General features: G+C 39.6%; 6 protein-coding genes and 1 non-coding gene across 8 annotated transcripts; 1 reads left to right on the forward strand and 6 right to left on the reverse strand.

Moving 5' to 3' along the window:
• Positions 1 to 17813: 17813 nt before the first annotated feature.
• On the reverse strand, positions 17814 to 26313 carry mtx2 (metaxin 2). The gene is made up of 10 exons (XM_028603227.1): positions 26152 to 26313; positions 22026 to 22073; positions 21874 to 21920; positions 21623 to 21695; positions 20975 to 21051; positions 20705 to 20797; positions 20534 to 20572; positions 19775 to 19900; positions 19551 to 19627; positions 17814 to 18967 (listed from the first exon to the last, which is right to left on the reverse strand). The coding sequence occupies exons 1-10, from the start codon at positions 26189 to 26191 to the stop codon at positions 18808 to 18810; spliced, it is 780 nt and encodes a 259-aa protein (XP_028459028.1). The 5' UTR covers positions 26192 to 26313; the 3' UTR covers positions 17814 to 18807.
• A 1988-nt stretch (positions 26314 to 28301) lies between these two features.
• Positions 28302 to 30849, reverse strand: LOC114572215 (homeobox protein Hox-D4b). The gene is made up of 2 exons (XM_028603728.1): positions 30337 to 30849; positions 28302 to 29702 (listed from the first exon to the last, which is right to left on the reverse strand). The coding sequence occupies exons 1-2, from the start codon at positions 30770 to 30772 to the stop codon at positions 29377 to 29379; spliced, it is 762 nt and encodes a 253-aa protein (XP_028459529.1). The 5' UTR covers positions 30773 to 30849; the 3' UTR covers positions 28302 to 29376.
• Positions 30850 to 46831: 15982 nt separating this feature from the next.
• On the reverse strand, positions 46832 to 46903 carry trnaq-cug (transfer RNA glutamine (anticodon CUG)). The gene has a single exon. It is a non-coding gene; the product is annotated as a tRNA-Gln (tRNA).
• Positions 46904 to 52403: 5500 nt separating this feature from the next.
• LOC114571775 (homeobox protein Hox-D9b) lies at positions 52404 to 55197 on the reverse strand. The gene is made up of 2 exons (XM_028602967.1): positions 54485 to 55197; positions 52404 to 52648 (listed from the first exon to the last, which is right to left on the reverse strand). Exons 1-2 carry the CDS (start codon positions 55152 to 55154, stop codon positions 52404 to 52406), a joined length of 915 nt encoding a protein of 304 aa, XP_028458768.1. The 5' UTR covers positions 55155 to 55197.
• Positions 55198 to 59277: 4080 nt separating this feature from the next.
• Positions 59278 to 65740, reverse strand: LOC114572282 (homeobox protein Hox-D11b-like). Of its 2 annotated transcripts, none has more exons than XM_028603854.1 (3): positions 64690 to 65740; positions 61371 to 61509; positions 59278 to 60608 (listed from the first exon to the last, which is right to left on the reverse strand). In XM_028603854.1, exons 1-3 carry the CDS (start codon positions 65384 to 65386, stop codon positions 60515 to 60517), a joined length of 930 nt encoding a protein of 309 aa, XP_028459655.1. In that variant the 5' UTR covers positions 65387 to 65740; the 3' UTR covers positions 59278 to 60514. The 2 variants fall into 2 exon arrangements, with proteins under 2 accessions (XP_028459655.1, XP_028459654.1); XM_028603853.1 differs by having other exon boundaries at positions 61371 to 61512.
• A 10167-nt stretch (positions 65741 to 75907) lies between these two features.
• Positions 75908 to 88382, forward strand: lnpk (lunapark, ER junction formation factor). Its single transcript, XM_028603469.1, is given in 16 exon segments — positions 75908 to 76505; positions 77524 to 77593; positions 78251 to 78292; positions 78739 to 78789; positions 79164 to 79300; positions 79531 to 79589; positions 80123 to 80163; positions 80729 to 80812; positions 80933 to 80984; positions 81169 to 81288; positions 81922 to 81989; positions 81991 to 82033; positions 82245 to 82350; positions 82734 to 82804; positions 83038 to 83208; positions 85377 to 88382. Coding segments are annotated over 15 exon segments (1281 nt in total). The 5' UTR covers positions 75908 to 76505; positions 77524 to 77566; the 3' UTR covers positions 85586 to 88382.
• Positions 88383 to 90420: 2038 nt separating this feature from the next.
• chrna1 (cholinergic receptor, nicotinic, alpha 1 (muscle)) lies at positions 90421 to 110106 on the reverse strand. Its single transcript, XM_028603979.1, has 10 exons — positions 109856 to 110106; positions 98642 to 98784; positions 94655 to 94699; positions 94143 to 94252; positions 93853 to 94048; positions 93422 to 93659; positions 92688 to 92911; positions 92459 to 92573; positions 91556 to 91680; positions 90421 to 90761 (listed from the first exon to the last, which is right to left on the reverse strand). Exons 1-10 carry the CDS (start codon positions 109908 to 109910, stop codon positions 90633 to 90635), a joined length of 1380 nt encoding a protein of 459 aa, XP_028459780.1. The 5' UTR covers positions 109911 to 110106; the 3' UTR covers positions 90421 to 90632.
• Positions 110107 to 144179: the final 34073 nt, after the last annotated feature.

Below are 144179 nucleotides of genomic sequence, written 5' to 3' on the forward strand. Positions count from 1 at the left end.
AGCCTAGAAATCTAGACGCACCCAAGCGGCAGCAAATGTAATTTGCAGCCAGGGTCGTCTAGCAACTCTCCGTTGGCTTGCGAGCTGAAAAAACCAAACTCTAGTCAGGCCAATCACATCGTGTACAGAGTCGGTGGGAGGGCTTAACATAATGACAGCGAGTTGTGACGGTTCCGCGTGAATTCCCTGCTACTTGAAAACAAAGAAGATGGCTGCTGCTGCTGCTGCTGGCGAACAGCGGTCTTTTGAATCGGCTTTGGCCGCGACTCTGGAAGACTTGGAGTTAAAGGAATACGCCACCGTTTGTTGAAATAGTGCTTATCACGGTCTACCCTGGCTGTAGATAGGTGGGCCAACGCATTTTTTGTCTCAGTGCAAGTAATTACGTTGTTTTTTTGTCTTTTGTTGGCTCACTTTTACTCACAACATGCTAACCGGCAACATAGGATTCCATTCACTACGCTAACTAGCGGCGGCGCTGCCGGTGTTGCACTGGACTAAAACAATGCGTACACAAAAAATGCATTGGCCCACCTATCTACAGCTAGGGGAGACTGTGATAAGCCCTATTTCAACAAACGGTGGCGTATCCCTTTAAGCTTTCCTTTGAAAAAAAAAACTAAGAATGGCACTGAAGTCATTCTTTAAAAAGGAAGATGTGTTCGGAGTTTTGCCCACTGGATATGGCAAAAGTTTAATCTATCAAATAGCGTTGCTCTGGTGGGTTGTAGCACTATCCTATTGTGTGCAGAGGGAATCTGAAAGACAACCATTTATCCCGCCCCTCAGATTGAGCCCTGTCAATGGTGAGTTCTCAGACCCAACATCTTGATGTGGGTCTGGCTTGTCAGGTTATTCCACTATAGGATGCTCAAATAATGTAAATAATGTCCTAATAATTACTGTTGAAGTAAACACATTAGCTTTACTGACATGGCTTCCTGCCCCCTATAATGGAACAGAGCCGTCGTTAATGTTATTAGTTACACCCATGTTACACCTTTTCCTGCTATGCCAAGCCGAGATGCACAAATTTTCTGACTTTCTGTCCCTTGTGACTGTAGGGAGGGTTCTTCTTAAGACTGTCTGAGTGTGTAACAAATTCTCTTCAGCTTTCATGATTTACTTTTTTATTTCAGTTAATTGTATACTCTCATGTTCACATTATTACTTTTGGCTGACCCTTCCTTTATTTGTTCAGCTCAGCTCAATTTGCTGCTTTGGTATCAGTGGATCATTCTGTTGTATTGTGATTCTCCAAAACTAATAAATACTGATTGAGTGTCTGGGTGTGTTTGCTGAACTCCTCTGCTCTCTTTCCTCTCCTGATATTCAGCAGTGAGACTCCATTATGTGGACTTTCTGTCCCAAAACAGATTATCTAATTCTGATTCTCTGAACAGATTCACTAAGAACTGAGGGGGTTGATACAGCTTTCAAGCCAAACTTTTACATGCTACAAATCCTCTTCCTCTCCCTCCCCATTTACACAAATCCTCACCTCTATCTCCTTTTTTGTTCTTTCTCCTCCCACAGTTAATACTTTTAATATACTTTAAAGAGGCTTTGCATTTATGCAGTCATGACAATCCACTGGGGAATTTTTTGTACAAAAAAATTGTAAATATATAACAAACCAGCCATAAAAGTATGAAGCAGTCGGCGTTGTAGCTTCAGTTCAGTGGGCCTTTTGTATTTTTAGTTAAATAAGTAGCCTGCAGGCAGGTTTACAGGCTGTAATCTAGTGATGTAAAATATGAAGTGGAAAGTTCTCAGAATCTTGTATAATAATAATATACTCAAACGTTTATCTGGTGCACCACAGCGATTACATCATTCTGAAAGAAGAAAACTGAGCTAATATCTTGTGAAGTGCCCCAGTTGTACAAAGTTTTAAAAAGAAAAAAAGTCCACAAAGTTTCAGCCTTCCTCCTCCTCACAACATCTGTGTGTGTGTGAAAAACAGCTAAACAACAACCCGAGAGTCCCATCACCAACAGCAGAGTTCTGTTATGACAACTACGCACTCTGGCCACGACGCTGACCAAGCAGGCACGATTCTATTTGTGTCCAAAGGGTGCGTCCAGATGGAGGTGTGAGAGGTGAAAGGTTGTCTTGTGTTCATGTGTGCGTGTCAAGGTTTGCTGGATTCCAGAAGTAAAACGTGTTGCTGATGCAAAGATTAAAAAAGCATCACACGCCTTCAATGTAGGCCTATTTAATAATGAATTTAGGCCAAAATGACTACAGGCAAGAGTGATAGAATTTGGTTTATTAACATAGTTTTGTTCTTAAAGTCTGTGCTTTGTTTCGTTTACCATTACTTTCAGTAGCATTTTTTTTTTTTTTTTTCTCCTTTTGGTCTTTGGTTTTGACACTGGGTGGGCTTAGTGGGTCCCAAAGGGTGTTTAGCAAGTGATTGGCACAGGTCAAGAGTCACCTCTGAACCACCCACCTCACTCGAGTTTCACTTTCCCAAAGCAAACAGAAACATGGAGATGGCAGAGAATTAAATACCTTAGGCAGGTTACCTCTGAAATTTTGATTTTGTATTCTTCTGTTTGCCGTTTTATAAAGCAATGTTTCAGTTGAAGTTTTTTTTTATGATGAATTGATTAACTTTCTATCTAGCACAATTTGTTACATTTTTGGCATATGACTAAATACTTGCAAACTAGAGAGCTTTATTTGTCAATCCACGCAATCCAAGGTACATGTAGTAACCAGTTGAAATGTATCTTACTTATTTTTTATACACCCATGGGTGCAGTCTGGGGCTTCGGGGCCTTACTCAGGAGACAAACTGGTACCTCTTCAGCTGCCAATCCACTCCTTGGTCTATATGGGGACTTGAACCAGCAACCCTCTGGTTCCCGAGCTAAACCGCAACAGACTGAGCTACCGCTGCCCCAAATTAACTAATGACATTCATTGTGTTTAGTTCTAATTAGTAAATGTTGAATGAGTGCTAACAGCTAAACAAAGATGGTGAACATGGTGAGCATTATACCTGCCAAACATCAGCATGTTAGCACTGTCACTGTCAGCATGTTAGCATGCTGATGTTAGCATTTAGCCCAAAGCCTTACTGTGCCTAGGTACAGTCTCCCTGAGCTGCTAGCATGCTGTAGACCTTTACTGTTGTGGTTTCAGGTTTACAGCGTTCACGCTTTTTCGGCCCTCAGGTGACATTTCCTAAAGTTTCTCAGGTAGTTTTTTTTTGTTATCCATGTCGCTGCATTAATTTAAGGCCTGTGCAGAGAGTGTCACCATCCTCAGTCACCACCAACATGAAAAGGTCAAAAAAAGCCTGCAGGTAGAAGACAATGATGTCCAGTCATAAACAAAGGAGACAGTGGGGGGGCTGACATCAGCTTTACCCCAGGCGACAACAGCATCTGGTGTGTGTGTGTGTGTGTGTGTGTGTTAATCTGAGCAGAGTGTGTGTTTAAAGCGCCATGGGATGATCTGTCCTCATATCCACCACAAGGAGAGAGGAGTGAAGGGGGGTGGGTTTAAGCTTGTTATTAGGAACACCAGTCAGATTTTCTGGAAAGGGACGGGAAATCCCTCTCTGTCTCCATGATTGTCTCTCAATGTCTTTCTCTGGAATTTGGAATCCGTGCTCACCCCATCTCTCTTCCTCCACCCCTCCTAATATTGCAGCATAAGCAGCGTTTTCCAAAAAGCAACGGAAAAATTATTGTGATAGGGTTAAACCAGTGCTAATGTCCAAGCACACAAAAAAAACCTTCCCATCCAAAGGAATGGGATTATAATAAAGTGCTGCACGAGACATAAGACCTGCACTCTGTTTTTCATCATCTATAGACAAGGGATTCATAAAACTACAAGAGTAAAGAGATTTTAGAGTTAAAGGACAATTCCAGCTTTTATTTTTGTTCAAGCTTATGAACAATGTGTGTATCACATCATATGCATATTTTTATAATACAACTTGAAAATTTCAGAAAATCTGTAGTGCTGTGCTCAATTTTCTTTTTTGTCAAAGATACTTTATACTGCAGGTTAGATGTCCCACACCCTGTACTTTTAAATAAATCAGAGACCTGCAGACTTTTCAAAGTAATGTGTGAAAGTAAGTTTGGCAAAAACAAATTCTTGCAAGCCAATTTTAGTAATATTTCAGCCCAAATACTACAACCCACAGTGATCCATCAGAGATATACACTCCCAGACTTCTACTCAGCGTTACATTTCCTTTTTTTCCACAACATTAACATCATGGAAAATCATTTGTAATAAGAGGAGTTGGTGAAATGCGTCATTTATCTTCCAGGTTAATTTTTCTGACAAAACTACACTTGAATGCGCTGGTGCTTCCTTAATCCAAATGTTGTTGCTTCTGTGTTTAGGCACCTGATGAAGGTGCAGACATTTTAACATCCAATCAATAATAATCAATATCAATAATAAAGTAAATGTGGCAGTTCATTTCCAACCGGGGACATTTGTTGCATGTCATACCCCTTGTTTCCTGTCTGCCTCTCTACTGTCGACTGTTAGAAAAAGCTTTAACCGGTATGCCAAATTCCCCCCACTTTATCCTCCGTCCATACAAGTACAGCACTAAAAAACTACTCTGTTCACTCTTTAGCAATTACAGACACAATCGTGTACATTCTGTCACAATACAAAGTGTTTTTCGATGCTGAAAATGAATATAATATAAATAAAGGTTAGCAACAAATGAAACAGAGCTACTAGAGCGAGGAGAAGCACCAATGCCAAAAGGCAACGTTCACCTCACAACAGAGGCGGAAGGATTGGATGTCAGCGCCAAGGCCCAGTGTCTCGGGGCTAGTGGCTCTGGGCTAAAGGCTAATCGGGCACAGGAAACGATCAGTCAGGCATGATGAGAAAGTAGACAGTAAAAAAAAAACTAAAAGTCACAGAGAGAGAAACAAGAGCTTGAGGTAGGCATATCTGGTGTACATGGGCACTAGTAGCACACACACCCAGAGGGATAAGGCTTTAGTCAGTGGCCGGGGGCAGCTGTTGTATTTGATGTGTGATTTACAAATTAATCTGCAGTCCTACTCAATATGGATTAATGAGCTATAAATAGCTTTCATTAATCTTCCACAGAAATAATGACATTAGCATCATTAAGAGGATCTCGGTAGTTAGCATCATTTGGGTTTTTCTAGACCACTGCCCACTTTGTGTGTGTGTGTGTGTGTGTGTGTGTGTGTGTGTGTGTGTGTGTGTGTGTGTGTGTGTGTGTGTGAGAGAGAGAGAGAAGTTTCTCAGATCAGCCACAAAGCATTGGCAAGAACGCCTGTGATAGTTGAGTGTTTGAAGTCTGTTGAAAGTGTTGCTGAAAATGTTAACTACTGTATGTTCTATCGTGGCATCACAATTAGTGAAGAGTTCAGTCCGTAATTGGTTCAATGTCAGTTTTAATGATCTTTAATGGATCATTTCAAACTCACCGACAAATAAGTGTGTTTAATGTCTGGTATAAAATAGATGTAAAAGAAAATGAGGCTTGTATCAAGCATCATCTTCTTTTACATCTATTTCTAGCCAGAGTTGTTTAATGTCAATTATTGTTTGTGTTGTTTCTTTGTGAGGACTAATTCGATTTTTTTTACCTTAAACACATTCTTGGTCTTTGGTCTAACGACATATGCAAATTGTTTTGTAATTATGGTTTTGGGGATTTGTTTCTTAATAATGAAAAGCTGAATATCGGTTTGTTTAAAGAATCTGTATTTGCTAAAGACAAATAGCAGTGGGCTGATGATATATGGGCTAAGCCAAAACTGCGTATTTTTGTAATGATAAAACCAGAATATGGCACTGAGAATTATGATGTATATAATTTGTCAAAAAGGCAAAGATCCTTATGTGCTCAAGTGAGATCTGGTGTTTTGCCTTTGACTATTGAAACAGGACGATATGTTAATGTAGAAGAGGAAAAACGGATCTGTCCTATGTGTTGTTTGAATGATGTAGAAAATGAGTTCCATTTTGTTTTCTATTGTCCTTTTTCATCGTGAGCAGCGTGATTTTTTGTTTTGTAGGATAAAAGCACAGATTGATTTGGTAAATATGGATGATGCTCAAAGATTGAGATGGCTGTTCACATATGAAACATATAAATTGGCCAATTATTTAGATAAAGCCTGGGAGAAGAGGAAAAAAGCTCTTTATCGAGTGTAGATGAGAACTAGTTGTTTGTGTGTGGTATGTATGTACGTGTATATACATATGTGTGTATGTGTATGTGTATATGTGTGTATGTCTATATATTTGTATTCATGTATTTGTTCGAAAGATTTGTATATGCAACAGGAAGATGTTTGTTAAATAAGTAAATTTGTGGTGTTTTGTAATCCCATGTGGGATGGGCCAAAATATTTGGCATGACACAAAAATAAAAAATAACTAACTAACTAACTAACTATTTGGGGGATAGAACTTGGTTTCAAGGTTATGATGACCATTTTTGTATCCTATCTACCATTTCCCATACCTTTCTGTTCAAACATTTGCTGTCACTGCACTGTTACTCCCTCACCAGCCACCAGTTGTCCCAGTTCTTATTACCTCTTATTACCTGCCTGCAGTGCACACCTGACCCTAATCCCACAATCAGCCAGCTAGTATATATATACCAATCTACCAGCAGCTCACATTGTTTATTGTGTTTCTCACCCTTTGTGTCTAATGTTTGCATGTCTTCCTGCTAATGATGCCAGATGATTTTTGTTTTCGATAACCTTCCCACTCTGTTTTTGGACTTGTTGGCTTTCACTGACTGCTGACCTGTTGCTGGCCGTTTTTCTGAATTAAGTAAACTGCTCTTTACCTGTTTACCTTACCTGCCTCCATGTCCTACTTTCAGGCCCATACAGTACCTACCACAGTTGTTCAAAGTTAAGGTTGACAAAATTCCTAAAGGTTTGTGTGCAGCTCCAATGTTTGGTTTTCTCTTCAGGTTACAAACAAGTTCTCTGCACAATGTATGGGTTTAGTTAACGATGGCCAGCCCACTGGGTGTAGACCTTTTTCTAACAAATGTTTGCACCTGAGTTAATCCAGATCTCTGGAGCATGACTCTTTCTGTGTGAGTTGAACACATTAGCTATGTCTCCATCCACATGTTTTTATCCGAATTAAGTGATATCGAATGAAAAATGCCTTATGGAAACAGTAAAATTCGGTAGAATTTCATGAATATCGACTCAAAGGAAATACGTTCGGTCTCATTGGTCAAATGACCAACAAAGGTTACGACAAGCCGTGGGACATCCTCCGGAGTAAATGGAAGGCGCTCTAACAGTGATACATGTCTCAAAAAAGAGAGTTGTCTCGCAGTGGTGCCGGAGGGAAAATAAAAGGCAAGTTCCACCTTTTTGATGAGCTGGATCAGATCCTCAGCCAAAGGCCCATCGGAGCTTCCTTGGCTTCTAATATTAACAACAACTACTTTTGTCTAGCAAAACTTTGTTTGCAAAAGTTTGCTTGAATGTTGTGCGATTCAGTGCAAAAATGAATGGAAACACCTTAAAATGTCTCAAATCAATTCGATATACCAATTGAATCGCAAAACAGCATGTGACGTCATTACGCACAGGTTTTTATTTGCTTTAAAGCTGTTGGATGGAAACATACTTTCACCAGCTTTATTCGCATGAATTTTTTTACCGAACTTCAGATAATTCGATTGACAAGTGGATGGAAACTTAGCAATTCATGCAAAATAGCAGCTCTAGGAAAAGGCTCTGCTCTTTGATGTTGAGTCACTGACACTTAACCTGACAGTTATCATTGTTCTTTTAAATGACTAAATAAAATAAAAAACTATTAGACTCCAGTGTATATGCACTGGATATACCTCAATATAACATTACATTATTATTTTTTTGCCGGTTATGTGTGGACATAAGAAATGCACACCACCATAAATGAGCCACATCACTGACAGCAAAGTTGTTTCAGCTTGAAACACTGAGATAGAAGCAGTGAGGAGGAAGAGAAGATTGGATAAAAAGAAAGTGAGAAAAATAAAAAGCAAAACAGAGGACCACTTAAATGCAGACGTCAGTGCGCTGTAAAGTATATGGTCATGACAAGTACATGAGAAACACATTTGTCCACACCCGAATACACACACTTTCACTTTGTGCTCTCATGTTTCCAGTAAACATCACTCTCTCTCCCTCTCTCTCTCTCTCTCTCTCTCTCTCTCTCTCTCTCTCTCTCTCTCTCTCTCTCTCTCTCTCTCTGTGTCACACACACAATGTTGTTCCAGCTGTGCCGTATAACATAAAGAAAAACACACACAGCACACACATGCACACCACTGAAACACAAAGAAGGCACAGCGTCCGTTTCCTCTAAAATACAGGGTAATCCCTTTGTAATTTTTATATGTGTGTGCATGCATCCAAAAGCCAGAATATAGAAATTAAAGAAGACCAGATAAAGTGTCTCAGGTGAACAAGTAGAAGAGACTAAAGAAAGATGAAAGAAAGTGAATGAAAAGAAACTCACTTACCTTTCTAATAAACACAGTTTCACCCACAGCCTTTGACCAAACAAAGAGAATGTTCTGTGTCCTTGTGCAGACTGGATCTGAGTTATACATGGCCCATTGAGGTGTGTGTGTGTGTGTGTGTGTGTGTGTGTGTGTGTGTGTGTGTGTGTGTGTGTGTGTGTGTGTGTGTGTGTATTTAAGGTCTGATGTTAATAGGTCTCATTATAAACAACCTCTAATCAGTAAAAATAGCAATGTAGGTCAGTGTTTAGTCTACACACACATGCATGTAGTATGACACACATTCTTTATGTTTCACAGGATCATTACATTTCAAGGCACATATGTGTGTGTGATTACATGGTACAGGGGTCTCTGAGGCCACTAAAGCCCCATGGTCATATAGGGGCCTCCCACACACACACACACACACACACACACACACACACACACACACACACACACACACTTGGAGTGAGGTCATTGGAGAAAGAGTGACAGCTTCAGGAAATGAAACACACCTCAGATTACATTTACATTACATTTAAAACATGTGGCTTCGCATGACTCGCCCTCACCATCAGAGCTTGTGTTTCTCGATTGAAACCTTTCCTTCTTCTCTCGGTCGCTTTAAACACAAACAGCAGAGTGTGAAAATGGCTCTCGGGAAACACCCAGGACTTTCTCTCCGGGTTTAATTCTACAATTCTTTATCATTATTTGTGCAGTTTCTGTAGTTTTACCTCTTCACAGTCTTGCTGTTATTGTCTGCACACACTCAGCATATCAAGGCTTTTTTTCCTCCCTTAAGAAGAAGCCATCTGTTGCTGTTTAATATTAAAATCAAGTTTCAGAGTTAAGTAAACCACCATAGTAAACACACAAGTTTCTGTTGAGTGTTTACATGCATCGAGTTGCTCTGTGCTTTCTGTCAATCACTCAACATTACAAAGGAGTTCTCCACCAGGAAATCATCTTTAAAAAATGGATTTTGCCTCACAATATGTATTGTTACATCAATGCAGTGGTTGAACTGAAAAGGTGTCTGCACAGCATGCAGCCTTAAAGCTTTAATGCGTAACTTTTTGATATTAATGAATGTCCATTACATTCAAGCTATTGCCAAATGAGTTGCTACAAAGCTAATTAAGACTATCAGCTCCACACAACTCTCTCTGGATTTCTCAGTTTGGCTATGTTCAGAAACTGGTGTCGTTTTCATGTGCAAAACATTAAGTGAAGATAATGACCTCATCTCAAGAGTCCATGTTTGTTAATCCTCCGTGTCCTCCTTGGTTACTTGCAACTGCGTGGAGGAGGGGTGGCGGTGATGCGTGATCACGGAAGGCTTGTATCATGTGGACGCACCGACAGTTTTGTTGTGTTTACTTAAAATTCCTCATGGGGGGAGACAGAAACTACGCACTACAGCTTTATGAGCCACTTTAAAAGGAGTAGGCAAGACAACTCTCACCACTGATCATGTCAGCAGATATTGTCTCTCCAAAATCAAAGTTTTTCTCTGTGCGGCTAAATAAAGTCATACATCACATCGCAAACAATGGAAGAAGAGCAGCACCTGTGTGCCTCCTCTTTGGGCTTGTAAGAAAGAAAAATTGAAAGCTCTGAATCTGATAGGATACCAACGTTCTCAATATTCATCAATTCATGGTGGTATGCAGACAGAACTTAAGGCACAGAGGTTGGGAAAAAATAGAAAAGGTTTCTACATACTTTACTATAGTACTACAACAGTTCAAACACTGCCTTTTCATTTAGAATGATGCTCCACCCTGCCTGGGATTAGTTTTAGATGACAGTGGTTAAAATGGATTCCAATCATGACAAACTTCCATACTGGAGAAAGTATCAAAACCACTCATACAGCATAATCCACTCCTCCGCCAGTCATCCGCATGTTCTTGTACATTTTTGATGGAATTTGGCTAAATGCATGCTTTCATCTTGGTTTACATGCATGACCCTGCAGCGCAGTCACTGATTGTATTGTAAACTACACACAGACAGATGTAAATGGGCCATACTGACTCTAAATGACAACAAGATTCTTCTTTGAAACAAGCAAAATAATTGCCTGTCTTGACCACAAAACTCATCGTAAATCATCCCTGGAGTTACCGACTGATTTACAAAACAGTAACATTATAGTTTTTTAAACACTGGCAGAAATCATCAGATAACAGCTTACTTACAAAATGGATTTGAAGGGTTTTGGAATGAAGCCCTTCAGCTATGGTTATGGCTATTTCCAACACAGAGTCTGGGCTCAGATCCAACATGTTTGTCTTTTTTTTTTTTAACCTAATTTGAACCGACACATTTATATTCAGGTAAGTGAGGGCTGGCACATGCAGCCTGGATGGCTTCCAATCTTGTTATACTTTATTAAATAAACATTTAAATGTGTACCTTACACTCTCTAGCTCTCTCCTTCTGTCCCTCTCCGTCTCTCTTTCTCTCCCTCTCTCTCTCAGGCTCAATATGAACCCTACCTACAGCTGACTATTTGCTACATTCCTATCTAGCTGAATGCACATTAAGAGCACTGAGATGTACCTTCCTTTAACATGCTTTGCCCAAGAACTCCTTGACAGCTACTTGTGTAGGAGCAGAGAACATTTAGTATTTATTCTAAATGGCTGACGCCTACAACAGCAGAGTGAGAATAAACCACCAGGTGATCTGTATGTTAAACTGGGAATTGCTTTAAGTCAAGTGGGAGAAAATGGGAGTCTGAAACCTTTGAATGTTTAAGCCTTTTAGAGTAAACAGCAACCTTTCCTGAGACAAATCTGACTTGTGTTTTTTCAACATGTAAATTAAGTGTGCTGCAGCAAAGCGAGTTTATCAGCGTAAACTGTGAAGGATGAGGCTGAACACGACTACAGCAAACAACACGGCCCATTAGAAAAGACGGGAAGTAGCAATATGTTGAAGTGTGTGTGTGTGTGTGTGTGTGTGTGCGTTCGTGCATGCGTGCGTGCGTGAGAAGGGGAGAGGATTATCGACACACAGCTAATCTCTTTATTCCACTCAAATCTACATCGCCTCAAAAAGAAAAAATCACTTCCTAACACCCTTAGAGTGCCTACACATGCACACACCAGTCCATGATGAAGGAAACACATGCTTACAGGTACAAATGGCTACTTACACACACAAGCAGACCACAAAGGCAAAGAAACAAACACCAAACATACATGCCTTGATATACTGTAGGTCAGGGGTCACCAACCTTTTTGAAACGGAGAGATACTTCATGGGTATTGAGTCATACGAATGGCTACCAGTTTGATACACTCTTCTGAAATAACAAATTTGCTCAGTTTGCCTTTAGTTATATATGATTATTAATGATTAATGATACTCATCTATGTGAAGACACTGATCATGTTATAATTATCAATTATCAATCAATCAATAATTCTCAACAATGACTTAACAAGGTGGCAAACAAATAATATCAATATTCAATTTTAATTTTTAGAACAGGCCTGAGGGCTACTCATGTGGCCTTTGGGGGCTACCTGGTGCCCGCGGGCACCGTGTTGGTGACCCCTGCTGTAGGTGGACCATAGTTCGGCGGTTTGGATGATGATGATTGTTTGCATGGCTTCCTTCTCCTCGCTGTTCGTGCTCCTGCTGTGTGCTGCTTTGTTATTTTGGCACAAATCTGTCTGCTTACCTTACCTGTACGCTTAAGGTTGTTCGCTGTCACGGTTACAAGAAAAGTTTGTAAGAGATGAGACATGAACTGTGTTCTCTAAAGTCAATAGCATGTTTTATTGACACCCAAAGGTGCATTCAGGTTGGAGGTAAAGCATTTTTGTTTTCCTTTCCTCAATGACTGTAGAAACATTAGCTGTTGCTAGCTACTAGCATCATACATGTTCAAGCCAAATCCAAAGGGATTTAGTGTTGCACTTTCATACAGTTGGGGGACTTACAAGAGACAGATCTTAAGAGATGGAGGTGACCTGACTTCCCATAATAATCTGTTATTAATAATGCAGCTCTATAGCATCTTTTATTTCCTGATGGCATCAGGGTTATTTTCTCAGCTCCCACCAGAGCCACAGCAGACATTTTGCAACGGCTTCCACAGGATGAGTCGTGCTCCTCATTACAAATAAACTGAACTTGTAAAATGTGTAAAATCAGCAGACTGCCCCTTTTGCTTTATATGCAAAGAATATAAGACAAAAAATTAAATGTTGCCTCACATTCAGTTTGAATTCTGCCATTGCTAATGTCAGTTATTAATCGCACAATCACAAGAGGCTGCATGTCTGGAAAACATTATAACAGGTTTGTTAAGTGTTGGAACAAATGAATAATGCAGTCATTCTTCTAATGAAGACATTTATTCTGCTATAACGATTGTGCTTGGCTTTAGATCCACAAAATTATAAATGCGTGTCATTTTCAAGATGCTTAATTTGCACTCATGTTCTTGCCTCATTGTCTTCGTCTAACTGAGTGAAGGGCATTTAGCCAGCATTCAAACCCCTTCAGTGAGAAGACACATTTGGCTTTTTTCACTGAAAGCTGCCTGCAAACAGTTTGTGTTTTCTTGCCACAAATGTGTAATGTAACGTAAGGGTGAGGTGGGAAAGGACAGAGTTTCCTGCAGCGCTGTCACAGCGCCAGCCTTGGCAGGGTAGCGCTAAATCACTGGGAATGTGGGGGATTGTGTCATGTCAGCCGCTCAACCTTGATGAAATACTTTTTTTCTAGGTTAAAAAGATTTTATTACGTAAAAATGGATTCTCCTAAATCTTGTGCATGCGTGTGTGCGTGTGTGCGTGTGTGTTTGTGTAAGCAGGCCCTCAGCTCAGTCTCCGCCTGCCTGCGTTCTCCAAATCACTTAAACCGTCTCTGTGCTTCGACACCTGAGACACCAATGCTGATCCTGTTTATGGGAACAAGATTAGAGATATGCTGGGTCACGGCACCAGAGATGATTTATTGAATTCCTAATATCAAATTAAAAAATATAGGCTACACTATAACGCGAACATAAATCATCTCAAAACACTTTCTGTTACTCTCTCTCTCTCCCAGAAAGTCCAGATTATGTATCATGACTCACTTTGATAATCAAACTGTGTAATTGTCAACCTCCATTCGTACTGTCTAATCTGACACTTCACATCACAGCATATGCATATGCATATGCACAATCACACTCATGAACACAGAAATTCTTTATTTTTTAATGCATTTTAACACCCACTTCCCCCTCTTTCTCTCACACACAAACATCCTCTTACAAGGATTTTTCATTGACTACATGCCTTCTCTGAACACGTACCTGAGACCGATAATGAAACTAAAGTCTAAATTTCTGTCAGAATGTATAGCTGGTAATAGTATTAAGTATTATGTCTTTCTTATCACACATTCAATTTCCTTTTATTACAGAATTATTTCATTATATCTTGGGCTTTGTTCCAACACCACTTGTGATTATGATTTACAAATTATAATTTAGCCTTTTCTCTATAATGAAAAAGGCCAAACTGTCAAATGGAAAGTAGGTAAATTTGCACATTCCATTTGTTGTTACCTAACTAATGAGTAATTGAAACGTGAGCGCATTCAGGCTCTTCAGTTACAAACATTTGAACTTGTCAGTGTTCTTTATTGCAACCTGTGCTACATACCGGTCAGTGGTGCAATAAAAACAGAGCAGAAGCCAGTCCGCCCATTAAATAGGCTGCTCCCATGAAATAAAATAAGCGACATATAAAGCAAATAATGAAAGAAATGAAACCAACAACAGTTTAAATGTTTACTGTCGCAGCTTCTGTCACTGTGTACACATTTTGTCAGGTGAGATTTGCACAAAACTGCAAAGCAATTTAAAATTAAATGAATGTTCTATATGCATGTTGATTTGTTTGATTCTTTTTAGTTTTTCTTTGTGCAATTTTGCCTCAATCAGCAGGCCACTAAACTCTCTGCAGCAGCAGGTTCATTTTCTATCCCCATGCTGCCCCCTCCTGGAGAAGAGTCTGTCATTACAACCTGAGGCTGAGTCAATCTGTGGCCATTACTTTGTTTTAAAAATAAATTTAAGTTTCTAGTTACAATTTATCTGCTTTTATGTTAGTATTGACTTTGTGTAAACTTTACTAAGTAAAAAGGTGTTTCGTGAAATGCACCTTTTAAATACAATACATACTGTATTAATAAAGTCCTTTACAGATTAGGTAATAATACTGTTTTTGCCACAAAATCTAATCATTTCAGTTTTTTGATAATCTATAAGTCATGGATACAGTGTTAAGAAGCAAATGCATTTAATAAAAATACCTCAAAGTAATCGCCACATATTGAACCTGGAATCTTCGGTCCCCTGATGGTCTGAGGTCCCGGGACCGTTACCTGTAATTTAGCCTTGATAAAAAAGAAGGAGGTCTATCAAAACAAGAGTTTGGAGAGAACATGAAGGGCACCTGTCTCTCCTGAAAGCAGGGACATGCAGTAGCTGCATGACTAAGATAACAGAAAAGGTCAGAGGACCACCGGATGAGTTGTCATGGCTCCCTGTCTGCAGGCGGCCCTGCTTCCTGTGGTCTCTCCCTGCAGGAGAGCTGAGATGAGGGCAGTCAGGGAGAGATCCTGCTCGCCTGGCTTGACTGGCTGCTACACATGGCTGCTAAGCTAATGTCGGACTGCCAGTCTCTAGTTCTGCATCAGACAATATATTCTCACGGCCCACTAATGTTGTAAATAAATACTCATGCATTATTTTGACTTTGAATGTTTCTCATTTATTTTGGAAATTAATGATTTTTAAAATACAAATCGTGTGCTGTCTCCTCGCTTTTTTCTTGTCATGAGCTGAGTCTTCAGCTGCAGGAGAGGGGCTGTGGGTGAAGGCATTTCAAGAGTAAACAAGTGCACGGATAAAAATGACAAAGCCTTTGGCGATGAGACCCCACTGTGATATCGTCATGTTTAGGGGGCAGAGAACCCCTGAGTAGAATTAGATACCCCTCCCCTTTGATGGAGTCTAGACAATGGTGGTGGTGGAGGTGGTGGTGGTGGAGATGATGCTGAATTCTGGAAGTTGGATAAGAAGAGGGCTTGTGAGCATGTTTAAATATTGACAGCATGAATATGATTGGCTGAAAGAGATAGTAACTGAATCTGATTGGTTTAACTAAAAGTGTTAATGTCCCTACATAGCTGGTGGGAACCAGGAGAGTTTGTGAATTAGTGTGTAACTTTTCTGTGATGGATTTCTCCTGTAGGATTGTGTTGTGTAAAACAGAGGCTCTAGAAAGAAGCCATACCTTGTCATACATTGATTGTAAGGAACTCACACCAAAACCAATGGTGGAATGTAAGTACATTTACTCAAGCACTGTACTTAAGTACAATTGTGAGGTATACTTGCACTTCACTTGAGTATTTCCATTTATTTTTTGCTACTTTATACTTCTACTCCACTACATTTTGGAAGCCAATATTGTACTTTTCACTCCACAACTGTTATTTGATAACTTAGCAGATTCAGATTATTAATACAAAATATAAATCAACTAATAAATGATGACGTATAATTACCGGTTAAACTACCCAGCACAGTGAATGCATCCCTATTTATTATCCAGTAATATAATACGTATGATTCTAAAATGAGCAAATCTGCATAATGAGTCCTTTTACTTTGGTACTTGAAGTATATTTTGATGCCAGTAATTCTGTGATTTTGAATGTAAGACTTGTACTACAGATCATTTTTACACTGCAGTATTGCTGCTTTTACTTAAGTAGAAGATCTGAATACTTTTTCCACTGACCAAAACACATTGTAGCTGCATTGACAATATCTCAGCATGACTCCACATCATCTGTGTTTATCTTCCAGAATATGAAAAATATGATAAATCCTCAAGCATGTTTTTTTAAGAATACTGTTTTTGAGAGTCAACACTTTTATCACGACCTGACGTTTCTGAAGATTTTCCAGATGTTTTTTGTCCCTTTTTTCAACGTTTTTGAAGCTATTTTCAACGTTATTTCATCAGTTATTTTATCAGATATTTTTTTTAAAATGCTATAAAATTGAATAAAACACCCAAATTCAATGAAAGTAGTGAATTGATCATTTATTTTACTTGTGAAGAGCGTTGTAGGGAATCATCCACGTTATTTCTTTTTGACAATTTGTTTGAAAGAAAACCCAAATTTCTGATATAGAAACTTTTTGAAAATGGGTCAAATTTGTGGCCGGTGAGCTCAGTTGGTAGAGCAGGCGCGCATATGCAAAGGTTTTATTCCTCGATGCAGAAGGTCCAGGGTTCGAGTCCGACTTGTGACAGTTTTCCTGCATGTCTTCCCCTTTCATATCACAGCTTTCCTGTCTAATAAAGGCAGGAATGCCCAAAAACGTAACAAAAAAGAAAATGAAAAGATAATGGGTCAAATTTGGCCCGAGGAAAACAGGAGGGTTAATATCCACAAATGGTTGTGGACTTAACTGAACTTCTTCAATAAGATGCACCTTTCCATCTCTGTTTGTTTCTCTCTGTCTGTCCGCCAGCTGTCTGGCTGATGACCTCTAACTGTGCAGTGGTCAGCCAATGCAGGACATCACTCATGATGTCACAGCTCCCGGAAGTTCACAGGTCACACTCTGACCTCACAGGAAACCTGGAAGACAGACACTCGTTCAGTCTGTCACACACACACACACACACACACACACACACACACACACACACACACACACACACACACACACACACACACAGACACAAACTGCTCAACCAGAGGGCAATCAGAGGTGATCAGACATTACCATTGAGCTTGTCGGAGACCTGCAGGCAGAAATATGCAGTCGATTGTGTGCCACATATTAGGACTAAAATTAGACTTTAAGAGATTTCCCTATAGACTGAAGCTGTGCTCTTTCCTTAATTAAAACTTAATTGGTATGTTTTTCGTGTCTTTAATTTTTCTGCCTTTTCTAAGGAGTAAAATATTTTAGATGGTGAGAAAGTTTCAGCAACGGTTTAATGATAAATGAAAAGAGCTGAACGTGTGGCTGCCTTTTAAGGGTAGGGTTCTTTAATAACAGTATGCTTCTTGCATTTCTATTTCCATTTATCAATAAAAGATTATTACACATACAAAAGTCAAACAGGATAGAATGTCGCTTTACAATTGGTGTAATTTCTTTTAATTATTATAAACATTAAACAAAAATGAAACTCCACGCTCAAGTCAAAGCTTTATATTGTGGGTAAAAAATAAACAAGAAACTCAGTATGTTAAATGATTTAATGACTTTTATTCTGTAGGCACTTTTAATTCACACAAAGCAAACAATGGTGGAAAAACTAAGGATTAAGTCACATCTTCATCATTATGTTCCTGTCTTTTTTGTACAGAAGAAAAACAACTATGCCAACACTGCCTCACATTTTTTACAAGCTTCTAAAGTTCTTGGAAGGGAAGAAAAAAAAAGCGAGCCGTTTGATCTCAAACCCAGTTCAAGTCTCAGTCTGCCTTCTGAAAGGCAGCCATGTCACACAGCTGTGAAATCCAACCGCTCTGAGCCTGTTGGCATTTATAAATGTACTATGATACATGTCAGAGTAGACAGAGTTCCCGTGTAACAGAGAGCATCAATGACAACAGTAAGAGCATATAAATTAGGCCTGTTTTGGGAAGCATCCATACTACTCAGGTGTCCATAAGCCTGACACTGAATCCCTGTCAGATCATCTGCAGCTAACCTTGACTTCTGACCTCCTTCTGGGATCCGTGAAGAGTTGCATTACTGTCATAAGTATTCTTATTTAATTCCCATAATGCTGGAAATGTAAAGGCTCCATGGTCTGTTGAAAACTCATTTGATGGCTTTCTGAAACACTTCAACTAAAAGAGTTATTCAGATCAGACAGCGTTTTCTCGTGAATGTCATTATACATTCTGTGTTTAACTTGGAAACATCTTTTTAGATGTTATATCTGGGTTAGTAATACCCTAAGAATAATCTTTACTGTGATTTTAAGGTACTTTCATGTATTTTTAATCTATGTGCAGTGGACTAATCCTAATACTGGTTCCTCTGGACTCCTATCAGCAGCATGCAACTATGTACAGGTACGAAGCAAAAGGGAGAAGGAAAGCAAGAATCACGAAGGGAAGGGTATGTGAATAGAAGCAGTTTTTAGCTTCTTGGTGCTACAGTGAGGGAATGAGAGAAGGATGGGCCGAATGTACAAGATGAGATAATACAGAGAGGTTTCATTCCTTCAAGAGCTCTTGTCTTCAAAGTAGGTCTGTTCGATGCGTCTGCAGAAGGACAACAGGTTGCTGTAGCTCTTGATCCGCTCTGCCAGCTCAGTGCTGGTCAGTCTGGTGGTCAGTATGGTGAAGAGGTGACCAAACACCAATGCATCCAGTTCCGTAGGCCTGCAACACAGACACACACAGTTTGTTAGTTACTGCTGAAACGAACCATTCAATTCAGGATAATCACTTTAATTTGAGTTATGTGGTAAGCCAAGTCTGGTCATTATTTATATTTAAAATGTGTACAGTTGAAACCTGTACAAGTGATGCACCATAGCATCTCTGCTTCTACTGTGACTTCCTTGCTTCTAACAATCAAGAAATTTGATGAGAAATCTGAATGGAAGGGTTAAAAGAAGCCACGACGTTGACATACAGTACATTACAAAAAGTGGCAGATTCTTTCATCATCGTTTTAAAAGAATTAATACATGGTTTAAGGAGGTACAGAAAAAAAAAAAAAAAAAAAAAAAGAACTGGGAGGTCTTTACAATATTACACCACAGGGTGGTGCTAACCAAAAAGCTGTAAGATGCTTCAAACACTTTTCTTTTTGGCTTTGACCACTATAAGGTCAGCTGAGGAGCATTATCTGCATGGGAGTATGCCATGATCCGTTATCTACCTGCTATGACTAACAGAGAAAAACAAGAGACATCCGACAGACGGACAGGCAGACATACAGAGACAGAGAGATACATACTGTTTATTAAAAAAGTATGGCTGCGTTCCCAGCCTCTGGGAGAGAGCCTGGCAGCACTGACTCACGTCTTCATAAACCTTGAAACACAGGAGAGGACAAAAAGTGTTTTAATCACGTCAAGATACTATTTGTGTTTTTATATGTGACTACAAAAGCCTTAATTTAATTAAAACAATTGTAAAGCATGTACAACATCAGAAATTCTTTGTTGTGTGGTTACTAACCTGCTCCAGGGTTTTCCCTCCCCAGCCGATGGCGTTCATCTTCCTGCGAACCTCCCACTGCTTCTGATAGGCGAGGATGTTACTGAGAGGCCACGAGTAAGGACTGCTGTATCTGGGACGTGAGATCTACACAAAACACACACGTGTGATTATCATGCAATGAATAATAACTGCCGCATCGGATTTTTTTATCTAAAGACAATTACGGCATTTTTCCATTACATGGTACCTACTCGACTCTACCGCGGTGCCCCGTCCTCCATTTTCCATTGCAGATTTAGTACCGCCTCAGGCAAGCGAGCGTGGCTGGTCGTCATAGCGACGCCGCAGGAAACTGCCGTGAGCTAACGCAACACACACATAACGTCGAAGGCGTGTTGTTTTTGACTCTCAGCATGAGGCTGTTGCCACAGCCAGAAGACACATTTTGGTTCAAAAGAAGCTGGAGGCAGCAAAAACAAAACACAGCTGGCTAAACAGAAAAAATGGTGGGTTTGTTCAGGACACCCCCGTCTGTCGCTAGCAGTGATGACGAAGTGATTAGTGACGATTCTCTCCGACCAATCAGTAGTCTGCAGGGTTTCACGTCACCTTTTGGTATTGCCTCAGCTCGCTTGGAACTTCGACGGAGGTGATACTAAAAAAAAACTACCTGTTAGCAGGTACTTTTTTTTTTTAAATACAAAACCAAAAAAAGGCGAGTAGAGTCGAGCTGAGTCGAGCAGGTACCATGTAATGGAAAAATGCCATTATACACACCTCAGCAGCTGTAGGGTCATCACACCACTGGATGTACAACTGTAGGGAGGACAGGAGACTTGAATGAGAAGAAATATCCAGTAAAATTGATTAATGCAACAAATAATATCAGTACATTATTTCGGCTGTGTATGTTTTGTTGCATGGCAGCGAGTGTACGCAGGTGTGTACCTCAGCAGTAAGCAGCATGTTGTTGACCAGCTCCATGTACGCTTTCATTTCAGCTCTCTGAACATCGTCTAAGCCTTCGCTCAGAGAATTACCCTGGGAACCCCAAAAAATACACATGAAACAGTTTAGGAAACTACAAGTGATCTCCTAACCTGAGTAATATTCCCAGAAAATTACATCAACGACAACTTCAGGTGATAAAATCTCTTAATGTGTCTGCGTGCGTAAACAAGCTGTGATAAAACAACTTCAGTATCTGTGTTAACACACCTTAGCTTTGGTGAACTGCACTATCGGCCCCAGTTCTGACACCACCTGGTTCCCGACGTGGATGAAGGGAATCTTACCTACAGAGACACACATAGGAAACAGAGAGAGGGAGAGAAAGGCAGACTGTAAAAAACTCATTACAAGTCACTTTTAAAAAAGGAGCAACCCCACCGCCTATAACCACAAAACCCAAAAGGCCAAGAGCTCAGCAGTCCACGAGTCCGTTTCACCTGCATCTACAGTAGATACAATGTGGATACAAAGTAGCGGGACAAACCAGGCTACAAAGACTGAGAGGTATATAGAGGTTATATTACTGAACTTCCAACAAAAGAAAAAACAAGCTGAGTAGCAGACCATGTCTTAACCAGCTACAGTATAGAGATTTTGATATCCTATGTGATATCACAGCTAGTAAAGAACCAAATAAAAAAAAAATAAAAAAATAAGTATAAGATCGGTTTCAACTTCTGGTTATATGTGCATACATGATACTGGATTTGAAAATGTCCTGATTGCTCTGAACTGGAAGATACAAAGTTAATATTGTCAACTTTTCAGTAAGATGGATAATACCACAAAGATTGCATGCTGACAATCACAGCATGGCAAGAGTAAATTCCCCTCTGCGGCAGCATTGGTACTAACCAGAGGGTGACATGTATTCAGCATTTGCTCTGCAAACCACCTGCACTGGTAGACCGCACATCCTGAGGTAGGCCTGTACAGACGAAAAACACAAAAGGGTCAATTAATGTGTCAATCCTAGTTTCCTGGTGTGCGCTGGAACTTAGAGATTTTTTTCCCATGCAGAAACAAAATTCCCTGCAAAATATGATACACATATGTTTATATCATCATATATTTGTTAAGAACACACAAACACAACAGAACATCACCTGAACTGCAAGAGATGAGGCGCAGTCTGACAGCAAAATCTGATCCTCTGGAAAAACAACACCAAAGTAATGTAAACAACTAGACTAATAGCCTCTATGGCAACAATTTAAAAAGTTGTTTCTTCATTTCAGACAAACTCTGACTGACTCACCCTTCAGCGGTTGGTACAAGGTGGCAGATTCAGGCCAAGGCTCAGCAGCTGTCAATGTCAAAAACACACACACACACACACACACACACACACACACACACACACACACACACACACACACACACACACACACACACACACACACACACACTTACTTACTTATAGGGTGCTAAGTTGGTTTATCAAACTGTTTTGCGGATGATAAACACCATAGACAGATTCCCCCCAAGGAATTCAGTATCTCAACTCAACTCTGCAATGTTTGATGGAGAAGTTTGAACTAGTTGATTTCTGGAGGCAATTGTTTCTTAGTGAGCGACAATATACTTGGTCTAATAAGGACAGATCAAGACAGTCTCGAATTGATTATTGGCTGGTTTCCAGATGCCTGATGAATGATAACATTTTAGTTCATTTTTATAATACTGCATTGACTGATCATAAAGCAATCTATCAATTAGGGCTGTCCTCGACTAAAGAAATTCTTAGTCGACTAACACTTATACGATTTTGTCGACTAATCGATTAGTTAATTTAATTGACAGAGCTGTGCGCTTTGAGAGGTGGTTAAGACTTAATTAACCATCTGTAAAACTGAGTTTCTCCACAATTAATCCTGCAAAAGCACCACTTTAAATCTTGTGTTTAACATAAATGTGCTCAGAAGTTTCTTGGAAATAAGTAATTAAGCATGAATAAGCATAAAAAATGACTAATCGACTAAAGAAATCTTAGTCGACTAAGACCAAAACGACCGATTAGTCGACTAATCGACTAAGAGGTGGCAGCCCTACTATCAATATCCTTGCCTGGTAGTCATACAGGCCCAAAAACATAATTCTGGAAATTGAATAGTTCTCATCTGAACTACGCACAGGTCAAAGGAAAAGTTAAGGATCTTATAATAACTCATTGGAACCATGCAGAAACACAGAAAGCTTACAGGAGGAGTTGGGAACTGTTAAAATATGAGCTAGGGAAGTTTTTTTAGGAAGTTTGGTGCTGATTTGGCGAAACAAAAAAGAGCAAGTGAAGACGAGATTACTACGCAACTGGCAACTCTTTTTCAAAAAGAGCCCTTATCTGAATTGGAGAGAATTGAATATATGCACTTACAAAATAAACTAGATGAATTATATATAGAAAAGCTAAGGGTGCATACATTTGATCTAGATCCAAATGGCTAGAAGAGGGCGAGCAAAACTCAGCCTACTTTTTTAGATTGGAAAAAATTAGATCTCTTCTTGATACGATCGACAAACTAAAAAATAGATGACCAGACAGTTGATAATCCCAGAGATATATCTGCCTTTTTCCACCGTTTTTACAGCAATCTATACAAATCAAAATACTGTGAAGTGACAGCTGACTCATTTATAGATTCAATCAATCAATCAATTGAAAAGTTATTTGCGCAGAGGATAGGGATGTTTGTGATTATAACATCTCCAATGTTGAGGTTCTGAAAGCGATCGATAGTCTTAAAAGACAAGAACGGGGGACAAGAACTGTCCCCTTTTTGCTAAATGTTTCCTCAGAAAGCATTCATAACAAAGCTCTTCCAACAAGTATGACTCAAGGTATCATCACCCTGATTCCAAAGCCAAATAAAGATAAGAAAACTGGCGTCCGATTACACTGCTAAATAATGACTATAAAGTGTTGGCTATCATATTTGCTAATAGAATGAAAGACGTTCTGGACTCTAACATAGATGAGTCACAATCTGGATTTATGAGGAAACGTCATATTGCTAACAATGTTAGACTGATTTTGGATGTTCTAGACTATAACAATCTCATCAATGATAACAGTTTTCTCTTGTTTCTTGATTTCTATTAAGCTTTTGACTCTCTTGAACATGGCTTCATTTTGAAAGCTCTTGATAAATTTGGTTTTGGTCACTTTTTTGTAAAACTATTAGAACCCTGTATAAAAATGGCAATGGTGCAGTAAAATTAAATCTTGGTACATCCCCAAAGTTTAATGTGTCTCGTGGGGTTAAGCAAGGTTGCCCTATCTCACCCTACTTGTTCTTAATAGCTTCTCAACTCATGGCTCCTCATATTTCAAACAGTGCCTTACAAGGAATCGTAATTGCGGATAGGCAGATTATAAATCAGTCAACTTGCTGATGACACCACAAGGACGCCTTCCAAATTCCTCTATCGTTAGAATTAGTTGAAGGTTTCTCAAAAGCCTCTGGCCTTCACTTGAACTTAAAAAAGTGTGAACTTATGGCTATAAAAGATTGCTTGGTGCCCTCTATACATAACATATCCCTGTAAAAGATCAGGTCACTTATCTAGGAATTATCCTAGCCAAAGACCAATCTACAAGGTGCTCTCTTAACTTTAGTTCTACCTTTCAGATAACACAAAGGAAACTGAATTCATGGTTACAAAGAGACTTATATTTAACCCTTGTGTTGTCTTCCCGTCAACCTTGAAGAAAAAAAAAACACTTATTTCTTCAACGTTTGTTTTTGCTTTTTTATTAATACCCCGCATCCTTATGGAACTTTATCCCTAACTATATTTTTTCTAAAGTTGGTGGCCTGGAGTTTTTATTGATGTGTAATTACAAAATTAGTAAAATTCCAATCAAATTGTCTAACTTTCACAAGCAACTGCTTTTGGCGTGGTCTCTAATATTTAAGCATAACTTCTCACCTCACAAATGCTACATTTGGAATAACAAAAACATTCTCTACAAAAAACAAAACTCTTTTTTGAAAAACTGGTTTGGCAATAACATTACACTTTTTGATCCAAATGGTATATGAATACTCAGATTTCCTAAGAAAATATGAAATTCCAGTAACAGTCAAGGAATATGCTATTATTTTTGATGCAATTCCCACTGGGATTATAATGTTGTTGAAGGGCAATACTCCCCCACAACCACTTACTCATCTAATCAAATTAACTAATGCTTCTCAACAGAAAATTGCAGCAAATAGGAAAATTAGAGCTTTATTCCAGACTAACATTGTTACTATTCCCTATGTTGTTCCATACTGGAATGGTATTGTAGAGAATATTCCTTGGAAGAAAGTGTGGTCCTTACCTTTCAAATACCTTGTTACTAATAAAGTGAGAGAAGTTTCATTTAAACTAATATACAGGTTTTACCCAGCAAAATCCTTCCTTAAAAGATACAAAACAGGATATTGAGTCTAACTGCTCGTTTTGTAATAGCACTGATAAAAACGTGTCGCATATTTTTTGGAACTGTCCCCATACAGTAAAATTCTGGTCCGAGTTCCTAAAATTCATTCACTCAGTATTAATCCCAGATTTTTCATTTTGCATTAAGGCGGTTTTCTTTGGTATGTTTGACTTTGAAGTTGACTACGAAGGTAAACACTTTATTATAAATCTTTTATTTCTATATGCTAAATCCATAGGAACAAATTCAGGGGTTCTGAAGCATTCTTTTCTGGTTCTATGACTGAGTTTAGAAATTACATTGATTCAATTAAGTACTCAACAAACACTAAGGCCGTGTGTGACTTCAAAGGTTTATTAATAAGGTTTTATTTATTTATTTATTTATTTATTTTCTCTGCCTACCAGCTTGTCCACGTAGGCCTATTGTGACTGTAGCTGTACCCATGTATGTTGTGTATCTGATGTAATGTTGTATGTCATTTGTTCGGTGTATTTTGTGTTGTTTGTGTTGTTTGTCTGCCCCCCCGTACTGTTTCTGCTTGAATTCTCAGTCCTCCATTGTGTTTATAATTTTCACATTAATCTAATAGACAACTTTATTTGCATTATATTCCTAAAGTAAGTGCTACACTCGGTTAGCCATACGGTTAGCCATACACGCGTAACGTTAGTTAGTGTATCGTTAACGTTACAGTCCTGTATGGGAACAAGGCTAACCGAGCTAACGTTAGTCTTTGCTACATAAACAGATAACGGTGGACAAGAGCAGACATTTGCAGTAATGGTTGAACAGTCCTGCTATGTTAAACGACAACAGTCACTTAAATGTAATTAACTAACGCAAGTAAACTGCTAACTTAGACCTGCATGGCTGTAAACGTTAGCTGATGTTAGCTGGCTAAAGCTAGCTTAACAGTCAATAACAGAAGCACTGTGTAAAGTCAACACATTACCTGCCATCTGCGACACGAAAGCCTCTGCCGCAAGAGACATTGTGATGTTGATATATCCGTATCGCTAAATAATAATTAATTATAATGACAGATGAGGTCAATTACACTAGCTAAATGCAAGTTTAAGGGCAAATGCTTGTTCTGCAGTCACCAACTGGTCCGCCCGCGATTAATGTCCCGAGAAGTAAATGTAACAACGATTTAGTTCCGCTTTACGCCTGAGCTGGAGACAACCAATGGAGACAACTGTCTGCTGCAGTCACTGTGTGTGTACTATCCAATTCTCTGTTATAATAATATTTCTCAACAGTCTGTGGTGTGGTGACACTGTTGAACATCTTGAAAAAGTAACAGAAACACGCCATAATGGAGCCAGTACAACGCCACCGTTAAAATTGTCGTATTTTTGAACCAGTCTCAACCACAGCTTTGCAAAACAGTGGTGGGTATTGCGTTATTTTTTATATATAATTATGCACATGTTGCTATTTTAGTATCAATCCTGACACTAATGCAATTAATGTTAATCATCTAAATTACATCCCACGTTTCCCTAATCCGGGGAACTGTAGGCCTATACCTAATCACAAATAGCCTATGTAGCCTATCTAAATGGTGCATTTGTTTTCCCTAACAGAGAAGATGTCAGTCTGAAAGATAGAGCTTTTCTTACATGGTCTTTGTTTATTTCTCTTCCAGGCTGCAGTACGTAGTCCAACCAGCCGGGGACGTTCTTGCTTCACCACAGTCAGACTGCAGAAACGAAGGTTAGTGTGATATACACCAGCCTACATGAATAACGTCCACCAAGCGCAAACACATGGGCAACATTACTGCCATTACAAAATATGATCGGAGATGTTTACAATACAGAGAGTACAAGCACGGTACACAATTAATGATACAATATATACAGTTTGAATTATATTCAGAGGAAATATAGCCAACTTTGCACACTGGCAATCTGCACTGTTGTCAAGTTTGTTTTTCATTATTTTTGTCCATTTGAATTTAAAAAAAAATGTACAAATTGTTAATAGGCATATATGTTGTTGTTTTTTACTGTTTCTGGGAACTTTTATAAAAAGGCTATGCCAAAATAACCAAATATATGCACAACATGGAATTGATGCCAGGTCTGAATTTCCCACAGTGGAGCAAAACAAGTAAAGTATCTCTCAGTTACCTTTTGCTGCTGTCTCAAATTACAGACATGCAGACCATCCAAAGCTTTTCATTTTGTGAGTGAATATTTTTGACTTTTGTTGGCTGGTCCGCTATGTGGAGGATCTCCAGCATGTGATATATTCCATGTTGCCCCGTTGTGCCTTTCCTGCACATTTTACCGCGTCTCGACCGGAAGCCACCAATTAATGTCTCTCTCCCCCCCCACACACACACACACACACACACGCACACACACAGGATTTCTTTAGTAGCCCTGCGCTGTGCGTAATCAATGCGTAAAATGCGCATACAAGTCACAAGACTGCATAAGATCCTCCGACTGTCTAATAATGGCTTTAAAACGTATAGAAAGGCTCATAGCCTATGTGAAATGCTACAGTGTCTACCATGTTTAAAGCCCTTTTAGGCTGTTCTCTGTCTTGGCTAAAGACAGAGAGCCGTTAAAACAAACTGTCGCTCTAATGATTAAACGTTAAGGATCAGAATAATTCAGTGAACATTTTAATCCTCATGGGGGGAAATCTTCACATTTATCACGTAGGCCTACTACCTAGGCTATTTATCTTGGCTCACCTCTAGTGGCTTGAAGCTCCGTTAAATTACGAGTGTATAACAAAGATCGTCTATGTTACAGATGATCGCTCTATTATCGTTTATAGTAACAATGCACATGTATTGATAAAACAGTAAAATTAGCTTCTTTTATGCATAGCTGTTTGATTCCTTGTTTAAAGATGAAGATTATGAATTATCGTCCTTCATTCATAAAACATGTTCTCTGTGTGTGTATGTGTGTGTGTGTGTGTGTGTGTGTGTGTGTGTGTGTGTGTGTGTGTGTGTGTGTGTGTGTGTGTGTGTGAGAGAGAGAGAGAGAGAGAGAATAATCGCAGTTTGAAACATTTTTTTTATCATCGAAGTATTTTATCAAAACATTTCCACATATAAAATTCTTACACGTACAAAAGAACAGATGCTTGCTACAAAGAATGCAATGCTTCTTCTAAATTATAATACAAAATAAGTACTGGCGTAGGCTATAATAGAAATCAATAGCATATTAAACTGGAATCAAAGAGAGAACATATTCTTTGAACATGCAACAATATGCTGTTTCAGAGAGGATTAGCCTATTTTAAACCTCTCGGTGCTAAATCAAACAACAAACGTTTCAGAAAGTTATGTTCGTTAAAACCCTGTAACCCTGAGAAAATACGTTGGATTTACAGTTAGCGTCGTGCATTAAAAACCTGTACCTCCAATTTGGCTTTTTTTTTATTATTATTATTCTTTATCTATTTCCCCATGTGTAAAAATGTAAAACTTTCCCCTAAATTAGTGAAAAATTCCTCACCTTTTGGAGATGAAAAAAAAATATTCACGATATGGCTACTTATCCTAAATGCATATTGTTTTTGGATGCTCCTCTGTGTACAAAATAAAAGCTAAAACGTCAACTATTCTGCAAGTCAGCCGCCGAGCAATTCGTCGTGTCTGGTCTTCTGTTTATTGCCCCGTTAAGCGCCAGTTTGTGGACACAACATTTTGGTAATGTGCATATTCATAAGTTAGGCTAATTTAATTTTTAGGTAGCTATTATAAAACCCTGTATAAAGTTTACCCTGTAGAAATAAAACCCTGTTTTTTTTTCTCCAAAAGACACAATCCGCCCATCCAAATAGGCATGCGCCCTTAATATCCGATGTCTATTACCTAACTTCCACAGAGAGATGTCAGACCATCTAAGCTTGAAGTTAACCTAAATGTAACACTCAAAACATGAATTAATGAATAAAATAGCAAACTGAAATTGGAACCTCTACACAACAGAAATAATTAGAAACACTTCAAAGTTCAAATATAAGGCAAAAATACATTAACGAATTTTAAAAGCCTTATTTCGGGCTATAGATGGACAGCCTGTAATTTTGAAGCCGTTTAGAATAGTTTAAGTCACCCTGGATCAGTTTAGCACCATCAGATTTGGAGAGTGAAGGTGCTAACATGGCTGCCTCTGACGGCCAAACTCTGCTTCTGTTTTCAAACAGTTATGACCGCCTTCACGGTACTATCGCTGCTGCTGCTGCTGCTGCTGCTGCTGTTGTTATTGTTGTCCGTTGCCTTCTTGTTTTTGCTCCTTCCTTTGGTATTCGGCAGCTTGTTGTCTTTCTTCCAGCGCATGCGTCGGTTCTGGAACCAGACCTTCACCTGGCGCTCAGACAGGCAGAGCGTGTGGGCCACCTCGACCCGGCGGCGGCGCGTCAGGTAGCGGCTAAAATGGAACTCCTTCTCGAGCTCCAGAACCTGCTGGCGTGTGTAGGCCGTCCGTAGTCGCTTTGGCTCCGGGCCCACGTGGTTCGGATTAACTGTTAAAAAAAAGAAAAGAAATTACTTTCAGCCTATGCTTTTGATTTCGATTTAATCATTTTATTTTCAATGATTAGGCTAATATTAGTATTATTTCGAGGATGAGCCTATTAAGCCAAATGAAATTGAATTAGCCTGCGGTATTGCATTTTAAAATTGTAATGAAACATTATCGCAGTTATTATCATTTGGTCCTTTTTAGTGTTAGTGTTGTCTTCATTTGTGGTTGACCGGGAAGAGGTCGAAGAAACGAGTTTTACTCTACTTTTACTTACAGGTTTTTGTTTAACCGCAGCGTTGCACACCAGAGACAAACAATTTCACACACACACGCACACGCACGCACACACACACACGCACAAACACAATGGCAGGGCCATAAAACTTTATAGGGGTTGTAATTCTCCCTGACTCTCACTGAGATCATAAATAACTCAACAACAAAAACGATGCTCACAAATGGACACAACACTGGAAAGAAAAAGAAAGAAAAAAAGAAAGAAAGAAAGAAGTGAGAGTTGTCTAAGAGCAGACAAGAAAACGTAAACATGGGAATCAGACAAACTGAAATGATGCAGAAATGAAATTGAGAGAGTGTGAATTCGAGATGAGATTTGTATCTTTCTATCTCACCATGAGCGATGTGCACTTTCTTCATCCACGGGTAGACAACAATAGGCGGCTTGTCTTTTCCCTGGCAGGCCGTTTTCCTCTGCACCTGAGCGGGCTTTGCACAGGTCATCCAGGCCTGGCACTGCAGGTCACCGACCGAGAACCTCGACTCCTTACCCGTGGCATTTGTCTCTCTGTATCCGGGGAAGGGAGTACTTTGGTGCTGCGAGTGGTCCTCTCCATCTTCCCGGTGGTGGCCCTGCAAAGAGTGATAGTCGGTTTGTTGTGGTGTGTATGGAGGCGGAGGGGGCTGCACGGGATGATAGCCCCTTCCATAACTACCACTGTCCTGGGGGTTGTTGTAATACCCCCCTTGGTCACTAAAATTACTGTAATCTTCTTCACAAGGCGGGAACTGCGGCTCAGCATATTTACAGCTCACCACGTAGGACTCCATGATTGATTTATAGCGAGGCTTGTAGGAGAATACTAATTTTTCTTTCTCTCCCCTCTCTCTGTCTCTTTTTCCCCCTCTGGCATCAAGCCATCCTGCGGCTGTCAAATAGACGGACGGCCGCGCGGGCCACGTGACCCTGCGGCCAGCCAATGAGAGAGGACACTTGGGGTTGTTTATGTCAGACGTAATGGGATAATTTGGAAGGAAAAAGAATGTTCATTGTAGGACTATTGAAGTTTTGCTGGCGGGGAAAAAATGGTTAAGAATAGATGTTTGTGGACTTGAAAAATAACGTTATCTGCCATGAGATAGGCCTAATTATCACTCAAATGTATTTGATAGATTATTCTCCAGCGATCTATCTATCTATCTATCTATCTATCTATCTATCTATCTATCTATCTATCTATCTATTTAATCTTTTATTATTTATCTTTTATCTTTTTATCTATCTAATCTATCTAGCCTATCTAATCGTGTGTCTTTATCTGCCATGCACTCCCCACCCCCTCCCACACACAGCACCTATTGAAAACGCACGGACTGTAGATTTATGACTTTTAGCTGACTGACTTTTACCCCCACACAGATGGCCTGAGCTGAAAAATTAATCTCGCCCATATTGAGGGACTGCGGGGCCATATTTGGCCTTGTGGCGAGTCAAAGGACGGACAACAAAACATGGCCGGTCAGAAAGGTCTCCAATAAAAGAATGAGATAAAAGGTTCCCAGACAGTGACTAGTAGTTGGCTTTGTTAGGCCGGGGTCAGCCCGAGGTGTCCCGTTCACCACCACGTACTCGGCTTTTAAATGCATTGCTTGGTTTAAAAAATGATGCGAAAGTCAGCCGAACGAGAGAGTAATGCGACAGGGCTGAAAAATGAAAGCGAATTAAGCTGAATCCAAAAACCAAAAACGTGAAAGAGATAAGTGAGAATATGCTAAATTTAGGCCATCCCACGGAGACGAAGTTAAATGAGGGTGTTTTGTATTCTGTGCGCAACTCATGCGTAAATATCTGGTCTTTCTCTCAAATGAAATCGTTTATGCTGAATCACAAACACCAGGGTCTAAAAAAATAATCTTTGCAGTGAAGAGTAAACCATAAATCCGTTTTATAGCCTTCAGGATTTCGTGAGGATTTCTGCTTTGGCTGCAGCTGCACTCTAAGGATGATGAAGCTCTAATGCGCAGCCAAAACCTCTTAATAAGCCCTGCGATGTATTACTTCTGCCTAATATACCCTGTAATAAAACTCTAATAAAGAGAGGAGGAAGAAAATGATTTTGTTTGGCTGAGGCATTAAAGGAGCTCATGCGGAGGGTGTAAATGGTTTGAAGATTTTGGCATGGCTGACAGAGTACAGTACAAGTTAACTAAAGATTATCTGGGCTTAATCTATCTCATCTAATGAGTCATTTATTCCGAAAAGCTCATAATGAATCACATAAAATGACTGATATGCTACCAGATAGGCGATAAAGTGGCTAAATCTCACTTATATGTCAAGAAAAATGTCCTTCTGTTTCAAAGGCACAAAGCCTTTTAACATTACAACCTAGGTTATGAGTGAGTCCCTTGCTCCTCCTTACTATAAGTTCCACTGAGATGTAACTGAGCCAAGCACCATTTGCAATGCTGCAATGGGAAGTGGCAGTGCACATTAAATGTTTGCAGGGGCGATTCTAGGTTTAGACCTTTAGGGGGGCTCAGCCCCTAATGATAATGTGACACGGATACAGTGCCTTGCAAAAGTGATACCCCGCCCCCCCATGCTAAATCAGTCATTTCAGCTACTGAACAACATTTTTTGACATTATTAACACTATGATGGAACTAAACCTGACACTTTATGAGTCACAGTAATAACCAATTTGACAATTTTAGTTGCTTACGTTTCAATTCGGGTTCTAATCTGTGCCGTGAAATGACCAACTTCTTCTCTGGGGACTACCAACGTTAAACTTTACAACTTTACAACCGTCTCCTGCTCTCCCTCTGACAGATTAGATAGAGACTCAGCCAAAGGCGGGAGTCTGGCACAACCTCCTCCGATTGGCCAACACTACCTTTCTGTTAAGCCTTTCCTTGACTGGGTTACAGGTGCGTAGCATTGGCGACAGCGACACAGGATATTAAACCTGTTTCAAGCCCTTTGAGCCTGTCATTGTTTGTCACTAACAGACAAGTTCACAAACTCTAACTAGAAGCCCTAAAATTGATTTTTTTATTATTTTAATTTTTAGGGGTTCTAAAATCGCCAATGACTGCTTGTATTAGAAAAAGAAATACTTTTTTTCATTTCACAGAAGGATTTTCAGCCACTTATATATTATTTAAAGCTTCATTATCAGACATATGGCAGCAAGATAAAGCAACTGTGAGCTGTCAATGACAACAATTGGGAAACAGACACGCAAATGCCAACAAATTTAAGTTATTTATTGTAAGAAAAATAAACTGAAAGGTAACTTTGGATTTTAGGTGTGTTAGTCAGTGTCATCAGCCGTGTAAATGTGGATGTGTGTGTCTAGTGAAAAATGAAACAAAGAGTGACTAAATACTTAGCTACACCCATTTATACATACATCATTGAGGCAACAAGCCATGTTGTTTACTTTTTTCTGTGTTCAAGCTTTGTGCTAATCGATTTCTTAATCAAGACTCAACTGAGCGGACATTAATGCTACCAGGGAATTAGATCCAGTGGTGTAATCACATCGTATCCTGTGTAAACCTGGCATGTGCAAAACCATCCCACTCAATTTGTTTGGATGCAAATAGCAAAGGATGACATGACCGTACTTCCCCATCACCTCATTGGAGTTACTTGATGCTTAGACAAGGGTCTCAGCCTCTGGGAAAGTGTGAATTAGAGTGTGAAAGAGAGCAGGACCACAAAAGCAAGAGCACCGTTAACAGTCATCAGTTTTTAATTTCTCTTCCTTTGATTTTGATAGATGGTTAGTCATCACCCATAGACTCCCCCAGAACCCAATCTGTGACTGAGGCAGCTCCACACACATTCGGTTCTACAGGGTATGTATAGGCGAAGGTTCACTTCAAGGCTGGCTGCTGATGTCTTCTTTGTGTTGCTGACAGAGATTTACACTCACATGTTCCCGCAGAGATTTCTGTAGTTGTATTTGCCGTGACTCATCATTCAACGCATCCCTTCATTTTTGCGATGTGCATGTTTTCACTGTTGCACATGATGTCTCTGTGTCTATAATTTATTGAAGCCATTAATGGGGCTTGTAGCATGTAGCTTTTTGACATCAATAACTCATTAAGGTACACCACATTAATTCTGATACATAAATGCAATTACTGTAAGGAAGAAAATCCGTTATCTAGGAGGACTGGCAGCCTCAATAGCCAATGCATTCTCATGAACAGGTTCGTATGATATACGAAAAGTCCCGCACAAAAATTCGTATGATATCCTATGAAATAAGTGACCGTCGGCGGGTCACGTGACGACCGGTCACATGACAGTTGAGTTTACAGTAACATTTAGCTGAGAAAAGGTTACCGTCAGCAGGGTATGGGTTACTGTGAGGTGCCGGTCGTTTCAGAGGCCGATGAGGTAGAGTTTAGCCGACAAAAGGTGGCAGTAAGCCGGGTACGGTGCACCGCGAGGTGACAGTCCTTCCAACGGCCGATGCAGTTAAGTTTAGCCGACAAAAAGGGACCCCAAATCCCCTCCCCAACCATCCACACCGACCTCCTCCCTACGTGGACCACAGCAGTCTTATACATCAAACAGTTACTGTGGTGCATACAGCGATAAATACGTGGAATACATACAAATTACAGTGCATTACTTTTCATAGCGATATAGTACCAATGATTCTTGAGAAGCGCCTGCAACAGTGCGCTGTGGACAAGGCAGACGTTGGGTTGGGATATGTGCATGAACTCAGTCTTGTAGCTCAGTGGAAGAGAGATTTACTTTACTGTGCTTTACTATGCAAATGTGCTATGCTATTGATTCATTTGCAAGTGGAGCACATCACATAGTCGTACGGACAAATATTCAGCTGGAAATGATGTATTCTGTTTTTATATCTATTCATAGAGCTCTATCTATTACCCTGTTTTAATCTGTTTTTAAAAGGAGCCATGCTGGTGATTTCGTTCATGCTTTAGATTTCTGTGTTTTGCTGAATGACATTATCTTGAACACTCTCCATCATAATACATCATTCAGTTCAGCACTGCAAGAGCATTTCTAAGTATGTGTGACCTTGGTGGTATCTAAGTACCTATAGCTCTTTCATTGAGGTATACTGGATTGGAAAAAGTGACGTGACTATAATTAGACCTGTAAAAACAGTGGAAATGAATGATTTGCTTCCATAGAAGAGAAACATGCATTAAGAGACAGCGTGTTACTGATCGCCTCATATATATTTTTTGTTTTTTAAATTTTCAACATTTGATAACAACCAGGAAAACAGTCATGGCCACGGCAGTTGGTAAATCCACCTTTTTCACAACTTCAAGCCACCTCGGTTTTGAGGACAGAATAATTGGTCACCTGCCAAAGTTGGTAAACAAGCCACCAGCTTGTTTACAAGGTAGCAGCCGCAGTGCAAACGTGTCCAGCATTGACATGGTGGCTTTTGGCGATTTACGAACTTGGCCTGGACCTCAGATTGGATTTAAATAAAAAAAAAAAAAAATGACAATCTTTGAAAGAACATGGCCCTGAGGCAAGTCTAAATTTCTCATTGAGATGCAGCTGAAATACATTTATGATGGACCCCAGCCCCTATAGATGTTTTATAATCATCATCTGTCATTTTTTGCACCAAAAGCTCTATATATCCAAGGATGATTGGGTTTAAATTAGGCAATCTGCAATGAAAGGCACATTTACCAATATGACTGCTATCACAGACATACAGTAGTTGGTGTTATTATTGTTGTTCTTGTCTCTTTGTATGCTGTTTATCTTTTTTTGGTAAATATTAAATTAAGGTTAAAAAACATAAACATGATGTATTGATCTTTATCCCACTCTGTATATATCAATGCCCAGGCTCAAAGGCAACACCATCATCTATTCCGTATGTCTTTATTCACTCATGGTAATATATTACTAGAAGTATCACTGACATTTACTTGCATTTACTTCTCAAAATGAGGTGCTGAGCGTGTGTATTTGCTGTATGTTTTGGGTCTCCGATGCCACAGACACTGCCTGTTTCCAGTTCTTGCCTTGGGCATTTTTCTGTGCTCTGGCAGGGACTCATTTTTGCTGTTTACATTTACTAAACTCCCATGGCCGTTTGAGTGAGGGGCTGGCGAATGGTTCGGGCCAGAGTTTTCGCTGACGCAAAAAAAGCTTGGGTTCCATGAGAAGAGAAGAAGAAGATTGGTTTCATATTAAACCATAGGAAAAACGTTGGTTTTCTTAACATTTTGAAATGATGAGTTCAGATCACCTATTTGCAGATAAAAGTACAAATGGTTAAAAAAAAATCTATTCAGTTCAGAACTATTAATCCATGCCTTGACTTTAAAAAAAAAAAAAAGGACTTTGACCTAAAACTTTCATTTTTCACAACGATTCCAGCCCAGGCTCTCCTGCTGAATAGGGGTTTGAATACTGGAATCATTAGCTTACACCTTTTGAATGGCGTTCCCTAGCTCTGAACTTTGGCGGACTCCTTTTGGAGGCAACAACAACAACGGGAGTGATGTTTCGGTTTTTTGAAAGCGCATTCTTCTTTAAGAATGTAGCCTAGCTGCCACCGGGTCGCGAGAGGGTCAATCAGAAGCGTTGACCGCTCGTTCACCGTTTCATTAGTCCTCGCGCTGGACAGGGCCACGCAGGCAGGGGCTCGCGCTAGCTGGGGACCATCCAGAGTTCACACGGCCTGCGGGAGTCGCGAGCCCATTGTCTGACTGGTCTCTCTCTCTCTCTCTCTCTCTCTCTCTCTGGATGGATTATTGTTGTGCAAAGACAGTTGGAAATTGGAAGGGTTAAAAGGGTGATAAATATATATCAAAACATTGTCCACACGTTTCATTTTGACAGATGGGATTATCAGAAATGAAATAGATTTGTTTTTCCTCTGCTACATTCATAATTAATCCTGTAGGCTAGGCTGTAGCTGCCGTTTAATTATCAATTTTTTATCAATTAATTATCAATTATTGGTAACGTGATTGACGTGAGCTTGTAGCCTAGGCTGTAAACTGGTAGTTTAGGACGAATGGTTCTCTATTCACGTATTTTAGCCTATAGCCGAATATGCTGTCTTTTTGTATATTACAGCAATTCTGTAGGCCTGAATTTTTACTTTATAGATTGTTTTTTTTTTATGTATAATGTTGCCTACAGACCTCAGTTCTGATTTCAACGGGTCATATAGCCTAGGACTAACCACAAACGGCTCTGTCTAAAGCAGATTATCACATAAACAGCCTTTTAGATAATTTCTTGTATATATTCCATCTATATTCGCCTCTCATTCTGAGTTGGGTCTGTGATATAAAGCCATTCACATGTGGGCTTTTCTTTCTTGGGGTCGTTTCACTTTTTCATCTTAGACAGGCTGACCGCCGGCTCACCCCTCCGCCCCCGGCCCGCTGCCGGGTCAAAGCCGAGCGGAGAGCAGCTTTAACCCGGTTTAGACATTAACTGCGACCTCCAGCCCTGGTGGGAACACATGCACCGTCTCGGACTGACCAGCGAACAAGTAGTAGCCGCACATTATGACTGTAAATTAAGACACAACACACACTGACCGCAGACTCACGATTGCAGAATTTTAGAATGTGTTATGGCAACACAATCTGTGGGAATCGTCGTTTCTTTACGCACGAGTGAATTGTGATTACAATTTAATCACATCAATTTAATGGCTCTGAAATTAAAAGGAATTAGCCAAATAACATAACTGCAAATGATAATCCAAATTTGTTTCATACACTAATATAGGCCTACATTTAGAAATCGTAAAAATTAATATAATCGAGTTAGGAAGTAGTCTTAAATTAGACGTTGAATTATTTATTTATTAGGCCTAATTTCCAACACATTGTGCTAGATAACTACAAATACCAAAAGCAGTAGCATGGGTTATGAAGAAAAAGTCTGGATGTCTGTATCACAGAGCCTGCTGAAGGCTGCTGAATATTATATTACTAAATACAATTGCTTACCGTTTTCTGCCATAATAATACATTAAATAAAATTGGTTGTGTAAATTAAAATACAAATCTTTCAACCGTCAGTCTACAGAACATTTCGCTGTTTGTGTACAATCTATAAAATACAATCACCATGTATACTAATGTAACCGTATACTACTAGTACCAAAAGTATTAACTACAACCCTGAACCTTATTTAGTTCAATGTTGTTTCACAGATTAATGCCACTGTGTTTTTGCCTGTCTCGCGCTCATGGAACAAAGTCCCCCAAAATGTTCTCCATATATACTGCTGGTATAGTTTTCTTTTCGCTCCTGTTTTTATGAGGCTTGGTGTGAGCAGAGATAGTCGTAAAATGTTAACATCTTAAAGTGCCATAAGTCAAGTAGTGTTTACATACACACACAGACACTAGTGCGAGCAGACTAAGAAATCATTTTTGCACTGGCTTCAGTCTAACGGCCGGTTACATATCAAACCTTCAAACATCCAGCCTGCGGACAGAAACTAAATCTAAAATGTGCTTTCTATCGTCAACGCTTCGTTTCAAAGGCGCTTATTAACCACGCAGCCTTCTTTACTGTCATCTTAATTATTAGCCTTTGTTGTCCCTAAATGGGAGATCATGACGTCAAAATCCTAAACCTGATAATCCTCCACATATGGAATAAGGTTTTGCCGCAACAGAAAGTAAAGCATGTACTGCCCACTGAAGAACACACATGCTGCGGAAATTGCGCGCACACACACACACACACACACACACACACACACACACACACACACACACACACACACACACACACACACACACACACATGCTGTTTAATGCTCAGGTCTTCCTACAAAATGTGTTAAAACACAGACTTCTGTTCACTTTAAAAAATATAGATATGTTTAAACAAATAGGATCACAAGGACCTGATATATTTAGTAGCCTATAAATCAGTTTTCTTCACTTGGAGGGCACACAGCAATATTAAACATACGATGCTGAAAAGTCTTCTTAAAAAAAAGGAGAAATCTTGAAAGCCCTTGAATTTTTTTTAAATTTGGCCTATATTTAAATATTTTAGAACGCGTTTGAAAACTGAATGATGGACCTCAGGTTTGGATATTTAAGCATTTTAAAATAGCACTAAAATGGTGTAATACCCCCCGCTTCCCTGAGAGCTGTAGCTTGTATTTAGTTGTTTTGATGTGGCAGCATTATTTGAAATTATCATTTGACTTTAAAAGCTCAAGATTACAAATTAATAATAAAAAAAAAACACACAGCATCAACAAAATATCTCATGTGAACCAATGTCAGGTCTTACCACTGAAACACGTCTTGACGTTCACCCAAACAAGGCCTTGATAGTGATAGGATTTGATGTCCGAATGTCCGAGAGAATATGAGTGCCCTTTCTGCCCAAACTATCACCTCTGGAGTGACTAAATTAGATTATATGTTGACTACAGGTGGATCTTTGGACCCCCCCTCACTCAATCACTTGGGCCTTTGGGGGCTCCCTGGACCACGGCTTTAATTCGGGGAATACCCCCCACCACACCCCCCCCCCTCTCCTCCATCTGCCCCCTGCCCCATACAGTCATAACTTCATATCTATGCCAAATATGAAAACAAAACCTCACTTACTTGTTCTGTTCTAATCTCGCGCTAAAACAAGATGTTCGTTTCTGCCAAATCCCGTCGGAGCGCATCGAGGCTGATTATTGGAACCGTCTCCGTAGTTTCTCTCTGCGACACAAAGAGCATTCTGTTGATTTCGGACAAATATCGGCTACCAGTCCCATCTGGCCGCCTGTCGGCTATTCTCTCTGAGTTATATTTTGGGGCTTGTCAAACCGCCGGCAATAAAACACACTTTATTACCGTCACGTGCTCAGCTTTTTTTTTTTTTTTCTTTTTTTTTTGCTGCTCCCACACGGGTTCATAAATTATTAGGCCGTGCACAGAGAGCCTCTTTATTCGATAATGGCGCTTAAAATCTCTGGGGTTTTGTTGTGCTGTTGGAGATAAAAACAATACTACGTTTCCTGGTCTTTTGAACTTGCAGAGAGTGGTTTGAGTGGTTTCAATGTTTTTGTTTCCTCTTCCCAATTCTATTTTTAGCCTATTTCTGAATACGGGTTCTCTCTTTTTTTATTAAGATACCAAAGAAAAAAGTTGTTATTTGTGTTTCTGGTGTTTGAATCGAATTATTTGCCTTCTTTGGTGTAACTGGGGCTTTTTGTTGCTATAATATTGGAAATAGTGTTGGACATTTGTGAATGGTGTAAAAATCCTTGCGTACATATTATATTTCGTGTGCGTAAAACCGAGAGTCCGCATGCTGTCACCTTGTTGAGACCCCCCCACCCCACTGCAGTCCTTTCCTCCAAAACAAGCAGATACTAAACGCTGTTTGCATTTTTCCGGATGTTCCTGGAATGCTGTTTGGAGCATTTGTTTCCTGCTTTGATTTCCGTAAATGGGGAGCAATAAAGCCATAAACTGGCTCTGTGAAAACACTCCGCGGGTCTGTGTGTGTGTGTGTGTGTGTGTGTGTGTGTGTGTGTGTGTGTGTGTGTGTGTGTGTGTGTGGCTGTGTGTCCTCAGCACCCCTGTGGCTGCTGAAGTGTCAAAACCAAACCAAAAGTTAGGCTACATATAAATATAATATATATATATATATATATACTATACTATACGCCTGCTTGAAATTAGACCTACTTAATGATAAGTTAAAAATAAAAGGCAAAGTAGCCTAATACTAATAACAATAATAACAATAATGCCAAAAAAAATTGGAAAAGCCGGCTTTCAAAAAAGCTTTCAAATCATTTATCTTTTCCAAATCAGTTTTTATTTATTTATTTATTTATTTTGTTAGGCTATATATTTTTATTCGTGTAGTTTTCAGTAGGCATTTTGAAAAATATCCCGAAAAATGTTGAGCAACCGTGGCCTGTAACTCTGGATTACATTATTAATAATGCACAGGTTACGACACAGAGCACAAGATGTTCAGTGATTGAAGAAGTGCAGTGGAAAAGAATCCGTTTGCTTTCATTAACAAAGTGTCAGCGCCGTTTTTAGACCGCAGCCCACTTGAATCCCTGATTTATAGCGCGTCGGCTTGGCGTCCTGCCTAATAACGCCTCCTAGCAGCTGTAGCATTAAAAAAAAGAAAAACGCGTCCAGGGCCAAGCAAAATGTCCCGGGACAGCAGAGCGGATGAAGTCGCCCTCTTCGAGGTGCATTCAAGGTAAACTCGGAGAAGAGAATTCTCATGACCTCCAGGTTGAACGAACCGGAGGGTGAGGGGAAGATGGTGACGTTATCGCTGAATACTGATGCTGTTGGAGCAAACAAAACAGCCCTGGATCTGTAGCGCCATCTAGTGTTTAAAATACACAGCAGCGCTGCAGCAGCAGATCTAAAGATGTGTGTAGGCCTACTACTTATTAAGATTTTAGTGATGAAGAAGATTTTTAGGATGACGTAGCAGCATTAGTACGAGGAGTTTTTAGCAGGTATTATATAAGGTCTGATTGATCCATAGTTTTTCATGAAAATTTGTTTTGTTTTGTTTTTAAAAAAAATAATTTGTTTTTAATGAAGATCTGCATTAATGATGCATGTTTTTATATAATAATTTTTTTTAATGAAGATCTGCATTCATGATTCATGTTTTTAAAAAAATAATTTGTTTCATGAAGATCTGCATTCATGATGCATGTTTCAAAAAAAGAAAACTAATCTTTTTTTTCTTTTTTTTTAAGTTCATGTAACGTGCAGCTTGAATGGAGGTTTGTGCCTTTTGTTTCTTTTGCCAGCATGTGCCACTGCACTGAGTACCATCTAATTCTTTACTGTTACCTCCCTCTGGTGGCTCATAATAACAATAGCACTTTTGGCAACAATTTTAAATAGGATACAAGTACGTGGACATCCATCAAGAGTTTAACCAAAGCCACACAAAAAAAAAAAAAAATGGTACTATGTGACACGACATATCTCAAACAGCTACATTTCTAATAATCTTAGTGTTTAATCCAATAGAAAATGACTTGACTATATTTTAAACAGTCCTCCTATATGCTACAAAAGTCATTACCAATTTGAATCATTGTTGATAAATAATTAAATAGCTTTTGGTTATTGTTTGCCCATATCCTTTTTTATGTTACCTGCATCAAATGCTTCACTTCAGATAAACTGCTCCAGCTGCGTGAGTTCTGGGACAAAAAGAAGAAAAAATGTCTGTGGACAAACATCAAAGACAAGACGTGACAGAAAATGATCACTATCAATTATCAATTAACAGGAAAAAGCAGCAAAATCAGGCTCTCAGGACAAACCTGCAGGTTGTTTTCTTCTTTTTAAATGTGAATATGAAGTCTTTGCACCATCCTGCAGGGACAGAGAGAAGGGCATTCTTTTGTTACTTTACTGCCACACAAATGCATCTATCTCTATGTAGGTTTCTGTCTTTGTCGTTCTGTCGTTCTGTCTCTCTCTCTCTCTCTCTCTCTCTCTCCCAGGCTCTGTCTGTCCGTCTGTCTGTCTTATGTCTTTCTGTCTGTCTCTGGTTTTAATCGGTCTCATTCTCTGCGTCACTGTCTCCTTTTGTCTCTTTCTTTTGTTTCTTTCTCTCACACACATTGGCCCATAAATACACACACACACACACACACACACACACACACACACACACACACACACACACACACACACACACTCCCTGCTGCATTGCAGTAGGTTGTAAATACTGAGTGCCAGCTGAGCTTGACTGAGCAGCACCAGTGAAATACTGTCTTTGTCTCTCTCTATCTCTCACTTCCCGCCCGCTGCCCTCATGAGAAAAAAAAAAGAAATGTCAAATTCAAGAAAGTAGAGAAAATACAGTCTCTTTGTCTCTCTGACACTTAGGCTGCCCTCATAAAAAAGAATGTCAATGAAAGCAAAAACACAGGGGAAAGGGTTCTTTCTGTCTTGTTCTGTCCATCTGTCCGAGTACGTTTTTTTATGGAGGAGGAAAGAGAAATTCACTTTCTTTCACAGAGGCATGTGTGCTTTCTTATAAACAAGTATTGAGAAAGATAGCCAGACAAAGAGGAGATGCTGAAATGTTCTTTTGGATTGTCTGTTTAGTCAGAGGGCGGATGATCCTTTGTGGCACCTAAAAGCCCATTTTTTAAGGACACACATAACGCCACTTTGTGTGATAAACAATATATCGGTGGATTCAAACACCTGCATATCTATGAATATAGCCAAAAACATTTACATGTGCATTTTACATGACATTGCTTAAGTGTGTCTTATGACCACATTAAGGACTGCTACTCAGGGCTGCACTTTCCTCGTAGCATCATCCTTAAACAATTTGTAATCTACATATATCCTTCTTGTATATATTTCAACACAGTGAAGTAGCTGTTGGTTGGTACACATACATATACTCCCTTAACTGTAGATATATATATATACATATATATATATATATATATATATATATATATATATATATATATATAACATTTTCTGCATCAGGACTGGTGATTGTAACCAAATGAATCCTAAAGGATGGTGCTGTTCCCTCCTGTATTCTCTTGTATCCCTTTCCAGTATAGCCGTATGACTTGGCTGGAGCATTTGGAAATACAGGTACAGTTAAACAGGAGTCCTTGTATCTCTAAATATGCAATCTAGTCATATAAGAATTATGTTATGCATCAGATGTGCTAGTGAAAAAGACATTTTGTGGGTGCCAGAGTGCAGAAACATAGGGTCTAGTATATAATTTGTTACTAAAAATTCAGATATTGTGTAATATTTTGCAGACCATTTTAAAAGCCTGCTTATACTTATGAAAGTATATATTATGCAACATGCAATTAAAGCCTCTTGATCCATATAGACATTAATAATAAGCAGCAGGAGAGCATAATTACTGTATTAGATCTCCACACACATGCATGTAGTGGAGTAATGATTGAATTATCTATTCGTTTTCACACAACAACTGTATTTTGAATGCCAAAGCTCAGCGTCGGTACCTGATGTGAGCAGCCTGCTGGACTCCATTTTCCTCTGCAGCATCCTGAGATCAAAACAACAAAGTAGGACACGAGTTAAAGTCTTGGAGAAAATGAAAACGAAATTTCAGTCAGAAATGAGTTGGGAGCTGTTTGGGAGAGTAGGACCAGACAGTCGACACAGGAGAGAAAACACGCAAAATAAATCTACATACGCATCTTTTTCCGCCTGTGAGCAGCCAGTTTCTTCCTTTCGGTATTAAACGTTAGGCCTACTTGATATCGGATGTGTTTAGGGGCATTTGTTCGGCACGTTTTAACATTAAAACGTGAGATTTTAACGAATAAATTAAACAAATCTGGTTATAAATATTGCAGAAAGATACAAAAGACAATGTAGAGAGAAACCGTCCATGGAGGCGCGCGGGTGCCAAGAAGCAGCTCTGGGCTACCGAGAGCGCGCGGGGGTAAAGGGAGGCTGTCCGCGAGGGTATGCACTGCAAGCGCACACATGACCGTTAACGGGCCAATGGCGCGCGGTGTCGGCTCATAAAATGGTTTTATGGCCCGCGTGTGTAAATCGCGCAGACAGAAAGTGGAATTTGTGGCAGCTGGAAGCTGAAGCAGCGAGAGAAAGCTGCATCTTAAAATAAAAGCACACACTTATAGGCTACATACAGAAACCCCCCCCACACACACACACACACACACACAGGAACCCTTGTGAATCCGGCCTAAACACCTCCAGGTATTTTTTAGGCCTTTGACGATCCAGTGTTGCAATACTGTTTGATTTTCATTTAGTGGCTATTTTGTGGATAACAACAACAAAAAAACATGTCGGAATTCTAGCTGAAATGTACAAAAATAAATATAATTTGTGCCTGATATTTAGCCTGAAAACTCTTACAGTAAAAGAAATCAAAACCTTACCGCCTTAACCAAAATAGCTTCATTCTTTAAATGTTGTAGGCTAATCCTTTGATACAAACCCTTATTAATGCTCTGTTTTTCTTTGACATTTTACCTCTGGCATAGCTAATAAGCAGCATCCATTACTCTCACCTCTCCAGCTTTGTGCTTCATCAGCTGTATGAAAGATATCAGAAATTCCTCCATTTTTCCCTCAACAGGGTGAAAGAATATGCCCTTACATATCTACACTGCATTCCTTCTGCGAGATAAAGGGAGATGACTGATGGCTGCCATAAGAGAAACTGCTGCAGTATGACAGTTCACGGTCTGAATCCTTTTCATTTAACTGGAATTTAAATAACTCTTGGCAGACCTAAACCCCTGAGTGCGTTTTAATGGCCACACAAGCCTACCAGCCACTCGAATAAAGTTAGTTATCAGAACAGAACATCTAAATCAACACACAATCCTAATCAACACTTTGAATAAAAAAAAAAGACTGATTTAGTCATTATGTTCCAAATGGTATTTTGCCCTATCTTCTAGAAATGAAAGTAGATGCCATAAAACATTGGCTTCTCCTTCATCTCCATTTTCATGACAATGGCAGCCATCTTATTTTAGGTAGTTAAACTCGGCCTACCACAATCCACCTGTGCACGTCTACCATTTTAGTTTAAGGTATCTTATAAGAAAAGGCTTCAAACCGGCCGAGAAAAAAAATATTACAGAAAACATCCATCAGATGTTAAAATACATGTTTTCTCTCCCCTGGAGCTGCCACACTTCTGACTCCTGCATTCGGCACCTTGTCCCGAAGAAACACACACTTGACCGTTTGAAAACGACTGTGTCAAACTACAGTAACGCTACATGGCTGGTCATAACAGAAGCTTTCAGCTGGCTTTATTTTTTTTAAACTGTTGCTGCAGGTTAAATTCTGGGAATTCTTTGATATTTAAGGATTACTGCATATAAGACCAATTATGGTCTTGGTGGTGGTAATATATCTTCTTTGTTTTTGTTTAGGTCTTTGATTCATGATTAGGCCTATAGTCTTTTTATAGCCTCTGAGAACACGAGCAGAAAGACGTATAATTGGCAACATTTTAATGCCAGCATTCATTTGAAAACTCAGTCATTTATATCAGAGCCAATCAGTGCTGAAACAGAGTGGGCCTTTTAAATGGCAGGAATGCGTTGTGGTTGCATTGGGCTGCTGTTTTACAATACTTGGTCATTATGGTCCTGCTTTTCTAATTTGGTTATGAGATGTTTGCAATTTCCCTTTTCTTAGCTTAAAGTAAATACGTGAAATGGGTCATTTTGAAATACCATGAGAGAAGAAGTTATTTTCTATCCAGTTTTGCAAGGTAACCCGTGTTGATTGTGTCAGTGTGCTGGTTAGGGTGACTGCAGAGAACGTTTTATTTTGAAGAGGAAACAGAAGATGGAAGTATCTCACCCCTCTGATTGCAGTGATGCTCCCAGATGCCAGCGTCTAAATGATTTTATATGTAACTATTGTGAATTTCTTTCTTTATGTAACTGTCTCGTCCACACTGAAATAGGATCACAATGAGAAACGCCTCGTATACCACACAAGTTAATTTAATTTCACTGAATGACGCTTTCCCTTTCTGTATTATCCCATATGTCCAAATCAGATCATTTTCTTTCTTTAATGATTTTATAAAAATATATATATCTTTTTTTTTTTTTTAAATATATATATTTTTTTTTTTTTGGGCTATTTCCTGAAAGGTTCAAGCCGCTAAGAATAGCCACGATATGTTTATTCTTAATCTGCAAGTAGCTACAGCCGAAAAATAGGTAACATGTCATGGAGTATTAATTTATTAACTAAATGCATGTAACTACAATGCTTCAGTAAACGGGATGGATTTGTGTCACTCATCTGTCTGATAGTGGAAGCTGAAAATTCAGGATCTACTGAGATTTGAACTCAGATCGCTGGATTCAGAGCCCAGAGTGCTAACCATTACACCATAGAACCGCTGAGTCCTGTAGACCAGCTCAGACAGGACAACACCTCCACCCGGCGGACAGAGACAGCCTCTACACATACACCGTTTCTCTGATTAGGCGAGTCTAGTAGCAGTAGTAGTCGAATGTATCGTAGTTGGTATACTGTACTGTATACTGGCCAGAATCTGCATATTGGGGGGCATATCATCCCCCAGGGAAGTTTTGAGCATCAACGACTTTATTTCCTCCATTCTGATACACTTTTATGCACCAATGTACGATGGACATACCTTTATTTAGCCTATGTGAAGAAGAAAAACACAGATGACAATTCAAAATATATCAAAAATATAATGGAAAGTATGTTGTTGCGGGTCATTGGGCATTTTTAAGTGGGTATATGGAAATCCTGGAGCTTTCTTAGTGGGCATACTGTGTACTGTGTGTACCTGTGTATCACGTAGACTACACCACTGGTCTTAATCCTAAATCATTGTAAAACAACAATTAAGCGAGGTTCAGTTTATTAGGGAAATAAATGATTTCTTGGACCTTATTGTTGTCTCCCTTCGAAACGACGTTTATATCGTTACTGATAGACAAAGTAGGCTACAATAGGCTCTTATTTATAGGCTGCATAGTAGGTTACATCTCCCTCCTACGACTACAGATGCTGGTACTAAACCATACTGCAGGAATCCTTTTTCTAAATTATAATTTTTCATGCAGCCTAACTCACTTAAGTTATTAAAGTAGTCCAACCCTAGGTTACTGTGCCATTGTGAATTCATTTCATTTTATTGCAGACATTTTTTTTTTTTCACAAGAAGAGTGCCTTGGACCTTCTGTTGTTTTTAATCTCTATTGCAGACATTGTATTGGGAATCGGGAGCAATCATTGAACATTACTTGGCGTCCTATTTCATTTCTGCAGCACGATAAGTGTTCCCTGTAGCTGACTTAATTCGGGTGTTTCGTTCATTTTATTTCATGGCACCGTTTAGTTAAGTCCCACATTAATCGGAATTTCTAAACTCTTTTGTAAATCTAATTTCTTATTTACCTTTTTTTTCCTTTATTGTACAATCCTTTTCTGCATATTTCAGTGTGTTTGGCATGATATTGTGTAGTTTTATAGTTTTTTTTTATTTTGTTATTATGGAATGTTATCAGAAAGTTGAAGGGGTTCATTCGCAAAAACAGGTAAAGGCCATTCTTAAAATGGGTAAACCAAAACATGGAGCGCAAAAACATGATGCAGGAATTTTTTTTAAATTAGCCCATATTTGTATTTTCAAGCTTTCTTGATTGCAGCTGTCATCTAGTTTATCCTTCATAGTTTTGGATATCAGCGCGCAATCGACATATGACTCACACACTATGTGCGTAAAAAGCACTGCCATTTTAAGTTAGAAAATGAGACGAGAAGGTCATTTTCTACCACTTTTTATTCACTGCAAGAAGATTGAAATGAAATTCAAATCCTGTCATGCATTAAGCATTATTAAGCCTGGATGGCAAAAAGTGGTGTTGACGATATATGGCGTTAAAGCTGTTGGACTTCGACAGCGACATTGAAATGTTAGATTTTCCTAAAATCATACCAGTAATCCGGGTTTTTCTTTAACTAAAAGGGCTACAGTTAGAGTTAGAGATCTTCGATACAACTAGTCGGAAGTCGTAACAACAAATAACCACCGCCTTTGTTTTCCGTTTTAATTCCCTGTATAATGAAATGCCCTGGGTGCTGGGCTCCTGCGGTCCGTAGAAATGTGATTGAGGCTGTCTGGTCTCATCTGCAGACAATGACTTTAACATTTAGAAGGACAGTTGAGGCTCCAAGGCAGGAAAGGGTATCCCAATAAAACCATATATAGTCACGATGACTGTCTGGCCTAAATGACTTTATGGTACCTCTCTCTCTCCCTCTGCGTGTCTCTGTGTCTTGAGTTGGGGGGGAAAGTCACGTTTATTCTCCAAATGCATGCTGTTGGTTTATGACCCTGCAGTAGGATGAGCTGAGCACTTTATATGGCCGCAATAAATGAGGGAAGGAACGAGGCGCTGCACTGACTTTGACAAAACAAGGAGGCAGAAATGTCTCTCTGTTGACTGAAACTCCCACTGCATCTACCTGGGAGCAGTGAAACACCTTGACGTTGGAATAATATAGTCCAATAATATATATATATATATATATATATATATATATATATATATATATATATATATATATATAAAATAAATCGTATTATTGCTCTATAATCCGGTGTAACGTCAAACAGAGATCGCAGTGTTTTTCTCGTGTGGGATCATGCCATAATAATGTAGGGTAATACGATGAGAACAGGACTAATTTTAGTAATAGTAGTATTATTAGTGCATTAGTGTTTGTGCGTGTTTCTTTATTTCATACTAACATATTTACATTATAAAAAGCAATCCAACTGTGACTTTATTAGAGCTATAATAATGCAGGCTGTTCTCAGGAACCATTTGTGCATATGTCTAGCTACGAAAAGTAATTGGTATGAATGTATTACTGTAGCTTCCCAGGCTGGCCTCACAGAACTAATCTCACCAAACGTCGTAATAATAGCAGTTGTTTGTTTGTGTTTCTCTACTTCATACAAACATATAAACATTGAATACAAGAATTATAAATTACAATACAACTGTGATTTTAATAATCCAACCAAACGACCGGCTACTAAAAAAAGAAGCTAATAGCCTAGTCGTAGTATTTTCTCTGTGTTTCTCTATTTCATACACAAATATTTAGGCTAGATTATTTAAAAAAACAATACAACTGTAGACTAACTTTACCTAAAATCCCAACGAAGTAGCCTAACAGTATTCTGCGTGCGTGTGTGTGTGTGTGTGTGTGTGTGTAATTAACGTTTAGGCCTAATTAAAAATTATAAATAGGCTAACAATACAACTAATCTACATGTATTTCCTAGATTTTAATCCAGCTAATAATCTAACCAAACCATATATATATATATATATATATATATATATATATATATATATATATATATATATATAGAGGCCTATTCGTAATTATGACCAGGTAATGTTATTAAGCTGTATTTACAGCCTGCAGCTACAACTAGTAGCCTATTCTTGTAAATATTTAATAAAAACCGAGATGCAAATGAGCAATCCGCTGCATAAAATAGCAAAGATGAACTGAAAAGAAGAATAAAACAACATGGGAAGCGCATAATTAACAATGATGATGCCATCCATCTTTTTATTTCATTTTCAAAAAATCCCCACGAGCAGCATATTGAGGCTAAATGAGAGCAGGTGAAGGCCTCGCGTCATCACAACACATCATGCCTCCAGTTCAATCTCAGTAGGCTAACATAGCCTGTTGGGTTTCCCTTTTCTCCCAGGGAGAATGGACTGGTGTCGAGTCCATCTCATCCTCGTGAAAAAAAAACACTAAAGTACTGATATCCCTATAATATTCCTCTAATATTTTAACTTGATGTTATCGTATACCTTCTAAAATGAAAAATAGGTTGTGCGTTGTTTGTACATAGAACGTCTCACATGAACTGTATGTAGCAGTTTATTCTAGGAGGTAACAGAAAGCTTAGATAGCTGTGTGTGTGTGTGTGTGTGTGTGTGTGTGTGTGTGTGTGTGTGTGTGTGTGTGTGAACATATCATGATCTCCATGTATCCCACATTAACAACAGATAGACTTATACAACACAGCAACGATAACAACAAATACGTCCATTCGGCTATACATGCACAGTTTATAAAATAATAATAATAATAATAAGAATAATAATAATAACAAGGAAGCTTATTCTTTTCTTAAAAAACAAAATGATAAACGTCCCTTTTGGATATTATTTTCAGGGAGACTGGGGTTGGTTGTAACACAGAATTGATCCAAACAGCAGCTAGATTAAAAACCTGTGTGTGCCTCTCTGACGGCATCACCCACCTGGACACACCTGAAATACATTGCAAAGTATTTTGGTATTACTGTTGATTTTTTTGTGTTTATTTCATAATTTGCATCTTGGTTTATTTTATAGTTAAACTGTTGCAAACTTGACATACGTTTCTGTTCCAGTGTTATAATTACAAGCTGTGTAATCATCTATAAGTGTGTGGATGGACATAACACTAATCTCAACCAGGTGATCCCTACACATTGGTCTACGTCTTTAGCCCTGGAGAGATAAAGTGCTCCTAAACACTTTGTGCAGGGTTTTGTCTTCTATGGTGACAATAGTTCATGTAAAAGCAGTATTGGATCCACAGCCAATATGGCAGAGCGTCCGGAGTCAGTCTTATGACATCTCACCTTGTTGTTTTTGTGTGCATGAATCCATCTTCAATATACTTGTATGCTTATGTTGTTAATTTACACAATAAAGGATGTTGGAGGTTTCAGTTTAAAAGTCTGGTTTGAACTAACTTTCCTTTGCAAAGGAGCACAATTTATCACATGTGAAACACATTTCTCGTGTTCAAAATTCACATTTGGCAACATGTTTTCAGAAAGTTCACATGTGAAAAGATCATTCAATTTTATTCTCATATATTTCACATGTGAAAACAACAATTTCACCTTTGATAGATTCACATTTTTTGTGATTCTAAGTCCAGCCACAGTAAAGCTTTGTGTCTTAAAGAACACTGGATCATGCAAATCACACAAGAATATTAACAGATTCCACCTTCTAAATTAGAGCTAACAAAGGGATCAATAAATGCATCAATTTACATAATTTACCACCTAATCTGTCTGATTCTGTCTCACTCTCTTCTCTTTTATTTTCTGTTATTATGGTTATGATTACGTGTCAGGCTTCTTTGTTTGCTTAGGGTATTTTTATTTCAAATTTTTAACAGCTCTGCGACTATTTCAGGCCATAGCAGATGTAGCACATCACGTCTGGCATACTGAAAGCAGTTTTTATGAGGACAATAGTTTTAGCATTAAATCATAAAACGCAATTCAGATTTTGGCAGAAAGCACAGACAATTTATGTGAAGTCAAGTATGTGTCAAGTAGTTTCAGTTTTGGACATGTGAGATTGCAGCCTTGTCAAAAACAGATGTTTTACAATCAGCAAAGTCTTTGATATCATCTTTCTAGTATGTGGATGTTGTTTTTTTTAATTCAATTTATGGATTTTTCTGTAAATGTGAACTTTATATTCTGAGCATTATTTACAAGTACCCCAGGTCACAGGTTGACTGACGTGCAGAAGGAAGAACCCGATTTCAGAAGATGAAAAAGGCCAAAAGACATTGAAAGGAGTAGTTTTTTGTAAAAGTGTAACAACACATCCTGGTCTCCCCTGCAGAGTTTCACCACTGCAGTTTCACCACTGCAATCCGTTGCTTAGTAACAGCTGCTCATGTTAAAGATGTTGGGCGTCTTGGAGCGCTGTGTTTCTTTTATCAGTTATAACATCACCACCTCCAAAACCTATCCTTGAGAAAAGAAGAAGAAGAAAAAAAACATCCCCGGGCCTCTTCTCCAAATCCATCATTCATTCACACTCCTCCTCTCCCGGATCATCAGCTTCTTCATCTTCATCCGTCTGTTCTGGAACCAGATTTTGACCTGTCTCTCTGTCAGATTTAAGAGTCCTGCCACCTCCAGGCGCCGGTCCCTGGTCAGGTACATGTTGTAGAGAAACTCCTTCTCCAGCTCCAGGGTCTGGTGTTTGGTGTATGGACACCTTTTCTTCCGGGTGGACTTGGCATAGATCCAACTAGCTGCTGGATTTTCTGTAGAAGAAGACACAAGGTGGCATAGATTTTTACTTTAAAACCTCACACCATATATTTACTTGCTGTGTGTGTGTGTGTGTGTGTGTGTGTGTGTGTGTGTGTGTGTGTGCGTGTGTGTGTGTGTGTGTGTGCGTGTGTGTGCGATCGAGCGAGCATGCAAGTGAGTGAGTGAGCGAGCGTGTGTGTGTGTGTGCGTGTGTGTGTGTGTGTGTGTGTGTGTGTGTGTGTGTGTGTGTGTGTGTGTGTGTGTGTGTGTGTGTGTGTGTGTGTGTGTGTGCGTGTGGGTGTGTGGAGAAGTTCAAAGACTGACATAAATATCAGAGAAAATATTCTCAGGAACACATTTTATGAGCCTGCAACTTTTGGCTCATTAGAAAAAGAAACAATATCACATGCTCAAAACACAGCCCCGTAAATAAATACTTCGTTCAATTCTTTTTCTTTCTTTTTTTTTAGCCATATTGCTCCTTTTAGCCAGGCTAACTCAGGTTTAAGAGCATCTGGTTTGTGTATGCCCTCGTTTTACCCTTCCTTCATTTTAATAATTTAACATAATGTGACATTATTTAAAATGATGGTTGTGGTTTCTGATACAGCCATATACCTTTTTTTTTAGGATGAAAACGTTTTTTGGAAGGACAGCGAGCAGCAATAAATACAGCAGAGTGCCCAATAAAGTCTAAATCTCTGTGTAAGTGCAGGCAGCGTTGGTAAAAAGCCAAACTGAGCCTCATTTTTTGAATTATTAAACTGCAGTTAGGATATTTGAACCTTTGAATGATCTGAAATGTTATATTGGCCACTTTAAAAAAAAGTAAAGCAGCCAGAGGGTGCTGTGAAATTATAGTTATACAGACAGACAGCAAGAGAGCAACAAGTATTTTGGCTTTGGATTGGTAGTCCTACACTCACAGCTGGACTGAGGTTGGCACATCTCCTGAAAACCTTTATACCAATAAGTAGAACGATGAACCCGGCTATTTAAAATGTTTTAACCCTAATTTTTGACAAAAAAAAACTAATAGGTCATAGCGTTTCACTCAGTTGCACATACATTTGGACATTAAACCAATAGCCTACATTTACAGAGAGTTACAATGTACAAAATGATATAGCAAATAAAATGTAGGCCTATTATTATTATTATTATTATTATTATAAGCCCAGTCATATTGTTTTGCTTCACGTCTTGTTCCTCTGTGCTAGGCTAATTCAAACTTTTTTTTAAAGCCTATACTTTTGTGGATCTGAAGTTAAAAAATTATTATTATTATTATTGTTATAAAGTATATTTGTTGCCGTTTGAGGCATGCCACATTATGAAGTTGCTCCTGTGCAAGCTACAAACAATGAAGGGTTTATAAATTATTGAGGTCGTTTTGGATAGACATGCTTATGTATATATATATATATATATATATATATATATATATATATATATATATGTTTCGAGCATTAGCTGCAAAAAAAATAGACTAAGTTATTATACTTTCTGCACAAATCCGATCACAGAAATGCAGCGCAAGCCTGCGTTTTCTCTTTAGTGACAAATTGTTAAATAACAGCAATAGCACCTTAATTATTTTAATGGACAATAAAGTTTTACATTTTACCGTTTACAAGACATTTATAGGGCTATAAAAGTCACACACACTTACTAAAGGCTACTTAGGCCACATTCTCTCTCTGTTTCACACACTCACAACTAGGCTACACACACACACACACACACACACACACACACACACACACACACACACACCTGTGTAGCCTTTGCCACTTCTTAAATGTTAATAAACATTCCTGAGTTTCATAGTTTGTATCTGTCTTTACCCGGGTCAAGCTGTTGCTTTGTTTTTCTCTCCTCGTCCACCTTTTTGGGCTCCGGTTTCCTTCCCAGCTCCTTCGCCGTGCCAAGCCGCTCCAGGACGACCTCAGTCGGGCTAGCGAAGCTGGAATCTTTGGGGATGTCGTGTGACGGCGGTGAACTCTCAGGTTTAACCGCCTCGTACCTCGGGCTCAGATTGGAAAGGTCACCCTGAGCGGGGACACACACGGGAAAACCGACCGACGCATGTGACACAGAAGTCTCCGAGGTGGGAGTCGCCCCCTCCCAACAGCGGACGAACCTGCTCTCGGAAGCGGCCGCGGATGCGAGGTGTTCGGTGTGGGTCTGCGTCTGCGGGTCGTAGTATGGGTGGTGGTGGCTCAGGAGGTGATGTGGGTGAAAAAGACCGGGGGTGGACTGCAGCTGCGGAGAAGAGGGCGAAGATGAAGTAGAGTTGTTTGCCCAGGGAGAAAAGCCGTTTAAGCTCGTTTGTTTGTTGGAAAAATGTGAAAAATCTGGAACGTGTGAGCCGGGGATCCCCTCCTCATCCTCCGCTCTCCGGACTGGCTTTGCGCAGCCGGCCGTCGAACCCTGCAAGCCTCCCGGGATGAAATGTGCACCGTAAGGCTCCTCAGTCTGGATCCCCATCATGGAATAATAATTCGTTAGCGACATGTTTATTTTATTATTTCAATAAAAAGACACTTAAGTGCGACTGTAAAACGTTAGATGGGCTGGTATAGTGGCTTACATCCTCCCCTAAAATGGTAGTATTTTTTTCCATGCCCTTACCTTCTTCTCGGCTGCCCATTGGTTATACGTGGATCACATGGTTAGACTGTATTTACCCAGTAAAGGAAATAAATCAAATAATTCTTTTGTGCTCAGAGATGTGATGGAAGGCCTTCTAGTCTGCTGCCAGATGGGCCTCAATGTAGCATCGGTTTTTTAAAACTGTACCCTACTTGAAACACCGTTTTACAAGCACAATAAAAAGTAGCAGTTTACAAGCGCGCGTGTGTGTATGTGTGTGTGTGTGTGTGTGTGTGTGTGTGTGTGTGTGTGTGTGTGTGTGTGTGTGTGTGTGTGTGTGTGTGTGTGTGTGTGCGTGTTTCTGACAAACCACTTTTTAATAGACCTATGAAATAATAGCTTATTCTGTATTCATAATTGGTGACAAAAACGCGTCTTTGTCGCCTCAAAGTTTAGGAGGGGAGGTGGGTTTTGGCTTTTCTTTGTCCCTACAAGTACTTTCTTTGATCTTGATTTTACAATGAGCATAGCCCATTGTGTATTTCAAAAAAAAAAAAAAAATAAGACGAAAACTCTCCCTCGAAGTTATGGATGCCGCTATACTTTTGTAGGCCATATACTGAAATATCTTTATTGGATTTGTGTCGGTGGACTGCTTCACTCGTTAAATCGTCCCGTTTCAGCTAGGCCTACCTGTTCTCTAATTATGTTTTTTAATTCAGGCAATTACTTACTTACTTCTCCTACTCAATTATTCCTGAATAATTGATTGACCAACCTAATAAATAACAAAAAACACGCATGAGGTTGCACATGGAAGTATTTTGTTGTCTTATATCGTTTGTGGTTGTTAATGCCCGTCGCTGTCCACTCAAATGTGGGTGAGTGTGAATTCTCATCATAAAAACAAAAAGGATTGAGTGTGCCTTGAAATAAATAAACCATTAACACCCCATTGGATTATCTGAAAAATGCATCAGCACGAAGGTAAAAGCAGGTCTTTTTTTATAATTGACATTTTGGGAGCACATGGATCCATCTATTGGTCAAATGAGTCAGTGGTTATGGACTGCTTGAGATGTAGGCATACATACATACATACATTTAGCTAGATTATTAAGTTTTAAGAGGCTGAAAACGTTGCAATTAAAACAAATAATTTCAGAATCAGAATCAGTTTTATTGGCCAAGTATACTTACATACACAAGGAATTTGACTTCGGTAGGTGTTAACTCTCTATACATTGTATAACATGTAGTAGTAACAAATAGACATGTAGTAGTAGTAGTAGTAGACAAATAGTAATATAGACACATACTGTACAACAATAGGCACATATCAAATACAAAAATACAAATATACAAATAAGACATAATATCAAGACAAGTACACATGGAGTGGAATGTAAAGTGCAAAAAGTAATAGTGCAATGTAATGTGCAAGATGCATATTGGAAATTATTATATTTGGCCCCATGAAGACTTTCTTTATTGTTTGAGTGTGAAAGTGAAATCCCATTGGCTAGAAAAGAGGTTGACAAGCAGGATAGGGGCGTAGCTTTAAGACACTTTTTTCTAAGAACCTTCTAACCATAATGAATCCATTTCCAACATAGACCTTGATCGCTGTCTCTTGTGCACCCATAGCGCCATCTGCTGGCTGGATGAGGTAAAACTGTGCAGGACAAGCCATGCAAGATAAGATATTTCACCAAGCGGGGCACTTTAATACATTCTTTTTTTTTATTTTTATTTAGCACTTGATCAAGTTAGTAGAAGCTCTGTCATCTGGTCTCAGTAATAAAATAAAGAAACACATGAATCAGCGCTTATAATTTAATTTTGGCTGGACCCTTGAGGATTCAGGCTGAAAGATGTTATCGAGTTCCTGTAGATGGCAGTAACATCGTCTGCTCTAGAGATGGAGCGGGGAGTCAAGCCCAACCTGCTGTTGCAGGCTGACATACATGACAGACTGTCACATATGAAGTAGGGAAATAGACTGAAACATTGCCCACAATGCATTGCCATAAGCAAATGCCAACCCTTTCAGGGATTACAATCTGTTAGTGAAGTATTATTATTACTATTGCTTTTACTCTTTTTATTGCTATTGTTTTTTGCACCATCACTTTTACTATTTCATTACTATTTCTACAATATGACTACTTTCTTGTTGCTATTACTAGCACTATTACCATTACTTTTCTTACTTACTACTCACTGGAAACTCCCAGTATTTATAACCAGTGTAAACACAAAGTATAACACACTGAATACATGTAGTTGTAATTAGATATATATTCATATTTGTCAACAATTATAACTTCTTCCATGAAGACATATTTTATATTATTACAACTGTGTTTAATTGTCATTTATTATCTGTTTCTACAGTTAGGAGTTCCCACAAGAGTTAATTGTGTTAATAGTTAATAGTTACATAAATCTGCTTCAACTACATTATAGTGACTTATAAATCATTCCTTACATGTTTATATACTGCTTATAAATGCTAAACAGTGAGGTTAAAATAAAGTGTTGCCCTTTCACTCTTATGTCTATTATCAATTCTGTTATTATTGCTAAAAAAAACACTGCTACCGCTGCTGCCACTAAAATTACTACTGCTACAAACCTTAATTCAACTACTACCAATACGGCAATACTGCTACTGACACTTTTTCTCCTTTCAACAATGTCTCTACTGCTGATATTACACCTCTTCAACTTCTTTATTTGCTTAACTACACACATGCCTCTGTTACTGTTTCTACTACAAGTTCTGTTACTAGACCTACTTTCTATTTGTCTACGATTACTGTCAATGTATTATCCATTTCTTTAAGACAGTAAAAAAAAAGAAGATTAAAACAAGGCTTAGCAATAAAAAATGCATATAAATAAATCCATTTAAAATGTGCCTGTGTTGGTAAAAGAAAAAAAGGCTCTAGTGGTCGAGTTTATTGTAGGTCATTAGGTTGAATGCCTTTACTTCCAACCAGAAACACAATCTCTCCTTTCATCTCCTTGTCTTTCTTTTTACGTCACACACAAATACACTCATGCACAGCCGTACTCACACACACACACACACACACACACACACACACACACACAGACTAAGTGCAATGTGTGAGACAAAGAAAGAAAGAAAGAGACAGCAGACCGTCTGTATTGCCCCAATAAAAGTCATTAAGTTGAGGAAATGGTGGTTGTGACGGTGTGGTGTGTTGTAGTTGTTTTGCGGTTCAAGGTTCCTCTGCAGCCTTGGACTCACTGTGTGTTGTTCAAAGTCTGGGTTGGGACCCCAGATTGGAAAGAAGAAAGAAAATATGGCAAAGAAGCTATTTACTACTTTTACATATTATCTTTTATAGTTTGACACTTACATTTTATATTAGTTTAACCTGGGCAGCAATTACCTGCTTAATAACTTGCTTTTTAGTTATGGTTGTGTTTACGATTTAGGTTCATCCAACTAAAATATGAGCCTATTTAATTGTGCTTCTGGGTGTGCTTTTTTTGTTGCCGATGCGATAACAGATTATGTTAATATACTTTTTATTACTATGTAAAGCATTCAGACAACATCCTGTGAATGGCTTCAAACAATGCTGTTACAAACCAGCATTTAAAATAAGCAATACCTATTTGTGTATGTTGTGTAGCTATTTTCTTCTTATTTTACAAGAGATTTTATATTATATAACACATTTTTAAAGTTTCTGAACTGGTTTATGTCAACACTTACAGGCGGTAATTGAAAAATTCTATTTATAATTCCACAATCAGACTAATCCAACCTCAATGTCACATGAATTTTCTATGTTTTTGTTTTCGAATGTTTGAATCCTTTGTAAATTAGAAATGCATTTAAAACTATGAAATCATATCATAAAGTTTACCTCAAGTATTCTTTTAACATCAAATTAAGGATTACACCTTCTGAGAAAGCCCCGCAAAGCCCTTTCAAAACAAACAAACAGTTCCTCTTAGAGATATTGTATCATATATTTTAATACCTTGTCTTCAAGTGTACAAGTTCTGACATAAAATACATGCATATGTTGAAATCCAAACTGCATAATGTTAGAATAAATGCAAGGACACACAAAAGTAGAAAATAGGCATGAACTACTCATTGATTATGACTCTTATGCAGTCAGTCTTTAAAGTATTTTGCCTGAAAACACAGAAGCAAAATGGTAACAATACCAAATGTCACAGATATCACACAAAAATATTAGATTGTCTTTGCTTGCCTAAAATGATTATATTTATATGATATTTGGTATTTACCTTTAATTGTAAACAATTTCACATGGACAGCAAGAGGATTTATAATTCAAAACTGTGACTGTATCAATACAGATTGGTAGATTGATAGAAACTAACTAATTTACATACATAGGGCCTGTATCAATACATTGTCAGCAGTCCAAGTCAACATCAAAACACACACTAAAAAATCAATCAAATACTCTCAGAAATGTGAAGTCCTACACAAGAGGCTCCACCATCAAGCATATAAAGAGCTACATCTGTATTTAATGTTTCCCTTCATTTAGTTTTTTGAAAGGATAAAGAATGTATGTGCTCATTCCATGGTATTTATAGGACATGAGGCAGAGAGAGGTTTTATTTCTTTACAGTGAGCCACATGTCTTCAGATGGAAGTTGGGTTCAAATAAGGCAAGAATGCCTTTGATGAAAAGTCAAGAAAATCAGGAGCCAGACAGAAGAATATTCATTAGTTGTTGGTGCTTTTGACTGCTCACGATTTGTTTGTACTCTAGTAAAACATGGGGGCTAACACTGAGCCTTGGGGTTCTTCTTCGATGGCAGGAAGGAACTAGATTTATCTATTTATTTGAAGACAATGGAGTAGAGGCACTGCTGGGTCTTTGTGGTGATCACATACAGATGCTCTTTGGCTAATTCAGATGTACTGTGCTTATTCCATCTTGTAAAGGGCTCATTGCATGGATGGAAAGAATATATAAAATGCAAGTCTCCTTCAAACTATTCAAGGCACATTATAGGGTTTGTGCCTTAGAAATTAAAATGTACGTGGCATGTTGGTATGTAGCTTATATTCAAAATGACAAGCCTATATGTTTGTATCTATTTATTGTTTTGTTTTTACCTTTATGTTTGTCTCTATTAACTTGCCTACAGGGTTGGAATGATACAGTGCTGTGACATTGTTAAAAGCGTTGTCACACAGTTTGCACCTGACACTATAAAAGATTCCTACTTCTTTCTTCCTCATCCGTCCATCATAACAGGTGATATCTCGTGTGGTACAGCAGTCTCTCTCTTTTCAATTTCTTCTCTTTCATTCTTCTGTTCTGGAACCAGATTTTCACCTGTCTGAAGCAGCAAAAGATAAAATAGATAAATAGAATCTGATTTGTTTGCGCTGGTGTTCTAGCAGAGATATAAGTTATATTGAAATAAAAAGCAACATATCAGACAGAATATTAATATGCAATGTAATTACATCATGGCCATCACCAAAAAAAAATAATTTGGATACGCCACAACAAACAATTATATTCATTATCAAGTCATCTACCAATTATTTTCCTGATAAACGTCAGAAAATTGTGAAACACGCCCATCAAAATTTCCCAGAGCCCAATGTGGCATCTTTAAATCTCTGATCAGCTGTCCAAAACCCAAAGAAATTTAGTCATAATGATATAAACACAGTGGAGAATTAGAATTAGCAGTTATCAAAATAGTTGCTGTTTAATTTTCTGTGATTAATTCCATTCCAATGTATTCATGTTTACTATACTTCCATATATTTCATAACAATTTGCTTACAACAAGAACGAGACACCAGTCACCAGCCATGCAGGGTATGGAGTATTTAATCATAGTGCTTCTCTGCAGCCTGAAGCTTAGGTGAGTGGAGTAACAATCACCCTAGCTCTAATTTACCCTCATCTAACCCCAACTGGAGCAACGTTTGATGTGTTCCTTTGCCCAGGTGTAACTGTGCTTCTATGACCCAGAAAGCAGCTTGTATTTTTACAAATTTCTTCACATATGAATCCGTGAATCAGAACTGGGGTCTAGTCCTGCCCTACTAAATTGAATTTAAGAAATATTGCAACATGCACGCACCGATCTGTCAGGCGCAGAAGGCGGGACAGCTGCACGCGTCTTTCCTTGTTGATGTAAATGTTGAATAGAAACTCTCTCTCCAGCTCTCTGATCTGCTGCTTGGAGTAAGGACAACGCGTCCTCCTCCTCACACAGGGCTCTGCTGGAGAGAGAGGGAGAATGATACACCTTGAGAAAAGAGTTATTACAAAGAATATTAAAAAAGCAAATTTTTAATCTAAGTGTGTCTAATGTAATAGAAGAACATTACTAATGTAATACAACGTGAATGTTCAGAGGACACCTGTCTCTTTAAACACCCAAAAGAGATGAGCGAAAACCAGTCTGTGAATTAGTCTGAGTTTAATTGAACAGATTTTTTTTTAGCCTTTAATGGATAGGACAGCTATAGACAGGAAAGTGGGAGAGAGATGGGGGATGACATGCAGCAAATGGCCACAGGTTGGAATCGAACTCGGGCCGGTGCGATAAAGACTGAACCTTAATATATGGGGCACACGCTCAACCAGTTGAGCTATGGGCGCCCCTGAAATGATTTTTAACTTTGACATTTTTTTGTATTTCTGTTTTACAATCCACACAGCCACACATTGACAGGAAAACACTCACTGCACATTTCAGACATCTCAAAAAATAAATGAACAGACAATAAAATAAATTAGGACATAACAATTCAAATTAAAATGTAACTAGACTATTAAGAAATAGTAAAACTATAAAGAGAAAAAATTAGAGATAGGTTTGCATTAACCACAATAGAATGGTCTTTGACAATACTAGTGTGGTGAAAATAGAGACCATGCAGACAATCAATCATGTGAGATGGGAGAGTCTCCATGTAGATGATACAAGGTTGACATATTTTATAGAAACATATCTTGTTTATTGGTGAGTAGGTTATCTTTTCCAGATGTACGCAACTGTTCACTTCTGAGAGCCACAATCCAACTAGCAATGGAAGATCTGAGTTTGACATTTTTTGGCAATGGCCGGTAGGATTTTTGTAAGCCCGATGGAATGATGTGTAACATTAGATTTTAAGAGATTACCCAAAAGGCATATCTCAGGATTTATTGGGAAAGTAACTAAAGCATCACAGATCCCCTGTCAAGAGCCTTTTTTAGTCTATACACTGCCAAGTGGAATGAAGGAAAGTACATTTACATTTGTTACATTTAAAACACGGGTAAGAAATTGAGGTTAACCCAATGTAGCTTGGAAGGGGTGAGCTAAATCTGATATAAAACATTGAGATTTTTAACTTTTAATTTAAGGTGAATGTCAAGGTCTAAGTCGGAACTGTGAGTTCAAGAACTGACTGACCAGAGCCAGAGTCTATAATTACAAAGTGTTTACATTAGGTTATTTGTTTGCATTTGTAGATTTGTAAGTCATAGGCAAAACATACTTATTTAGGCCCACATGCATAGGTAGTAGGCTACTTGACTGTTTACTATTTCAGCCAACCACTATCAGTTGGGAGTGCAATTGGCAACAAAGAAAATTGGAACATTAACTAACTTTATTGTGTAATTCGATAAATAATCACATATCAGTGCATAGAAGCCTACAATTTTAAAATAGCTATAGTCTAAACACAGCATGCAGGCTTCCATTTTAGAGAGATTATATTCCTATAATGCAATTAAATACATTCCTTAGGTTGTAGACGTGTGGAGAAGAAAGAAGCTAAAACAGTACACTAGGCTATTATTATTATTATTATTATTATTATTATGCAATTATTAGGGCTGGCAAAATAATTGGCCAAATGCCACCAACTCCTCTTCAGGAGCTTTTTGAGGAGGCGGTGAGGAAACAGGGTCTCAAAGTCATCAACGACCCAAATCATGTCCTGTATAGTGAGTTTGAGCTGATGCCTTCAGGCAGAGTGTACAGGTTACCAAACTGCAAGCTTAACAGCTACAAATTCTCATTTGTGCCGCTTGCAATCAAATTAATGAATAATAACAGATAGAGTGTGTGTGTCTGTGTTTGTGTGTGTGTCTGCGTCTGTGTCTGTTGGCTGCAGTGATTTATGTATGACCACTATTACTATATAAGACTGTGGTACTGAACATTGAGGTTATAGGATGTGCAATGATAGGGTACTGGTACAAAATTTGCTGTTATATTTGACATGGTATTATGCAATGGGGCATTGTGCAATATAGAAGTTATTCACCACAGCATGAGTTAACGGGAAATGTGCAATAATTATCTAAACATTTGTGCAATTAGAGGGGGAGGCTGTGTTGTTGGGGGGTGTTCGTGTGTTATTTGTTGTTTATTGAAACATGAGAAAATGTATGACTATGTTGTAAGTTGGTTAATTGTATGTTTATTGTGTGTTATGCGTGATGTGTCGCCATCTTGTTCTCTCGAGTGCCCAAGACAAATTTCTCCTATGGGAGACAATAAAGGCTTATCTTATCTTATCTTATCTTATCTTACTAGCCTAGGTTTTGTGTTGTTAATTGTTACATTATATTCAGTCCTGTATCCCAATAGCTTTAATTTGAAAAGACGAACCTGTTCGTTCAGAATATCTTATTGATCCCCTCAGGGAAATTATTTAGTTGGAGTTGCTCACAGTCAAATTCAAGGTAAAATGAGAGTAAGAAAAGTCAATAAGTGTATAAAGTAACAGCTATAGTATAGATACAGAAATACATTTAAAAAAAAAAAAGTTAAGTAGAAGTAAGTGAGATTAGGTTACAAGTAAGATTTGGTTAAAAAGATTGTTTCAAATGGATTGTACAAATTCTATTGTAGTGCAGTGTCAACATAAACACAGTAGGACATTACACAATAAGTACAGTGTGAATATAAGTAGCAGCAAATAGATTAGATTGAGTAAACATAGAGTAGTAGTCTACACAACAGCAACATACATAAATAAAAAGAGTTAACTATTAGTCTATTTATTACATTTTTTGCCTGGACAAAAGGTCTATAAATGACTAATCTTGGCTGCCCCCCGTTGGGCCTATTACGGCTCTTGACAGTATTTCACATCATTCAGTGACTGTATGTGTAAGGAGTAGAAATGATAATGTAGGCTAATTTTTTAATGAAAAACGTATAGGATATCAAATAGCAAATTATTTGTTGCACAAATTTCTTGTGACCCTGTCTGGAGCACGTTGGCTCATCATGACACTAAAACGTGCTGTGGGATTTTTCAAGGGGCTCTACGTGGTCTCAATTAGGAATTCAACTGGCCTATTTATCTAGCCTAGGCCCTACTTGCTTTTAAATAAATTAAACTATTTATCTCATTGAAATTAAAGTAGTCTATTGTATGCCTTCCACTTACTCGGGCCTTGGCTGTAGTCTCCTGCACTGCCGCTGGATAACAGCGCATCCTCCTCGTCCTCCTTCGCAGCCTGGGGTGACTCTGACCCGTCCCTCACCTTGCTGCTTTCCCCGGTGTGACAGCTCGTCCACTCGGCTGGATTCGTCTCTTTCTGCTGTCGGCTCCCAGGTGTAGGTCTAATCTGGGCTCTCGCATCTACTGCCTCTTCCGCATACTCGAGAAACTGCTCGAAAACCGGCGGCAGGACTCTGTTTTGCCCTGCCGGGAAGAGAAGTCCAGAGTCCGGATTGAACGCCGTGTGTCTGCCGGGGAAACCCCGCGGCGGGTCTCCGGAAAACGACTGTGTGTGAAAACGGGGACTGGAGGCGCCGTTAGCCGCTCCGCCGAACAGAAAGCAGTCTTTACCGGTGTTGAATATCGTCTCCGACGAGGATGGGAAGCCCTGGTACTCGTGAATAACCGCCTCCCCCGGCATACTGAAGCAGGATGGCGGCGCAGAGGTGATGGGACGGTTCGACTGGTGGAGACTCCATTTCCACGGAGGAGGATACTGCTGTCGCGGCTCGTGGTGGCAGTAGCCCCGGTAATCTGAAGCGGTGCTAGGGTCCAGCAGAGCTGCTCCGCTCTTCGTTAAAAACGGTGAAGTGATGGAGCCAAAGTCAGACTTTGACGGATAGGTGCAGCTTGGTAAATACATGGACAATTAAAATACTTTAAATTCTAACAGGCTGTGGTTTGACCAATTAAGCTATCTAACAAAGCAAGCACGCAGTCATAAACAGGGTAAAGGTAGGCCTATCCCTATTTCTATTTCCACATGGGCAAAGCTAATTAGCAGGCTAACCCTAAATGCAGAAATTAGGCTATAATCTATAGGCCTATAAACATCAACCTAAACCTAGCACTGCATCGTGACCTAAGCCCTGACAGTTAAAACAAGAAACATAAATAGTATAGCCTATAAAAAGCCTACCTCCCCATCTCTGTATTAGCCCCAATGAAACCACTTCTCAATGGTAAGTGAGTAAGGTCTTTGACCTTGATCCCGCCCAAACTGGGTCTGCTGGGTAAAATTAAAAAGGCTGGGTTGCACGTTTTCGTCAGGCCACGTCAAATCCAAGCCACACACACACACACACACACACACACACACACACACACACACACACACACACACACACACACACACACACACACACTTACAAACTATGCCAACAATAGTACTGTAGTTATGCCTTTTCTGTATAAAACACATAAAATGCCAGGAGGTAACATTTAAATCATACAGTGAAACATGCAGTTAAGTGTTACGTATGTAGCCTATAATAAACAAATCTGTTTTAAGCACAAAAAAAAACATCCATTTTGCATGCACACTGATTGTCATAAGACCTCTTGAGTATTTTCGACTTGTAAAACCACACAGCAACGTTCAAAGTAGCCTATAGTATTTCTTAGAATAAGGAGCACAAACAAGTCTAAAAGCTGGACTTCAAAGCCCATTTTGAGCATCTACAAGGGAAGCAGTTGGGGCTAAATGCATTTCAGAGCCCTTTAAATGTTTGTTTTTTTATCCTCTGTGATCACCCATCCTGTACTATGTGCCTACACTGAGTCCACTTAAAGAAAACATTCACATTCCGGTAGTATATAAGTGTATCGATGTCTGTTTAGCTTCATCTAATCTTTTTTTTTACTGAAATATTGTGCCTTAGTGATTGACAAGCATAATATATGGGCAGCAACAATCCCAAATTTTATTTATAGAATACAGGTATTCTACAAAAACTTTGTTAACAGTGACATCAAGGTAGAGTAAAAACTGTCAAATTATGTGTTTAAAGAGAAAATCATAATTTAACTCACATGAGTTTTATAGCTTTATTAATCTGACATTTTGCTGACAACCCTGTTTTACGACAGCATTGGACATCTTTAGATTTTTGATTTTCCATCCCAAAACATCAAAAGGATTTTTAGCATTGTGAGAAATATTGCAGATTTGCTTTTAAAACTTGTATAAAACCACTCTGTTATATATAATCTAAAGAGATATATATATATATATATATATATATATATATATATATATATATATATATATATATATATATATATATATATATATATATGTATATACTATATGAAATTCCATTATCAGCTCAGTATTTTGCAAACTAATTAAAGGAAATGTTTTTCTTCTTAACCTTAATCATTTTTACTTTGTTGGTGATTTTGCATCATGATCATTGCCAGCTAAATGTTAATCTACTTCTTCTTCCTCCTTACGTAATGCCTCACTAATTACTGTTTGGAGGACAAACTTCCCAACACTACTGTATGTCTTCAGACTTTAGTCTATCAAATAGATTGAACTAATGAATATATATTAAGGAAAATAGCATCACTTTGATAGTCTTGTGCTTTTTGTGCAAAGCCAATTGCTCTAGGGACAATAAAGGTTTCCTTCAACAATATATCCTGTTGGCTAACTTATCAAAAGTATCACCGGCAATTACAACCTAGTAACAGTGGTCAGTGGTAGTAGTTACTTGTAGTAGCTGTAGCAGCAGATTAGGGCTGCAACGATTATTTTCATTGCCGTTTAATCTGTCAATTATTTTCTCGATTAGTTATTTGGTCTATAAAATGTCCGAAAATGGTGAAAAATGTAGATCAGTGTTTTCCAAAGTCCAACATGACGTCCTCAAATGTTGTTTTGTCTAAAATATATTTAGTTTACTGTGATAGAGGAGTGAAGAAACTATAAAATATTCACTTTAAGAAGCTGGAATTAGAGAAATATTTTTTTTTAAACAAATGACAAACCGATTAATCCATTATCAAAATAGTTTCAGATTAATTTAATAGTTGTAATAGTTCATAGATTTATCTTTGATTTATCTTTGCAACTACAGCAGATACAGTAACAGTAGTATGTGTCCCTAACTGGTGGCCTGACACTCTCCATAGATAACTACTGCTAGTAAGAGTACTCGTATTGGTTTAGAAGTACTAGTATCAGTAGTAACACAGCCAATACTGGTAGCAGACATGTGTTTGGTCAACAGTAACAGTAATAGTTGAGCAGTTGTCCTCAGGTTATATTTTGGTCATTCTCTTATGAAATACATATAACATCTCTGTAAAAGGAAAGCCTTGTGTTGTTAGGGGATTTTCCAATTTATTGCTCAGTAAATATATGTGTCTAATCAAAAGACATTTCCTATTTTATGCATTCACTTATCATGCGGACACTGAAACACATTGGTGTATTGTTCTGAAGAAAGTTCATTGATGCTCAAAGCCCAGAGTTATTTTTTTTTGTATGTTCTTGTTGTATATAGACCATATAATAGGTTGGTTTCCGACATGCCCTTTGATCAGCCTGCATTAAAGTGCGGCTGAAGATGCATGTGACAGAAAATAATGTCTTAAATGGCGTTGATTAAGGCTTTGCAGACATTCACATATAGGCTCAAGTAAAGACCATTAGATGCCACTTTTTTAGATTTGTTTGATAAACCCACTTCAAACTTACAATCCCGGAAAAAAACAGTTGTGGCTGCTTAAGAGAGGGAAGGCAAAGGCCAACCAACAACCCAAAGGCCTATGAACCCAGGCTTTAAACTACCACAGCAACTTAACTACCCCAAAACAAAAGCTGAAAACAGGCCTAACAGCCAAAATTAAAATTAGCTATATAACAACAAAAGGATTTGTGCTGGCGGAGGCGGTCTCTCTCTCTCTCTTATGTCCATCTTGTAGCCTGTGGACATAATCAGCCCAAGTTCATTACTTCATTAGGCTCTGGAGAGAGAAGAGAATAAACAGAGAATGAGGGAACGCAACCAGAGGGTTGTCTTACTGGCTGACTACCTTTCTGTTATTGTGACTGTCGAAAGAAGAGGCCTTGATTATAGGAGATGAAAATCATGGCCTGGAGTGGCTTTTTGATATTTACATAACATTTGTGTCATATAATGCAAATTGTTGGCTTCCTTGCCAAACAAGGGGTCTTTTTTGTCCATAAAAGACATTTTGACATTCCACGGTAGGAAAAACCACAGGAGTGAATGATGAAATGGTGGCTGAATTTCATTCAGCTGCTTCAGTTTTCAGGGTCTTGCTGTTGCTGGCACTCACACTTTTAACACGTATCACTTAATAAACACATTTAAAAAATGTTAAAATAGTATAAAAAATAAATTTTTAAATAGCCTGAATAAAAATAAATGCAAAACTATTTAAAGTTTAATTTAAAATAAATACATAAAAGGGAAGAATTAATAGGAAAGTAAATAGACAAATTGTTATAAAGATAAATAAATAAAGAAGCAAATTAAAACAGAAATATCAATGTATGTTACATTTTAAATTCAATTGCCATTTATTTTTTAATATTTTTTGGTACATTTAATGTCACATTAATGTATTTATTGGGTCATTTAGAATATTATTTTTTTATTTTGGCAGCTTCCATCATCCATACACACTGTCATGTTTTACTGGGACACTTAAGAACCAAGCTAAGCTATTTATAACACTTATTTGCGTAACAATGTGTTTGACTGCTGACGTTTACTTTTTATATGCCGCTGTCTTGGGTGCCTCAGCAGGTGTCTGCAGGTGGGCTGCTACACATCTCAGTGGTTGTGATTTTACAGTCTCTCTGGTGTTCACGGAGGCTTCTCTGACCAAGGGGGCTATGCAATCCGCATACTCAGAACAAGTGACTCTGGGTTGACATGCATTCTTCACACCAACAGAATCTGAATCTGAATCATTTGAATGGTGTGAGTTAACTTTAACTTACAGCAGTGCAGGGCTGTTGCAGCCAGTGAACATTTCTGTGTAACATTTAAGTTATTTAGTACTAAACCTAATAAACAAACCAGATATAAACAAAAAAACAAAGTGCATTATGTTTAGGTTATCACATTTGATATAGGCTGAAACACCAGAACCCCCCTGAGGTCTAAAGCCACATGGTGTATGGGGATTTCCCCATTTATTGCATAATCTAATTAAAAGACTTGGGCTACTTTATGGGCTAATGCTCAACAGGCAAGAATGTGTTGCAACAGGAGGACATCTGAATTTAACACATCAGTGTTGTTATGAAAAGGGTTATCTCTTTCAACCCATGTTCAGAAACTTTTTGATCTTAAATTGCTCTAATGTTTTCTACTGTATAGAGCGCGCGATGTATACCAGGAAAACCTTAAAAAGCCTAAATGCAATATAAATAAACCCTGACGAACTTCGGGCAAATTTGAGATTTGCTCTGCAAGTTACAACTGAGAAGGGTCTGGTGTCAACCAGGCTAGGGAGAAAGGCTTATTATTTTCTTCTAGCTTTGAGCTTTTATGTTTTGTTTCACACGTTATGGTGACAAACGGCAAATATAAGAATGAATGAATGAAGATCATAGTAAAACCGCTATATCCAGTTGCGCCAGAGAAGCCTGTAGGCCTATACGGCAGACTCAGGAAAATAGTCTTAAAGACCGAGATAGCCTACAGGTCAGTGTAACACTTATCAGTTCAATTTTCTAAGCAAAAACGGACATTTGGAAAAACATTGGTTCAAATATCAAATTTTTCATTTTTTTATCCACCTTGACAAATTGTCCAAAAATCCCAAAAAAAAATTGGATCTTTAACCTGTTTTTCCAATTTTCTGTTTTTTATTCAGAGGATCAGAAATTGAGAACATTACAAAATTGCGTCTGGGTTCCAATTATTCAATACTGCCATGGTATTCTCTTCCTCTACTTTGCGGAATATGCAGGTCAGCAACTGCATATGGACCAAAAAAAAAAAAAAAAAACTAAAACTATAAACTTTGGGGTCAGAGGTGCTTACAACTGATGGTTTCGAGTGGGGGGCGGGGTGGAGCTAGGCAGAACGAGGAAGAGAATACCATTGCAGTATTGAATATTGGAGACCAGACGCAATTTTGTAATTTTCTAAATTTCCGATCCTCTGAATAAAAACAGAAAATTGGAAAAACTGTTTAAAGATTAAATTTTTTAATTGGTCAAGACGGAAAAAAAAGAAAAATTGGATATTGGAACCCATTTTTCTGTTTTTCCAAATGTCCGTTTGTGCTTAGAAAATTGAACTGATAAGCGTTACACGGACCCCTACAGTCCCATGTCATTACAAGCTACAGAAGGCACTTATGAGCCCTGGAACTACAGCCCCAAAGACCCTGACAAAAGATTCTGAGGATCAGCTGGGAGGACAGACGCACCAACATCAGCGTTCTAGGGGAAGCAACATGACCAGCACAACTGCCCCAATAACGCAGTAGGCTATGGCCTACCAGCTACGATAGACCGGCATGTCAGCCGCATGACCAACACTCTCCTCCAAACAGATCATGTAGCTCCCAGCTGAAGGAAGGTCAGCCAGCCCCGGGCCTCGGCGGGCAAAAACAAATACACTTCAAGGACAATATCAAGGCCAGTTTCAAGACATATCACATCACATGTAGCACCAGAGGAGCACTTTGCACTGGACGGGCACTCCTAGAAGAAATCCGTGCAAAACGGAACTCTGCCGTGCCGCGGAGACAAAGCGACAGATAGAAGAGAGAGAGAGAGAGAGAGAGATTAAAAGGCTCAATCACTAACCATGCATGTGGATCATGGCCGCTACAGTCACCTCACCTGAAGACCGATCCAACAGAGAGGACAGTATCTAGGCCTACTCGCTTCGAGTAACCGCCGATGATGATGAGAAGTGATGTTTCTTTTTTTTTAAGAACAGAAATGTCACAGCAGCATTGACGCTGATTTAAGTGTGAAGGGCTGAAATTCACCGTTTCCCTATTCAAATATTTAAAAAAAAACCTAGGATATTCATTAGCTTATTAAATACATATAGACATATTAACCCTTATCACTGCGCGCTATCCTGTAAATAAAGAGACCTAATGTCAAAGAAATCTCCATATACGGGGTTATTTTCCTCCTTAAACCTTGTTTAGGGCTTGCTCCTGTGTAGCCTATTACAGGCTTGAATGCTCATACAAATTTTTTTTTTTTTTTTATCCTCTGTGATTACCCATCCTATATGTGCCCAGACTGAGTCCAGTAAAAGAAAACAGTCACATTCCGGTAAGAAATAAGTGTATTGGTGTCTGTTCAGTATCATCTAATCTTTGTTTTTACTGAAATATTGTGCCTTAGTGATTGACAAGTATAATATAGCAACAATCCCCAATTTTATTTACAGAATACAGATATTCTACAAAAACTTTAACAGTGACATCAAGGTAGAGTAAAAACTGTCAAGTTATGTGTTTAAAGAGACAATAATTTTTTAACTGCGCGCTGTCCTGTAAATAAATAGGCCTAAAGTGAAAATAATTCAAATTAGGCTATGTAAATGGGTCAACAAATCCCAAAATACGAGTTATGAGTTATTTTCCTCCTTAAACCTTGTTTAGGGCTTGCTCCTGTGTAGCCTATTACAGGCTTGCACGCTCATACAAATAGGCCTAGTTGTTTATTTTAGGGAAACGAATCTAACTTGTCTAGGCTATAAAACATTTTGTGCATTAAAACAATATTTATTGTAACATTCAGTGAACGTGCGGGTCAAAAAAGTTGGTGTGCTGAAAGGTGAACATGCAAACTAAGGAGAGCAACGGAAGATACGGACAGAAACATGAAAGAATCACGTTTTCAGAAGTGATTGCATGTGAATAACCGAATGGTGAAATAGGCTAAGACCCAGCAGAGTAGAGGTTTACCTTACAGGCGGATGAAGGGCCGAGCAGCAGCAGCAGCAAATCCAGCCCAGCTTCGCTGTGCGTCGGCATGGACATTTGTCCAAAAGCAGGTGTCTCCTTTTTCTGACAGACACACACTGACTGCCAAGTCCAATAAATGGTTTTACCCCCCAAAACTAAATCGTCTTTGAAGCATGTGCCGTCCACTTGAAATGTTCAGTCAACAAAGAGAAACTGACACCAAATGGTGGCATGCGGCCCTTTCATCCTCACTGGAAAGACTTTAGTCCTAGAAATGTGGATGATATAGGCAATATTAATACCACTATTATATCAAACCATGGCTCTTCAAATCATACCATTTGAGTACCACAATCGAGATTTCTTTAAATTAAAAATGAAGAGCTAGGCTATAAGTCTTTCAGTTATCAGAAGGCTCACTAACAATGCTTTTTTTTTTTAATAACAAAGTAGCCTATAAGTCTTGGCTGCTCTGTTGTTCAAAATTACTTAAAGATCTATTCACGTCTATTCTTTCATTAATAACTTTTCTTTAAAGATTATGTGGTTTCTGTTCACACACACACACACACACACACACACACACACACACACACACACACACACACACACACACACACACACAAAGACAGTTAGTGTGTCTGGGTGTGTGATTTGTGACAGTGGGATACTAGTGAGTTGTAAAAATCAATAAATAATAATACTAAAAACAAGTCCCCACTTTTCATTTTCATCCAGAGCGTTTAATTCATTACGGGTTAATGAAACGGAAATAACATCCGCATCAAGATTACTCATCATCAGTCTTCAGTTATAATACATCATTAACATATCGTGTGTGTGTGTGTGTGTGTGTGTGTGTGTGTGTGTGTGTGTGTGTGTGTGTGTGTGTGTGTGTGTGTGTGTGTGTGTGTGTGTGTGTGTGTGTGTAAATTAGGGGGGTAAAAAGAGAGAGTTTTATTAGGCCCATAACTCTTGAGACTCCAGAGGAAGCTGTAAGCATTAAAGCTGAAGGCCAAATCTCTACACACAGCCTAATCTGAAACAGCTCAGCTGGGAGTTGAGAAAATGCTGCTGGATATTAGAGAGAGAGAGACAGAGACAGAGAGAGAGAGAGAGAGAGAGAGAGAGAGAGAGAGAGAGAGAGAGAGATTCCAGTATTGTCTTCACAACATTTTCTACCATGCATGTGATAACTGTGGACACAACGTGTCGAGCTGAGCCCTAATTTGTATTGACATGTGACATTCAGCAGGCCAGATTTCTGAAAAAGTCACTTAAAGGAAAACCATAACAAAAAAAGATATTCTCTTATTGTCAATATATTTCTCAGATTCTAAACCATTTGTAGGTGGTGTGTGGTCTCAAAAAGATGCCAGTGCCTCATGACTGTGTGTCATTTGTAGTTGAAATTATTAGGCTACATTGCAGATATTTTAGAGGTGATTGTATTCACTTTTAAATAGGCTACATGGTGGCATGCATTTTGACAAGATTATTTAATATGAGATGTTGTATCACAGTCACAACCCAGTAAAAAAAAAAAAATTCTATTCTCTGTCACACTGATCATCTCACATCGGATGCTGCATTGCATAATGAAAGCCAACGTGAAATAATAATATGTGTGCGACATCTAGTGGCGAAAATGTGTCTTACATTGTGATTGCATGCAGTAAAAAAGCATGATGCGGTAGACTAATTAATGTGTGCAAGGGATCCTTTTTGGACTTTCCTACTTGATGACTGCCTTTTTAATATTCCACCTATTTTTTGATGGCTGACACTTTATGATTTGTAATAAAATGTGTAAATATTATGTCTGTTTTTCAATTAGTTGCAATGTGATGTGTGGCCTATTTGTTAGGCTAATTGATGTTTGGCTTTTCATGATTGGATATCAATATTCATTATTTGATGTTTGGCTTTTCAAGATTTACTGTAAATATTTATTATTTGATGATGTAGCCTACATATTCAATAATTGTTGTTAATTAGTTGCTGGATACTGGCATGAATGTTTGTTTGTGTGTGTGTGTGTAGTGTGTATATATATATATATATATATATATATATATATATATATATCTTTTTGCACTCAAGTTTGTTTTCCTGTGTGAAGTAGTAAAGGGAAATCATTAGTATTGACGTCAAAAATGGACAATGTGGAGTTTGGAGTAATCTTTAGTTTCTGGTCCCTCATGTGGAGAACACACTGCTGCTTTGTCTCTGCATAGCAACGCCCACGTGGGCGTATGTGTGCGTTTGATTCAAGGCTTGAGTGTTTGTGTCCTCTTATGTTTCCATTTTAGTAACAACCAGTTTTGGCTGCAGTTTTTGACTGCAGGCGCTGACACACCAACCCGATTATCGGCCGTCGGACGGTCTGGCGACGTCGGTGACTCGAGTCTGTTCGCTGTGTTCCGTGCCGTCGTCAGTCGGAGGATTCGTCGGTGTTCATTTTGGCCGATTTGACTTGTTGAATTGGCTAGTGGGCAGTCGGCACTCAATGACCAATCTGATTGGTAGAGTGCTATCCCTGAGCGAATCAGTGCATGAGAAAACCGGAGCTGACAACTCAAGTAGCCTATCTTCTTAGTAGGCTACTAGCCATCGTATTTTCTTCCGTTCAGCGGGTAATGACAACAACAATCCTTCTTGACTATCAACACTCTCTGATGAAAACAATAGGCTCGTTCGAGATGAGCCAGATCTGCGCAGAATCGATCACCGGCGATCGCTGCCCAATGCATGACGGTCAGATTCTTGTCCGACTTGATCCCGACTTGCTCTGACGTCATGCACACGTGGGCAACGATAATCTCACGAGACCAAGGCGGCCGCAGTTCTGAGACGCAGGTAGCGCAGTTGCTTTTCACCAACTGCAAGAGCCAGGCGGACGCAGGCGGACCCAGGGCATGCTGGGAAACGCCGGCCTCTCAGCTGATCGAACAGCTGATTGGTTCAGAATCGACTCAACATGATGACGTTTTATATAAACTTTTTTATTGATTTTTAATCGGAGGGATTTTAACTGCTATTTGTCTGATTTAAAGGCTTATTCTGTACAGAACACCTGTTGTGAGGCCGATAGTTACGTTTAGAAGTCAGAGAGACTAAATCTGTTCAGATTACAGATCATCTACAGTCTGTTGGTAATTAAAATCAGCAACAGATCGCATGTAGAGAATTTTGACAGCTACTCTGTCATAATAAAATCAACTGGAGACTGTGTAGGAGCTGATATATGGGTCTGATAACATTTTATTAAATCGGAATCGGAACACAGTGTTTGTGTCACTTCCTGTTCAGCCTGAAGGCTGCTGGAATCAGCTGGAAAACTGTCCGACTTGAGAGCGGACTTTTGACACCGCCCCCCGCTGCTGCCGCCTGCTCTCGTCTACTTTACAGGCGAGGCGCAGTTCATCTCGAACGAGCCTGATGACTGACGACAGCGTGCTCTGTGTTTACTAGGTCTAGAGAGATGTTCCGTCATTTCCGGTTTTCATTTTTTAATACAGATTAGCACCGCCTGCTTATGGAGAGGTAGGCTATTACGTCTCGCACACGCGGAGAACGTACGCTCAAGTTGGCGTCGCTTCGGTGTGTGTTCCGAGGCACTTTTTTGACCTCGGGGAGTCGACTGATTCCAAGACATTCCAAAAATTAAAATTAAAATCAACTAGGCTATTGAATAACACTGCTTTAATCAATTAGTTTTGATTTAATTGAAAAATATGTCAAGTTGTTTCTGAATGCAGTCCTTCTCTTAGTCTAAACGCTTAAACACATGGCAAAAAAAACTCAATCAATGGCTTGACCAAAGGACCCGTGGATGTATAATAAAACGAAAGGACCAGAAAAGATTACAACGCAAAGGACTGTGGGAAACAAGTCTCCCGGGTGACGTCATCCATGTGTTACGTCCGTTACGTCTTCACGCCGCGCCAACTCAAGCTTGGCAGTTGAGATGTCAGGTAAAAGGGAAAGTCTTTGGTTTGCTAGTTTCTGCAACTTGACTAAATTGCCGCTTAACAGAAACACCACCTAATGTAAGTACTTATTTAAATGAAAGGCCTAATGAACTACCTCAAATAAATTGTGTTGCTGGTGACGGTGCTAGTCTGTTATTGTTTTTGTTGCAATAGATAGCTAACGTTAGGTCTAGCCATAGATGAGGTCTAGCAGTTAACCTATGCTAGCATAGCTAGCTAACGTTAAGTTACACTTTAGGTATGATTCTGTTTAACTCACAAAAAGGTTTTGTCAAGTGCAAGCTAACGTTAACATAAAGGTTGTGTCAAGTTCAACCTAACGTTAACGGTCTCTCTGTGTGGTTTAGTGATGGTTATATAACGTTTCTGTTGCTTGCTAGCAGCGGTGTGAAATATCTAACGTTATTGTGTGGATGGAGCAGTTAACGTTAGCTAGCTATAACTCCATTAAGGTTAGCTGGAAACGTGAATTTATATTAATTTACGTATTAATTGTCTTCTGTGAAAGTGTAAACAGCCAACGTTATGAGTTATAAATGTGAGGTCTTTAAAGAAAAAGTAACAGTTAACGTTGTAACATTACAATAATATCTCTGGTGACCACCCTGGGACTATTAACTAACCCTAAGTCTTTTTACCATCTTATTTTAGAAAGATTACGAAAGGAGAGGTCTGCATTTTGGTTCAAGTTATTTACTGAAAATGTTGCCAAGAGTGCTTATAGACTTTATGTAAATCAACAAAGCCATTTATCTCATTGAACATTAAAGCTTTGGAAGCCACACTAGCGCTATTTCATTTTAAGTATATGACGTCTAGTGTAACGTTCTGCTACTCACTCACTCTCTCACTCTCTCTCTTTCTCTTTCTCTCTCTCTCTTTTGGTGAACTCAAATCCACAGTAATGAGTAAATCCACAACAACAATGGCAACCATTGTGTCCAGTTTTTATATCGGCAGCCTTCTAAATCCTGAGTTATAGCCAGGCTTAAACGTGGTATTTAACTTCAGGAACATACATTCTGTAACTGTAACTGCCAGGATTATGTGCTAACAGAAACTTTCTGCTCCCTAGTGAACCAAAGGAATCAAAGAGGGGACTACTGTAATTTGCAGATATGGGGGGCCTGATATCCCGATGGAAGGTAAGTGAATGAGAGAAAAGGAAGAGTTAACAGGTCTTGACGCTACATTAGTGTCCGATGTAAAACCGTTACGGCACAGCGCCATCTCATGTCAAGTCTGTTTAATTTCTGTGGTTTATTGTCAAGAGTTGACAGAAATTCATGCTGTCTCCTTTTTTTTTTTTTATTGAAATGATCAGAGCTAAATAACTAAACATTTAAATGAGTTGTTATTTTATTTTTTACTTTTTTAACCCGGCAATACAATTTCAGTTTATTTGTTTTACTTAAATATATCTTTTTACTATTATTAGTTTACTAAACATATTTTTCACTGCTTACTTTCGTTTTGGTTTACTATAATAACCCTGGTTAGCTGTCGACACAGTGAACCCTGCACCCAAGCTAGATAAAAATAAATGAATATACTATTTTTAGACATACTAGAGAAGTCAAGGGGACAGGGTGTGAGCTAGCCAGAGAGACAGCAGGAGAGAGTGAGGAATAGAAAGTGCAACCCTTGGTTCAGAAAGACAGGAGGAATTGCAGTATATAAACAGAGGGATACACATATGTACAGATGTGGAGAATTGTAAAATTTACACTCTGTTGGCTGTGAGCAACACTGAGATCCCAGTGTTAATCTGCCTGATGAACTGGATTTTCTGATCTTTCCAGAAAAAGCCAACCACAATTGAGCTGCTGGAGAACCATGAAAAGGTATTTACTAAATAAAAAAATAAAAAATGCACTCACACAATGCTTATAGCACATACATACGTACATATGAAGATGTACAGTACAATCAACTGGGGCCGGTCTCAAAAGCAGGATTATTGAATTATGGGATGATCACACTAAACATGGGGCAGGAATTCCACGTTTTACATAACCTAGTTATCCAGCTAATGTCATGAATTCTGCTTCATGAAATCTTTTTTTTTTTTTATTGAAGATGGGCTGTGGCGTTTACTTGTATCAACCTGAAACAGTAACTTATATTTTAACATGCCAAATGAAATCCGAGAACAAATAGAACATAACATAAAGTTAATTAACTGGATTTCCTGCAAATTCACAATTGTTGAACTCTAGACTTAACATCTGATTATTTGAGATTCTTTGCACTGTTTAAATAACCTTTAACCTCCATTTTTCCCTTGAAGGAGATTAAAGAGCTGGAGGAGTTCAGAGCCAAAAACCAACGTTTGCAAAAGGTAGAGACGGCAAAACATCCAAGATGTGCAGTGATATTCTTGAATTGTAGAGGTGCACGATTCAGAAAATGTCACGATTCGATATCAATTTTTAGGCTCAAGATTCGATTCAAAATCGATTTAAAAAAAACGATTCACAGTATGTGAATGTAGTTACTTTTCCCATGTGATTGCAATAGACATACAATAAAAAAATATATATATATATATGAATTGATTTTTGGAATTCAATGAATCGACTTTTAATCGGTAGATCTTGAATCGCGATATGAATGTGAATCGATTTTTTTTTTTTTTTTTTTTTTTTTGCACACCCCGATTTTTATTGTACTTTATTTTCTCTCATTGATGTGTTTGGGTGTATCTGTCTGCAGCTGTGGGTTGGCCGGTTGCTTCTCTACTCGTCACTCCTATACCTGTTGACCTCTCTGGTCGTGTACTGTCTCTACCTACCAGAACAATGGTTGCCGAGAATAGCCATGACTCTGCCTTTCTTCATATACCCCGTGCTGTGAGTGCTCATGTTCTACAATATCCTTGTCATTTCTAATCTGGTACAAAGATGTGTCATCTTAAAATATTATTTTAATACCCTGTTGTATGCACATTTCTTTCATGTATTTGATAAGCTGTACAGCGGGCAAAGTGTTTTCATGTTAGTTGACCAGTTTGAATCTGAAGATTATTATCCAGAAAAACGACATCTCTCTACTGGCTGCTCTTTTTCTTCCTCGTCATCAGGGTCTGGCTCATCAGAAAGTTGTTGATCTTTCTCTTTTCCAAACGCACTGAGAGAAACAGTAAGTTGTCCATCAGTCCCCCACTATCCATTTGTCCATCCAGCTAACACACAACATATCTGTTCAGGCTTTTGTTGATTATAGCACCTACCAAATTACACTTTGACTGTGCATTCTTTCAGAATTTGTATTCTGTCCATTTCTCCATTGTGGACTCAAACTCACCGTGCTGTAATTATAGTCATACTTAACTCTCATGCATTCTTTACAGTAGTAAACTATTCTGCTGTCTCATACATGAAATATTAACATATGAAACTGCTTTGATTTTATAGCCTGCCCTATGAAGGCTAACATTGCTTTGGTAACATTGGTCCTAAACATCAGAAATCAATCACTGTGATATTTTAAACTGCACACCACAAAAACAACAAATATAGCTTGATAATATTTAAAAAATGCAAACTCATTAGCTTAATAATATGCTGAGTACACACCACTTCCAAACATGTTTGACATAGTATATTTTATTGGATAATGATGATTTAAAGTGACGTGACTAAAGTTATTTCCGCTTGCTTCTTTTTTTTTAGATGATAAACTGGAAGATTTAAAGGCTTCCAAAAAAAAGATTGTAAGTGTCCAATTCATCACCGTTTACATTTCATTTATGTGTCTTTTTTTTGACTTGTTTAAAGAGAGTTTGGATGTAATGGGGGGAGGGCGAATGACTGTTGTCTTCAAAATGCAAAATTTTGTCTATTTTTTTTTTCCAAATATGCAAAGTACTATTTTTTTGCCACGACGACTCGTCAAACAAGAATTGCTGCTCATTTATTGCAGCTGCCTCCTAATGTTTCTTTTACTGATGGATAATTTCAACTTAAAAAACATCTACTTCTTGGTCTATATTTTTTTTCTTGGGTATTTTTAGGCCTTTTATTTGACAGGACAGCTGAAGAAATGAAAGGGGAGAGAGAGGGGGAATGACATGCAGTAAAGTACTGCAGGTCGGAGTCGAACCCGGGCCCGCTGCGACGAGGAGTAAACCTCTATATATGGGCGCCTGCTCTACCAACTGAGCTATCTGGGCGCCCTCTTGATCTATTTTTAATATGTTGTGTCCCTTCTCAACATTTGGTTTGTGTTTTAACCACTGTGCATGTTCAAATGAAAGTTTGTCTTGTATGTGTTTTCAGCTGGAGGAAGTGATGGAAACAGAGACGTACAAAAACGCCAAACTCATCCTGGAACGCTTTGATCCCGAAGCTAAGAAGAAAGCTGTGAGTACCGTTGTATATTTTGTTGTTGTTGCTCTATCTCTGTGCTTGTTTAGTTTCTATCTTTTCTTGTATCTTTCTTTTGTTTGACTTTTGTTGGTATTGTTTGCTGTCCTGTTGTAGGAGCTGGAGTCGACTCCGGTGCGTCCTCAGATGACTCCCAGGCCAGGACAAGGTACAACACGCATCAATACACAATAGAAAGATAAAGCATCATGTTTAAAGTTTGAGTGGTGTTGATGATGAGCTACTAAAAGTTATTCCTTCCCACTAGAATATAATGATTAAAGAATAGACACAGCACATTCTTACATCTGCAAAAGACCAAATTCTGTGATTAATTCCTCTCCTCTATGCAGAGATTCGACAGAGAGGGGTGGCAATGAGACCCATGCCGATGATGGGCACCCCGACTGCAATGGCAACGTCTCCTCAACCTGGAGCAGGGCCCCGATATGGACCAGGGGGCACACCTGTGGGTAAGGGGGCGTACATTAAGTATGATGAAGTATCACCGTTTGGAAGTGCACCATCTGTGATTCTCAGCACATCATTGTGAGTTGATAGTAGAGCTGGGCAATATATCGATATTATATCAATATCGTGATATGAGACTAGATATTGTCTTAGATTTTGAATATCATAATATCGTAATATGGTATAAGTGTTGCCTTTTCCTGGTTTTAAAGGCTGCATTACAGTAAAGTGATGTCATTTTCTGAACTTACCAGACTGTTCTAGCTGTTTGCCTTTACCCACTTAGTCATTAAATCCAAATTACTGATGATTATTTATCAAAAATATCATTGTGTAAATATTTTGTCAAAGCACCAATAGTCAACACTACAATATCGTTGCGGTATCGATATCAAGGTATTTGGTCAAAAATATCGTGATATTTGATTTTCTCCATATCACCCAGTCCTAGTTGACAGTGAGAGCTTGTCAGTTGCGTTCTTCCACCAAGGAATAAAACAAGTCAAGTCTCTGTCTATGCAGATTTTCAGGCATCCAGGTCATGGGTGTAGTACTAAGTCAATGGCAACTGGAACGAAAAGCAAGCCCAGTTGCTTTTGTGTCTGTGTGTTTATCCCATGTTGCTGTGCCAACATAACGTGGCCCTCTCTCAGCTCCAGGAGGACCGCCGGAGAGATCTGCTCTGTCTGCCTCTTCCCTCCAGGGGGGCGGTACCCAGGACCCCCTGCTCTCCAATACCAGGAGTAGGTAGGTTGCAAAGCCTTTAAATGTATCTTGGCAAAAATGCTTCTATATGTGCATGAAAAAAAATCTAAGTTTGGGTTTTGTAACATCCAAAGTACTTAATTCAATGTATCTATATGAAATGCAAATACTATTTCTGAATTTAGAAAGAGCAATGTGTTATTTTCTCTCTGTGTGTATTCATTTCCATCTGTGTGGACTGTTTTTTTTTAAGGCATGCACCCACCAGGTCCCCCATTAGCAAGACCAATTTTGCCCAAAGACAGGGGAGCCGTGGACCGAGTCATTGAATACCTTGTAGGGGATGGACCACAGAACAGGTAACAACCCTTTTGTTAGATGTAAAATAAAACTTACATTCTCTTTTAGCAGTCTGCAGATTCCCCACAAGGGAGTGGTGTTCAGTCATTGTCAGACCACCTCTACCCATACCAACCTGCACTATCTATAGGATTGGGAAGTAATGGCAGCAGCAGCAGCAGTTTAACCCTATAGATGAAGACACATTGATACCGCCTCATCGTGGCAAAGTTAGTATTAGCTGCACCAGAAACTATAAGAATGAAAAAAGCTGTAAAGTCCTCCAGTTGTGACTGACCGATTAATGGAAATTAAATTTTACTACTAAATAATTACTGGAATGCACTGAACATCAAAAAAGTATTATATCAAACTCTTCCCCCTCCTTCCTTCCTTCCTATAGATACGCTTTGATCTGCCAACAGTGTTTTTCTCATAATGGCATGGCTCTGAAAGAAGAGTTTGAATATCTAGGTAAGAACAGAAACACACCACTGCATTTAATGAGAAAGACTATCTCATTTAAGAAAAGACACAATGTAAATCAAATTATTATTATTTTTTTTTTTTTAGGATCATAAACTCCAGAAAGTTATTATAATACAATTTGGAATGATGGAATCTTAATACCTGGGTTTTGCCATATTTATAAAATTATACAATCTCTTATTCTAATTTGCTTTCTTGTTTGCCCCCCCCCCATTCAGCGTTCCGTTGTGCGTATTGCTACTTCCTGAATCCAGCCAGGAAGACACGCCCTCAGGCTCCCAGGCTTCCAGAGTTCAGCTACGAGAGGAGGCTGCGAGCAGAATCACGTTCCCCTGGACCAACGCCGCGTTCTGGGACAGACACAGAGGAGAGTGCACCCCCTTCTGGAGGTAGTGAAAAACACAGACAGGCAGCAAGCAAGACAATAAAAGGCAAGGTCTCCTCAGGTCTGAATTGAGAAAACAGAGAAAGGGGGTTATGTTAAAGTTGAGAGCAATGCTGATGATAGCTAGTCCTAATTTAGAATCTGTCCTGCTTCATACACACTGGAAGAGCAGTCAAACATTGTTTGACTGAATAAACATCTGAATCAGAGACAAGAAGGTAATTGAGAAAATTGGTTCAGACTTGAGACCAAGACATTGTCAATGTCTTTTTACATTGTGCTACTTCTGAGAGAGGTAACACACACAGACAGACACACACACACACACACACCATCGCAAAGCTTACTCACACCGTTTTGTGCAACGTTATTGTTACTTTCTCCATATTCTAACCACCTGTGATAAATGCTTCTTAGAACATTGCTCTAGTTGACCTTTTTCATTAGTTTGTGTTTAATTCTTTTCCCAACGTTAATGATGTCAACTTTTACCTTTTTGTAGTTGTTAGTGAGTACGGGGCCAGCAGAGGTGAGACACCACCACCTTCAAATATCACTATCCTCTTTGCTACAGGAAGCACCTTAGTGTTTAAGAAATTATAATTTTAGAATTGAGAAATACAGCTGGCATGATATAATCTCTCTATATGTTTATTCATAATTTTTGCCAGATGAAATCCGTTGAAAAAGTCTCGGTGCAGACAACCATTTTGTTTGTTGTCGTGTTGGTGCAAACCAGAAAGAATTATTTTAGCTTGCTCTCTTTTGAAGTACTGTAGGGGGGGGCATACCAGTTAAAGAGTGTATATCTTACCTAAGAGCTAGTTAGTGTAACTTTTTACAAATTGATTCTGTGCGTGAGGCAGTAATAAACAAGTATAACAGAGAAAATAGACGTTCCTCAGCACATTTCCTTTGTCAAACCTGTGATCACAGTGTTGCGTTATAGTGGCCAGTGGGTTTGACAGTGTGATCTTGCCTCTAGCCAAGGCTCCGGCTCCGCGGAATTTGGTCCACAGTTTCCGGATCCAGCAGAGTCCAAAGAACCCTCAGAACATACCTCTCCAGAGTTCAGGTTCCCCTCCTCTCCCTGCACTGTCTGACCTGGCTTCATTTAAACTGGATCAACATTTTCTTCGCTGTAGAATCCATAACATTGTAGAACGCAGGCCCAATGCCTTTGCCAATCTGCTACTTCTAATCACACTAAAGCAACACTGGGTTTAAGCAGTTACTGGATGTCTTTACCAGACCTGGGTCAAACCGTGTTTCCAAATACATTTCATCCTATTCAGAGAATTAAAATTTTGTCCTGCAAAGTTTAGAAAATCACAGAAACTGAACAACTGATTTAGTATTGTCTGAATTGTCCAGATTAATTCTTAACATTTGTTTAGAAAATGCTAAACAAATCCTTAAATAAAAAATACACTTGTTTGACCCAGATCTGGTGCACAGTATATTTAGATGGATTTTCTAATTGATTGATTTGCTCTCCAATCAACAGAAGTTAATGTCTAAATTGTCTCAAAAAGCCAAAAGTATTCTTGACAGTGCGGTCCACAGCGATACGTTTACAGTAGTCACCAAAGAGCAGGGCTTTATTATCTGTCTTCTCCTGGAATATTAATCCATTTTTTTTTTTTTTTATGTAATCTTAAAGTGTGCAAATAATGGTGCATTTAGATTGTGAATCCTAATTTGTTTTTTTATACACAGTGAAACATACATACTAAGCATTACATTAAGACCCATTGATTTCTAATAATATAATTATATGATCTTCTTAACATGTGTATCTGCAGCACCATAGCCTCTGCTGTTGATTATGATGATGAAAGCGTTTTTCTTTGTTGAACAGACATTTTACAGTTTGAATTATCCTCTTGTAAGCCATGTTGTTGGATGGGAGAAGGGAGATTTTAAGGGATGTTAGTAAAGCCTCTTACAATCTTTTCTTTTCCTAACTCTTGTGTAACTTATGTTCACCCTAACAAAGGGAATGCTGCTAATTTTCTTTGATTCATCACTGATTATTTTAACTCCCAACAACCAATCATTTGTTGCATTGCAAACTATTCACATTATCCCTCTTTCTCTCACCCTTCCATATTGTTCTGTATAGTCATGTACTGGTAATATACACGTCTTACTTGCATATCTTCTCCTCAGATGAGAGAGAGTTGGTAGAAGATGAAGGACCCACTAAAGAAGTAGAGAGTGAGAGCCAATCAGTGGAGCAGCAGCAGCAGCAGCAGCAGCAGCAGCAGCAGGAGGAGGAGCAGGAGGAGGAGGAAGAAGATGGGGTTCAGAAGGAGGAAGAGGTGGAATCAGAGCAGAGTCCCAGCGCCCCCTGTGAGACAGAGTCTCAGCCATCGTAGTTGCAGAGAGTCCAGAAGAGGGCCAGGGCTGTCGGGTCATTCGGTCCAAACTAAAGGTGTTGGTATTGGCCATGATAGACAGGTGGCATTTTTAAGCAATATAAGTGAACAAGGATTGTCACCAACAATAGTTGAACAATATTGTTTTTCCTTGCAACCAAAAACTACATCAATCACACTTTTGCTTTTGTCTAAATGACTAAGACAAACCACGTAGAGGAGATTATGTAGGCGATGTAGTAAATGGTGTGTATTCTTAATGAAAAACATTAACATACTGCATTATGTTCATCATATGTAATAATACAGTTGTCTAACTTTATTGCCTAAAACGATGCCAACGTATCATGGCCTTTTGAGTTTGATTGACTGCGAAGGTGTCAGGTTGATGATTGTAGTTTAAATCTTAAGGCTTTTTTTTCTCGATAGAGCAGTTGGCTGCTGATGATGCTCTGTATGTGGGCACTGACATAGTCAGTATTCTATAATTTACCCTATAAGGTTCTTTTAGGCATGATTTGTTAAAAGTTGTGATTTTAGATAGAGCTGCTGGTTCACAAATGGTTTGTCTTTAGGCGCAGCAGAAACTTAAACATGCTTAAATCTTAATTCCTTCACTGACCCTGACCCCACTCAGTATCTAGGGTTTCTGTGTAATTTGCTAAATATCAGTTTATTACAGTATGTTTACATTTAAAATGTAAGTACATTACATACATGTTATTTATAGTTTTGTTGATTGGTGAGAAAACATGAAATCAAACCGAGTGCAACTTGAAGACAAACCTGCTGTGTATCAGGACATCATCAATTGTGTTAACAGTATGATATTAAGTTTCAAAGTCCTGCTATAGCTTTCTTCATCTCCTGCTTTTCATCCCCGCCCATTTTGTTTGGATACATTTGTTATACCCACATTTTACCAAACACTGACACATGTCAACATTTTGTCCTGCTGAATCTTTGTTTTATTTTAGGATGTTTTTGTCCCAGACGAGAGGTATACCCAGAAAACGCAGCTAATGTTCTCCTCGTTAGCTGCACTCACATTTGCAAGAAAATGGATGGCACTAACCAGAGAGAGCAGCTGCTGCAAGTCTATACATTGACTGTTGTTGACCATTCATGCCTTTGTTTACTCTTTGTTGGTGAGGAAGTCCCATGCGGTCTAACGTTTTCGTAGGCCAACTTGTATCAGCAACAAATGATGTTAAATGTCCCACTTATTACTGCAGTTACCCAGACCAATGTGTGCAGATTCAGATCAGCCATCAGTGGTGCAGGAGAAAATGTGTGTTTTAAGCAGAGGCGCATGTTTGTAGACTATTTTGAATGTGTGGTAAAAACCATATAACCCTGCTGCTATATCTGCACTCTCCCTCGATAGAAACATCCGGACTCATCCGGTCTTCATTTCCTAACCTAGATTGTATTGTAGTGTTGGATAAGTAAACCTCTACAATTGATTTGAGTTGTTGGGTTTTATGAAGGTCTTTGTTTGAAGTAGGGATTTGCAATGCAGGAGTACATGGGGATAACCACACAGAAGGGCCCTGCTGCCCATGTTGATGAGTTGAACTTAAAATGAAACCGATTCTGACTAAACTGAACATTTTGGAAGGTGAAATAATTTAACAGACTGGAGCTAAAACTGCCAATTTATCTGTATCTAGTTATTGCCAATCATCAAAGTTCTCAATAGGAATATAATTTGCCAAATGCTGTTTTATCTGTATTTCAAGACTTGCACTGAGTTTCTCTTTGTATTTATTTGGCCATATTTATGTATGTATATTTAAGTATGGCTGCACGGTTTAGTTTTAATCCTTTTGAGATCTAGTCTTTAATTGCCATGGTATTGAAACAACTGCTTAAAAGTATAGGCCTGGTTTGCATTCTGTAGCATTTGTTGAAATATTTTGGTATTTTCTTCTTTTGTTTACTTTCATTTTAAGTGTTTTAAAAGTGCGTGCCTTGGTTGCTACAGTTATTTTCACGAGTTTACAGTGTAATCTGCCCTGTGTCTAGCTACTGTAGCAGCATACGAAGTAGGAGGTTCATGGTTCGTTTGACCAGCACTAGCACCTCATGTTTTTGACAATAATTTCTCAGTTTGTTATGAAATGGAACCAGAAGAAATAGTGAGTGTCTATGCAAATGTAAATATGTGGTATCACCTGTGTTGTACAGGTCTGGTCCTAGAAACAAACACAGGCTATGTGGGCAACGTATTCTTGAGGGGGGTACACAGACAACACAATACATTCTGTTTAATATGTGTTTTAGTTTTTGATTTTCACACTAATTCTGTGTGTGTTTCTAGTTAGTTGTTGACCTCGAAACCTAGCAACAACCCAGAATCATTTGGCAGAAGTTGGCCTTAAAGGTTTGGGCTAGCCTTTGGAGTCTGTACATGGCAGCAAATGTGCTTTTGGACAAACCTTTTGTTGAATGTTGAAGAGAGACCTTGTAATGAATTTACAGCTGCCTGACTCCACAGCTTGACATGATTTTTGATTGACTTGTGGTTAGCTGAATGGTTCCAGTGTTAACAAGCTCTTAAATCCCACTTAATACCTGCTGGTGGTGAAAATGTGGTAAAAATTCTAATTATGAAGCTGTCACTTATATTTAATATTTAAAAAAAAACTTCTTGACGTGTGTAATACCTGTTTACTTTGCATTTGTAGTTTGTTTTTTCTCTGCTAGATTTATCAGTTACCTTTCTGCCAACGCTGGTTGTCATTAAGTAGGCGCATGGCACGTCTTAATAAAAGTTTTTCCAACAACAAAACAAGGCAGTAGTTGTGTTGTGGTTACTTACATGCTGTCCATGACCGCGTCACAGATTAATTTAGTTTTGCCCCAAATTCAACTAGCTGCAAGGCCAGATATCACGAGGGGTTAGTGAGAAGTCTTTGCTTATTGTGATTTAAGGGAGCTTTTTGAATTGCTTATTCTAAGCTCGTGCCCACATGCTATCCACAAAACATACCTATAACCCATGTGTGCCATCCCTTTTAAGTTGTATTCAAATCAAACAGGGGAAAAAGTTAGTTTGACAAGGAAACGCAACCTACAAAGTGCACAATCAAATTAGATTTTTGGCCTGCTATGAAGGATAAGTAATAACTCACTTACATACAATATATTATGATAAAACAATAAATTAAGATAAAAATGGTAGAAAGTAAATAATGTATTTTATTTTTTCACTCTAATTCACATCTACATAACTGCAAATATTTAAACAAAAAAAAGATCAGCACAATATGACAGCATAACTTTATAATTAAACCAAACTAAATGGATGTTCTATTATCATATGGAATCACAGCTGCAAAAGAAATCAAGTTGCCTTCAGCTGGTTGCTGTTTACACAGGCAGCAACACTGCAGCTGTGATATTGCTTTACAGTATTCCTTTGCTATGTCACTGTTTATTTTATTTGCTATGGCACAATTAAAGCGGCACATAACGCACCTTATCAGCCTAAATCCCATGTTCCTGAAAGGAGTTAAAATTATTTGACCTTATTTATTTAAACGATCATTTTGATGTATGGTAACTTAAAGCTTTAGTGCGTAACTTTTTTTATATTAATGAACGTCTGTTACATTCACGCCGTTGCCAAATGAGTTGCTACAAAGCTAATTAAGACTATCAGCTCCACACAACTCTCTCTGGATTTCTCAGTATGGATATGTTCAGAAGGTTGTGGCGTCCGGCGACTTTCCGGTACAGAAACTCGGAATTGAAGAGAATGACCTCTTCTGAAGAGTCCATGTTTTTTTAATCCTCCGTGTCCTCCTTGGCTACTAGCAACTGCGTGGAGGAGGGGTGGGGGCGCGTGCGCGATCACGGAAGGCTTATATCATGTGGACACACAGACAGTGTTGTTGTCATTACTTAGAATTCCTCATGGGGGCGACAGAAACTATGCACTACAGCTTTAATAAAACTTTATAGGCTCCATGCCTTTGTTGGTTCTCAATTTACCAGTAACTCCACCTACAACAGGTCTGTTTTTAGTTTTTACAGATTTTCACTGAAAAACAGAGTTTTTTTTAAAGCGGCAGATCAGTTCAGACTGATTTTCAACCAACAGTCCTTCAATGTGGTTGAAAATCATGTATCGAAACGATATTAAAAACTAATGAGCTCTTAACAAACTGCTCAACAGAGTGAAGAGGAATTGACATGCAGCGACCAAGCAAACCTTGCCACTAAGCCATATTTACACAATTCATAACCTTAACCCATAAATATAAATGAGAAGTTTAGAAGTCAAGTGAGGCAAAACAAAACAACCATACTTCCAGGCAGGCATATATCTTGCCTGCACCCAAAGACCAAGTCTGTGTCATCAACCAGACTCAGTCTATACAACTGGCAATAAAGTTGTATTGAAATAAAAATAAAATTCGTGGCTCTGTTTTGAACAAACTGAACACAGGTTTCTATGTGGACAATCACTCTAAACTGGAGCCCTCGACTGCCCTACAGTACAATAATGGGATGGAGAATGTTAAATTAGACAGAGCATGTATTTGCTATACAGCATCCGTTCTCAGTTGATCCTCAGCACAGGGGACATGATCTCATGTTAAAAGTCTTGTTTTAACATTGAAGAAAATCCTCTGACCCAAACCTTAAACCAAGCTGCCAAAAAAGGCAAAACAAAACAAATACATTTTTACTGTTATGGCTTTTACATGAGAGTGATACCATACACTCACCATAGTGAATCACAGCAATGAAACACTGTACAAAAACTAAAATAATAAACAAAAATAACTTCAAGTATGACCCATGTAGATCACAAGACTCATGCCTTTAAGATGCAAGCTTTACTGCAGTCTCCCCAATTTCAGTAAATACAAACTGTGCACATTCAAAGGCAACACAAGAGTGATTTGAAAATGAACTCAAACTTTGTACGTGTGTGAGGGAGAAAGAGAGCAAACGCAACCTCAACCAATGATAAACGTGGTTCTGACGCATCTCCAAGTGTGACGCCAGACATACTCCTTCGTGGGTCAGGCCTCTACAGCATGTTGAGCTCGATGAGTCTCCCAGCAAAGACGGCAAGCGTCCCGATGATGCACACGGCCATGAAAACACAGAGCAGGATGTGGTCCAAAACCATGGCAACAAACTTCCACTCCTCTGCTGCCTGGAAACGAGACGAAACGAGGCAGTATTGGTTTGCTGCTTTATGTTTTGAAGTTTGCTTTACAGACACACAAGAGACATTAAGAAGACAATAAAGTGCTTTTTGGGTTCAGGTCTGCCAGTACCAGTGAGCATCACAGTTTGCCTAGTTAGCAGGATATTTGTTTGACGTTTGGCTACATATGCTTATTGGTAGAGGGAACGGAACATTGATAAAACTCTGAAGCTAGAGAAAGTTGCTGGTTAGCTTAGCCCAGCATAAAGAGTGAAAACAAGGTAAAAAGCCACCCTGGCTCTGGCCAGAAGTAAAAAAATAAAATGCCCATGGCTTGAAAATATTTGACTTCATGTGCTTTTTCACAGTTTCCACATTCATAATACATATCTGATATGTGCCACACACAGACACACCAAGTACATTTGAAGTAAAAAATAAAATGCCTACCAGCACCTCCAAAGCTCACTAACAACACATTTTACCTTGTTTGTTTAATCCATACCAAAAACTAATTGTAAAAGCACAAGTTGTGGTTCAGGAAGTCACTGTGAAATGTAATTAAATCTTTGCTATTTTTGCTACTGCAATCACTTGAATAGCACATTTAACTCATGATAATATATCACTACTTTTGATGCAGATAAAAATATTCAACATAACATTTTAGATTTTTAAAATACAACATTTTGACTATTGTGCAGCTTTGATAGAGGCATTTTAGTTGGATAGTTTTATGTATTTGACAAACTTATAGGTTCATACATTTATGTCCATTATCCATGCAGGCATTGTCTTACATTGTTAGATTCCTCGTCTGATTTCATGGTCTCAGCGATGTATTTCACCCCTTCAATGGCGCTGCGGACATCAGGGTTTTTAGAGATGGGAGACTGGTAGGTGACACTGGTGGGGGTGGGGTTACCTGCAGGGGAGAGACAGGATGTACTTGTGGGGATGCACAGAAAGAGATACTGCATCCTGGTAATGTGTTTCTGACTTATGTGGTGTATTCGGCTTTTTCATCATGAAGCATATTACAGCAGTTTAATGTTTTAATTAGTGTTTCTTCACATCTGGGATCAGTTGGAATTATCTCTGTGACTCACTATCTCATTATCTAAAACGTTTCCACTGATAATACCACCAGCATGTTACGCTGCACCAACATTCCCAGGGTATAAACAATCTGGCTCCCTGTCCCAGAACACATACTGCTACCACTTGTCCTCTGTCAAAATGATTGTGGGTTCTGTCATTTAGTTGTAGCCTAGTCTAGATCCACAACGTTCCACTTCTGGGATTGCTCCAGTGCCGCCGGAAATTTCACCGGATGTCCCTCTTTTTGGTCGGATGTCCGTTACCTTCCACTTTCTTTGTGTTGGAATTCTAAACTCTGGTGGATTTCTGAGGACTATGGTTAACTGCTCCTCAGATCTCTGCAGGGTAACTCCAGACAGCTAGCTAGACTATCTGTCCAATCAGAGTTTTCTGTTGCACGACTAAACCAACTTTTGCAGCGGCACCGTGGCTCTGTCGGGAGCTTAGCGCCGCCCAAGACGATTGTGATTGGTTTAAAGAATTGCCAAATAAACCAGAGCACATTTTTCTCCCATCCCGGAATGTTGTGTGGACTAGCCAGACCCTCCTTTGCAGCGCTGCGGAGGAAGGGTCTGGCAATGCGAGACTAGTTGTAGGCTTGCCTGAGATGTCCGAGATGTCCATGTCAGTAGGGAACAACCTCTTCTGCCGGATCTCCTGACTGGGACGCTTCATTGTTGAGAAGAACATCATGTTGGGAATGGTTTCGATGAAGACCTGAGAGACAAACAGATGCAGGTATTGATTACATTCCTTTTCAATCATTCATTTTTATCAGTCACATACATTTTTTAAAGCATTGCAGGTAGATAATAACAACAAAACGTAAACCTTGCGGATCCAGGCGGGCATGGTATGCGTGCTGGGCGAGCGGTGATGTGTGTTGATGACGATGACGGTGATGATGATGGAGGCGATGACAAACACCATTGTGAAGAGCATGTATTTCCCTATGAGAGGCACAGCGCTGGAAGTGGAAGGGATCAGCTCCACAATAACCAGCAGGAAGACAGTCAGAGACAACAGGACAGAGATGGAGAGAGTCATCTTTTCACCTGGAGACAGAGAGGTGGACACAAAAACAGACATTCAGGCTACTTTTACACTTTTAAACAGTTCTTTCTTCTAGAAGAAACTAGTGGCCAGTTAGGGCTTTCCGGACAAAAGCCTAACTTGTCACTAACTTGTGTTTTATTTATGATCTAGTGTTACAGAATCACACCCAAGAATAGGAATATAGTATATAAGCAAATGACTGGAACATTCCAATCTGTCACAGGTTTCCAAATCTTATTAGATTTAATGGATTTTCCACATAAGAAAGTGGCCCAAAAAGGGCCTGGAAATATCTGACTTGATGTGCTTTTTCAAAGTTTCCACATTCAAAATACATATCTGATATGTGCCACATGTGACCAAGTACATTTGAAATGAGTTACGTGTACCAACTTGTGAAAATAGGGTATGGTCATACCTATTCTATTTAGTCACCATCAAAGTTTAAAAGATTTTTTTTTTTTTGGACATGTTTCTACGCGCTTCAGAACCCACCAGGATCTACGTACCGGAGTCAGTAGGCAGGTAGAAGACCAGTCCGGTGAGAAAAGAGAACAGCATGCAGGGAATGATGACGTTGACGATGAAATAGAGAGGCAGCCGCAGCATCAGGAAATGGTAGGTGATGTCAAGGTATGGTGTGTCGGGACAGCAGGTGTAGTAAACCCAGTGTTTCCAGCTCCTGTAGTCCTTTAACACCCATTCACCCGACTCCATAAAGTTACTGAGGTCAGGCCGATCGCTGTCCTAAAAGGCAGAAGAGTAGGACAAATGCCCAACAATATATTACAAAAGGGATAAGAGCATTTGGGGTTTAACTATGGTGTTATGACAGGGATGATAGGATGGTTAAATTCATTGTTGTTTTTTTTTTTTTTTTTTGGGGGGTAGATACTAAATCTGTAGTCATTTGAAACAGCAGACACTAAGTCACACTCACTGGATTGATGACGACCAGCTTTCCATCGTATGTCCAGGTTCCCAGTTTCATGCTACAGTTCTGCAGGTCAAATGGGAAATGGAGGACGATAATCTCACAGTAACTCTTAAAGATGGCTGGAGGGTTCCATGTTATCATCCCAGTGTGCTCCAACAGGACTTTAGTTTCATGGATGATGGCAAAGTCACCATCAGCGCTGTAGAAGAGCAGGACAGAGAAGAGGAGCAGTGAGATGTTTAAGGAATGCTAAATATATAAGGGTGTTTGAGAATATAAGAGCGTGTGTTTACTTGTTGTATAGCACCAGGTCAGGTTTCCATATGTCGGTTGAAGGGACTCTTATCTTCCGGATGCCTCCGTATTCATCTGGATTCCACTTCAGGTTCACATCTAGCCATTGCTGGGATGAAAATCCAGAAATTTAGATAATATAGTCTACTAATGTTCTAAAAAAACTCTACAGCAGATTAGTTGTTAAAAACTAAGAACAGTTTGATAACTCACTTACACTCTTTGCCTTTGTTGGTAAAACCATTGACAGTTATGAGCAAACCTTAGCATTACTTTACTTAAAAATAGACCACAATGATCTTGAATGACTGTAAAAGAAGTAATAGAGAGGATCTTTCTAACAATTGTGGGGCCTAATTTCCAAATGCTGTTATAGTGGCCTATTTGCAATGTAGCGTACCCTCTTTTGTAAATCTTGTGACCTAGTTAGCATTGTTATTGGGATTTTTAGATAAATGGTTAGCACACATTTTTGTTCTTGTTGTCCTGAATTCAACACATTCATATTTACCTGTCTGAGACGGACATTACTGGTCACAATCTGGTTAACTTCATCCTGAGAGATGCAGAAAAAGACAGCAAGTACATTTTCTTGTGAAATTTCAGGACACATTCTAATTTGTACGCTTACAACCATTTATTTTGTGTTATTATGGACTTATGTAATTTTGATTAGTTTAGAACAAAATGTCTCTTGAATCCCTCAATTAAATGTTAATGGTTGAACAAACTGAAATGTGACTTCAGCCAGAGAATATCTAATATGGGGAGAACTTCCAGTCCCTGGAAATCTCCGGCTTCTGAACTGGTTGCAGTTCCACTGTGGTTCCATATGAGGGCGCTCACGGGCAAGTGCAGAATGAATGGTGGTCTATGGAGCTATACCCCTTAAAATCCACTTTCCTCAGGATATAGTTTTTGTCTAGTAATTTGAATGTTGCCTTTGAAAGGGGAGGCTAAGAAAGTACACACTGCTGGGTGGTAGATTTTTTTAAAGTCGCTTTTTTGTTCTAAAAAGCCTTTTAAAATGTCAATGGCGTCATACACATCGTACGGCCAGAGATACTGCTTTATAGCAAGCTCTGAGTCGCTTCCTTTTTTCTCTCGACTCGAGGCATCGTCTACACAGCTGACAGGTTAGGCTCTCCCTGTCAATACACGTGCTAGAAAGAGGTTTGCTAATTGACATTCTGGTTCCGCTTCGGCTGCCATCAAGCGGGATCTCTGGTCATAATCAGTCCTTCACTGACCAGTCAGCATTTATTAGCAGAATGCTAGCGTGTTACGACTCAACCTGTAAGATATCGAAAGAACATAAGTACTCGTTCATTCGACTTTCAACCTACAATCAATGTTGAACTTGCAAAAACTACAATAAAATCTGAGATTTCTCAACGACAAACAGGCAAAAGAGACAAATTTAGCCGTCTAGCTCCATAGACTGCCATTCATTTTGCACTGATCACCCCGAGTGGAATTCTGGTGGAACTGCAACCAACTTCGGTACAATGGGGCTTAATAGGGAGTGAACAGGCTCTCCGTAGACGGGCTCTGCATCAGCTAAAAAATATTTCTACACCAACATGTTGAAGCAAAGAAAAACATTTTCTGAGATGACCACAACCACCTTGCCATTGCGCCACCTGCTGGCAGCAGACACAAGTGTGGTTTTAGTAGTAGCCTACTGAGTAATTTAGAAATTAATATAGGTCTGGACTGGATTAATGCATAACATAACACATCCTCGGTTGCTATTTATCTTTATTCTACAAATTATGATCAGTGACTGTATATAACAGTTTAAATATAAATTTGCTCGCAATGTCATAGGCCTGGTGCGTGGGAAAACAACAGTGCGCATGCTCAAAGCCATTGAACTGTCAGTACCCTACTGTTGTGTCCTCATTGGCTGGTAGTTATCACTGGACACTGGCAGAAGTTAGTTAGTAGACTTTCTTATAAACTGTCTATGGTCTATGGCTTAGCGTTACCCGCCATAACCATGAACGACATGGATTATCTTTTACAGCACACGTGTAAAAGTCTACCTTTTGAAGAAAAACTTGAGATAAAGCACTTTGGTGCTCACCAGCGGTGGTATGATGTTATAAACCAAACCGCCTGTAAAAATAATCGCATTTACCGTGGAGTGATTCTCCGGGAAAAATGGCTAACTTGTGAGAAGACTTAGCTAAGACTTTGCTTCCCGTGTGCTATTCGGAGGGGACTGTAACGCTACCTGGGCAATAACAGGCTTTCAGGATCTCAAGCACCTTTCTGCGGTGATTAAGGTTAGCTAACATGAAAGCAGCAGGATAACAGGGAAAATTGAAAAAGTTTTTCATCAACAGTGCTAACGCTAGTTAGCTTACTTAGCTAATTGCTGTCCACCTGATGTCTTGTGGGGAAAAGATGGATACTGCGACACGAGGAGAGAAGAGAAGACCGGAGTAGTAAGAAGTGTCGTCGAAAGACTTGACAAGCGAATGTCAGCCATGGTCTAGCTACTTCTTTACAGACTGGTAAAGCTAAGGACCCAGAAGGAGAGCTACAACAGTAAGAGAGCAACTTATTTGTATTTGCATTGTGCCTAATGTGTTTTCTGGCCGCCGTGCTGGGAAGATATGCTTTTCGTAACCTGGTTCTAAAGTATGGGTAGCATACCCCTCAAAAGACCTACACAAAGGATTCTGATTCTTACTGATGCATCCACTTCATTGGAAAACTTTAAACCATTTGGTCTACTAATGTACTGATAAAGCTAAGTTTAGTTGTTTTATTTCAGTCTTCAGAATTATTTAAAGGCCCTAGTCTGAACACAAGTGTTTTCAGTTAGTGTGGCTGATTAGACCTCTTCCCAAGACTGTGTAGGTGTGTATAGGCTGATTAATAACACCTTTATCATTATTTTTGGTGAATGAAGATTTGTGACTTAATAAATTCCCATTAAAGCTCCAGCCCACCTTCAACCAAAGCAGAGCTCTAATCAGCCAGAAAACACCTGCGTGGGTGTTCAAGGGCTTTACATTGTTTTAGTTTTAAATGCCTTTTCCTTGTGAAGTGTCTGGAGCCAGTGCCTGGACACAGAAGTAGAGCAGTTGATTTATATTTGCATTGTACTGCTTGTGTTTTGTGGCGGCAGTGCCATGACTGAGCTGATATGCGTGTTCTAAACCCCTGTTTCTATGGGTGGCATACCCTTCAAAAGGCATACATCAATTGGAATGTTGCCTCCACTTCAGTGGGAAACTTTGTATCATTTAGTCTACTATTGACGTAACTAAACTCAGTTTTATTTCAATCTGAAAATGATTTCACCCGTTGTAATCTTGACACATTTAGCCTAGGCAATATAGACTTTTAACCGATTTCACGATCCATTGTTACATCCCTACTATTGACTTCATACACTATGAAGTGCCATGGTCATCTTCTTTACAGCCTGGACCCAGAAGGAGAGCTACAAACAGTAAGAGCAATTTATCTCTATTTTGCATTGTGCATGTGTGTTTTTTTTGTGGCTGCCGTGCCATCACTGAAACAATATGTTTGCTACGACCCTGATGCTAAAGTATGGGTCTCATACCCCACATAGGCAGACATGGCTGCTGAGCCGAGCCTATTGTCATTTGGCCTCTGTCACCTTGTTGCATTGTGTTCTCATGACACACAGTGTTGCTGTATTCATGTGAGTAGGTGCCTTGGTCTTTACTGTGTGTCCAAACTCCTTGTTGTTTTGCGTGATGTTTGCATTATTTTGGTTGCCACGCCATCACATGGTCTAAAAGCTTGTGACTTTCTGTTTGTATGTGACATAAACCTTTGGCCAGTGCTTACGATTGCATCCTTTCTGTATAGACTGACTAGGTTTTCAGACGGTGGCATTTGCTATTATAGCTCTAGTTTTGTGATCCATATATGGCAGTGACTTTTTCCTCTGATCAATAGGACTGTTTACATGTATTTTTAAATTAGTTTGATAAATCCTATATTTAACTTCAATTAACAGAGCATCATTGAGTGCCAATATGTCTGGTCTTAAATCGTGACTGCCTTTATTAAGCTATGTTTCCAGTCCATCAAACAGCTTGTCTAATTCTGCCTTGTTTTGAACTATGTAATACAATTGGAACATTTCTTTGGGTTAGCAAATATATATATGTATATAAAAAATATTTGTGCAGTACACAGGGTTTAAAGTAGTGAAATGTTTTACTGAAACAGCAGTTTTTTCTGGAGAGTACAATTCTTACCAGTCTGCAAAGTGAAACCAGAATTACAGATGTTAGTGCTTTCTTAGAAATTACATTAGTATGACAGCCTTCAATTTCTTTTTTCATGTAAAAGGCAGAAATGGAATAATGGATGGTCTTCACTATCACCATTTATTTAGAGGAAGCCTGAAAGCCTCAGGTGATAATGTTGTGAATACGTCATGCCACTTACATCATTATTTTCTTTAGCTTTTTCCAATATCAACTCTTTCCCTCTCCCTTACCACACTGATAAGCTGTATTAGCTGCAGTCCCACGGTGACCACTACGGCTTCACTGAAGTGGTTAACGGGACGTACCACCTTGTTGTAACCAGTAAATAGGGTTTTCACCAGACGAGTCTCATCCTCTGAGCAGAACACTGCACCTAGGACACACAAAACATTCTGTCAGACTTTATTTTGTTACACTCATCTTCTAAATGTATGGATAGAGAGGTTGGGGATCAGACTGAAATTATTTAAGTGAAGGACTTAAAAACCTTCGAACTTTACTTGGGTCTAAAATCAATAATGTGCAATGTTCAATATTTGTGCTGTTGACACATTCATAACAAATGCTATTTTTGGCTCACTTTGGCTGAGGTACACAGTATGACATGTTGCCATACCCAGCTGACGCCTATGTCCAACCAAATGTTTTCACACTGGAACTAAAATCACAGCTGAAGCGAGAGGTAGGCCAGCACATTGCTTTTAACTGTGATTCACACAGCAAACATTTCCCAGGCTTACAACCAGCAACCTGAAACCCTTCAAAGTGACTGCGAGAGTTTAAGTAGGAAGATTGAGGAAATATCAGATGAGAGAGACGGGCAGGGACAGGCACATGCAGACAGATCTACCGCAACAGCAGTCAAATGACTGGCATGCCATATTGGTGAAAAGCCTCCGCACTGCATGTCCCATGAGCTGTCTAGGCACTGCGATCAAGTAGGTTTCTGTATAAATCCTTAGAGCGGAACCTAATCTCAGTGTTAAGAGGGTGTTGTGAAAACCAGCCCTGGCCAATCCACTTGACATTAAGTCTGCATCCGTTAGTGCTCAGAACAATTAACCTGCATTTAACACCTCTTCATATAAAAGATGTTTCCAGCTAACAGACTTGTAGGCCTTTTTTTTTTTTTTTTTTTTTTTTTTTTTAAACCATGACTTTATGAGCCTATAAATTATGCTTGGCCTATGGGATATTCAACATCAAAATATAGCCTTCTACAGCCCAATGCAGCCTAGAGCAGTTTCACTTGTTGGTTACTGGTGAACTAGAGACATAAAACAGAACATATTTGTATTTATTTATTCATTAATTATAATAATTCTTACTCCCAGTTGGCCTGTCTGCCCCCGACAGGCTTTTAGGAGGCATTGCATTGACAGGAGTGTGTTCATCTGTACTACAGCTGACCTGTGTGGGAAGCTTTTATGAAACTGCCCTTGTTCCAGATTTTCTTTTGGCAGTTTTACACTTTTTTTAATACTGCTAAAGTTTGGTGTTTTGTGTGGCTGGGAGGGTTACTGTGATACCAGAATTCAGAAACAAAAACTGTGCTGTGTGACTTGATTTTTGACCTTTACGTTGCTAAAATAATCCCAACAGTTTATTACATCATCATTTAAAAATTAGCAGAATAGATGTTGGCAGTAGTTGAAACCTTTAACTATTTTACACACAATACAATGAGTACTTGTTTAGAACTGTTGAGGTGTGAAATGTACATAAGCTTTACTTTTGTTGTTGTGTGAACATAAGAGAGCCTGAACGATACTAAATTTGTGAAGCTAATACTTGATGATGTTAATATGTGATAATGCCAGATACATACGGATGGAATACATCCCTCAAATGTGATTTATTTTAGAGATTCTGATTGCAAATTCTTTTTTAATATTTGCAAACTTGTATCTATGATCAGTATTAGCAGATAATATATTAAGATACTGTTCTGGTTCTACCAGAAACGATAGGCATATCATATTTGAAATTACCCTTCAGTCTCCAATAGTGGTGCACGATATATTGGCCGCCGATATAATATCGGCCGATGTGGTCATTTTTTTTTTACACATCTGTATCGTTCCGATGTCAAAATAGGGCCGATGAATAGGGCCGATGTGAATAATTCCTGTGTATTTGACGTGTGTAGGCTTGTGAGTGTGTGAGAATTTAGATTTAAATCTGACCTGTGGAGGGCAGTAATACGCTTAACAGCGTCTATACTGCTGAAATCAGAAGAAGAAAAAGTGTGGGCGGGGATGTTGGTTTTTGCAGACGGAATCTGCGGCAAAGTGGGACACTGGAAACTTTAGTAGACCACCGGCTCTCGGTGGGCGGGGAAGAGATGAATGTTGGGAAATAAGAAGTTGCTGTTCGGTTGCTGCGGCCCGCCGTACAGGTTAGTTTGACCAGCGGGCAGCAGCGGCGGCCGGAGTGGGCAGCAGCCGCGATCATGGGGGGACATTCTCAGCGGTGAAACGCAAACGGGGGCTGGACCTAGCTAGGTGGAAAGCTAACGCTGGCCAGCCACCTGTTCCATCAATCCTGGTTACAATTGTCTGCTCATTAGACAACAAACTGGAGTACATCCAACTTAAACGAAACTCCCATCGCGAGTTCAGAGACTACTGTGTTTTTCTTGTTGTGGAAACATGTCGCCGGGTAAGAGTGGAGATGTTAACACGGACTTGTGCAGAAATTAGCTGCTTGTATCCAACTAAATGCTAACCGCTGGGGAAGTTTGTGACTAGTAAATGCCGACCATTCTACATTTCACGCAAATTTACAACTGTGTTTATAATCTGCTACATTTAGCTATTGCACACACGTAAAGTTCAGCTAATGCATACTAGCATTAGCGCTTGGTTGACTGTAAACACCTGTTTTGTATGTCGTTTTTATATATTTTAAATGTGTTACAGCCACGGTGAAATGTTGTTTCGTGTATATGGTTAAAATGACAATAAAACACATTTGGGTTGAGTTGAATGCTGCCTCACTGTCGGTCTGTAGGTGGGCGTGGCTTGGGAGTAGAGTCTAAGCAGCGAAGCAAGTGCATTCTGGGATTTGGTGTCTTTCATCCATACGAGCAATAATGGCTTTGGCCATTTAAGGCCTACTACTGTACTTTAAAGTTTTGAACTGTTGTACAATCTTCACAGAATACAGTGACTTGGTCTCAAGTGAGTTAGATGTTTATTGTGAATACTCAGGTTTGGCTTATTCATAGTGTGAATTCAGGACACTATCCTTTTTAAAAATGTATTTTTATATAAATATTTATTTTTTCTTCTGAAAATCGGATGACAGTCATATTTTGCACACAGGTAAAGGTACCCAATTTCAGTGATTTCTGAAAATAAATCACAAAAGTAAAAAAAATGCCTTTTGGAAAATAGTTCCTTATTTGATTATCATAAAAAATGTGTTCTATACAGAGATATCGACATCGGTAAATATCGGTATCAGCCATAACAGCAATATTAATATTGGTTATCGGTATCGGCCACAATTTTCACATCAGTGCATCACTAGTCTCCAATAGGCTAGTAACCACTCTCAAGACAGAACTAACATAACTTCTTCTTTATCTTGCCCACGTGTTGGCGCTATTATTGTAGTACTTTGTACTACAAGTGGACTATCTCATTCCCTTTGTTCATGCATCACAGTAAACGTGTAGTTTTGTTATAATGTGACCCAGCAGATTAGCATAGTGCTGCTTGCCAGACTGGAAATGTGCTGGTAATCCACACTCGGCCTAAACTGAGCAGACTCGGGTCTAGTTTCATTTAGCCAGCAAGAAAACACACACGCGCACGCACACACATAATCAGAATACCCTATTATAATCCCAAAATAATTAACGTCATTGGGTTGTATAGTCGTAATTGCGTACTGCTTCTGGACATCACGCAGACACTCACCAGAAAACCATAACCCCTTTTATAGGGAGTAGCCCTTAAGACAAACCCACCCGCCCCGAACAACAATATCATCGTCCGGCGTGACGTTTCACTGTCAACATCATTATATGCCAAGTCAGTAGACCTCATCCAACCCTATTGTTTACAGTACTGATGTTCATTTCCCTGGCTGTCTGTCACTGACTGCCTGCTCCCTGTCTGTTGTCCTGCTAACACACTTTGATCTGGCCACATACAAAAATAGATGGGAGGGAAGGCGGGACAGTGGAGCCACTTGGAGCTGTCAATCATTGCCTACTCTCAACTCCACTTTTCGCATGATACTGAACTACCACAGAAAAATAAAACTGCGAAGGCTCTTTCTATTTCCTGCCACTTTCTAACTGAAAAGGAACTAAAGTGTGGGTGTGGATGTTATTTTGAGTTGTATTTGAGTCTATGATTTTGTGGCCGTGAAGCACGCTTTAGACCAAATGTCTTGTGACCGGATGGGAAAACGCTGTTGAGTAAAGTGAATTGGTCCTACTGTTACAATGCATTTGAGCAGGGCTTTAAAAAATGAGGAACTAGCCACTTACCCTTAAAATTGCCTCATCTGTCTGCTTTCCCAATTAACTTTTGTAACCTTTTAGAGAAGGGGCATGAATTGTTGCCTTCATTCATTCGATCAAGGTTTAATGGATATGGTTGGCTATAGATGGCTAGTTACTCTGATCATTGCATTGTGTCTGTGCTGACAGTCCAGCTGTTACTCAAACACTAAACTGGTTATTGTTTCTGGCTGACACCAAAAACTGAATTTTCTTGTTGATCTTGTGTATAGCTGAAAGATTTCTGCTGTTTCTCTTCATGTAACTATCTCATAAAGAGACAGATCTGTTCTATGTTTGACCACCCAATCATGGGAAAATGCTTAGGCAACCTTCACTAAATACAACCATAATAAGATATACATCTAACTAGATTTTTATTAAGATCGAAAATGCAGAAAAAAAATAAGATACCACAACCAATAACTAAATACCAGTCCCTCCAGAATTTTTTTTTTTTTCAAATACGCCCCATTGCCAATTTCCGAGCAAAATATGCAGGGCTTGCATGATTTCATAATCCCCGCATTTTTGTTGCAAAAAAGTCACATATCTTAGCAGAAAGTTGAAAAATGTTGTTTACTTAACACGAGCAGCCATTTTCCCCTGTTACATGGGAACGTTATGAAGTAACATAATTGCATGACGTGAACATCAGTGGAAAGAAGGGTGTTGGGGGAATCACTTTTTTTTTTCTCTTTTCATCAAACTGCAGTTTTTGCAAGTTCCCTCAATTCTTGCAAGTTCCCGCAATTTCATCGCATAAAATTGCATAAGTATCCTGCATATTCCATCGCATTTTTTTAAGAAAATGTGCCGCATAATCAAGGATTTTTGCCTGCAGCAATCACAAAAAAACTCTGGCAGCTGCTTACAAAACGTGGCCACAGTGTGATTTTTTTTTTTTTTTTTTTTTTTTTTTTTATTTTTTTTTTTATTAAAAAAAAAAATGCTATCTGAAGATCTTCATTTATTTAACACGAGACCATAACGGTCATGATTGGAGGCTGGAATAATCTCTGATATACCGACAAGCAAGCTCCAGCTAGTAAATATTTTCCAAAGTGGATGTGTAGCATCCGGGAATAAAGACCTTCAAAAGATTTACTGAGCACCATTTTATTGCACATCTGCAGTGATGCAGATAATGTCCACCTGGTGTCTTACAGGCTGCATCCATTCACCCTGTCACTCCACCTCTATCTGGCCACCACATCAATTTCTCACCAGTGTGTTTAATAAAATGTGCCAGTACCCAAGTCACTGAATTGCAGAGGATAAATTAACGTAAATCACTATTGAAACTCATAGTTGGTAGACTAGTTGGTGGTTAATCTTGCTGGTGCAGCACTGAATGATTGATTATAGAAATAAGTGAAAGATAAACACTGAACAAAAATTAGCTAATCAATACGTTTTATTGAAAAATGACTTGTGTTGAACATAAAACTTTAGTATTTTATAAACAGTTACGGAATGTAAAACACCTTGAGTTAAGACCTGATCAAAACTCTGTGCTAGCCATTTTAGGTTCCATCCATCCATCTATCCATCCATCCATCTTCGTCCGCTTATCCGGTGTCGGGTCGCGGGGGGAGCAGCTCCAGCAGGGGACCCCAAACTTCCCTTTCCCGAGCAACATTAACCAGCTCCGACTGGGGGATCCCGAGGCGTTCCCAGGCCAGGTTGGAGATATAATCCCTCCACCTAGTCCTGGGTCTTCCCCGAGGCCTCCTCCCAGCTGGACGTGCCTGGAACACCTCCCTAGGGAGGCGCCCAGGGGGCATCCTTACCAGATGCCCGAACCACCTCAACTGGCTCCTTTCGACGCAAAGGAGCAGCGGCTCTACTCCGAGCTCCTCACGGATGACTGAGCTTCTCACCCTATCTCTAAGGGAGACGCCAGCCACCCTCCTGAGGAAACCCATTTCGCCGCTTGTACCCTGGATCTCGTTCTTTCGGTCATGACCCAGCCTTCATGACCATAGGTGAGGGTAGGAACGAAAACTGACCGGTAGATCGAGAGCTTTGCCTTCTGGCTCAGCTCTTTTTCGTCCACAACGGTGCGATAGATTGAATGCAATACCGCACCCGCTGCGCCCGATTCTCCGACCAATCTCCCGCTCCATTGTCCCCTCACTCGCGAACAAAACCCCAAGGTACTTGAACTCCTTCACTTGGGGTAAGGACTCATTCCCCTACCTGGAGAAGGCATTCCATCGGTTTCCTGCTGAGAACCATGGCCTCCGATTTAGAGGTGCTGATCCTCATCCCAACCGCTTGACACTCGGTTGCGAACCGATCCAGTGAGTGCTGAAGGTCGCAGGCCGATGATGCCATCAGGACCACATCATCTGCAAAGAGCAGCGATGAGATCCCCAGCCCACCAAACTGCAACCCCTCCCCACCCCGACCACGCCTCGATATCCTGTCCATAAATATTACAAACAGGATTGGTGACAAAGCGCAGCCCTGGCGGAGGCCAACCCTCACCTGAAACGAGTCCGACTTACTACCGAGAACCCGGACACAGCTCTCACTTTGGTCATACAGAGATTGGATGGCCCTGAGTAGAGACCCCTCACCCCATACTCCCGCAGCACCTCCCACAGTATCTCCCGGGGACCCGGTCATACGCCTTCTCCAAATCCACAAAACACATGTAGACCGGTTGGGCATACTCCCAGGCTCCCTCCAGGATCCTTGCGAGAGTGAAGAGCTGGTCCGTTGTTCCACGACCAGGACGGAATCCGCATTGTTCCTCCTCAACCCGAGGTTCGACTATCGGCCGAACCCTCCTTTCCAGCACCTTGGAGTAGACTTTACCAGGGAGGCTGAGAAGTGTGATACCCCTATAATTGGCACACACCCTCTGGTCCCCTTTTTAAAAAGAGGAACCACCACCCCAGTCTGCCACTCCTTTGGCACCGTCCCAGACTTCCACGCAATGTTGAAGAGGCGTGTCAACCAGGACAACCCTCCACACCCAGAGCCTTGAGCATTTCTGGACGGATCTCATCAATCCCCGGGCTTTGCCACTGTGTAGTTGTTTGACTACATCAGTGACTTCCGCCTGGGAAATCGACGACAATCCCCCGTTATCCTCCAGCTCTGCCTCTAACATAGAGGGCGATTAGTCGGATTCAGGAGTTCCTCAAAGTGCTCCCTCCACCGCCCTATTACCTCCTCAGTGGAGGTCAACAGTGTCCCATCCTTACTGTACACAGCTTGGATGGTTCCCCCCCCCTCCTGAGGTGGCGAACAGTTTTCCAGAAACACTTTGGTGCCGACCGAAAGTCCTTCTCCATGTCTTCTCCAAACTTCTCCCACACCCGCTGCTTTGCCTCTTTCACGGCAGAGGCTGCAGCCCTTCGGGCCCTTCGGTACCCTGCAACTGCCTCCGGAGTCCTCCGAGATAACATATCCCGGAAGGACTCCTTCTTCAGTCGGACGGCTTCCCTGACCACTGGTGTCCACCACGGTGTTCGTGGGTTACCGCCCCTTGAGGCACCTAAGATCCTAAGACCACAGCTCCTCGCCGCAGCTTCAGCAATGGAAACTTTGAACATTGTCCACTCGGGTTCAATGCCCCCAGCCTCCACAGGGATGCACGAAAAGCTCCGCCGGAGGTGTGAGTTGAAAGTCTGTCGGACAGGGGCCTCCTCCAGACGTTCCCAATTTACCCGCACTACACGTTTGGGCTTACCAGGTCTGTCCAGAGTCTTCCCCACCCCTGACCCAACTCACCACCAGATGGTGATCGGTTGACAGCTCTGCCCCTCTCTTCACCCGAGTGTCCAAAACATACGGCCTCAGATCAGATGAAACAATTATGAAATCGATCATTGACCTTCGGCCTAGGGTGCTCTGGTACCAGGTACACTTATGAGCATCCCTATGTTCGAACATGGTGTTCGTTATAGACAATCCATGACTAGCACAGAAGTCCAACAACAAACAACCACTCTGGTTTAGATCAGGGAGGCCGTTCCTCCCAATCACGCCTCCAGGTGTCTCCATCATTGCCCACGTGTGCGTTGAAGTCCCCCAGCATAACAATGGAGTCCCCCACTGGAGCCCCATGCAGGACTCCAGTCAAGGTCTCCAAGAAGGCCGAATACTCCGAACTCCTGTTTGGTGCATATGCACAAACAACAGTCAGAGTTTTCCCCCACAACCCGCAGGCGTAGGGAGGCGACCCTCTCGTCCACCGGGTAAACTCCAACACAGCGGCGCCAGCCGGGGCTTGTGAGTATCCCCACACCCGCCCGGGCGCCTCACACCCTGGGCAACTCCGGAGAAGAAAAGAGTCCAACCCCTATCCAGGAGTATGGTTCCAGAACCGAGACTGTGCGTAGAGGTAAGCCCCACCAGATCTAACCGGTAGCGCTCCACCTCCCGCACCAGTTCCGGCTCCTTCCCCACAGAGAGGTGACGTTCCACGCCCCCAGAGCCAGCGTCTGCCGCCCGGGTCTGGTCCGCCGAGGCCCCTGACCTTCACTGCCACCCATGTGGCATCGCACCCGACCCCAACGGTTCCTCCCACAGGTGGTGGGCCCATGGGCTGGAGAGATGGGAGCCACGTAGCTTGTTCGGGCTGTGCCCGCCGGGCTCCGTGGCAAACCCGCCACCAGGCGCTGGCCGACGAGCCCGCCCGCCTGGGCCTGGCTCCAGACGGGGCCCCGGCTTCCTCCGGCAGGGTCACTCCATCTCTACCTTGCTTCTTCATTGGGGTTTTTGAACCATTCTTTGTCTGGCCCCTCACCTGAGACCACTTTGCCTTGGGAGACCCTACCAGGAGCACAAAGCTCCAGACAACACAGCCCTCAGGTTCACAGAGACACACAAACCTCTCCACCACGATAAGGTGATGGTTCACGGAGAAGCCATTTTAGGTTAAACTGCATAATACTGGTTTATTAGGGAGAGTTCATTCAATCCATTCCAACCTGCATTTAAGTGTTTTCAGAGCTTTAATTAATCTTTGTTAAGATAATTTTCTTAGCTTTTATTTGAACTCTTAAGTGTAATTTAATGGCCATGTAATACATACATGAGGACACTGGACAAACTTCCGGTTTTTGTTTAATTTTCTCTGAGATACTGTAAAAACCCCAATGATTCACGGCAGGTATGAGTGGATCATTTAATTTGATAAGTAGATGTTTTCAGTAATTAAAGTTAAGGTCTCTTCATTTGCTTTTTGCTGCTTACCAGATAAACATTCGGTTATAAATACTGTCTTTCTTTCCAAACAGTTGCAATGCCCAAAACGTGTTCAAGTGATAGATTGACTAACTGGTTGTTAGACTGTTCCAGTATTTGAATGGTCACACGTTTAATCCCCCCCCCCCAAGAGACAGTATGTGCATCAACAGGCATGTGCCCCGTCCAAGTGTCCTTGAACAAAGACACTGAACCTATACCTCCTTGCTGATAAATATAAATCACTCTTGAAGAGGACAACAGCTACAGAAAATGCCTAAAATAAGAATGCAGCAAGGAATGCTAACAATGCTGAGTTGCCTATTTTAGGGTAGCTGAAGAGAACAAATGCTAACACTCATTTCTAGAAGTGCTTTGCACAGAAAGTAACATGCACAAATTCAAAGATTCAGTTGTAAGATGCTTCTTCATGTATAGATGTATGGGTGTGCGTTATCATGATATATTATACGATTCAGAATAGAAGATAAAAATCACGATTCTTTTCCCTAATATTATTAACACCATGGTAGCTGTGCCTTTTTAATGTCTTTAGTTTTGTTGGGCCATTGTGGGAAATGTTGCAAATCAATGAGCGAGTCCGCTTTATGGCATTATGTCTTTATGATTTTTGCATCATTGTGATGAAACACTTTGATTTGTTCGTTTTTGTTTGATTTAAATCACTGGATTAGCCAAAACAAGAGATTCCTATGCGATTTTTTTTTTTTTTTTTTTTTTTTTATCCATAAACTGTTTTCTCAAAGGTGCCGTAGGTAGGATTGCAAAGATCCAGTACTTAGCTAAAAAATGTGAACATCGACAACTTCTGAGTCCCTCCCCCCACAAGGGAGAATGAATGTGTGTGCATGAGCAGTGATTGACACGCAGTTAGACACCCCCCTGGCCCTGATTGGTGCATCTGAACAGGGAGCTGTGGATTTTTGCAAATCACACTACAGGCTGTAGGTGGTGCCAGAGGAGCCGGATTGTTTTTAAATGACCTGCTTTATGTAGTTCTACTGGAACATAGGGTCAGTTTCAGCAAATATGACAGAAAGTTAGTTTTATAAGGCTTACTTACTGCACCTTAAGGTTTTTTTTGTTTTTTTTTCTAAAAAAATGTGCTTAGCATGGTATATCTATATTGTGAAAATAATACATATACGGGAATAGAGGATTTAATTCATATTCCCTAGTCTACATTGTAGCTTTTTTTTTTTTTTTTTTTTTTTTTTTTTTTTTTTTGGTTCCCAGGCCACGTGTCAGGAAGCTGTCTCCTGTCTACTTTCTCTACAGAGAACATGTATTTAGCAACATGCATGCCTAAATACATACATACATAAACCTAAGAAACAAAAAAAATAGACTAGTAATTTTAGTTATAGTTAATAGTATTGGTCAAAGAAAACATCTACATTTACAGTACCTATTTATTATATTATTATATTTTACACACACATATATATTCTGTATTTATGTTCTTGACTGCAGTACTTTGTTTATTCACTTTTTAATTTGTAAGCACCTAAGATACCAAGGCAAATTCCTTGCAAGTAATAATTCTCATTCTGAAAACATAACCAAGCAGGTTGAAATATATACACACACACACACACACACACACACACACACACACACACACACACACACACACACACACACACACACACACACACACACACACACACACAGACACACACAGACAGACAGGATGACTTACCGGCAAGTACACCGAGAATCCATGCCAGAAAGATCTGGACCTTAGAGAGGTTCATTTCTCCACCAGACGTTTATGAAAACGGCCCTGAAATCTACAGCATCTACAGTTTTAATGTGTCGTTAACCAGTTAGCAGGTCGCAAGCTAACCACAAGCTAACTGACTACACACAGAAGCAGACATATGCACTAAAGCTGTAGCACTCACTTTGGAGTTAAAGTGAGTACTGGGAAGTGAACTCTGAGCTCTGGTTTCTCCACTCCACCTCCCCCACCCAACAACATCCCAACCTCTCAGCACACTTCAAGGCACAGGAGACAGCTGTGTGTGTGTGTGTGTGTGTGTGTGTGTGTGTGTGTGTGTGTGTGTGTGTGTGTGTGTTGAATATACACAAATCAACACTGTCATCATTTCTCATACATGTAGAAGTTTTTCTTATGGTAACCACTCCAGTATAGCATCTTATATCGGTGAGACGGAGAAGTAGAGGGCATGACGACAGACAACGCAGGGGTACGAGTAAAGACAGACAGATGGACAGTTTAGGGGACAGGACAGAAACGGGGAGGCAGACAGGAGGACAGCTGAGAGCTGTCACTGATGGAATGAGAAGCATGTCCACACATGCTACTTCCAGAAAATACACACAGGCACACTGTACCCACCATCCTGCCAGCATGCATGCCATGACAGGAAACTCACCTGTGTGTGTGTGTGTGTGTGTGTGTGTGTGTGTGTGTGTGTGTGTGTGTGTGTGTGTGTGTGTGTGTGTGTGTGTGTGTGTGTCAGACTGAACAACTGACCAGTTCCACATCTCACAAAGACAAAAAAGGTTTGAAGTTTCACTGCGTCTTAGGGTGCCGTTTTATGCCAAGAGCTCTGACAGACTGTTTCATGTGGACACACTGCAGCAATGGGCAGTTTAAGAAACAATGTGTTTTGAACATCAAAGCATGTAAACCTACTCTAGGAGACCCCAATAGTACGAATATGATGCTGAAAAGGAGTAAATAGGGGCTCTTTAAAAGTTAAAGTCTAGAGATTAATAGGCCTAGTGGATTTGTTGTTTGGTCCAATCGGAGATCCTGAATTGAATTCAGCAAGCTAAATAAGTTTAATTTCCTTCAAAATCAATGGAATAAGAATTTGTTCTTTTAATTTCGAATTTTATTTTGTCAATAATAACAAACTACAAACTACACATCGTAAGTGGCTCAAGCATTTCAAGTGGGAGCAGTATACTCTTAAATTCTAGCTGTATTTGCCTCTTTCTGCAGAGGTACAATATTGTATGCCGATAGTCTTCAAATTTTAAAATTTTTGTGCAAAACAATCCGAGGATTTAGATGTTCCCCTGGGATACAGTTGTAGTGCTGTGCCAAAGGAAAATGCAATTAACAGTGGAAACAGACACTCTTAAATTATTAAATCTAAACATAAATTCCTTAACAAAAGATACAAACATAGAGTTTACTTGAAGCAAAAAAGGTGGGCAAACCACAACCAATCACAACACTGTAATGTGTATCATGGGCAATGAACTTCAACTCAAGTAACCTGCCATGCTGCCAGCCTGCTGTACTGCTAAATAAAACCGTATAACCTCTCCTTCCTAATGCTTTGACTTCATGACAATAGTGTTCCATGATAAACTCTTTGTGGGAAATGTTTTTATTTTTTTTTTATATAACTGCATTAAACTGAACATACTGTGGTTCTGACTTAGGAATCTGGTCCCTCTGCTGGTCATACAAACTGCACATTTTATGCCAATGTCTAGCTCATATTTTCCTTGCTAGCTGTTGAGACTATTGCAGCTCTTACCAATGTGTCGCTTGTTCTTTATTAGGTTTCGCCTAGGACAATTAGGGTCATTTTATGATGTGGTTAGTTTGTAGTAAGTCACTATTTGACAATTCAAAACTTCAAAGATTCAACTGCTGTTAGTGTCAACACTAGATGGCATTACAAGACTGAGAAACCATGGCACAGGGCTTGATGACATTATAGCCTACACTGGGATGTCTATGCAAATATAATTGTGTGTGTGTGTGCTCAGTCTGTTTGACTGTTTTTCCGTCTGTCTGGCACTCTAAGGTATGCTTCTCCACTCTGCCAGTCTGTACATGACTCCAATTGGGTTTTCTTTCTCACTGTTCTAATCATCCTCTCTGTTTCTGTTCAGGACACACACACACACACACACACACTACATTTTCACCCCACGTAGAGGGAAGAAAGGGGAGAAAAATCCTCTTTCTTCCCTCTATGTGGGGTGAAAATCAAGACTGGATTTGAAGGGGATATGAAAGAGCACTTTGAGATGAGTAATGTAAGCCACCTGTCAGTGTCTTAAAGACACCTCATATCTCAAAATTTAATGGCATGCAGGAAATTCATCACTTCCATTCCTATTATGGCCAAAAACCATTACCCAAAGTTCATGTGTATATCTACAATATATTGAAGATAATCCAGTTCACCGGGGTCCTGTCAATCACACTCTTGCATTAATAAATACCCTTTTAAAATTTTCAATTTCTTAGATTAGTCTAGTCAGTTTCTTTACAGTGAGTGTCACCTCTTTGATTTGGCAGATATCTCATTTTAGAATGCAACTTAATTTCCTTGTTGATGAAAATGTTATTGAGTCAAAGAAGAGAGTGCTCTGCAGAAGGCTGACAACAAACAGGTTACAACAATTTATGCAGTCAGAAATTGTTTTTTATTTACTGCAGGGACAGTTCAGAGGTTAGATTTGTGTGTTTGTTCTAAACTACTAATCCTACTTGCAAATGAACAGCCACAATTTAATATGTGACTTGAGGCTTATTGAAGCATATTAGAGAATCAGACACAGACATGGTGCTTTAATTGGCAAAGACAAGGTTTTAAGTTTAAGTTTTACCATTAGTGTATAACAAGGGTAGGGATGTAACGATTACCGGTGTAATGGTAAACCAGGGTCAAAAATGTTGTGATATGTGATAATTACCGTTTTCATTTAAAATATCATTACTATCACGGTGGATTACCACGGTGTGGAAACCGCGTTATTATAAATCTTCCTGAATCTCAAAGTCAGACATGTCTGGTTCAAGTTCTTACCGGACACTCTACAGCGGGCCAGTGTTTCAATAGTTTTTACAAGCCTATTGCCTATATTTTTTGTAATCTAATAAACACTGTTGCACATTTTGAAACTATTTCAGCTTGGGTAGGCCTATCAGTGCTTTCTGAACATATTGAACACACTTTTTAAAAAATACAGCGATAATACTGAAAACCGTGATAATTTGGTTACTATAACCGTGAGGTTAAATTTTCATAAATTCACTTTTCCTGTTAGAGAAAGTTGTCAGGCAGAATGTAGTCTGTGGGTCAGAGCAAAGCTGTATATGAGGACTGAAAACAGGTACTGTTACCAGATTATAAGGCAACTGGCATCATTGTTTTTGGCTAGCTATAAAAGGATATGCTTGGACAAGTAAGTTCTCCTGCTGCTACTTTTCCCCTACTTGTTGTTGCACTGCTGTGTTTTCACACTGTACAAAAATGAGTTATTTTGCTGTACTGTATACAATTTTATTGTGATAATTACATTCCACAATCATGTTCATTGGCTTTGAGAGGAGCAGAATATAAAGTAAAGAGGGCTAGATCACGGGTTTTCCAATTTGGTGAATGTGAGCCTCCTCTTAGAGTAGGTAAGGACAGCCGAGCCCCCCCTTCCCCAAAATCCCATCTGCCTGCCCTAACCCACACACGCCTCTGCAGTAAATGCCATCTTTTGTGTGGCCTGGCAACCCAAAAAAATTAAACCCTTCATTTCATGCATTCTGGTGAATTTTTATGCACCTATTTCTACCTTTTTCTGAATGAATATGCTGGGAATATTTTTATGTAAAGGGAAACGGATTACAATCCAAATATGAAAACATAATGGAATATATTGCAGTAAGGCTCTCAGGCATTCTGTATTGCTTTCAACTATTTATTCTCTTGTAGATCGACTTTTATAATTATACCTGAGTCAGCACACATGTAGCTTAGGCATAATTTACCACTCACTCCTCTTTTGCATCTTTTGTTGGGGAAGTAACCTCCGTAAATGTTCATATGACAATTATTCACCTCAATGATACATTAATTCATTTTAATTTATTAATAAATCCCTGGACTGTAATATTTCGGATGTTTGAGCAAGATTTCTGCTCATGTCCAAAACTTTGTGCACATTCAAAATATAACTCATCCCATCTGTGTTCCCTAAGGTTTGGAGGAGTTGTGATATTTTGTGAAAAATAAAGAGAATAAAGTCACTATATTTCAGAAAATAATCTACCTGCACCATAGTCCGCTGTGCAGTACGTGATTGCTCTGCTGATACGGTAGATCTCAGACCTGACAGACACAGAGCCCCGTTTGGGTCTCTGGTCTCTGAATGAGACAAAGTTTAGGGAAGTGGCTGTACGCTGCTCTTCATTGGAGGTGGAAAAACGAAACTACGGCAGAAATACACGGAGCACAAACGCGACACATCTGCCGCAGCATGTCGACAGCAGAGCGCATCCATAAACCTGAAGCTGCACAGATGATGACAGCTGTGGTCTTCACCCTCAAGTATCAGAGGAAGTCTGAGTTGCTAAACAGAAATTAAATGTTATGGAACCGCTAACTAACAGCAAAAATGCGAGGGGAAAAAAAGAATCCCTCTGCATAGCTGAGCTCTAGCTGCAACATAATTGCTCAAAGGGTTGAGGTTGGAACCATTATGAAGTTGGTCGTACCCGGTACAATGTTAGGTGAGACAGTGAACAAATGGACTTTGTTGGACAGGTGTTCTATATTTCTGACTCCCCAGCATGGTGATATTGCAACCCAGTTTGAAAGGAGGAGACCGACAGGAAGAGAGCTTTTTCTTTGAACAGACAGCACCATCTAGTGAGCTCAGAAAGTAAAGACACTGGTTCGCAAAGCTTCATTTGACCATCACTAGCCGTCACACACACACACACACACACACACACACACACACACACACACACACACACACACAGTGTCACACACACACACAGTGTCACACACACACACACAGTGTCACACACACACACACACAGTCACACACACACACAGTCTCACACACACACAGTCTCACACACACACACACACACACACACACACACACACACAGTCTCACACACACACACACACACACACACACACACACACACACACACACACACACACACACACACACACAGCGCAGCAGGCAGAGGCGGGTGAGAGAGAGATACCCGTTTCTCTTCGGGAGACTTGTTTAAATTATGACAAATAGGCTATATACATTAGATTTAGTATTTAGTTCATACTTTTTTTGGTGTATTTGTTTTAAGATTTTAACGCTATAAAGACCGTTGCCATGCTTGCATCACTCCCTTACCCCTCCTATAGTCCCTATGGCCACTTGGCCAGTGCGAATGCTCTCCTGTTTTAAAACAAAGTGTTTAAAGGACAGCAATTCAAACACAAATGTCCCCTTGAACAGGCCCCCAGGTAAGAGATGATTACTAAGTACAAGTCCCCAAATGATAAGAGTCCTAGTATATTTTAATTAGCCTGGATTCTTGGTTGAGACGCTATATTTACTTGCAATAAACCCTCGTAATGGTGTTTTTAATTTACCTACATTTACTAGATTTTGGTCCCTGATGGACACAAGGTAATATGACTAGGTCCCAAGAAACACGGCGACATTTAGCCTTTGGTGACATTAAGTTTGTTTTGTTTGTTTAGGTTCTAACGAATGTAAGCAGTACATGTAAAGAAAAGTGCTTTTTTTGGAAGGTTTTGTTTCTGCGCAGTGGGCTCTGCAGAAATAAATCAAATTTGACTTTTTTTTTATTATTTTTAAGTTCGGTTTATTGGTATTTAACAGACGTTGCACAACAAAAACAGATCCCCACCCGACCCACAACCAACGCACCCTAACATCCTCTTGTGGTTACAAAAAGGGGAAAAATAATTTTAAACCATTAAACAAATGGACAAACATTATACAGTACACCTTATCCAAAAAAGAGAACTACACCTAAAGTCATCATCCTGTCACAGATGGAGAAGACCGTACTAAACCAGCAATGTCACCTATTTTCTAAGATTGGTCATCCCAGTCTTTTATATCCTATCAAAGTAACGTAAAAAAGGACCACATACCTCATAAAACTTGGACTTTCTTAAATTGGACTCTTCAAATGGGATTGTCTTGCCTGCACTCTGTTTGACAGTTGACTGCCTCTGGTGTTTTCACAAGTTCATACCTGTGTAGTAAGGAGGTGTAGCGTGTTCCCCACCCAACATGTAGCATGTTGTATAGCAATATGTCGGGTGGGGGGGTGAGGGTGTAATGACTTGCAATAAGAGACCCTTCTTCATTCATATAAATGGGGTACATGTTTTAGACAGTTTATAAATAGGAGGTGAGAGAATTAGAAAAAAATAGACTTAGAAATTCACTTACATGTGTTTACCACTGGGAACTCGTTGCATTAGATGAGTCTTGCAGTCACACAGCATAATTCACAGTAACACCTAATATGCGAGCAAGCAATGTTATGTCAGAAAGAGAACTGATAACAGCGTCCCAGGCCTGCATAGTAGATGCTCGCGCTCTATGTATAACAGCCAATGACCTTTCCAAAAGAGCAATGTCTCTAAAATGATTTAGCCATTCTTTTGCCGAAGGGATGTCCGGGGAAAACCATGAGTGTATTATGGTCGTCTTAGCGGTCAATCCTGCAAATATAACTTTCCTCTGGGCCAATCTGGTATTGCTACTAAGAACGGAGTTGTCATTGAATAGAAGTAGGGGGGATTGGGGTGCATAGAAATGGGAAATCCTAAGATATTTTCAAGGCACCATTTCACCTTAGACCAGAGGCCAGACACTGAGGGACATTCCCAAAAAACATGGTGTGTGCCAACATTGTTCTGATCATTTTAATTTTCACGTTAATTTGTTATCGATTACACTAATGCTGGTTGTGTAGTGTGAGTCTTGAAGCAATTAAATTCATTTCACAGTGTGGCAGCAATTAAATATTTTACCACTCGGGGGCAATATTTGACTCCATACTCAGTTACCTGGCTGCGAGTTTCTGTTTTGATTTCAAAAGTAATCATGATCAGGACACGGCGAAGTGTGGCGTGGGACCATTTAGATTGATTTTCATTTTTTTAAACAACTTAGTTCACTGCAAACACTGAGATGCTGTGTAAAAGTACAACACGGCCACGACTCAAATGATGTAGCCTACCACTAAACAAATTGCATCCGATCCTGGTTAATATTGGAGCCGCGGTGCATCCTGCTCTGTCTCAACCTAGCATAAACTCGGCGTTAGCACGGAGGAGCTGCGATGCACAACGAGCAGAGAAAATTACCAAAGGGATCTGCAAGTTCATTGAGATGGATATTGGAACCAGCCTATCACATTTCGTCACGACGTACCATCACCAGACTGGTAGAAACTCACTACGAAGAACGGAATAAGGTTCCCTGGGCTGGCCAAGTTAGCGCAACGTGGCTGTTTTGGGCAGCTGGACCGACGGTCACCAGGTAGCGGTCGCATCTGACCCCAGATCATGTCAACATGCTTATCTTTCTCAACACACATCAGTAGACTGGTGCAGAAGTTGTATGTGAGTTAGCCTACTGGTTATTTTTTATTAGGCTTTGTCCCATGCCTTGGATAGTTTTGAGGTACATTTTGACAAAACCTGTCAGATCTAAGTATTATGTTTTTGATTAAGTTATTATTTAATGATTCCTTTTTATTTATTATTTTGGAACAAACGAGGGTCTCTGTTTAAGAACGCTTGCTCACAGCTGCAGGTTCTGCTGCTTCAGAGCACCGCACCGCATATATCTATAATCTATATCTATAATCTATATCCTCCAGTTTAACTGCCACAAATTGTTCTTCTTGTAATTAAGATCTCATTGAGGAAAAACACGCTGTATTTTTGGATTAGGGCTGGAGTTTTTGGCCCGTGCAGGGCTCTACCCAACGGTTGAGAACCACTGCTTTAAGAGAATTTAAGAGCAATGGCCCAACGATGTCCCACAGTTCCAAAAACAACTCTGGAGGCAGCCCGTCAAGGCCAGGCGATTTCCCTTTTTGCATCGAGCTCAATGCCTCTTGAAGTTCTAAAAGAGTAAATGGTGTTTCAAGGGACTCTGCATTGTCAGTGATGATAATTTAAGTTCTGACAGATACAATTTAAGGGCAGCCAAGTCAAGAGCAGGGTCCGCTGTATAGAGACGAGAATAAAATTCTGCAAAAGTATTACTTATTTCACCTGGGTCATAGGTGACTGGTCCAGATGATGTTTGGATTGCACCAATAGTGGAAAAGGATTCATTTTGTTTTAAACTGGCAGCTAAAAGCTTTCATTGATCTTTCGCTCTGATCATATGTGAGTCTCGTATGATGAATTATAAACTCAGCTTTAGCCTTGAGCAAATTATTCAGTTCAAGTTTCAGGGTCGAGAGAGCTGAACGGTTTTGTTCAGAAAACTGCCGTTTTAGGTCAGATTCCAAAGTTCGCATCTCATCTTCTAATTGCGTAACCCTGCGCCTCCTGGTCACCTTCAAATGGGAGGAAAATGACAAGGCCTCTCCCCTTTTATAAAGCACTTAGTTGTTTCCCAAAGTATTTGGGGTGAGGCTGCTGTCTCTGAATTAATTTCTAAAAATACTTTAAGATTATTTCTGCATTCTGTAGTAATGTTGTATTGAAACGCCACCTGTAGGTCGGTAGGAACTTAAAGTTATATAACACAGGGGCATGATCAGATATCACAATAGGGAGGATATCCGTGGAATCGATACAATGATTCAGGGAAGAGGAAATTAACATTTAATCAAATCTTGAGTATGTCTTGAGTCTGGCCGAGAAAGTATAATTCTTAACTAAAGGGTTCCTTAAGTGCCATGGATCAATAATATTAAGCTCAGAAATAAAGGTGTTGATCCCACGAGGGAATTCCTGGCTTGAACTTGCATTTACAGATTTGTCTAAATTTGTATCACACATCTGGTTAAAGTCACCCCCGACTATAAGCTGATGACCTGGAAAGTCTAAGAGTATTAGAAATTGTGCTTAAGAAATTTGGATCATGGATGTTTGGGCCATATATCGATGCAAGACAAATTTTTGTACTGTTAATTATAACACAGACGCAAGTCAGTCTACCAATCATCACTGCCCGATTTTTCCAGTTTTTTCAGAGTTTTTTAACTTCCTACTGAATAAAATAGCCACTCCCTTTGTCCTATTTGTCGCAGAAGAAACTCTATTCTGAAACCTATGAATATCAGTTGTTTTCAAATGTGTTTCTTGGATCAGGGCAGTGGAGATCTCTTTACGTTTAAGGAATTCTAGGCATTTGGTGCGTTGTACTGAAGAGTTTATGCTCCATACATTCCACAACATTACATTAATGGAGTTATTCATATTAAAGTTTGTGAATGTATTATCGTACTTTTGAGACGGAGCTCAGAACTACACGCACATCACGCTTGGACAGCCACCGGAAGTCTCAGCAGGCAGCTGTTTATAGCAAACAAGCTCTGATGAACCAGCGGACTAGTGCAAAATGAGCGACTAGCTGCAGAAGCTCAAACATCTAGCAGCCATAAGTGCCAAATATGTTTCTCTGGAGGTAGTGGATTCCATGACCTACATTTTATCAAGTAGACAGACATAGAAGTCCAACAGGATTATGGGGATAGTGTAGGATAATTGTCTGCTGGTTGTGTAAATAGTTTGAGAATGTTTTTGCCGATTTGTTTTTATTTTTTATGGCAGTAACACATCAGAGGTGTGTAGTTTTTTTACTTGTGTTCTCCAAATGACAAAAAAAAAATCAATAATACAGCCTTAGAAACACAAACTAATTATATCCTGTATCTGTTTTAGATTATGTACATTCCAATTTACTTGACAAAGAATGGGAACTTCATTTCTTGCGAAGTATATGATCTATACCAGGTGTAAAACTAACCTTAACCTTAAAACTTATGTGCCATAATGAGTCCTGTGGGGTGAAAATAAATATTGAGTTTGATTCTCTACATGACAAGTGCATTAAGAATTTGAATGTGCCTGGGACCGAGAGAAAGTGACTGCATTTATTTAGTTTGGATGCAATATACTTTGGCATTAAAACACAGTTAATGAGTTCATCAAAACTTCTGTTGATCTGCTCTTTTACCTTCATCTGTGTTTAAAATTCAAAGCAACAAAATGTTCAATCTGCCAGTGTGCTTAAAATTGACATATGTATACGTATAAAACTAAATTACCTCGATTTCTAAACTATCCCTTTCTCGCATTTACAATCACACACACACACACACACACACACACACACACACACACACTTTAATGATCACACACACAGATGCACACACATCCCAGCATGACATATAACACACATATTTGAATTAACACATGTGCTCTATAAATAAACTTGACCTTGACCAAATGTATATCATAGATGGATGTTAAAAATGATTGCATGATCTCTCTCTCTCTCTCACTCACACACACACACACACACACACACACACACACACACACACACACACACACACACATACATATTTTCACACCTTAATGATCACACACACAGATGCACACACATCCCAGCATGACATATAACACACATATTTGAATTAACACATCAAACGTATATCACAGATGGATTTTAAAAATGATTGCATGATCTCTCTCTCTCACACACACACACACACACACACACACACACACACACACACACACACACACACACACACACACACACACACACACACACACACAGAGAGAGTAGGTATGGTTCATATACCAGCAGTCCCCTGGGGATGGGGTATATTGTCTGTGTGACTGTGATTATCAGTGCTGCCTGATGCGAATGATTTGACAGAGGAGGACAAATCAATCTTTGCCCTCCTCTAAGAGAAGATCATACAACTGGAAACAGCCACAGTTTTCCATCAGACATCTAACAGTAGCTGCTAAAGGAAAGACTATTCCGAAGTGGAAGTTCAGAAGTTGATTTTACTCTCAACTTCATAGCACAGCTGTCTATCTACAGATAGTGTAGCCCTGTCTGTCCAGTTTGTGGCCCAGCTGTGCTTTTCACACCATCCTCCCTGCTCTGCTGCAGTACAAGCTGTCCCAGCTGCAAGTGCCCGACTCCACCTGCAGGGGGATTACATACTTCTCTCTGCTTTGAAGGTGATTGACTACAATCTGCCGTCTCTCCAGGACCCCAAGGCAGGAAAGCTTGTGGCCGACCCTTCTCTATCTGGACACAAATATTTAAAAAAACTCCCCTCTGGCAGGAGGCTACGTTTCATCAGGACCAAAACCTCACGCCACAAACGTTTTAAACCCAACTGCAGCTGGCTTCATCAACAAAGTTGCACATCTTAGGCTATTATCCCTGTGCATTGCACAAATTCTATTTACTGTGAACTTTTGCACATACCCTGATCAATATTTTTCTTTTTTTCTTTTCAAACCGTTATTTTGTACGTATATAGTACATTTAGTATTTTAAAATTTGATTTGTTATTGTAATATTTCTATTCTAGATTTGTTTTTTACTGTTGAAGTACTTTGCTTTTATTTGTATTACATCTTATTATGTTTATTGCACCAATCACCAAGGCAAATTCCTTGTAATTGAAAACCTTCTTGGCAATAAACCTTACTCTGATTATTGTTTTTTTGTCCTGGCCTTGGTATCCCCTCTGTTTTTTCAGAGGCATTAACATGCCGTCAAAGGAGGAGATGGGAGGTAGAGGACAAGAAGAGAAACGTACTGTTCTCATGCCATATACGAGTCATTTTATTCTGCAATTATTTAAACGGGCGCTATGCAGTTTTGGCCATTTCTTTGCTGTTTTCTCGCTTTTTGCTCACAGGTTTCTCTACAGAGCTCCCCCTACAGCTTTGGAATAGATCTTTGGCAGCTCCTAAGTTTACTTGTGTGTCTGACTCCTCGCTCGGTCAGTCTGCCGTTTCTTCTTTCTTTGTTCCTCGGACAATGCTTTCCTAGCTTTCTGCTTCTTTTTTTGCCGGCTCAGCCATGACGATAGTGTGGAAAAACTCCTTTGCTACCTTGTTAGCCGGTTCCTGAATGGGCGTATGTGTGCAGTGCAGTGAAGCAATTTGTTGCATTGTGAAACCTGATATCACGCGATGCTTCCTGACGCTGAGGCCAGCGAAAGTTACAAGGGTGTTTGTTCCGCCCACAGGCGCTAGGGGGAAGTGAGACGACCACAGTTCAAAAGGCATATAACCATTCCCATGACTCCGAAGCTGGTCAGTTAAGGTAAGTTAAGCTAAAAAAACGGCCTAGTTCCCCTTAGCAGCAGCCACAGCACTGTACTGAAATAGCAAGGCTCTACACTCGCTTATAACATTGGTTGCCAGGCAGGCATGAGCTTTTGGTAGCCAAAACAAAAAAATATGTTTGCCATATTGAATCACCTTATACTTGTAGTAATGAAGATAATAATGAAAATAATGACAAAATGTACCTCAAATTTTTGTTTTTCGTTCAGGTATATCTGGTCTGGTACTTTGTCAGTTACATCAATTTGCACATTCAAATTTTCACCCCACAGTCACTATTGTCTCTAAAACAAACTATATTTTAGGCTGCACGTCCTGCAGCCTAAAATATGAATGATGTTTGTTGAGATATACTGTACATTTATTTGGATGAAAATTTGCCCAAAGAGGACAGACTTAACATCATCAATGGATTTATTTTGTCTAAGTGACCACCATCGATCAAACGAATTGCAACAGTTTGATGCCTGAGGGCATTTTTTGGTCTGACTTGTAAAGCTTCAGCAAAGTAATACCACTTATACTTCAGAATACGTATATAGAAAAGCACTCATCTGTCTCCTTCCACCCCGAATAAAAGGGAGCAGATGTGACAGGACAACAAAAGGTGGCAGACAAGGAGTGGCTGCAGAAAGATTTGCAAAAGAGTGGTGGAAAGAAAAAAGAGAGGACCGAAGAGAGTTGTTGTAGAAACCCTTTTGATGTTTGATATGGATGTATTGTGATGTTCCATGTTGTAAAAATCTCACCTAGACACAACATCTCCTTGGGGCTTCACATCTCTGCTCTCCTCTGTCAGTGTGTTGGTCTATTTCTGTTCATCTTCTTGTCGGTCTGTCTATTGTTTCTGGATAGTAAGATTTACAAAGTCAGAAATCTCAGCATGTGGCCAATGTAGCAAGTATTACCTGATTTATGGGCATTAATCGATAACCTTATCGAAGCATAGTCTTTTTCTGCCATACTAATACAGCTTTGTTGGCATGTCCTTGATTTACTAATTTCTGACTTTAGATGAAGTAGTGTACATATCAATATTTTATTATACCATATAAAAACCTGCCTGTTTTAGACTGTGTCACAAGGGGTACATAATGAATGTAAGGAGTAGTAAACCTAAATATGTAATTCACAGCTTGTTCTAAAACCAAGCTATAGAAAGTCAAACCCTGAGCTGGATCAGACATGAACAAGAGATATAACATGCAAAAATCATGGCTAGTATGTGTTGTACAAATGTGACTCAGATCTGGTCAAAGTGTTCAAAATAAATGCCCTTTAGATGTCTGTAGTGGTGTAGTAGTACAAAAAGTCATCTTGTGCCTTTGCTGAGACCTCTGGAGGCCAATGTAGGCCACCAACTGTAATGTTGGCCCTCCGTTAGTCTCATAGGCAACACAGGCAAACCGTATGACATATGCAGTCAGTTTGGCAAAACATGCTTCATCTTCTGTAAACAGCTGGAAGCTGTAGAGCTAAATACTGCGTAACCTTGAGGAGTTTGATGCCAATGTTATGTATCTCTTCTCCCCTGCAGTGAGCATAATTTAACGGATTCCCCCGGAGCACATTAGCTATGCGCGGCAGGTCAGTTAGTTTGACCCAAGCTGTCAGACTAGCAGCGTGTGGCAAAGAACCAGAGGAAAAACTCTGAGCAAAGACAACAAATGGCAGACAAGAGTGATCTTTTCATCTCGGCACAGAAAAAAATAAGAGCGAGGGAGAGAACAGAGAGAGAGCATGAAGAGAGGAATGAAAAAGAGACAATCGTATGATGAGCAAGTAAACAAACAAAAGATCCTTTAATCTCCTTTAAAAAAAGAGTACAGAGAAAGAGGGAAAAAAAAAAGACGAGTACTGACAAAACAGAGGGATGAAAACAACATTCGGACAGCGGCAGAAACCACGACATTGAAGACAACAGACAGACAAATTTCATCTGAGCCTCAAAAGGGGAAACAAGGGGAGATAAAACAGGACAACAAAGGAGTGACAGAACAGCTGAAGCTACACGAAACAGAAACAGTAAAACAACAAAGTTGTCTCATCTGTGATTCTCTTCTCTGTATTGGAGGTGCATATAGGAAAGACAGCTGACAAAGCTGGAAAAAGGAGGGAAGAAAAAGATGGAGGAAATGGAAGAGAGAAAACATTATGAGCATAGATAGGAAAATTCAGATGCATGTCCCAAATGCTTGATAAGAAAGCTGAATACATTTGTGTCCTTGTTTTGTGAAGGCTGTTAAATTGGCAAAACAAATCCAGCTTACCCAGAAGATGATGGTCAATCTGAGCATGATCGTGTTTATTTCTGATTCTGAATGCCTGAAAACCAAACTTTTGTGCAACGGTTATTTCATCTTAAAGCAACTTTTTTAATTTATTGTGTAAGACATACAGCTGCTTCTAGCTGTCATTTCCTTTTGTTGTGAGGAAGAAAGCAATCAAGCCCCAATCACGGTTACAACAGACTTACCCAAGTCAACCCTTGTAGTTTTACTGTAACGCCTTTTCCATCTGTTACCGTCGAATGATGTCCCAGCAGTAATAGTGTTCGCCCTCTGAAGTTCACTGAAGCAATCTCCAGAAAATCCCCATTTTTGTCATGGACTGTTTGGAAAATACCACCCAGTAGCTATAAGGGACAACCTGCCGTATTGTGTGAACTGAAATCCACATCAATCCTCTTCAAAGGCCAGTTGACATAATTTAAACATTATGATTATTATTATTATTATTATTATTATTATTATTATTATTATTATTATTATTATTGAGGAGTCAAAATAATTATGAAAAGCAAGAAGAATCAGTGAAAAAACAGGAACACAATATTGTTCTTCTAGCACAACACAGGTAGGGCAGATGGAAAATTCCTTCCATCATGATTGTCCAAAGACAGTATACTAATGGGAAAAAGGTGTGTACTGTGTCATTCCCTGCCACGAAATCTGAGGACCGCAACATAGAGCAATAGAGACTAGGACTGGGCGATATGGCCTAAAAAATATCCCAGATTTTTTCACAAAACTTAAAATCAATATCAGATGACAAACAACAAGTTTTAATTTTATTTTGTTTTGACTCGTGTACACACACACACACACACACACACACACACACACACACACACACACACACACACACACACACACACACACAGCCTACACCATGTATACAATTATGGTCATTCATGCCAATTTTGTGGCATTCTGAAAGTGACAATTATATAATTATGCTATATTAGGGCTGGGCAATATGGAGAAAATCAAATATCACGATATTGTTTACCAAATACCTCTATTGATACTGCAATGATATTGTAAAATATTTACACAATGAGATTTTTGATAAATAATCATCAGTAATGTGGATATAAAGACTAAGTGGGTAAAGGCAAATAATAGAACAGCTAGTACAGTCTGGTAAGTTCAGAAAATGACATCACTTTACTGTAATGCAGCCTTTAAAACCAGGAAAAGACAACACTTATGCCATATTACGATATCCAAAATCTAAGACGATATCTAGTCTCATAACATAATATTGATATATTGCCCAGCTCTATGCTATGTATATATTCCACAACAAAATGGATAGTGAGATAAAGCTGTTTTCACATACAGGTAATTCATTTCTTGTTCCTCGCTAAAAGTTCAAATCATTTTGACTTAAATTGTGCAACCTTGCCCCTATTTTCACCTGTTGCTGAGTAACGTACATTAACATCCCATGGTCTCGTGAATGTAGCATACCTGTAGCAAGCTCCTTTGTAGTAACTAGCGGTAAAAAAAACCTTGAAGAGGAGCTCCGTGCTACAGAGCAGCGATTGCTAGTCGTTTAAGCTGCCACAGACCTCCGTAACAGTCGGTCGCATCAGAGGCTTTTAGTAGATGTGTTGCGCCGCAACAGAGTTCCTCAACACCGCCTCTGGTGCCCCGCATGGTGCTCCGTCAGGTCAGGCTTTAGTTGGTGGTTCAGTTATCCGAGAATAGGTGACTGTCAGCCGGGTACAGAGCACCACAAGCTGCTGCTGTCATTTCGGCGGAGATTACGGTTAATTAAGTAATTAAACGACTAGTTAAGAAAAGAACTAATGTTAGTCCCTGTCACTGCCATGTTTGTGTATCTCTATGGCAAACGCGCAGGGGGATCCCTGAGCCCATTCGGAACTACGGGCGCCCAGAGGGGAGTGTCGGCGGATGTTAAGGAGAAAACCGATTTTCATTTAAACAAGTCGACGTTAAGTAAACATTCGCGTTAATCGATAAAATCGCCCAGCCCTAATAGACTTTTAGCATACTCGTTAATCTTTTCCCTAAGTAAAAGTATCAAAAGTAGAGTGTAAAAATAAAGTAATAGAAGTCCTGCATTCAATATCTACAAAACTACAAAAGAATTAGCATAAAAATGTACCAAAAGTAAAAGTACTCCTCACGCAGTATGGCCCATTTCAGAATATTATTTTACTTAACTTTAATTATAACTATTGATCCATAATCGTGTCGATCACTGTAATGTTGCAGGTGGTAAAGGTTGAGCTTATTTCAATTACGTACACTTAGGTACAGTATTTGCCTTCAAAATGTAGTGGAGTGAAAGTATAAAGTAGCATAAAATGGAAGCACTCAAGCAAATTACAAGTACATTTAAAATTGTACTTAAGTACACTAAGTAAGTAAATGTACTTAATTCTTCCACCACTGCAAAGCTTTTATGATCTTACTGCATATCTTTCTAATTATTGCTCTTCCAGCATGGTTGGTAGTTTTTAAGCTTCTTTAATTTCGGTCTCCTGGGCTCAGAAGTTAACCAATACATTCTAAATGTAATAAAGAGCCAGGGACAATGTGTTGTCTCTTTAAACTCAGGTTTGTTCCCCGTGGATGACTTCTGAATGCAAAAGGTTTGATGCTGTCACAAGGATGTCAGATCGTTAATAGCCTTCACCTTCCAAGGCTGAGAAACTGCCTGAATGGCATTGAGCTTCTCGGTACAGAGATTAAGAAGGAATAAACATGTTTGCTTAAAGCCTCTTATAAAGGTGCAATGGCTACGTGTTCCACACAAGTGTCTCATTAGGGTGGAGAGAATTTGAGCTACAGTGAAACTTCTTTCAAAGGTAGGATAAGTCTCCACCAGCATTAAGGCTGGTTTAAAGCAGCAAGAATTAAGAGTATTGAATACAACTTTTAATGTGGCACAGGCACAGTTATTCTGTGCTGAAAGCCTCTCTCCATATATGTTTCAGTGGTGAGTAAACCCATTAAGTGATAGATTGACATTCATTCCCTGTTTAAAAAAAAAAAAATGTCTACACCTCCATAATTTACCTGGAGCTGTATAATGAAGCTTACCCACTGCTGGTACCACCTCGGCTCGACCCGGCCGTGGTGCCCCGTCCTCAATTTTCCATTGCAGATTTAGTACCGCCTCATACGTGGCTGGTCGTCATAGCGCCGCCGCAGGAAACTGCCGTGACCTAACGCAACACACATACAGAACGTCAAAGGCGTGTTGTTTTTGATTCTCGGCATGAGGCTGTTGCCGCAGCCAGAAGACACATTTAGTTTCAAAAGAAGCTGGAGGCAGCAAAAACAAAACAAAACACAGCTGGCTAAATTATTTAAAAATGGCGGGTTTGTTCAGGACACCCCCGTCTGTCGCTAGCAGTGATGACGCAGTGACTAGTGACGATTCTCTCCGACCAATCGGTAGTCTTCAGGTTTTCACGTCACCTTTTGGTATCGCCTCAGCTCGCTTGGACCCTTGGAAAACAAAAAAGGTGAGTCGAGCGGGTGTAATGGAAAAACGCCATAAGACTTTCAGCCATTCGTCACTGATGGTTTTTCCTCTGCTCCACCTCTCTAGTCTCATAAATCTGTACCACCGTAATTGGCATCCTTTCAGTTGGAACTTTATTATGATCCTTTTTTTTTTGCATTTTCTCTTGGCCAAATATTACATAATTTTATTGTGACTTAAAACAGTTGTAATATAACACAAATCTGGTGAAAATCTGTTTGTTTCCTTTTGTCAGGTGACAGTTTTCTGAATAATTCCTCTCTTGGGAGGGGCAGCACACATTTAGATCAAAACTAGATTCAAACAACACCAGGGCTCCTTCCCGGCTGTTCTGTTATCTTTTTTTTTGCCCATCCTTTTATTTAATCTCATCTAATCTTTTGCTCTCTTCCGTATTTTTGCTATGTTACTCCTCTTTTCCTCTCACATTCTCTGTTTGCGTTCACTTCTCTCGGTCTCCCACGCTCCCTCTGTCTGTGCTCTAATCTAGCTGTCAGTCATCTTGTCATTGTGGTTCCAAAGTCTCATTTCCTGGGCAGGAATACATTAGCAGAGGGCAGCTCCGCTATTACCTGCCGAAATACCAGGCTGTCCCTGACAATTAGTTGGGAGACAAGGGACAGCGGGCTGCGGTGGACAAGGCCATCCTGACAACTGGAGCCCAGCCAGACACTCCCACAGAGGGCCGAGAGAGACGGGCTTTTCCACATACGTGCATTACGTCTCCTTTTCCCTGAGAATTATAAGGGAAAGTTGACCTCTTGATAGTGACCCCTGACTTTTGTTAACCGTATGACTCCTATATAGCATATCAGTATTTCCAAAAAGAAAAATATGTTATTGCATCCCATGACCGGAAAGTTCCCTTTCAGCCCCACTGACGGCAATGTCAGCTAGTTGATTATTAATCAGTCGGTTCATTTGACACTTTGGTTCAGGAGAGCTTCACACTTGCTGAGCAGATTGCACGGACATTAAGGAGAGATGTTCACAATCCTACATTGAAGATTACTAGTGATATAATGAATACCAAATGCAATATTTTACAGTATTTCGTAAGACAAAAGAAAAACATTGGTCCTTTTTATAACATTAAAAAGCACAAAATGTAAACCTTTATGGGGACAGGTTATGAGTGTGGGCTTATGACTGCAGGGTTGCTGGTTCAGTTCATCAGCAACATTACTGAAATCAATAATTCCAAAGCAGGGTTGTCATTTTTATTTGAAATCAGATTGTTGCAATCCCATTACATAAGTTGCTCCCCAACTTTTGATTTCCATTTTATCCCAGGCTTGTTCTGACAACATTGCCCGTAACCTTTTGATATCAATTATCTCAGAGCTATGTGTTGTTTGCTTGTTTTCTCTGGTGGGAGGTGAGATGTTTTTTTTTTTTTTTATTTATAAGCCCTTGAGGTTTTCTTTTATGTCACCTGCACAAATTAGTTTGTCAAGGTGTATTTCTTTTTTCCTCACTGTGTTTTTGCCATATTATGTTTCTTTATCTATATTCTTAAATTGTTTTGCCTTTTACATCTATCTTCTTTCTTAGACTTATTCTTTAAGGTCCCCTTTGAATAAGTTGCTTGTGGTACTTAAAGTAACCCTTATGGAACAGGGATCCGACCTAGAAAAGTTTTAACAATTTTAACGGCTGTATCAATTCCAGTATGTCTGTAACTGTAGTTGGGGACGTCCCATTCAGGCAGATGCTGTGTTTCATCTAAAGCAGCTTGGGCTACATTTTAAAGCGGCACTCCAGTTAGAAGTAAGACAGCTTGTGAAAACTGTTGTATAATATTGTCCGTAGATCTGAAGGGAGCTTTCAAAGTCTGAATAAAACGTCCCGTCTTTACTTTTAAAGATCAGGGAGACATGGATTTGACAGACAGCCTTCCATAGACAGTCACACTTTCAGATGCAATACTCTAGACTTGCGAAAATGAGATCTGCAGAGTAACAGCCAGATGCACGTGTGCTTTGACTTATTGAAGATGATGATGCTGTTTTGCAGTGTTGCCGTCCTTTAGTATCTGATTAACATTCTAAGCCAGCCTTGTCCTGTCAACATGTGACTGTTTGAAGCTGGATCAGACAAAGATAGCAGGCTGGACATCAGACCTTTGATCTGACGTGTGTGTGTGTGTGTGTGTGTGTGTGTGTGTGTGTGTGTGTGTGTGTGTGTGTGTGTGTGTGTGTGTGTGTGTGTGTGTGGAAGTGAGCTTGTGTGTTTTCTGCCGTGGCTATTCCACATTAAAGAGACACACTTGAGAGAGGAAAAGGACAGGTAGGAACTGGCCTTTTGATCCTAATTCTGTGTGGGTGTGTGTGTTCGTTCATTGAAACTGGAGCCTCTGGTCTTTTTAAGTGGCAGAAGTGCAAATGAGAGAGAGGAAAAAAAAAAAAGAGGTCAACCATACTTTTAGAAAATGATATTCTGATTTTGATTTATGTCTCTGTTTCAGGTTTAGGGCCGATGAAGACTACAAACTACACTATTTAATTCCATATAAACAATAGTAAAGAACACGCACTTAAAAACAATTTTGGCAAAAGCACCCTTGCAAACCTGGCTAAAGGTTAAGTGAGAGCATGATTCGATCATGAATGAAGGTGATACGTTCAAAGTTGCACTTAATAGACCTTTTTCATGACCAATATTTTGAGTTGTGATCGCATGAAAAGCACAGGTGTAAATATTAATCTTGGCTGCATACCATTTTAGGTGTTGAGTTTTAAGGTACTGGTATTATAGTGCGTTCCATTTACCTCGGAACTCGGGAAGCAGAATCTAGGAATGACTTCACACCCGAGTTGAATGCGTTCTATTTACAAGTCGGATTTTCATTGTTTTCATTAGCTCTAGCCAGGTTAGCAATACCAGTAGTTAATTAGTTATTTTTTGTGTGCATACAAACAGCGTAACATGTCCACAGCACCGTGTCTACAACTGATTTAGTGAGACATGAATAATGTTACTACAGCTTTCACAACTGTTGATGCACGGAGCAGCCATGTTGGATTTTTTAGCTCGGGGGTACTCTGTGGTTGTCGGAGTTCCGAGCTTGGGAATCGGGGTCAGGGGGCGCGTTTCAGACTTTGACCTCGGAAAATGCGACTTTCAAGTACAAATTAGTTGCACTATTATGCATGCTGGCTCACTGGCTTGGCTTCCTGGGACATCTAAATGGAACAGAGACATTGTTAATGTTTTTAGTAACACCTGTGGTTTTTCTGCTGTGACAAGTCAAGGCTTATGTGGAGATAGAATACAGGTCGAAATTGATCCAAGCAGTTGAGTGCCTTGCTTAAGGGCTCTTAGACTTCTATATTTTTCCAGCCAGTCTAGAGATTCAAACCAGCAACTTTGTGTCACAAGCTTCCTTCAGTGAGGGGAAGTCTATTTTTGTATTTCAAAGGAACCAAGACAACCAAGGGACAAAAATATAAGACTGCTCAGAGAGGGCTAGAGCCGAGGTCATTTTCACCCAGCCATATCCAATTGGCACTCTCAGTCAGTCGGAATCCATTCCCTTAACATCAGCTTCGAAATACATCATACTGCAGCGTGTACACACATACTGACTCCATTTCCACTGGAAACATTTTTGGTGTGTGTGTGAATGAGTGTGTGTGTGGGGGACACCATTTGTACTGGTTTTGTTGTCAGCAAGGGAAATAAGCATTTTCATCATGTTGTTGTCCCATTCCGTTTTAAAATGATATCAGGACGTCATTAAGAGCCTACCCATTCTATTCTGTTCTATTGCATTCAATCCCCAGACATCCGAAGGATTGATGGTACAAACATTACAACCCGTCTCTCCCGAATCCAAATTACACTTCAGGTAAAGCAAAGGCAATGGGGTCAGCTTGTAATCTGCTAACGCATAATCACTCTCATGCATAATAGAACGGTCCTGCGGTGTAATAATAATGCAGACGTGGAGATGGCTCGATGCCTGGGCTATCAGTTATTTGCTGCAGACATTTCCATTTGACGTTTCAGCCGTTTAACTGACGCTTTTATCTGGAGCTACTTACAGTAAGGACACAGGTCTGAAAACAAATGGGCCAACACTGCACCTCCTTACTTGATCGGTAACTTCTTTATGCGTTTACTTTTTTATTTTTGCATTTCCTGCAGCTCATTTCCAGAGAAACAATGATGGCAAATGTCAGTAAACTGTCAGTGTTTGGCTGTTTTTAAAGGTCCCATGCCATGAAAATTTCACTTTGAGGTTTTTTATTACATTAATATGCGTTCCCCCAGACTGCCTATGGTCCCCCAGTGGCCATAAATGGCGATAGGTCATGGCCCACCCTTGAGAGAGAGACATCATGGCTTTCAAACGAGCAAAGTGGCAGTTGGTCAAGGCCACACCCACACCCTCCACCTTGCCGCACCCCCCCCTCCTCCTCAATAGCTACAGACACAGAAATGGCACACACTAAGGAAAGCTCATTGTGGGACTGGCTCTAGTGGCTGTAATTCTGCACCAAGGCTGAATAGGGATAGGGAAGCCCATACAGGTTAAATTGTCATGAACAGCAGTGCTTTGTTTAACTGGAGGCCAGACGTGCAGAGGAAGAGCTTCTTGAACTTGATTTGTCTCATCTGTCTGTATAACAATCGCTTTTGTTGTGTGTTATGTGGGAGTTAATCTGTGTGTAAATGGTTTGTCTTTGTGCTTCCATTAGATGTTGGCAGTGATGTGAACCAGACTTTCCGTCTATTTGTAGGTCAGTACAGAAAGACCCTGTGCAGACACTTTCCTGTGTTTGTCAGCTATTTTGCTCGTGTTATAAATGTGTGTGTGCATGCCAAACACTGGCACACTTTAACTCACTGCTATTTCAGTGTGATAATTGCAACCCTTAAACTGATTTCCACTTGTCTGCCCTGAATTTCAATGTAGCTGCTCTTTAACATCAAGGTCCTCCATATGACTGAGTGATAGGAAGGGAGTGAAGGGAACAAAGATAGGCGAGCTAAAACCTAAGAGACTTTCATCTTGATTGCCTGTCCTCTTTCAGTCTTCTTGTGTCTTGTGGGCAAGTCAAAGTCATCTGGCGTGGTAATGGATCAAAAGCTTGTTGATTTGAGAGCAAAGTTTAGTTAAATCATTTTTTAACTTAGTTCTCACCAGACACTAGGGCTGGGACGGTATGGATTTTTTTTTACTGCGGTTTGAAAAGCAAGAAATTCCCACGGTAGAGCGGTATACCACAACCCCCTTACAAGAGTAGCGTAAGTTAGAGCGAGAATGGCAGGGTGCCTTAAGTGAGCGACGTCAGTGCCCGTGTGGTCGCGCAAGGAGAGTGAGCGGTAATGGAGAGTAGAGTGCTGCTGTGAGGAAAAGAGAGGAAAAAGATAACAAAGATGATGTAAAGTGACTTAAAAGTGAACAATAAAACAAGCTAGAGCTTCTCAGGACACGGTGGCTTTATCTATTGTCAATACTGCCAGTAAAGTGAATGCGTTACTCCCGAAAAAACATCGGCTTAAACCTTAAAACATGTTGCAGCAGTGTTTCCATTTCAGCTCAAGGTGAGATGTTGTTACCGGTTGCTACGACAACACAAACAAACTGTTGCTGGTGCGCATGTCCATTGTGACGTCATGGGCCAGTCAACGTGGAAGAGCCGAGCTCCATGTTTGCTTTAATGCGCTTTTGAGCACTTTCATTGGAATGTACGGGGCTTCCCGCCGAACACTGTATCCAGTTTTCTTAATACATCCATGTACCAGACACAGCTCACAAACATGACAACTGCATGTTCAAATATCAAACTGTCCAGTTGAATTGCAGACAGACATCAAGTTAATGACCCAAGTCTGGAATGACTTATGCAAATGTAACATAGCACACCCCTGTGTATATATATACCAAAAAAAATACCATTCCATAAGTGCTACATTTATTTATAACAAGGATCTAGACAAGTCTAGTAGCAGTTTAGTTTAACAACTGCACCATTTTCTTCTCTGAAGAGTAGTTTGAGTTATGTCACTGGGACTGAGATTGTCCTTTCCCTGGGAGTTTATCAGGGACCTTTTTAGTTTTCATCCAGTTAGTTTCACCTGCAGTCAACTGGACAACTGACCCACTTAATCAGTTTATCTTTTTGGTATTGACTCTTTCAGGCCTTCAACTTATCCAGCTCTTTCTCGGTCAACTACTTCTTCTCCTGACTTTGTTTCCTATCTATCCTTCTGGCTTTCACCCATTTATTTGCACTTTTGCCATCCAGCTGAACCAATCTTTTAGTTTCCAGGCTTCAGCACTTAGATCCCTTGTAGTTCAGTGACCCTGTTCCTCTATCGGAGCCTATTTCTGTTTTATTGGCAGTCAGTTTCTCTGCCAGACTCTGTTTTCATGAGTCTGCTAGAGACTGCTACTGATATCTGATTCTGTGGCAGCTCTGGCAAAGGTGTGATGCTGAGTCACTAGGGCTTAGGGTTGGGCATTGTTTGGATTTTAACGATTCTGATTCCAATTCAGATTCTTCCTTTCGATTCCGGTTCTTATTGATTCTCAATTCCGATTCTTTGAGTGGTGGAGTTGAAACGGGTCACATGCATATTTCGCAAATAAGAGGAAAGTTTTATTTTGATTCAATGGTGGTTTGCAGTTTTACTGCTTTTTCAACGTAAAATAAAGCCACACTAGAGCGCCGCTTACTGTGCTCCATGGCTGCAACACAACAAGCGCCTGGTCGCTACGGAAACCAAAACTTGCGCATGTTAAATTGGGAAAAAATGATCGGATTTGAAACCAAATCCTCCAAACGATTCCAATAAAGAAACTATTCGGATGGAATCGTAATTTTTGAAACGATTCCGATTTAGGAATCGGTTCTCGATGCCCAACCTTACTAGGGCTGTAGCAATCAACTAATCTCACGATACGATACGATGCACAATATTCAGCTCACGATACGATATATATCACGATATTCAGCCAACAATACGATTCGATATATTTCGATACACTTACATCATTTTCTGAAAGATTTAAAGGGGACCAAGTGATTTTGGTGACATCTTGTGAGTGTTCCATTTACTTGGATTTAATTAATTGAACTGAAAACATCAATTACACAATATAGGTCTCAGAATTTTTCTAAGCACTCTGGCGGACTTTCAAATAAAGAAAATAAAATGAATTTATACCTAATGCGCCTATTCTTGTTCGAAATTTTCACTTTCTTAATGAATTAATGCTACTATTTTTTTAACATGTAATAGTGTGAGCAAACTCCTCAAAAAACATGGAAACTCCATAATGATAACTGGCTCTTTAACTAGAAAAAGATCTCAGACTAGGAGGCAGTTCACTGAGGAGTGATGGTTAAAGTCTGTGATTATGGAAACATTATTGTAGTATGCAGCATCCTGATTGGTGGAAAATGCTTGCAGAAAGAGAGGCTGTTGTCAGGTAAACATGTCACTGTCAAAGACGCTGAAGCGAAAAGTTGACGTGGAAAAGCCAGAAGCCCAGCTTTAATGATGAATGGACTGATAAGCAGGCTATGCACTCGTCGTGTATGCCTCATTTGCAATGAAACAATGTTGTTGCAAAATAATACAACCATCATCATCACTTGAACATAACGATCGCGTCATTCACGTGCATATTAAGTAGCTCCAGATTGTCCGCTCTAGCGGAGAGTTTGGTTTGTTCAGCCAGCAGTGAGGTTTACAAGAATTTGTCAAAATTTCCAGATTCCCGGCAACCTAAGATAAACAGTTAGACTATAAACCGACAGCTTTTGTTTTAGCTTGTTTGTAAAAATTCGCTATTTGCAGAGTAGAGCTGTGTTTGCGTAAAACAGCGCGGTGGACTGAGCAGATTGAAATATCGCTTTCTACATGTTTATGCCGGTCTACACAGGTGAGTGCATTGATAAGTATTGACTTTCTACTCACGAAGGTTTAATTGTAGCCTATTTACAGAAAAGAGACCAGCGTGAGTTCATCTGCCCCAGCGGCCGATGGTAACTCTGTATCGTTCCCAGTCAGGTGCTGCGTGTTTTAACCTTTAACACACACACATCTCGGCTGAGCCGTGTGTGTGGAGCTCGGGCATCGATTCTGTAGCCTATAGGCTACAGAATCCCAGAATGTGAATAGAGATGTAAATACAGGGGGCTGGGTTTTTGCTCTAAATGCTTGAAATGATAAATAACAGAACACATGTTTTCCTCTTTACATTTTGTGAATTCATGATTATTCTGGGGGCCAGACTAAAAGCTTTGGATGAGGGCCGCCAGTTGATGTTGGCTGCTCTACAGCGACACTAGTGGCTGGCTGACCAAATCGCTCTTCCTGCAACGTGAACGGGGGTAAACACGGGGGATTTGAATGGGACTTATTTATCGATACTCACGGCATAAAAATCGATACTTTCTTGGTGGAAAAAATATCGATTTATATCGCAGAATCGATAAAATTGCTCAGCCTTATGAGTCACAGATGTCCCTATGTTCATCAAACGTATAGATTTGGAAATAATTACAATTCAGAATGAAGTTTTTCATGGCTTTAATAAAATAATGAAATCTGTATTCTGTCAATACGCTTAGTATTGTATCCGTATATATCCTTGCCAAAAACAAAAGGTAATTTCCACTAATGCTTTGAAAGATGCCTTATTATTAGAATAAAATTAAACCTCTACAATAGCAGCAATAGTAATCACAGCACAGAGAGAATAAACACAATGTTTCACAAGGACCGAGATCATAAACCGCCATCAAAAACCGCTGTCTATTCAGATTGTCAAATTGGTTGGGCTTCTTTGTCGCATGTTTATCAAGTTCAAAGACAGCACAAATTTCCTGTTAAAGAATAGTCTCTGAACTGGTTTTCTTTCTTGTTTTTCTCAGCTGTTTCTTTTCATGCGGGTGTTGGAGGGAATCAAAGCTGAGTGCTCCGCTCCCAACACAGTGATCAGTGTTTTCAAGGAGACCCTCTTTGATGCTGTAATGAGCCCACTGTGGTAGGTTATTATTATCCAGAGAGACAGCAAGCAGTGAAAAGATAGATGGAGAGACATAGAGGGAGAGAGGAGGAGGAGGAGGAGGAGGAAGTGAAAGCAAGCCAGTGGGTGGCATGTTTGGAACATTTTATCTTAACTCTGGAGCAGTTAGTTTAACTCATTTTGCGCAGATGAGCAAAATGAAATTTTAACGTGTAATCATCGCACAGAAATTGCAATAAAGTTGATCCTCTTTCAACCAAGTTGCTGAATTTAAAAAAAAAAAAAAAAAAAAAAAAAAAAATGATATTTGATAGAACGTGCTTTCAGAATAGCCAGTGTTAGGATAGGATTTATTAATGTGTTCTTATTTAAAAAAAAATACATAAGATACATTTTTAGGAGCTATTGACCATGTTTATTTTATCTACAAGCCCTGCTTTGTATTTATGAATTTATTTGTATTTATGTATGCTTTGTAACTTTACTATGGTTCATACAAAGGAAAAACGCACTGTAGGGGTCTTTTAGCACCAGTGGAGCGTGATGATCTCAGTCAGCATTAGGAAGAATAGAGGACCGAAAAAAGAGAGCGAGAGTTGATACTTAGGGAGAGGTTGAGACCTTGTTGATAAAAGGATTGCTACGTAATATTCATATAGATAATAATTATTCAGTGAACATATAGTATTTAAGATTTTTTTTTTCTTCAAATTGACAAAATGGATGTGTCAAATTTAGAGGTTTTTTACTTTTTTTGTGCAAAATACTGAATTGTGGATTACTACAGATGAAAAAAAGAAAGTAGGAACAGCGCGACCTTTTTATAAACGGACAAATCAAAACATTACAAGTAGATAAGGATGCATGAGACTGTTGTAAGTCAAGAGCCATTCAGTGCAAAAATAGCCAAAGTAAGTAGTTTGCCCTTTTTCTCACGATACAAGGTTGCGGTAATTAGGGGTGTTTGTCACTAAAAAGCAGGCATTGTTATTACTCCAATTGGAGTGCCACAAAATCACCCAGTAGCACTTTACAACGTTATGCAGAGTAGGAAAAGGACATGGAGCGAGGAAGAGACTATCTGAATAAAAAGCTCTTATCACGTTGTTTCCGCCTCTCTAAGCGATCGACGTATCCCCAAGGTCAACAGCTAAATAAATGTCTTTAAGGGGAATGTTTGCCAGTTTTCTTCTCTTCCAATTATGCACTTTAACTCTGTCAAGTAACATGGCAGCCTTATCCCCACCTGCTACGCACGCACATATACGCATGCTTCTGACTCAAGACCATGTTTTCTCAAAGGTCATTTTTTTTAACCTAAAGTAGGCTGTATCGCATGGTCTTGTGATTTCATATTGACTATATTTATTGAATTACCAGAAAAAATGCCATATTGTGATCTATCTATATAGATATACACTGTGTGTGTGTGTGTGTGTGTGTGTGTGTATATATATATATATATATATATATATATATATATATATATATATATATATATATATATATATATATATATATATATAATGAAATGACCTATATTGGCATAGAAGAGTTTGGCCATATCTCACAGCCCTAATTGTAACCATCTATTGCATTCATTAAGTGTGGTAGGTCAACAGTTTAGGTAATGATTTATAGGTTTGTCCAAGTTTGCACATCAAATAAGTAGTTAAACTAAGATGATTTAATTGTAATTGTTTGAAACCTTTCTGATCACTTTTTAATTGCTAGAAATGCAGATCATACATATGAAAAAGAAAGAAACTAACTAGATTATTAGACTTCCTAGGGATTTAGGTTATGCACGTATATATTGTATCAGGTATGTCAAAGAATGCAACAATGAGCATGGGTCAGTCCCTCGCTCCTCTCCTCTCCTCTCTACAGATGTCCTCACAAAACAAAAGCTTTACACGCACGCACCTACTTGCACTCAAAGAAAAGCCACATAGCTCTTTTTAAGCTTAGCTGAATCCTGCCTCCATTCCCTCAACATGAACACATACCTACACACTCAGCCGTGCCTGTATATAAACGCATGCATTCACACACAATGTACACAACCTCTCCTCCTCCCGGTAATCTCTCCTTTTAGCGTCTCCTCTGCCCTATTATGTGGGGATTTTCCTTCTGATGGGAATTCCAGCGACAGCCACACTGAGAGGCCATCTAATTAGCCATAGATGGACGACTTCCAATACGAGTAAATGAGCAAAGAGCTGCCCGTGGACAAATCATTTTAACCCTGACAAGAAAGGGGACATTTAGAAGCGCTAATCACAATCGCAGGCAACTGCACCGTATAAGAGAGAAAACACATCTGCTTTGAGGCTGCATTTGCATTTGGGAGGGAAAAAAAAACATGTTTTTTTTTCTCTCTTTGTGGCTCAAATCTGGTCTTTTCATGGCTGTCCAAGCAGGTTAGGAGGGCCAGGGAAGATTTGTGCTGATTAGTTTTTTTCAGTTGCCACCACAATTCATCAGGACCAACTTCTGCTTTACTTTAGAATTCAAAAATCTAAAGGATGACTTTTGGTGCAGTGTAAGGCAGCCGTTAATGGCCATATTGGAGGTCCTCTGTAAGCAATGCGCGAGAAAAGCTGATTGTGTTTGTCAGCTAAACACAGTTGTCTGGTAGCTAGCAACTGCAAAAAAAAAAAAAAAATAATTGTAAATGCTGTAGACCATCAACGTTTAATTAAAAGAAAATAATTGCAATTGCTATGATGCTCAAAACAATGTGACTGTGAGCCACTGTGAGTGATCGTAAGAGAACCAAAAGCTCTTTGTGGTCCTTTGGCCCCTATCCACTGCTCTAAAGCACTGTTTAATATCCCCTCTATCCATCTATCTTCCACTGTATTACCCTTTCTCTCTGCCTGCCTTTATACCCCTACATTCCTTTATGACTCCCTCTTTCCCTCTACTCATCCATTACTTTATCCTCCGTTCATCTGTCCTTTGACCTCTGTCCATACTCCCGTCCATGCATTCATGATGGAGTGGACAAAGCCTCGAATCTTAGGGATTACCTTTATAGATTTCCTCTCCTTCCTCACTCTTATTTCTCTCCCTTCATGCCTCCTTTACTCTCTATAGCTCATTTTTTTCTTTTACTTTTCTCTGTATCACCTCTGTACTGCTATCTATCCTTCTACCAACATCTTATTTTCTCTCTACATCTCTCTATCTGCCCCACTCCCTACCTCTCAGTGAGTAATCCTTTAGTCCTAGGTAGGATTGTTGGGCTGATAGAGGAGACTGAGGTTTTTTGTTTACTCTTAGTGAGGTAATCTATGCTGTGATGTGGAGAGTTTTTTCTGTGGCTAAAACGATCGGACAATGGGCTTACTGAGGGAAAAATCACCCATGGGAAAGGAAGATGGCGCGAGAGAGCAAGAGATTAAAATGCCAAGTTGGGTCAATATACTGTCGGAATCAAGCAGCTACTCATTGGTATCAGTTGCAAGTTAAAAGTTTTAAATCCGCTATCACTATCAAAGACTTAAAAAATAAAGGTACACATAGGTGTACAAATGAATAGGCAGTGCCAAAACATGGGGCTGAATTTCTAAAAACGCACCACCTCTCAACACTAAAATTTTAATAAACTAAACGAACAGACATAACAACTCAACATGACAAGCAGCCAGAGTCTTAGTGGCAACAACGTAATGAGTAGTGTTGTAACAATGGGAAGAAGCATGCTTCTCTGCAACTCAAATTTGGATTTGACAGAAAACAATTGTGACTGATTTTCTGCTTGCATTCAGCCTGTTTGTACTGGAGCATTAGATTGCAAACGGGCTGTTTGTTCATATATATCCACAAGCCAAAGCAGACAAATTCATACTGCAGGTCATACCGTCTCCAGGCTCTTGACATTAAATATGTCTGGTGTTGTAGAAGTGTTTGAAATTTGCCCAGGAATATGAAAAGACCAGAACTTTGATAGATGTAAACTGAAGGTTGGTATTCCAACTGCATGACACTTCTCTCATTTGAAATTTATTCAGAAACTGTTTTTGGTATATTTTTGATGGAAAATATTAACAGCAGCCATGATTTTTTTTATATTTTTAGAGTTAGAAGCAAATACAGCCCAGAATGTGGTGTTCTCATCCTATAGACAGAATTTAGAGTATGCTGCTGTCAATCATCTGTTGAACAGCCTATACTTGGAGTGACGTGTCCAATCAGATACTGATTCAGCCTGACCAGTTTACAAAACAACTATTTCAAAGGCGGACTGTGTGATAGACCCCCAAAAAACAATATTCTTAACAATATCTAACACAAAACACAACCGGCTGTGTAAGGCAGCACAACAGCTAATTGCCAAACAAACTGATCGATTAGGAAATGTGGGGAGATGCTGTTAATAGATAAATGTTGCTTCTTTCTCCCTCACTTTTACTTTCCTAAGCACAAATCCTGAGCACAATCATTAACACACACACACACACACACACACACACACACACACACACACACACACACACACACACACACACACACACACACACCACGGGCAACCAAACAATCGATGAAGGCATGAACACATGTACACACTCTACACTTTGGTGTGAAGATACATACATACACACACACACACACACACACACACACAGATTTCTGACGTTAATCTTGCATATGTTGGCTGTGATCGATGCATGTTCGGGCTAATGGTTATAAATGCATTAGTACCAAGACCTAATCAGCCAGACACAAGCACATACATTTATGCACATAGTTGAGCGCACACACACACACACACACACACACACACACACACACACACACACACACACACACACACACACACACACACACACACACACACACACTTGCCCTCTAATCGTAATTTAGTTCAGGCGTTCTTCCGATTCAATTTCCTGTTGAGTTTCATTTCATTACTAAGTCATGAGCCGCCATATTTACAGACCCACGTGCCAGTACTCCATCACATAGTAGGTAAGAGTGGATTAATTAGTCAAAAGAAACAAAACCGATTCTGTACTAATTAAAATTTGGTTTTAGTTGTAATTCATCAACACAAATGGGAAATCTTGACCAAAAACAATGAATACACCTAAATGTAAAATGTATCTACAGCCATGATTCCTCAGCCTGTTACAGAGCTTACAAGGTCCCTTGCCGGAGGTAATGGTGCGTCAAGAAGGAAGCGTTCTCACTGCTAACCTTGTCCTAAAATTGATATACGAACAACTCATGGTTTAATGTTTTTATTCTGAGAAAACCAAGATAGACACATACATGTATGATGTGTTATTGCTGACATGGTGGATTTCTATCCGAAGCTAAGTGCTGTGCTGGCCTTGAAAGGTCTGTCTTCTCAGGAAAATGGCGACAGTGACTTTAAAGACTATAACGCCGAGATCTTTTCCGACCAGAATAATAGTCTTGTAATGAGCATTAAAATATTCCATGTTGCGATAGAGGAATGCAACCGCCACATGATTTGTCTAAATTGTTGATAAAAATCATCCACTAGACATCTTCAAATCAAAAATTTGACTTTGTCGGAACTTATGTGCAGATTTCAATGTGCCCAGCAAAGGGTAAATGTAACGGTATTTCTCTGGAACACTGATTTTAATATTCGATCTTGGCCAGTTTTTCCCCAAAACATTCATTACATGATATCAATTTCTGCCGTTCAAGATACCAGGAGCATTTTGTGTCAAAACATTTACCATCCCATTAAGAGATGAGTACCAGCATCTGTTCACAAATTATAAGCCATAAAACACAACTCTTTCATTTTCCCCAAAATATAAATCCAGTATTTTCAGATGTTCAAAATCAACCGGGCATTTGCTGAATATAAATACAATGTTTTCCTCCTCAGCCCCTTCTGTGGCAAAGCTGGATTTTTAATATCAGACTTTTGTTTGCATATGTAATGCCATCTAAGCTCATTGTGGAGACTTCAGATTAATTTCTGAGGCTAAGATGAGGCTTGAATTATAACGCAGAGTGGAGCAGAGACAGATAAGGAAACAAAGCAGACGCGAAACAAATAAAAAGGCCGACAGGCTGCGGGGACAGAGACAGGCATTATCAGAAGAGTATTACTGTACCTCATAGGCTTACAGGCACACAGCTCTGACAGCGCTTGTTATTGATAGAACAACAAACTCAGCTCTCTGCCAAAAAGAAAAGGTCACATTATACAACTTATGGTTTAGAAGGCGAATATGTCACCTCTAAAATTACACTGAAAATGTCAGGCTATCATTCCCACTTCATGGTTAGAATGGGGCCACTGTGTTTCGACACTGTGAGATGGTGCCTTTTACAATTTTGGAATTTGTAATAAGATTGTAAAATTGATAGTATAAATGAAGGAATAGGGACTGGGGTTGCAAATTGGCCAATTGGCCAGAAACCTTTTATGCAACACATCTACACATTGTTATGGCTTTGACTATGATAATTACGTATGTAATGTGCGCTGCATTGTCCTTGACAAATAAAGTAATAATAAAATAGCATATGTTGTGGGAAAGAAAAGATCATTATTATGCCTATAAGAAGAGGATGCTCATTATGTCATTTTTTGAAGTTGTTTGCTAATTAAACTGTATCTGACATCAATTCTGTCCATCTGCTTTCCAAAGATTAGTTTAGTCAACCACCCATGTGTTGTATTGAATCAACACAACTGTGCAGACAGCAGTCTTCATTCCAAAAAATAAAAAGCGGGATAGATGAGAAGGACAGAAAGAGACAACAAAAACTCCAGGTTTTCACTTGCTTTTGGACACTCCATTACATAAAAAGCAACATGAGGTGCGGAAGCAAAAAATTGAACACAAAAATAAATTTGTCAGTGCTCTCGAGCTCAGCCTTTTAACATCCCTCACATTTTACAACACCACATACAGTAAATGTTATGAACTGGTCCTGGAGTCAGGTAGTATTTTATCAACACAACTTGTGATGTGAGCTGCCAGTTACAGAGTCTCGCGCTACGAACGTATGCGAAAAATCTCCAAGAACTATAATTGCATACAGTGTTCATATAAATGAGTCCCTGTATGTTGTAGTGTATGTTTGTGGAAGTACACAAAAGT

This window comes from Perca flavescens, chromosome 17 (genome assembly GCF_004354835.1).
Source record: "Perca flavescens isolate YP-PL-M2 chromosome 17, PFLA_1.0, whole genome shotgun sequence".
NCBI classification, from domain to species: domain Eukaryota; kingdom Metazoa; phylum Chordata; class Actinopteri; order Perciformes; family Percidae; genus Perca; species Perca flavescens.

Bases quoted from the DNA above. Each gene is read 5' to 3' on its own strand.
- chrna1 (XM_028603979.1), bottom strand. From the start codon at position 109,910: ATGAACCTCTCTAAGGTCCAGATCTTTCTGGCATGGATTCTCGGTGTA. The intron at 93,660-93,852 runs GTGAGTGTGACT...TCTGCCTTTTAG, and splicing joins AGCTGGTCGTCATCAATCCA to GACAGCGATCGGCCTGACCT. The intron at 92,574-92,687 runs GTTTACGTTTTG...TTTGTCTCTCAG, and splicing joins TGCCCGCCTGGATCCGCAAG to GTCTTCATCGAAACCATTCC.
- LOC114571775 (XM_028602967.1), bottom strand. From the start codon at position 55,154: ATGTCGCTAACGAATTATTATTCCATGATGGGGATCCAGACTGAGGAG. The intron at 52,649-54,484 runs GTAAAGACAGAT...CTTCTTCTACAG, and splicing joins AAAGCAACAGCTTGACCCGG to AAAATCCAGCAGCTAGTTGG.
- LOC114572282 (XM_028603853.1), bottom strand. From the start codon at position 65,386: ATGTATTTACCAAGCTGCACCTATCCGTCAAAGTCTGACTTTGGCTCC. The intron at 61,513-64,689 runs GTAAGTGGAAGG...CTCTCTCTCCAG, and splicing joins AGACTACAGCCAAGGCCCGA to CAGAGCCCTGTGTGAGGAGG. The intron at 60,609-61,370 runs GTGCGTGCATGT...TTGCTGCTTCAG, and splicing joins CTTCTGCGCCTGACAGATCG to ACAGGTGAAAATCTGGTTCC.
- LOC114572215 (XM_028603728.1), bottom strand. From the start codon at position 30,772: ATGGAGTCCTACGTGGTGAGCTGTAAATATGCTGAGCCGCAGTTCCCG. The intron at 29,703-30,336 runs GTGAGATAGAAA...TTTTTTTAACAG, and splicing joins GAAAGTGCACATCGCTCATG to TTAATCCGAACCACGTGGGC.
- mtx2 (XM_028603227.1), bottom strand. From the start codon at position 26,191: ATGTCTCTTGCGGCAGAGGCTTTCGTGTCGCAGATGGCAG. The intron at 20,798-20,974 runs GTGTGTTAACAC...TGGGGTTCCCAG, and splicing joins TGCAGTTCACCAAAGCTAAG to GGTAATTCTCTGAGCGAAGG. The intron at 19,901-20,533 runs GTGTGTATAATG...TGTTTTGTGTAG, and splicing joins ATGACCCTACAGCTGCTGAG to ATCTCACGTCCCAGATACAG.